We start from the raw sequence: 121,625 nt of genomic DNA, 5'->3' as shown, positions 1-121,625 counted from the left end.
ACAGTGCTGTTAGGCAGAGAGTTTCATGATTTTCACCCAGTGAAGGTGAAGGAAAGACGATATATTTCCAAATTAAGATGGTGTGTGGCTTGGTGGTCAATTTCTAAGTGGATTTGTGTTGTATTTGTACAAGATGCTGGCGAGGCCACACTTGGAGTGTTATGTTTGGGCTTTCGTCATGGTGCTATGTGAATGATGTTTTTAAACTGGAAAGAGAGCAGAAAAAAGTAACAAGGTTGTTGCCGAACTGGAGAGACTGAGTTATAGGGAGAGGATGGCAGACTGGGACTTTATTCCTCGGAATTTCAGTGATTAAAAGGCAATCTTATAGAGGTGTATAAATCATGAGGGGTATAGGTGGGGTGAATGGACTCAGTTGTTTTCACAGGGTTGGGAATCAAAATGGCAAGAAAGGAGAGATTTAATAGGAAGCTGAGGAGTAATTTCCTCACCCAGACAGTGGTGTGTGTGTGTGGAACAAGTTGCCAGAGGATGGAGCTAAGGCAGAAATATAACACCTTTTAAAAGACTGTTGAGCTGGTACAATGGATTGAAAAAGTGTAGAAGGATGTGGGTCAAAGACAGAATGGGCATCTTGATTGGCATGGAATAGATGGGCTGAAAGACTGTATGACTGTATGACTATCTCCCAGAAGGAAGAAACAAACTCTGCTCCCACCTAAAACCAGAGTGCCAGAGCAGATAGTGGAGCGGGGGTGAAAATAAATGATGTTAAAAGTTCATGCAAAGTCACAAATAGAAGGGTTGTGTGTGGTGGTAATAATCTTCTGAGGTATGTCTGTTTCAATGCAAGGAGTATTGTGGGGAAGGCTGACGAGCTGAGGGCATGGATTGACACATGGAATTATGACATTATAGCCATTAGTGAAACTTGGCTGCAGGAGGGGCAGGACTAGCAACTTAATGTTCCAGGGTTCTGATGTTTCAGACGTGATAGAGGCAGAGGAATGGGGGGGGGGGTGGCATTACTAGTCAGGGAAAGTGTTACAGCAGTGCTCAGGCAGGACAGATTAGAGGGCTTGTCTACCGAGGCCATATGGGTGGAGCTGAGAAACAGGAAAGGTATGGCCACATTAGTGGGATTGTATTACAGACCACCCAATAGTCAGCAAGAATTGGAGGAGCAAATCTGCAGAGAGATAGCAGACAACTGCAGGAAACATAAAGTTGTGATAATTTTAATTTTCCACATATTGATTGGGACTCCCATACTGTTAGGGGTCTAGATGGTTTAGAGTTTGTAAAATGTGTTCAGGAAAGTTTTCTAAATCAATATATAGAGGTACCAACTAGAGGGGATGCAATATTGGATCTCCTATTAGGAAACGAGTTAGGACAAGTGACGGAAGTGTGTGTAGGGGAGCACTTTGGTTCCAGTGATCATAACACCATTAGTTTCAACTTGATCATGGACAAGGATAGATCTGGTCCTAGGGTTGAGGTTCTAAACTGGAAAAAGGCCGAATTTGAAGAAATGAGAAAGGATCTAAAAAGCGTGGATTGGGACAGGTTGTTCTCTGGTAAGGGTGTGATTGGTAGGTGGGAAGCCTTCAAGGGAGAAATTTTGAGAGTGCAGAGTTTGTATGTTCCTGTCAGGATTAAAGGCAAAGTGAATAAGGATAAGGAACCTTGGTTCTCAAGGGATATTGGAACTCTGATAAAGATGAAGAGAGAGATGTATGACATGTATAGGAAACAGGGAGCAAATAAGGTGCTTGAGGAGCATGAAAAGTGCAAAAAATACTTAAGAAAGAAATCAGAAGAAGACATGACAAGACATAAAAGAAGACATGAGGTTGCATTGGCAGTCAAGGTGAAGGATAATCCAAAGAGCTTCTACAGGTATATTAAGAGCAAAAGGATAGTAAGGGATAAAATTGGTCCTTTTGAAGATCAGAGTGGTCGGCTATGTATGGAAAAGAAATGGGGGAGATCTTAAATGGGTTTTTTGCATCTGTATTTACTAAGGATGGCATGGAGTCAATGGAAATAAGGCAAACAAGTAGTGAGGTCATGGAATTTATACAGATTGAAGAGGAGGAGGTGCTTGCTGTCTTGAGGCAAATCAGAGTAGATAAATCCCCAGGACCTGACAGGGTATTCCCTCGGACCTTGAAGGAGACTAGTGTTGAAATTGCAGGGGCCCTGGCAGATATATTTAAAATGTCGGTGTCTACGGGTGAGGTGCCGGAGGATTGGAGGATAGCTCATGTTGTTCCGTTGTTTAAAAAAAAGGCTCTAAAAGTAATCTGGGAAATTATAGGCCGGTAAGTTTGACGTCAGTAGTAGGTAAATTTTTGGAAGCGGTACTGAGAGATAGGATCGACAAGTATTTGGATGGAGTGGGACTTATTAGGGAGAGTCAACATGGCTTTGTGCATGGTAGGTCATGTTTAACCAATCTATTAGAGTTTTTCGAGAAGGTTACCAGGAAAGTGGATGAAGGGAAGGCAGTGGATGTTGTCTACATGGACTTCAGTAAGGCCTTTGACAAGGTCCCACATGGGAGGTCAGTTAGGAAGATTCAGTCGCTAGGTATACATGGAGAGGTAGTAAATTGGATTAGACATTGGCTAAATGGAAGAAGCCATAGAGTGGTAGTGGAGGATTACTTCTCTGAGTGGAGGCCTGTGACTAGTGGTGTGCCACAGGGATCAGTGCTGGGTCCATTGTTATTTGTCATCTATATCAATATTCTGGCTGATAATGTGGTAAATTGGATCAGCAAATTTGCAGATGATTCAAAGATTGGAGGTGTAGTGGACAGTGAGGAAGGTTTTCAAAGCTTGCAGAGGGACTCAGACCAGCTGGAAAAATGGGCTGAAAAATGGCAGATGGAGTTTAATACAGACAAGTGTGAGGTATTGCACTTTGAAAAGACAAACCAAGGTAGGACATACAAGGTAAATGGTAGGGCACTGAGGAGTGCAGTAGGACAGAGGGAATCTGGGAATACTGATACAAAATTCCCTAAAAGTGGCGTCACAAGTAGATAGGGTCGTAAAGAGAGCTTTTGGTACATTGGCCTTTATTAATCAAAGTATTGAGTATAAGAGTTGGAATGTTATGATGAGGTTGTATAAGGCATTGGTGAGGCCGAATTTGGAGTATTGTGTTCAGTTTTGGTCACCAAATTACAGGAAAGATATAAATAAGGTTGAAAGAGTGCAGAGAAGGTTTACAAGGATGTTGCCAGGACTTGAGAAACTCAGTTACAGAGAAAGGTTGAATAGGTTAGGACTTTATTCCCTGAAGCGTAGAAGAATGAGGGGAGATTTTATAGAGGTATATAAAATTATGATGGGTATAGATAGAGTGAATGCAAGCAGGCTTTTTCCACTGAGGCAAGAGGAGAAAAAAAACCAGAGGACATGGGTTAAGGGCGAAGGGGAAAAAGTTTAAAGGGAACATTGTGGGGGGGGCTTCTTCACACAGAGAGTGGTGGGAGTGTGGAATGAGCTGCCAGATGAAGTGGTAAATTTGGGCTCACTTTTAACATTTAAGAAAAACTTGGACAGGCACATGGATGAGAGGTGTATGGAGGGATATGGTCCAGGTGCAGGTCAGTGGGACTAGGCAGAAAATGGTTTGGCACAGCCAAGAAGGGCCAAAAGGCCTGTTTCTGTGCTGTAGTTTCTATGGTTCTAAAACTAGGAACAGCAGTGAACTCTTGCACTAGCACACTCGCAGCTCTGCTTGCGTGAGGTGGGTAGAAACCTGTGGATGGATCAAAACCAAAGTGTTGTTGCATTTGCTGCTCATGTACAACCCAACGCAGCAAGGGTGGATAGTCCAAAGAATGAACTGTGGGGCTGAGCAATTCATTAAGCTGGGTTCAATGAAGAAAATTGCCCGGGCTATTTCATTGTTGAATGAAGTCTGTCTGCACATTGGGTGGTTAACTGTCTTTTTTTTATGGGTTCTATTGGGTTTCTTTGTTTTGTGGCTGTCTGTAAGGAGACAAAACTCAAGGTTGTATATAATATACATACTCTGATAAGAAATTCACTTTGAACTTTGAAAAAATATGGTTCTAGGATATTTTGGCCTCATACACTGTTTGCCCAAGTGTCTGAAGTTCCAAAGTGTCACTTATGATTTTGCATCAACGCCATAATGCGAGTTGTATCATATAGGCAGGACGATAGTAATTCGGTATATTGGCCAAAACCTTTGCTTTAGCCACTGGTAGAAACTGTCCAATATACCAGCTTTTCAAACTCAGTACAAAGAGGATGTAATATCGGAAATGGAAAATTAGTTGAGCATTTTCATTTTAAATCTAAAGGCATGTACAACTTCCAGACTGTGAAATTCTGCACTTCGATTTCTTTGAAGAATAGCTGAAAAGGAACCATTCAGAGCCTCCATACTGCCGCAGTAGCATAGCCGTTAGTGCGTCACTGTTACAGCTCCAGGCATCGGAATTCGGACTCCTATCCTGGCATCCTGTGTCAGGAGTGTGTACATTATCCCCATGACTGCATGGGGCCCCTCCGGGTGCTCCGGGTTCCTCTCACAGTCCGAAGATGCACCAGTTTGGAGGTAATTGGTCATTGTAAATTGTCTTGTGGTTATGCCCGTGTTAAATAGGTGGGGACGTGGGCTGGAAGGGCCTGTTCTGCCCCGTATCTCTAAATAAAAAAATGAAGTATTTATTCTCCTCTATAGTTGCTGCCTTCTGTGCTCACTTTAACTGTCAAAATACGTAGGACCCTTCACAAACTCCCACAGGCCCCCAATATCCCTGTGATTTCAGTCCCTGCGGCCAACATGAGGGCATCGTTTAGGAGGGTGAACACACGGGAAGCATCCAGCCCAGACGGGCTGCAGACTGACATTAAACACCTGTGCTGATCAAGTGGCTGAAGTACTCACCAATATCTTTAACCTCTCGTTTTGACAGTCTAAGATGTACGCCCGTTTCACGCAGGCTTGTATTATACCAGGGCCTAGAAGGATGTGGTAACCTGCCTCAGTGACTATCATTCAGTGGCACTTACATGCATTGTGATGAAATGTGTTGAGAGGTTGATGATGAAACACATCAACTCCTGCTCATAAGTAACTTGGATCTGCTCGAATTTGCCTACCGGCACAAGTACACAGCAGGTGCCATCTCATTGGCTCTTCACTGAACCCTGGAACATCTGGACAGCAAAGATGCGTTTATCAGAATGTTCTTTATCAAATATAGCTCAGCATTCAATACTATCATCCCCTTAAAACTAATCAAGAAGCTTCAAGACTTTGGCCTCAATACCTCTTAGTGTAATTGGATCCTAATTTCGTCGGTTGAAGACACCATTCAGTTCAGATTGACAACAACAACTTTTCCACTATCTCTATCAGCACAGGTGCTCCACCAGGCTGTGTGCTTAGCTCCCTGCTCTACTCGCTTTACGCTTATGGTGAGGCTAAGCACAGCTCCAATGCCACATTTAAGTTTGCTGATGACATCATTGTTGTGGGCTGTATCAAAGTTGGTGATGAATCAGCATATAGGAGGGAGATTGAAAATCTGGGTAAGTGGTATCACAACAACCTCTCACTCAATGTCACCAAAACCAAAGAACTGATTATGGCCCTGAGGAGGAGGAAACTAAGGGTGAATGAAGCAGTCCTCATCAGGGAATCAGAGGTGGAAAGGATCAACAGCTTTAAATTCCTCAGTGTTACCATTGCAGGGGACCTGTCCTGGGCCCAACACATAAGTGCAATTACGTAGACAGCGCGGCAGCACCTCTACTTCCTTTGAAGTTTGTCTAAAACTGACAAACTTCAATAGATGTGTAATGGAGGGTATACTTACTGGCTACATCACAGACTGGTATGGAATCACCAATGTTCTTGGACAGAAAATTGTACAAAAAGTAGTGACTATGGCCTAGTCCATCACAGGAAAAGCCCTCCCCTCCATTGGGAGCATCTGTACAGAGTGGTGTCGCAGGGAAGCAGCATTCAGCATCGAGGACCCTCACCACCCAGGTCATGCTCTCTTCTCACTGCTGCCATTGAGAAAAGGTACAGAAGACGCATGTCTCACACTACAAGGAACAGTTATTACCCCCCAACCACCAGGCTTTTGAACCAGTGGGAATAAAGTCACTCAACTGTTTCCACAACTTGTGAACTCACTTTCAAGGACTCTGCATCTCATGTTCTTGATTTTTTTCCTTATTTTTTCTTCTTCTTTTGTATCAGTCTTTTGCACATTGGTTGTCTGTCCTACTGAGTGCAGTCTTTGATTCTAGTTTGGTTCTTGAATTTACTGTAAATGCCTGCAAGAAAACCAATCTCAAGCTTGAATATGGTGATACAGTATACATGGACTTCGATAATAAATTTACTTTAAATTTGACTCACTAAGTTCATTTTGTATTTTGTGTGTGCGTGTGCTGAAGAATCATCTGCAGAATCTCTTGTCTCTATACTCAGTCACGTGGCTCCATTTCTACCTTTCTGTACTTGTGGCATAGGGATATAGAACAGCAAAAGACTCCCTCACACAAACAACAATACCTTATTGCAATAAAATACAGATTTATTTGATGAAAAGAAAATAAATAACCCATTTTACCCTCACAAATAATAGTTCAGGCCAGCTGAAAAAGTGCATACAATTTATGGACATATCCATAGAATTAGGCACAGTGGATTTCAATTCAGATACCAAACACAGGATCAACATGTTGCAATTTCCTAAATGTTGATAGAGTCCGATTAATCTTGTACAGCACAAAGTCAGGTGCAAGAGCTTGATATTAAAATAGTAGCAGAGTTTAAAGTGATTTTTATGTAACAGTAATTTTCCAGACAAACACAAATAAAATTGTGCAACCCTTCCACACCCCTCTCCCAGTGTCACTTCCACCCCCTCCTTCCTCCCCCCCCAAAGATAGCATTGTCCTCATTTTTAAGTGAATATCTAACTTGTAGCTGAAGAAATTCAAATTAAAATGTGTTTATTTTTATGAGGCTCTTCATGCCCTCTATCAGCTTTCAAAAGAAATAAGATTTGAGAAACATCAGATTTCCATGGAGTACCTAAAAAAAACACCAGTTCAATTGGGAAATAGCATAATTTTTTCCTGTAAACCACATTTAAATTAATAATCAAACTCAAGTGTAAGTTAATGGTTTTGTACCGAGTTATTCACACCCTAGAATTTTGTTGAATGTCACTTTTTTTTAATGCTTGTGCTAAATTGTGAATTTCAACCTAGAAGTCAGAAGCATAGCAGACAGCATTTTTGATTTTCAATATTCATCTTGCATAAATAATTGTGGGCAACAGGAATAGGTAAAGCATTTGTCACTTACAGAGGAAATGATAGCTGACATGAGTTAAATCACAAAATAAGTTTTATATTTGAAGTAGTTGTCTTGACTGATGAAAAACTCTGGCCAATTCCTATGTTTATTTAATCAGGATTGTTTTTATACTTCACTTGTTAACTTGGATTTTAATACAAATCCAGTTCATGTATGTCCAAGTAATCATTTCCCAGTCATTGTTTTTCGATATTTAAATGTAATGGAACATAGATAAGGCTCTGAAGGTTGTATAGGACAAAGAAAATCTATACCAATGCAGATTGATGCATGGATAAGATGAGTTCCACTGAGATTGTATTTTGACATGGACAGATTTGTAACTGTGGGCCAAAGCCTTGATTTCTTTTTCGTATGTATCCTCAGGACATAAGCATTGCTAACAATAAGTGTTTATTAACCCTGGTTGTCCAGTCTTGCCAAGCCACCTCAGAGTGAAGAGGTAACTAGGATCAGTTTGGTTTGTTTAGCTCAAACCTTTCCTTTAACAAAAGAACATTAGAGAGGCTATTCTTATGGCAATCCAACCAGCTGTCCCTAATACTAATTTAATTAAATTTTGATTCCATTTAAACACATGCCTTGGTTCATTAGTCCTGATAACCGCTCCAGCAACATGCTATAGTTATTGCCTGTTGCACTGAACCATTGTATGGTATTGTTTAGGAAAATAGTTGTGCACCCACCAAGTCTAACCAGCCTGTTCCTTACGCAGTTCCCTCATCTGAAACTAGCCTCAGATAATAGGATATTGGAGACTTCTTCTCACTTGGATCAATTCCAATTCAATGATGCAATTAACTGCAGATTGCTCATGAAAAACCTGGAGAATGTGCTTCCTCATTCATACCCAAGCTTAGAACTTTCTGTAAGATTAAATCAAGAAACACAAAGGTCATATTTTTATTCAATTTCTGTCATTTTGTCTCAAGTAATTTGTCTTAGCAGAAGGATTACTTCACAACTGCATCCCATCACTGCAGCAGAATCTCTTTAATTTATATAATTTAAAACAAGAAAAATATCCTTTTTAAGTACCAGAGCTACAGTACAATGAAAACAGCATCGTGGAGAAATTGTTTTATGTTATTTCAAACTAGCCAACATATTTTTGTATCAAGTATTTTTGTCATCCCACTGATTACTGTATAAATTAATATAAGAAACCAAAGATATTTTTATCTTCTTCCTGACAGAACAGTAGGAAGATGGCTCCACAGCTGTGCCTCTGTAGTGCAGTGATGCTGCCACACACTTCCTCTTCATCTGTGCTCATTTGGTGGCTTTAAGGCAACTTTTGGCTTGAAACCATTCTAGCAAAATAAAGAGTAGCTACAATGACTCTTCATATTAGATTAGATCGTAATACAAAGCGGTAGGCTTTAGTTTATACACTGACGTTAGCAGTTCTTTCCTCATCATATGCTCGTGGCATGGTGATGCAGTGGTTTATTCTCCACGTGCTAAGGTTTGATCACAAGCTTGGTGCAAAGTGTTCTACCCGTGATCACACCTCAGAGTTCAAGCAAGTACATTAATTGGCAAATGGAGACGACCTCTGTGTAGCTAAGGGCAAACAAATAAACATCACAATCGCTGAGCATGTGAGGAGGTAGTAAGTTGCAGGCCAACGGTGAAATATGAGGGGAAATAGAATGTATGGGTTTATTTAGCTGGAAGCTGTTGTGTACTTGATGGACCAAATGGCCTCTCCTCTGTGTAAGTATAAACAATGATACATATTTCTTCCTTTCCCATTTCTCTAATTACATACGACACCTAGAAGATGTTTCCTATAGTGGCAGAGTCTTTGAATTTGCACATAAACAGATTTTGGAGCAACAGTGTGTGTGATCCAACACTGATTCCAAAATCAATCCTTGCTGATTTGGACTGCACAATCAACTTAAATGTCCATAAAACATTTTTTAGGTTTTAAAACATTGATAATTAAAACTGATTTTTTTTTCATTTTATAGTTTAATTGTACACATGAGAGATTCTGTTGATGCTGGAAATCTAGAGCAACACACACACACACAATGGTGGAGATACTCAGCAGGTCAGGCAGCATTTATGGAAGGAAATGGACAGCTGATGTTGTGGGCAGAGACCCCTCATCAGGAATTCTCAAGACTCTCTACATCTTGATGACAGACCCAAACATTTCCCCTCTATCACCACCTTTATCTGCCTGGCAGAAATGGTACTCACTCTTAACTTCTCTTTCAGCTCGTCGTACTTCTGCCATCGATGCTCACATAAGTACCGGCTATACCTGACTTTTTGTTGGCTTCATGGAACAATCCCGGTTTCAGTAGCATTCCCCAATTCTTCATCAGTTACATTGCTGAATTCATGGATGTTGCTTCCTGCACCAATGTGTAGCATGTCAACTTTATCAACCTGCCCACCAACTTCCACCCCACTCTTAAATTTGCTGAGTACATCTCTGAAACGTCTCTCTCCTTTATTGATCTGTCTCATTCTCCAGAGACAGATTATCCACTGACATTTTTCACAAACCCATTACCTCCCAGATTTATGACCATTTAGACAATAGACAATAGGCAATAGGTGCAGGAGTAGGCCATTCAGCCCTTCGAGCCAGCACCGCCATTCACTGTGATCATGGCTGATCATCCACAATCAGTACCCTTTTTCTGCCTTCTCCCCATATCCCTTCACTCCGCTATCTTTAAGAGCTCTATCTGACTCCTTTTTGAAAGAATCCAGAGAATTGGCCTCCACTGCCTTCTGAGGCAGAGCATTCCACAGAACCACAACCCTCTGGGTGAAAAAGTTTTTCCTCAATTCCTTTCTAAATTGTCTACCCTTTATTCTTAAACTGTGGCCTCTGGTTCCCCCAACATCAGGAACATGTTTCCTGCCTCTAGCCTGTCCAATCCCTTAATAATCTTATATGTTTCAATCAGATCCCCTCTCATCCTTCTAAATTCCAGTATATACAAGCCCAGTCGCTCCAATCTTTCAACATATGGCAGTCCCGCCATCCTGGGAATTAACCTCGTGAACCTACACTGCACTCCCTCAATAGCTAGAGTGTCCTTCCTCAAATCTGGAGACCAAAACGGTACACAATATTCCAGGTGTGGTCTCACCAGGGCCCTGTACAACTGCAGAAGGACCTCTTTGCTCCTATACTTAATTCCCCTTGTTATGAAGGCCAACATGCCATTAGCTTTCTTCACTGCCTGCTGTACCTGCATGCTTGCTTTCAGTGACTGATGAACAAGGACACCTAGATCTCATTGTACTTCCCCTTTTCCTAACTTGACACCATTCAGATAGTAATCTGCCTTCCTGTTCTTGCCACCAAAGTGGATAACCTCACATTTATCCACATTAAACTGCATCTGCCCACTCACCCAACCTGTCCAAGTCACCCTGCATTCTCATAACATCCTCCTCACATTTCACACTGCCACCCAACTTTGTGTCGCCTGCAAATTTGCTAATGTTACTTTTAATCCCTTCATCTAAATCAAGACCAGGTCCCTGCCCTTCTGCCTCTCAATAAACTCATTGGGGTCGTAGGGCTCGTCTGAGCTCGTCGCCTCCACCACAGACCTGTCCTGGTACCTGAAGTCCAACTTGCTACGTTGAGGCTTCTGGGTCTCAGAGAGGATGGAAGGGGTCACTGGTCTTTTCTTTTTGCCCCCCCTTGCCCTTCCACATCCCCTGGAACAGCCTCCTAAGGGTGCTGGCTTTTTCCACCGTCACGTTGTGCTCCTCGTACAGCGCCGTCCTGATCCTTTCCTTCAGATGAAGGGATTTAGGCAGCTCCTTACATCCTCAGCTGTCCCATCCTGTCAGTTGAAAGGATGCTATTCCCGTTTCTCTGTTCCCCCATCTCTGCCACATCTGTTCTCATGATGAGACTTTCTGTTGCAGGATGTCCAACATGCCCTATTATTGCAGAAAAAAGGCTCTTCCCCTCCACTACTATCGATGCAGCCCTCACATGCATCTCCCTTGTTCCCCACACTTCTGTCCTCACTCCTTCCATACCCACTTATATAACAGAGATAGAATTCCCTTGTCCTCACCTACCTCCCACGAACCTTCACATCCAACATGTTCTCTGGAACTTCTGCCATCTCCACTAGGAACATCTTCTCCCCCTCCACAGGTATCACTTTCTCTTGTCCACCTCTACCAATCCCCTTCCAGCCTATAACCATGATAATTGTTATTCTTGCCCCTACACCACCTCCCTCATCACAATTTATTGTCCTAAATAGTCCTTCAAGGGGAGGCAACACCTCACATATGAATCCATTGGTGCAATTTGATCCTCTCTGTGTAGTCTCCCCTACAGTGGTGAGACTCAACGAAGATCGATGTGGAGGGGTGAGAAGGGATTGCTTCATCAAGCACCTTCATTCCATCTGCCGTAACAGCCAGGATCTCCCTGTGGTCACCATTTTCATTCCACTTCCCATTCCTGCACTAACACAGCAAACTCTACTGTCACTTTAAGGCCGGACACAAACTTGCGGAGGAACACCTCATATTGTTTTGAGCCTCTCCAACCTGATAGCATCAACATCAATTTCCCTAACTTCCAGTAAGCACTCCTTTGTTCCCAATAACTCCCTTTGTTTTCCCTTATTCCTCTGACCTCTTCACTCCTTCCTATCACTCGTCAGCTCGTGCTCCTCCCCCTACACCGCCCTTTTATAATGGCTACTGCCCCCTTTCTACTCCTGATGATGGGTCTCAAACCTTAATATCAATGATTCATTCCCCTCCATAGATGCTGCTTGACCTGCTGAGTTCCTTCAGTGTTTTCTGTGTCATTTTCATTTCTGGTCTGTTCCTTCTCACTGTCATGATACTTTGGAGACAAGTGACAAAATGGTCAAATTTTAAATTTGGGGCAAGGAATCGAATTGCAGGTGTTGTGATTGTTTTGAATGGTAATCTTCATCTCAAAATTACTTACACAATTATTGCAGACAGAACACTGAATTATCTAAAATGAATTTTTCTACCTTGTAACAATCAATTTTTAGAATCTGCCTTAAACATATGATCTAAGGTGTGAATGCTTTGGGTTTCTTAGTTGGGATAACCTGGATGGAGAGACCAGGCCAGAATTTGGATAAGTTTCTTAGTTGGGACAACCTGGGAGAAGGGCTGTGGACTGAGCTTGGAGATAGTTAGTGGTGGTATTAGTGGTTTTACTTAGAAGCTTACCGGTAGAGGTTTGGAGGTTGCAATTGGAACGCCTGGTTTGACAGGAGGTACTGGAGGCTGACTCATAGGCTTTAGCAGCTGTAAAACAAGGTTATTTTGTTAGCATGCTATAGAAGCTAGAATCACTTCCTTCTGCTTTCTGCTTAATAGATCAGTTCTGATTTTAATAGATCATGTTATATTTCATGACATCCGGGATCAGCTGAGGGAAAAGGGCAGAAGTGAAAACTAACTTCTGCATAATAACCAATTTAAGAAACTAAATGTTGTCACCAAAAAATGAAAATCACTTGGTGAGTTTTAGTGCGACTCATTGTTTAAGAAGAACAGAAGTTGGCCTTTTGGCTCATCACATACATGCCAATTTTGGCTCATCACATACATGCCAACATGTTTTGCTTTGGTTGAGTGAACTTGGCCTTTTTTCCTTGCAGGATGAGAGGTGACCTGATAGAGGTGTATAAGATGATGAGAGGCATTGATCATGTGGATAGTCAGAGGCTTTTCCCCAGGGCTGAAATAGCTAGCATGAGAGGGCACAGTTTTAAGGTGCTTGGAAGTAGGTTCAGAGGAGATGTCAGGAGTAAGCTTTTTGCGCAGAGGGTGGTGAGTGTGTAGAATGAGCTGCCGGTGGCAGTGGTGGAGTCAGATACGATAGGGTCTTTTAAGAGACTCCTGGACAGGTACATGGATCTCAGCAAAATAGAGGGCTATGGGTAACCCTAGGTAATTTCTAAGGTAAGTACATGTTTGGCACAACATTGTGGGTCAAAGGGCCTGGATTGTGCTGTAGGTTTTCTCTGTTTCTATGTTCATCGGTTTCTGTCTACAGGTCACATTACTGCACTGTGAATGAATTAATGGTGGTGGAGAAATGGATGAAGAAATCTTACCGGTTTGGCCTTCAGTTCTGGCAGTGGCTTACATGGGGGAAGAGGTGGTCGAACCTGTTGGAGAAGAAAATGTTAGGTTGCAAAATTGATTTGGCCTTAACTGCATTAAATTTTCTATCAATTTGCATTCATGGATCATCTTGTAGATCCAATAAAGTGGTTACACCCCAACTTTTATTTTCTTTAGAGATACAGTGTGGATCAGGCCCTTCTGGCTCAGTGAGCCTCACCGTTCAGCAACCCCCAGTTTAACTCTAGCCTAACCACAGGATGATTTACAATGACCAACTAACCTGCTAACTGGTACGTCTCTAGACTGTGGGAGGAAACCAGAGCACCCGGAGGAAATGCACACGTTCCACAGGGTGGACATACAGACTCTTTGCAGAGGATGCTGAAATTGAACTCTGAACTCTGGCACCCTGAGCTGTTATAGCGTCACGCTAAATGCTAAGCTACCATGGTACCATAAACGTAGTGTTTACGCTGAACATTATGATGAGAATTGTGCATCAAAGCAAAAGGGGTATCTCTGTTCAACACCTGATTGACATTCCACTTATTTGCTTGGAGTGACAGGCCCAGAAATGCAAGTGTACAAAGCCTTCACAGTATTAGGAGTAGATTCACAATAGCACCTGGATAGAACTGTGACGTTCTATTGGCTATCTTAAATAACTTTCACTTAGTTTCACTTTGCTCATGATCAAAGTCCTGAACAGAAGATTGGCTAAAGTTGGAGCACGTGTACAGTAGTTGAAGGCAGGATAGTGACAGACGGAGGTGAAAAATTATTGAATGGAGAGCTGAGAGAAGAGGTAGTGTCTACTGCAGGCACTCCCCGCTCCAGCTACTTACAATCGACCTCAGCCGACAGGAAGATCCGTCACATTCTCCAGTCTATGAATGTTACCAATGCAGGTGAGATGTAAGCGAGGTGTGAGTATGTTTCAGGGACATCAACAAGCTGACTGAGTGGGCAATCATATGCCATTAATCTACAGGCCTTAACAATCAGGACTTGGGCTATATATTGTTTTTAGTGACAGCTTGTTTTTCTACTATAGTAACTATATGTGTTGTGTGTGACTACTGTGCTTTGTACCTCAGCTCTGCAGGAGTGATGTTTTTGTTTGGCTCTATTCATAAGATGATAAAACCTAGGAGCAGAATTAGGCCGTTCAGGCCATCGAGTTAGTTCCACCATTCCATTGTGGCTGATCCCAGATCCCACTCAACCCCATACACCTGTCTTCTCACCATGTCTGGATGGTTGTGTAAGGTTGAATGACAATTAAACTTGAACTTGAAGAACATGGCAGGTGGAAAATTAGGTAGGAAGACACCAGTCCATGCATTTCAATCAACATAACTGAAGCCCAGAGTTAAGTAGCGAGAAACTGGATAATGTTAATGTTGACATAAACTTACCCTTGAATGTTTAACCATTTTCTTGCATGAGAACTTGGTGGAAGTTTTAGAGCAGGAGCCCCAGTCTGGGGTTCCAGAACCCCTCACTTAATGGTAGGAGCCCATAGCATAAAGGCGATTGGGAACCCCTGCTGCAGAGATGCCACAACAAAGGAATCTGCGTGGCAACTTTACAACTTCTTGTATTGAGAATGAAATGTGCAGTGGAATTGGTGAGTCAGTGTGAAAAACTCTATACTAATTGATTAGATTGAGAAAAGCTAAAGTGAAAAGAGTCTGTGTTTCTAAATTAAAACCACAAACTCATTTGGGTTAATTTGTACAATTTAAATGCTAGAAATTAACTCACTTTTGGATTTCTTGTTTACCTCACACCTGCTTTTGTCTGAAGTTGCTGTGGCATTTGTACAAAGCATTAGCAAATGCAATTAGCAGATACTGGAAATTCTTTATACCACTTTAGCATTTAAATTTTCCTTTCCCCTGCCATAACCACAAGATCTATACTGTATAAATTACATTCTTTATGTCCCAAATGAGTCTGATTGTCACCTTCCTGCCACATCAAACATTAACAAGCTAACGAAAGGCACGATTACACAAACAAGCACTCACCGCTACACGTTCAGTTGGAACTGGTTTGGAAGGCGGGACAGGAGGAGGTGCACTTGGTTTCACCATTCGGTGCTAGGGTCAGAAAAATCGTTTAAATTCCTCTCAGATTTGTCCAAGGTTTTAATACAATTGATCACATTAAAGCCTGCCAAACCTGCACAACAATTATAGTGAACAATACTAGGCATTTTAGTCAGTCTTGTGAAGCATCGCAGGTGGTTTCAATGATCTCAGTTGAACCTTAGAGCATGAGTAGTAGATTCAGTCCTGGTTTTAGAGTCAAACAGCACAGAAGCAGGTCCTTCAGGCCAGCTCATCCATGGACACCATGGGGCCCAGCTCTGAGCTGGAGAATCTCTATGATTTCTGGTCTCACAACTACCTGAGCCATCTGCATTGAACTGTATGTAGGATCCATTTATACAACTAGAACTATAGAAATCTAAATGTTAATGAATTAAGAATAGGAAACAATCCAGTCATCACAATGAAGATGCAACACGATTGTCAGCATGAAAACAACTACTTTACAACTGTAACCCAGGATATTACATTGCAGTTCTGAAATTCAAAAGTAATTTCTGTGAAATTTCTCAGAAGTGGTTTATCTTTTCTCAAGTGGCTGCCAGTGTAGGTTTGGTAAGATACTGCAGGGTGATTGAAATCTGAAGTTATGATGAAAAGTCACTGCCTCTTCAAAGATACTGCCTGATCTGAATTTTTGCAGCAGTTTTATTTGTGTTCTGTTAAAATTATTTGACAAGCTGTAATTATTGCATTAACCAAAAGGAAAAGCTAATATGTATTTGTAATAAATTTACAAGCATGGCATCATTTTACCTGTGATGACTTAGCTGTTGTGTTTGCAGATAGTGTCTTGATCGGATCTGGTTTTGGAGGCTACAATACAATTAAAACAAAAATAAAACAATTTGGTTGAATTTTTAATATAAAATTCCTGCCACCAAGCTTTACTCAAAAATTTTAATGTAGATTAATAACTTTAGATATTTAGGATGTTTACAAATTTTGTACCAACTGTAAACCTTCTTCTAAAGATTTTAGGACAAAGAACATAGAACAGTACAGCACAGAAACAGGCCCTTCAGCCCACAAAGTTGTGCTGACCCATTAAATTAATAATGAAATGGCCAACTCAACTAATCTGCCTACACAATGTACATATTCTTCCATTTAACTCACAGTCAGTCATGTGCTTATCTAAGTGTCTCTTAAAGGTCCTTAATGTTTCTAACTTTAGATAGCCAAACAACCCTGAAGTCATGTCACGAAGCTTTTCCACGCCAATTTTTCCGAGGGTTGTGCAATACAGTGTAACAAAGCTTCTCACATATAGTTTTTCATATACCAGCCATCCAAACGGATGCAAACTGTTTATAAAAATTGGTTATTTTACAATCACGGTACATCTCAAATCACTAACTCTTCTGCTACAATGTTCAGACAGGAGTACTAAATCAATTATTTTTGTTCCTTAAGCATATTATTTTATGCATTTATGATAAAATCAAATGAATAGGAACTTTAGTGAGTGGATTTATTGTACATATAGAACTTGCCAACCTAAAACTACAGGCTATTTTGCCAGGTGGCTGTGGAGGAAAAGTCATTGAGAATTTTTAAAGCGGAAGTCGATAGGTTCTTGTGCAGTCAGGGCATAAAACGTGATGGGGAGAAGGCAGCAGAATGCGGTTGAGAGAGAAAATAAATCAGCTATGAAGGAATGTCAGAGCAGAATTGATGAGCCAAATGGCCTAATTCTGCATCTATGTCTTATATAGTTTATTATATGGGATAATGTTGTAACATCAAAATATACATGGTAAGTAACAGAAATTGATGTTGGCTACTCTCTTTTTTTGAAAAAAAGATTAGAACACAGCAACTCCTTGAGTTTTAAGGGAATAATAAAGCAGAGCCCTCTGGCACATCACACCATGTTTCTGAGGGATCACGCTAATGAAAATGGGCCCCTCTGATAAGTTACACCATGTCTCTGAGGGACATATTAATGAAAATGGGCCCCTCTGACAAGTCAATATCTCTGAGGGACATGCTATTGAGAATGGGCCCTCTGTCATGTCACACCATGTCTGACACGTCACACCATATCTCTGAGGGATATAACAGTGAGAATGGGTCCCTCTGACACTTCACCATGTCTCCGAGGGACATGTTAATGAGAATGAGTCATCTGCCACGTCATACCCATTCTCTGAGGGACTCGCTAAGGATTCCAACAAGGAGACTGGTCTGGATTTGACTGGCTTGAACACTAAAAGTTATGGAAAAACTCAGGGAAGAGTGAATTCATTGGCCACTAATCCCATGCTCTCTCATTACTGTGTGCAATTTTGATGAATGAATCTACAGCATCTCCGTCAGGAGCACCTCAATCCATATGGCATTGTCTAGCTCTCCTGCCAAAGCATTGAACTTATTCTGAGAGTCAATTTGAGTCAAAGAACACTACAGCATAGAAACGGGCCCTTTGGCCCATCTAGTCCATGCCAAGTCATTAATCTGCCTACTCCTGTTGATGTGCATCATGGCTTCCGTGACTGTTAGAATCAAACCCACATCCACCACTTCTGCTGGCTGCTCATGCCACACTCTCGCCATCCTCTGAGGGAATTAGTTTCCTCTCATGTCCCCTTATGCATTTCTACTTTTACCCATAACCCACGATCTTTAGTTCTCGTCTAACCCGACCTCAGTGGAAAAGTCTGCTTACCTTTAACTTGTCTATACCCCTCATAATTATATATACCGCTATGAAACCTCCCCTCATTCTCCTACACTGGTGAAGGCTCCACAGCCATCTTCCTGCTCTTCTCTCCGTATCTCGAACTGACTTTGAAACCCTTGCCAATGATAAATGGATGTACCTTCAGGATCAGATGCAGTGATCCAAGATGTTCACAATCCACAAACCAGCACGTTACCCTCCGCAGCTTCCGCCACCTTCAACAGGACCCCACCACTAAGCACATCTTTCCCTCTCCACCCCTCTCTGCTTTCCGCAGGGATCGGTCCCTCCGCGACTCCCTGGTCCACATGTCCCTCCCCACGGATCTCCCACCCGGCACTTATCCCTGTAAGCGTAAGTGCTACACCCGTCCCTACACCTCCTCTCTTGCCGCCATTCAGGGCCCCAAACAGTCCTTCCAGGTGAGGCAACACTTCACTTGTGAGTCTGTCGGGGTCGTCTATTGCATCCGGTGCTCTCGTTGCGGCCTCCTCTACATTGGTGAAACCCGACGCAGATTGGGGGACCGCTTCGTCAAGCACTTCCGCTCCGTCCGCCACAACAGACAGGATCTCCTGGTAGCCACCCACTTCAACTCTGCTTCACATTCCCATTCAGATATGTCCATCCATGGCCTCCTCTACTGCCATGATGAGGCTAAACTCAGGTTGGAGGAGCAACACCTCATATACCATCTAGGTAGTCTCCAGCATCTTGGTAAGAACATAGAATTCTCCAACTTCTGGTAATTCCCTCCCCCTCCCTTCCCCTATCCCTATTTCACTCTACCCCCTCCCCCAGCTGCCTATCACCTCCCTCATGGTCCCGCCTCCTTCTACTACCCATTGTGTTTTCCCCTATTCCTTCTTCACCTTTCCTGCCTATCACCTCCCTTCCTCCCTCCCCCACCCCTTGATCTTCCCCCTTACTGGTTTTTTACCTGGTACCTACCAGCCTTCTCCTTCCCACTCTCCCCCCACCTTCTTTATAGGGCCTCTGCCCCTTCCCTCTTCAGTCCTGGTGAAGGGTTCCGGCCCAAAACGTCAACTCATTGTTTCCACGGATGCTGCCCGACCTGCTGAGTTCCTTCAGCGTGTTGTGAGTGTTGCTTTGACCCCAGCATCTGCAGGGTATTTTGTGTTCACAATCCACCTCTGCTCAAGGGTAAAGACTCTGACCTTATCAGCAATGCACACATTCCATTATGGAAAGACACAATATGAACAGGTATTGTTTCAAACCATTGTAATGTGATAGAAAAGTAATGGAAGACTAGAGCAAGAATTCTGTGTACAGTGGTGGATTTACCAGAGGCGCTGGGCGGCTGGGTATTACTGTGATCTGTAATCGCCGATCCTCCTTCGAGGCATCGAGTAGTGAGTGTTTCAGATGTGAACTCCTGCTGCGGGGGTGCATGGCTTTCCAGTTGCTTCTGTCCTTTCCATCAACAAACGTTGGATTTGACAAACCACACGAAGTAGATTTTATTGGTCTGCAATGACATGGAAAGGAAAATTATTGCTCATGTTTAAAGTTAAGTCAATGACCAGTTTTAATCTGGACTCCTGCTACTGTGTTTTGAGGCCGTTCCAGAACTCTGCCTCTTTTTGTCAAATTACTATTCTCGTTGTCAGACTGCACTGGAGTTCACTTGTACACATTGACAGATCTGCTTCTGTGGCTGCAGTTTCTACATGTCTGGGTCTAGATGTTGTCTAAACCTCACCACCATGACCATTGTTTGATGATGATCCAACACTGGCAATCACGCCAGGGCACAGATCTCCCAAACTCTTCTCAGTTTGTTCATTATTAAGCATCAAGTTCTCAGGCATTTTAAAGCATTGGTTTAGGAGGCTATATTAAACTTTTTTTAAAAATCAAACAATTTGAAACCCAAAAGTAAATAAAGTGGCCTTGATTTGCCTGGCAAAATGGAAAAGCAAAGATGAGCTTGTTTGCTTCAATTCATCAGGATTACCACTGGATTCAAATAAATTTTATAGATCAAATCTTAAATAACACATTCATTTTAAACCTAACTCCTGAATCATTACATTTGTTCCAGAAGAAAACTTGGGATTTTCCAACCATCAGGACTATGGATCCACAGTTTCTGAGTCCATTCAAATCTACGAATGATAGATTTGAGGATGTGGGGAAAGTGCTGGACAATGCTGGAGGTAGAAGATCCGTTGGTTGAACATTAGAGTTGTCCAAGGGACACACGACCTCCTGTCCTTCCGTTAAGGTTCATCAGTCAGATTTGGCTGCCTTGGATAAAGTACTCATAAACCCAGAACAACGCTGCTGGCTACATTTCCTCAAATTGTCTGCTTCATCAACTTAATCACATTCAGCTTATTCTTACATACAGAGATTCACACACAACAATAATAAAATACATTTCACATCAGCAGTATGTTTAAATTATAAATTGCGTCGAATAAAAGTGCTCAATAATTATGATAAGAAAATAAATCAGTACTCACAATTTTTTTGTATATTTCTTTATTAAGCATCCTTTATAATAGAGAAGTCCCCCACTTATTATGATGAGTAAAACGATGAAAGGCAGGAGCACTGAGAGGATGATGATTATGGCATTACCTCTCGCTGAAAGGGGAATTTGAAATTAGTTCAACTTTTCAACATCAGACTCTCTGCTACTTAGATACACACACACACACACACACACACACACACACACACACACACACACACACACACACAAGGCATGGCAAGAGCTTTAACACAATTTCTTCAAAGCTCCCAGTAATGATAAACATACTGTAGGGGATGGCACAGCGTGTCTGTGGTTAGCACAGGGCTTTACAGCAGTGAGCCTGGGATTCCATTCCTGCTGCTGCCCATAAGGAGTTTGTACGTTCTCTCCACGACTGTAGTTTCTCATGGAATGCATTTGTAATCAGTATGAATGTGAGGGGAGAGGTGAAAACACCCAAACAGAAACTGAGCAGGTTGGGAAGGGACAACGTGAACTAAATTGGCTGGACAAGGAGTGGTTTAGATAGGCATGTGAAAATGCCAGGATTGCAGGGACGTGGATGGTGTATATAGGCATCATATCCGGCACAGACACTGTGGGCTGATCGGCCTGTTCCTGTGCTGTAGTGTTCGGTTTGTCCTTGGTCACCTGCCAGCTGGTTCTGCCCCATCCCTTCCAGTTCCAACCCCGTCCCTGTCCCCATCCCCAGCCCTATCCCTTCCAGTCCCATCTCCGTCCCCATTCCTTCCAGTCCCATCCCTGTCCCCAACCCCATCCCTGTCCCCATCCCTTCCAGTCCCATCCCTGTCCCCAACCCCATCCCCGTCCCCATCCCTTCCAGTCCCACCCCTATCCCCATCCCCGTCTCCGTCCCTTCCAGTCCCCAAGTCGCATTCTAGAGTTGAAACCATTACCAGGTGCAGAATCTCCATTAGGTAGGACACAGACTGCACTGAGCTCAGAAATCCATCTTACAGGATAATTTTCATATCAAGTCCAACAGAAACAATTCAAACTAAACTTAATTAACTCTCAACAATTTAACATTTTGCGAAATATACCAGCTCTTCAAACATACACCAAATGCTGGAGGAACTCAACAGGTCAAGCAGTGCCTATGTAGAGGGATAAAGAGCCAACATTTTGGGCAGAGTTGAGGGTCTTGCCCTGAAATGTTGGCTCTTTATTCCTTCCCTTTGATGCTACTGGACATGGGTGAATGTGCTGGAATGAACCTGAATTAATCATTGAGGTAAGAGCAGTGGGCATTAAGAAATGCTGTCACCGTGCCAATTACAGCCACTGGGCCTGAAGGCCACTCACAAATCACGCTTTCCCCCAAAATCCAAGTTTGCATTACCAGATGGCTGTTATTCAAAAACAAACAACCAGTTAGCTAAGCAGGGAAAATAAGTCCAACACGCTCCTGCCTTGTGCAGATATTTTGATGATGACAGGCCACACCTTGCAGTGGAAGTAACAGTAACGCCTCATTAAATTAAAGGCAACTGACGTTTCTGTTCTGAGCCGGGTCTGTTTCCCCTGCAGGGGAGACATGACTATGGTATATGATATTATGAGGCTTCCTTTCCTCATATCAATAAACCAGAAGACATAGGTTTAAAGTAAGGAGTGAGATAGTGAGAGGGGCCCTGGGACATTATTCAGCCAGAATGACTAGGACACAGCTGCAGAAACTGGTAGAGACAGGGGTCCCCAGCAGCAGTTAGGATGTGTCTTAGGCAAACACGTGACTGCAAAAGGCTGCCCTCCCCATCCCCAAAGCAAGGGGCACATTTCACTGTATGTTCGCAAACACAAGGAAATCTGCAGATGCTGGAAATTCAAGCAACACACACAGAATGCTGGTGGAACGCAGCAGGCCAGGCAGCATCTATAGGAAGAAGCACAGTCGACGTTTCAGGCCGAGACCATGTCCTGACGAAGGGTCTCAGCCTGAAACATTGACTGTGCATCTTCGTACGGATGCTGCCTGGCCTGCTGCGTTCACCAGCATTTTGTGTGTGTTGCTTTCACTGTATGTTGTGAGGTTTCTATGTTCAGTGACAAACAAAGGGCATCTTTAAGGCATCGCAGACTATGGTCCAATGTTGGAAGGTGGGATTAATACAGATTAGTACAGTAGTTCGTAGTCGACCATTTCCATGCTCAATGACTCTGTGACTGCTTAATGCAGTTGTGAGTGCGGGAGGTTGTTACCTGTCAGAGGTGTGTATGAAGGGCTCATTGATGGGAAAATCACCGCACGGCTGTGCGAAGATTTGGATTCTTACCTGCTGAACTATCTGTCTGTGTGGCACAGTATGGCTTTGCCCAGCCAGGGTCACAGTGACACTCTCCCTTGTGATTGCAAACCTTAAAAGTAATTCAGATCGGCAAATCTGAGATCAATCCAACATGGAATAAATGCATAAAAATAATCAGCTGCATGACACACTAATGCACGATGCAGGTATGCAGCCATCACAATACAAATGTCACTCTCAGTAATGTTGTTCTTACCCAGTCAAAGCACACTGCGCGATAGAACAAAAATCAACTTTCCACACACAGTCATATACACTATTCTACACACGCTGGACCTGTACAATTATTCCCACTTCCCCGCACTCTCTCAATGTGTTCCAGATGGAGAATTATCCAAATGTTTGATGAAGTAGATTGTGTAAAGCTTTCAAATATCATAGATCTCAATACACGGTGTGAAAATCTCTCCTCAGTTCTACTGCTATTTCTCACTGATGCTCCAGCCAGTGGGAACAATTCCCACCCAAACCCGTCCATGCTGGAGTGAACTGTAATAAGCAGCTCTCACTGAAGGCAGAAGATGATCCATACCCCATGGTTGTTACATTTGCTGGAACAGTTCCTGGCTCCATAAAGGAGGAGACTCTGGCATCGACCATCGTAGCAGACCTGTTGAAGAAATAATTTGCACTGAATGTAAGATATGACCCGAGTCCAACACCCTTAAACCAAGTGTGCAGCCAACCTGGACAGAACATCACTTATCAGTTTATTTGAGCTGGTATTGGCTGAACGAGCAAAATAAAAATCACAGCCCTCCTCATGTCTAAGACAGTGCCTTTCTCAGTCTACTGTCTCAATATAATTGTGTCTGGCATGATCTGCCCAGTTTTCACTCTTTTCTTGGTATAGGTGACAATAATAAACCAACAGCAAAACTAAGGCAGTCTGGCCTAGCCTGGGCCAGCCTGCACAGTCCAGAGACGGCACGATGCAGTGTTCACTGTAGGCTGGGGCCTGCTGGATCCGGCCCACTGACCTCGCCACCCCTCTGGACCTTTGGCTGCCCACTATTCCTGCACCAGAGTGCTGGCTGTCTTCACCCTGTGAACTAAGACTACACCTGGCTGACAAAGCACACCACCTCAATGCCTTTTGACCACCTGCCCTTGGCAAAGGCCTTTTGTCATAACCAGATCCCTCAAACCAATTCAAATGGGAGTAAACAATTTCAAAGTTAAAAACTTAATTTATTTAATAATCTGATTTTATTTAGAGATACAGCACAGTAACAGATCCTTCCCACCCGATGAGCCTGTTTACACCCACGTGACCAGTTATCCTACTGAGCGGTAAGCCTTCGGACAGTGGGGGGGAAACCAGGACCACGGTAACGTGGGGAGGGGGAACAGACGAGCTCCTCATAAACAGTGGCAGAATTGACCTGGGGTCACCGGCGCTGTAATAGCTTTACGCTACCCCGCCATCCCTTTAATAATTCTAGAAATTAACCAGAAACATTAAAAACAAAACACTCCACGGTCCACGTTGGGGTAGGCCAGGGGAACAGATGAGGGACTGGTTAGGCCCCTCAGCCCCGAGCTCTGTCCAGCTCTGGAGCGAGGTCTGACCTACAACCTCCAGCCTGTCCCTGCCCTCCACATCATAATGCACAATGTCAGGAGGAAAGCTCAGGCTCCAGCGTTGATCGGAGCCGGCGGTTACAATGCAGGGGAACTCACTGTGTCTAGATGGCCCAGCTCTACTTCAAAGGTTAAAGAGATCAAAGATTAGCTCTGTTTGTCACACGTACATCGAAACATTGCAAGATACAGTGAACAACAGGAATTCTGCAGATGCTGGAAATTCAAGCAACACACATAAAAGTTGCTGGTGAACGCAGCAGGCCAGGCAGCATCTCTAGGAAGAGGTGCAGTCGACGTTTCGGGCTGAGACCCTTTGTCAGGACTAACTGAAGGAAGAGTGAGTAAGGGATTTGAAAGTTGGAGGGGGAGGGGGAGATCCAAAATGATAGGAGAAGACAGGAGGGCGAGGGATAGAGCCAAGAGCTGGACAGGTGATTGGCAAAAGGGGATACGAGAGGATCATGGGACAGGAGGTCCGGGAAGAAAGACAAGGGGGGGGGGACCCAGAGGATGGGCAAGAGGTATATTCAGAGGGACAGAGGGAGAAAAAGGAGAGTGAGAGAAAGAATGTGTGCATAAAAATAAGTAACAGATGGGGTACGAGGGGGAGGTGGGGCCTTAGCGGAAGTTAGAGAAGTCGATGTTCATGCCATCAGGTTGGAGGCTACCCAGACGGAATATAAGGTGTTGTTCCTCCAACCTGAGTGTGGCTTCATCTTTACGGTAGAGGAGGCCGTGGGTAGACATGTCAGAATGGGAATGGGATGTGGAATTAAAATGTGTGGCCACTGGGAGATCCTGCTTTCTCTGGCGGACAGAGCGTAGGTGTTCAGCAAAGCGGTCTCCCAGTCTGCGTCGGGTCTCGCCAATATATAAAAGGCCACATCAGGAGCACCGGACGCAGTATATCACCCCAGTCGACTCACAGGTGAAGTGTTGCCTCACCTGGAAGGACTGTTTGGGGCCCTGAATGGTGGTAAGGGAGGAAGTGTAAAGGCATGTGTAGCACTTGTTCCGCTTACACGGATAAGTGCCAGGAGGGAGATCAGTGGGGAGGGATGGGGGGGACGAATGAACAAGGGAGTTGCGTAGTGAGCGATCCCTGCGGAATGCAGAGAGATGGGGGGAAGGAAAGATGTGCTTAGTGGTGGGATTCCGTTGGAGGTGGTGGAAGTTACGGAGGATAATATGTTGGACCCGGAGGCTGGTGGGGTGGTAGGTGAGGACCAGGGGAAGGTTTCTCAGGATGAGGCTTTTCATTCTAGGACGAGGGAGATGTCTTCCTTTTTTAAAGAAAGGGGCTTCCCTTCCTCCACTATCAACTCTGCTCTTAAACGCATCTCCCCCATTTCACGTACATCTGCTCTCACTCCATCCTCCCGCCACCCCACTAGGAATAGGGTTCCCCTGGTCCTCACCTACCACCCCACCAGCCTCCGGGTCCAACATATCATTCTCCGTAACTTCCGCCACCTCCAACGGGATCCCACCACTAAGCACATCTTTCCCTCCCCCGCCCCTGCATTCCGCAGGGATCGCTCCCTACGCAACTCCCTCGTCCATTCGTACCCCCCATCCCTCCCCACTGATCTCCCTCCTGGCACTTATCCGTGTAAGCGGAACAAGTGCTACACATGCCCTTACACTTCCTCCCTTACCACCATTCAGGGCCCCAAACAGTCCTTCCAGGTGAGGCAACACTTCACCTGTGAGTCGACTGGGGTGATATACTGCGTCCGGTGCTCCCGATGTGGCCTTTTATATATTGGCGAGACCCGACGCAGACTGGGAGACCGCTTTGCTGAACACCTACGCTCTGTCCGTCAGAGAAAGCAGGATCTCCCAGTGGCCACACATTTTAATTCCACATCCCGTTCCCATTCTGACATGTCTATCCACGGCCTCCTCTACTGTAAAGATGAAGCCACACTCAGGTTGGAGGAACACCTTATATTCCGTCTGGGTAGCCTCCAACCTGATGGCATGAACATCGACTTCTCTAACTTCCGCTAAGGCCCCACCTCCCCCACGTACCCCATCTGTTACTTATTTTTATGCACACATTCTTTCTCTCACTCTCCTTTTTCTCCCCTTGTCCCTCTGCATATACCCCTTGCCCATCCTCTGGGTACCCCCCCCCACCCTGTCTTTCTTCCCGGACCTCCTGTCCCATGATCCTCTCGTATCCCTTTTTGCCTATCACCTGTCCAGCTCTTGGCTCCATCTCTCCCCCTCCTGTCTTCTCCTATCATTTTGGATCTCTCCCTCCCCCTCCAACTTTCAAATCCCTTACTCACTCTTCCTTCAGTTAGTCCTGACGAAGGGTCTCGGCCTGAAACGTCGACTGCACCTCTTCCTACAGATGCTGCCTGGCCTGAAAGATACAGTGAAATGTGTTGTCTGTGTCAACAACCAACACACTCCAAGGATGTGCTGGGGACAGTCTGCAAGTGTCACCATGGTTCTGGCACCAACCCTAACCCTAACCCTAACCCTAAACCTCACTAACACTGACCCTCACCCTCACTAACCCTAACCGTTCCCCATAACTCACTAACCCTAACTGTTCCCACAACTCACCAACCCTAACCATGCCCACAACTCATTAACCCTAACCATGCCCACGACTCACTAACCCTAACCGTTCCCCGCAACTCACTAACCCTAACCGTGCCCACAACTCACTAACCCTAACCGTTCCCCGCAACTCACTAACCCTAACCGTGCCCACAACTCACTAACCCTAACCATACCCACATCTCACTAATCCTAACTGTGCCCACAACTCACTAATCCTAACCATTCCCGCAACTCACTAACCCTAACCGTGCCCACAACTCACTAACCCTAACCGTTTCTACATCTCACTAACCCTAACCGTGCCCACAACTCACTAACCCTAACCGTGCCCACATCTCACTAACCCTAACCGTGCCCACAACTCACTAACCCTAACAGTGCACACAACTCACTAACCCTAACCGTACCCACATCTCACTAATCCTAACCGTGCCCACATTTCACTAACCCTAACCGTGCCCACAACTCACTAACCCTAACAGTGCACACAACTCACTAACCCTAACCGTACCCACATCTCACTAATCCTAACCGTGCCCACAACTCACTAACCCTAACCGTGCCCACATCTCACTAATCCTAACCGTGCCCACAACTCACTAATCCTAACCATTCCCGAAACTCACTAACCCTAACCATTTCCACATCTCACTAACCCTAACCATGCCCACAACTCACTAACCCTAACCGTTCCCACAACTCACTAACCCTAACCGTGCCCACAACTCACTAACCCTAACCGTTTGGAAGGTGGGAGGAAACTGGAGCACGCGGTCATAGGGAAGGACGTACTAACTTCCTACAGGGACGAGTGGGATTGAATCCATCTGCTGCCACTATAAAGCGTTATGCGTCTCTGCTGGCCTACACAGAAGTTCTCTGAGGGATGTTGCTCAGGATTCATTCCAGTTTCTTACCATTTCGTTTCCACATTTTGATCCTGTGGGGACCAGCCCTGGGTCAGACTCCTTTGCACTCGCTTTGTTCAGCATTGCAATTTTACACAGTATGTTGTGCGACAATTTCACTTCGTACTTTGCTTGTGTGACTGGAAACTTGTTGCCTCCGACACAATGCATCTTACCACATTTGATATCTCTGCAAAAAAAAACAGAAATCTACTCTGAACCAGATGGTAATTTAGAGTAGTTCTTCCCAACCTCCATGTGATGAAGCCTGGAATCTCTGGCTGTTTCTTGTCAGCAGTTTAAAGTAATTTTGCATGTACAACAGTGGGCACATCCTTAAAGACTATGTACACCATATGGTGTCACTGATACGGTCTTAGAGCTGCCACTGTTGCCAGATTACTGTTGGATAAAGGTTATATATCTTGGTTAGTTGTCTATGAACTACAGCACAAGGGGCTGGGGTTGACGAGTGATAGGTTTATGTCACTGCCTCTGGGTAAACACTGGTGAAGGGAGTGGGGCCTCTGGGTAAATACTGGTGCGGTGAGTGGGGCCTTTGGGTAAACACTGGTGTGGGGAGCGGCACCTCTGGGTAAATACTGGTGCGGTGAGTGGGGCCTCTGGGTAAACACTGGTGCGGGGAGCAGGACCTCTGGGTAAACACTGGTGCGGGGAGCAGGGCCTCTGGGTAAACACTGGTGCAGTGAGTGGGGCCTCAGGGTAAACACTGGTACGGGGAGCGGGACCTCTGGGTAAACACTGATGTAGTGGGACCTCTGGGTAAACACTGGTGTGGGGAGCGGCACCTCTGGGTAAATACTGGTGCGGTGAGTGGGGCCTCTGGGTAAACACTGGTGCAGTGAGTGGGGCCTCAGGGTAAACACTGGTGCGGTGAGTGGGGCCTCTGGGTAAACACTGGTGCGGTGAGTGGGGCCTCTGGGTAAACACTGGTGCGGTGAGTGGGGCCTCTGGGTAAACACTGGTACGGGGAGCGGGACCTCTGGGTATACACTGGTGCGGGGACCGGGATCTCTGGGTAACACTGGTGCGTGGAGCGGGACTTCTGAGTAAACACTGGTGCGGGGAGCGGGACCTCTTGGTAAACACTGGTGTGGGGAGCGGGACCTCTGGGTAAACACTGGTGCGGTGAGTGGGGCCTCTGGGTAACACTGATGCGGGGAGCAGGACCTCTGGGTAAACACTGGTGCAGGGAGCAGGGCCTCTGGGTAAACACTGGTGCGGGGAGCGGGGCCTCTGGGTAAACACTGATGTAGCGGGACCTCTGGGTAAACACTGGTGCGGTGAGTGGGACCTCTGGGTAAACACTGGTGCGGGGAGCAGGGCCTCTGGGTAAACACTGGTGCGGGGAGCAGGACTGGGTAAACACTGATGTAGTGGGACCTCTGGGTAAACACTGGTGCGGGGAGCAGGGCCTCTGGGTAAACACTGGTGCGGTGAGTGGGGCCTCAGGGTAAACACTGGTGCGGTGAGTGGGGCCTCTGGGTAAACACTGGTGCGGGGAGCGGGACCTCTGGGTAAACACTGGTACGGGGAGTGGGGCCTCTGGGTAAACACTGGTGCAGGGAGCAGGGCCTCTGGGTAAACACTGGTGTGGGGAGCAGGACTGGGTAAACACTGATGTAGTGGGACCTCTGGGTAAACACTGGTGCGGTGAGTGGGGCCTCAGGGTAAACACTGGTGCGGTGAGTGGGGCCTCTGGGTAAACACTGGTGCGGGGAGCGGGACCTCTGGGTAAACACTGGTACGGGGAGCGGGGCCTCTGGGTAAACACTGATGTAGCGGGACCTCTGGGTAAACACTGGTGCGGGGAGCAGGGCCTCTGGGTAAACACTGGTGCGGGGAGCGGGGCCTCTGGGTAAACACTGGTGCGGGGAGCGGGACCTCTGGGTAAACACTGATGTAGCGGAACCTCTGGGTAAACACTGGTGCGGTGAGTGGTGCCTCAGGGTAAACACTGGTGCGGGGAGTGGTGCCTCAGGGTAAACACTGGTGCAGGGTCCGGGACCTCTGGGTAAACACTGATGTAGCGGGACCTCTGGGTAAACACTGGTGCGGGGAGCGGGGCCTCTGGGTAAACACTGGTGCGGGGAGCGGGGCCTCTGGGTAAACACTGGTGCAGGTGGACATGGGGAGTTACAAGACCTCAGCCAGTTGTCCTGCACAGGGACAGAGTAGAGAATGAAGCTTGGCACACATAACCAGACAGGTAAGAGTTACACAGTGAATGGTAGAGCATTGTGAAATGTGTAGAACAAAAGAATCTGCGAATACAGTTACATAATTCTTCAAAAGTGGCATCACAGATAGAAAGGGTCATAAAAAGAGCTTTTGGAACGTTGGCCTTCATAAATCAGAATACTAAGTACAGCAGGTGGAATGTTTTGAAGTTGTGTAAGATGCTGGTGGGGCCATGCCCTATGTCTCTGGAGCATGGGGTAGGCACAGATCAGAGACCGTGGCCCTAAGCAAGAATATCTCCGAGCGCTGGTGACTGGGCTGGGATATTGTTAAGTCTGCTAGCTCCACACACCATGGACAGGGGCCTTACAACGTTTTCACATAAACCTGGAAGGGTCGTTATACCCAGTGCCTGTGGAGGTTTGAGTCTGGCTTACATAACTTCAACAAACAGTGACAGCTGTCCAGACCAACCAAAGGCAATGGCTGAATAGTTCAACTTACAGATTTTTAGGCTGGGCTGGCAAGTGAGCGAATTGGACATGATGTGGTAAAGCCAAGGCCTGAAGGAGTTTACAGAACAGCCTACAGGAAGATGGCACTGTCAAATGCTAAAGCATATTGCCTAGGGCATGGTTCGGTACTGCAAATGGCTGCAACGGACATTACAATGAAGGGAGATGCTAATGTTATCCCGTCTGCATACAGGACACCTACACAATGGAGTCAGCAGCTCTACATTTGCACAGAACCACAGCACCCGAATATACCAGGTACCAGCCAGGTGTCAGAGTCCTCACAACACACAGGCAAGCATTAGTAAGCAGCAGAGACAACTTCTTGTTAATAATCAGTTCAGTTTGGGATCCTTAATTCCTGTAATGCCCTCAACAGCAAGCAGAGAAAATGAGACGCTGAGCATTGGGGGGGATTCAGGATGCCTGACACTTGGTTAATGAGGCTGGTTTGTAGGAACTCGAGCTTCCAGATGGTAATCCTCTGGGACAGGGTGTGTTGGTTAGCATGACATTGTTACAGCTCAGGGCATGGAATTCGGAATTCAATCCCTGCGTCCACCATACGCTCCCCCCGGGGAATGTATGGGTTTTCTCCAGCTCATCTCATTTTCTCCCACAATCCAGAAGTGTACTGGGTGGGATAATTGTCCTGTGATTAGGTTAGAGTTAAATTGGAGTTTTCTGGGTGATTCAGCTCAAAGGGCCGGAAGAGTCTAATCTGTTCTGTATCTCTATATAAATAAGTAAATAAATAAATTCTCAGCAGCTGAATGCAAGCGGGTGTGTTATATCACGGTTGGTTGATACTTACTTTGCCTGGCAGGCTTCATGACCATATTCCGTTGCTCTGCAGTGAAGATACATGTTTCCTCTCATATTCTGCCTGAAGCACTGATCCGAGGCCACTGTTGCATCTGTGAACATCAGAAAATCAGCCTGTTGAACTATGCAGGCCAGCAGAAAGAATCACAGAGCAAGTACACTGGAGATTTCACCATGGATGAATACTGAGCACTGGCAGCAGATGAAGTCAACATTCCAGAAGCACAAGGACTGGGGCACGAGGTAGTCAACAGCCCCTCAAATCTCCTCTGCTGCTTGGAAGGTCGTAGCTGATCCAATCTCATCCCAACATCACATCCCATTCTTTCCCCACAGCCCACAACTCCTTAAACATCTGACAGTCTCTATCTTCATCGCAGCAACTTGTCCTCCACAGGTCACCTACGAAGACAATTCCAAAAGACCAGGAGACCAGGACTGAAGAAATTCCTCCTCATCCATTTGAAAAGGGCAAAGTTACTTTGCAGCTGCAGCACTGGATAATCCCTCGCGGCATGTGCTCTGTCAAAACTCCTGAGGTTTGCATCTCTCTCAGACGAGTCTTACAGAGATTCATTGGATTAAAGACCCAACCTGCTCAACCTCTCTTCACACATCAACCCCTTCATTCCAGCAGTCAAACCTGTCAACTATCTCTCCGCTGCCTTCAGTGCCCCTGTAGATAGAGCAGGAAATAGCTTTACAATTATTGAAGGAAAGTATAGGGAGAATATCAGAGTTAAGTGTTTTTCACAGAGGGAGGTGGGTGTAAGGAACACCCTACCAGGGGTGGTGTTAGAAGCAGATACATTAGGGTCATTTAAGAAATTCTTAAATAGGCACATGGATGAAAGAAGAATGGAGGCTATGTGGGAGGGTAAGGTTAGAGATCGATCGTGGAGTAGGTTAAATCTTTGACACACATCATGGGCCAAAGGGCCTATAATGTGCTGTACTGTTCCATGTTCTTAATCTGTGTAAAAGAGGGGGATTGGCATGCTACATTAAACTGTGAATTCATATACTCAGTGCAGCGCAGTGGCCGAGATACGTGATCAGCACAACTAGGTACAACAGTGCTGACGTTAAGAGACTGTGTCAGCAGCCATGGTTGGGACTATTGATACAGTGATGCAAGTACAAATCCCACCCCAGGAACTTGGGAACTGAAATTCAAGTAAATACGTCAATCTGGAATAAGAATCTAGTCCAGTAATGACTATCAGAAATTATCCAATTTCTGTAAAAGGTCAACCAATTATTATAATAATTTGATAATTTGTGCTCACTGATCACTAATGGAAGCTGCAACTCCTAGTTTTCTACACACCTCATCTGGCAGAAACATCAGTTCAGCACCCACCCTGTCACCCTGAGAACTTGGTAAATTTTAATAAGATCACTCACTTCTCATGTTTCTAAAGGAGATCACAGGACCAGATTCTTTCACCTCCCTTCAATGGAGGGAATCCAGGTTGTATCATCTGGTCGACCATGAAGTTACAGACAGATACACAGCACTACAGTCAATGTATGCCTCGTGCTTCTGTGACCTTTCAACTCTGTCTCCAGGCCATCAGAATGGACACTTAAACCATGACAACTATTCTGATCTTTAACCAACTATTAACGCAGAGTCATACAGCATTGATACAGACTCAGTCCAACTGGCCCATGCCAACCAAGGTGCCATTTAAACTAGTCTGTGCTTGGCCTAAATCTCCCAAACTTTTCTGATCATTCTACTTATCCAGATAAACATAATCTCAATATTACTTCTGACGCCTTTTCAGCTCAGTCCACATACGCCCCACCTTCTGAATGGAAAAGTTGCTTCTAAAGTTCCTATTAATGCTTTCCCTCCCACCTTAGGGTTCTTGCTTCCCCAACACTGGGGAAATGACTGGTGCACTCATCCTACCCAAGCCCCTCATGCCAGTAGTTGTTCAGCCTGGAGCCTGATCTGGGGTCCCAGGCAGGGCTGTGCAGGTGATCTTTCGATGAGTTACCTGGTCCCCACAGAACAATGCACTGCTTTCGAGGGGTGGGGCACTGCCCGTTGTAACAGTAGCCTTCCCCATTCCCACAGGGAGAGCCATTCATCTTGAAGGCATCTTCTGGGCACTGACTGCTCAGCCCATCACAGTAGTCTGTCAGATCACAGTCGTGTTGTGCAGTCCGACACGTTTGTCCTGCTGGCTGGATCTGAATTTAAACAAAAGCAAAAAGAGGCCATATTGAGGTGCAGACGTTGCAGACCATAGACATTTCAAGTTTCAGGATCAGTGGAAATATCGATGAACAAAAAATTCACTCTGGAACACGGCCCTAGGGACACAGACAAAAACTAACAGGGGTCTTCTCCACTTCTTCCTCAGCTCCAGGAGAGTCTCCTCTCCTGAAATACAATGCTTCTCAATGCTGGTCCATCCAAACCAGTACTGGGTTTGTGCTGGGTCTTAGGACTTGGGGAACCAACTGATCAGATGGCCAGTTCTGCCCCATTCCTTTACAGTCTTGATGAAAGGTCTCGGCCCAAAATGCTGACTGTTAATTCCCTTCCATAGATGCTGCCTGACCTGCTGAGTTCCTCCAACATTTTATGTTGACTGTATAGAAGTTGGGCAACAGTGGAAGGAGGATGTGCAGGAGTTCAGGGCTCCTGTGGGCTGTGGGAGAAGGAGACAGTTAAACAATGCATCCCCTCCCCAACTATTGGAGCATCTACAATCTGACTGATGAATTGAGATTTGCTAGTTATACTGTAGACCTAGACTGGGACCCGGTTGGATCCAGCTGCACACGTGGACTGGGATCTGGTTGGATCACCTGCAATCTGATTGATGAATTGAGATTTCCTAGTTATACTGTAGACCTAGACTGGGACCTGGTTGGATCCAGCTGTTGGATCATCTGCAATCTGACTGAAGAATTGACTCCATTCTATCACCTTACTTTATCTATAACACCAACGGACCAGGAACCTTGGTGTTGCTCAACAATACAAGATCCTGGTGGGAAACATGATTCCAGAGTTGTGGAATAAACCAGGAAGTTGTTCTTCAGCACGATTAAACTCAAACAACAGTGAGATAGAGAGAAGTTGAGCAGAGAGAAAATTCTGCTCCACTATTCTACTAAAATCATAGACACTGAGTTATACAACACAGAAACAGGCCCTTCAGCCTAACTGGTCAATACTGACCAAGATGCTCCATCCAAACTAGTCCATTTGTCAGAATTTGGCTCATAACCCTCTAAAGGAACAGCAGTTATAATGGGTGACTTCAATCTACATGTAGATTGGGTGAACCAAATTGGTAAAGGTGCTGAGGAAGAGGATTTCTTGGAATGTATGCGGGATGGTTTTTTGAAGCAACATGTCGAGGAACCAACTAGAGAGCAGGCTATTCTGGACTGGGTTTTGAGCAATGAGGAAGGGTTAATTAGCGATCTTGTCGTGAGAGGCCCCTTGGGTAAGAGTGACCATAATATGGTGGAATTCTTCATTAAGATGGAGAGTGACATAGTTAATTCAGAAACAAAGGTTCTGAACTTAAAGAGGGGTAACTTTGAAGGTATGAGACATGAATTAGCTAAGATAGACTGGCAAATGACACTTAAAGGATTGACGGTGGATATGCAATGGCAAGCATTTAAAGGTTGCATGGATGAACTACAACAATTGTTCATCCCAGTTTGGCAAAAGAATAAATCAAGGAAGGTAGTGCACCCGTGGCTGACAAGAGAAATTAGGGATAGTATCAATTCCAAAGAAGAAGCATACAAATTAGCCAAAGAAAGTGGATCACCTGAGGACTGGGAGAAATTCAGAGTTCAGCAGAGGAGGACAAAGGGCTTAATTAGGAAGGGGAAAAAATATTATGAGAGAAAACTGGCAGGAAACATAAAAACGGACTGTAAAAGCTTTTATAAATATGTGAAAAGGAAAAGACTGGTAAAGACAAATGTAGGTCCCCTGCAGACAGAAACAGGTGAATTGATTATGGGGAGCAAGGACATGGCAGACCAATTGAATAATTACTTTGGTTCTGTCTTCACTAAGGAGGACATAAATGATCTTCCAGAAATAGTAGGGGACAGAGGGTCCAGTGAGATGGAGGAACTGAGCCAAATACATGTTAGTAGGGAAGTGGTGTTAGGTAAATTGAAGGGATTGAAGGCAGATAAATCCCCAGGGCCAGATGGTCTGCATCCCAGGGTGCTTAAGGAAGTAGCCCAAGAAATAGTGGATGCATTAGTGATAATTTTTCAAAACTCGTTAGATTCTGGACTAGTTCCTGAGGATTGGAGGGTGGCTAATGTAACTCCACTTTTTAAAAAAGGAGGGAGAGAGAAACCGGGGAATTATAGACCGGTTAGCCTAACGTCGGTGGTGGGGAAACTGCTGGAGTCAGTTATCAAGGATGTGATAACAGCACATTTGGAAAGCAGTGAAATCATCGGATAAAGTCAGCATGGATTTGTGAAAGGAAAATCATGTCTGACGAATCTCATAGAATTTTTTGAGGATGTAACTAGTAGAGTGGATAGGGGAGAACCAGTGGATGTGGTATATTTGGATTTTCAGAAGGCTTTTGACAAGGTCCCACACAGGAGATTAGTGTGCAAACTTAAAGCACACGGTATTGCGGGTAAGGTATTGGTGTGGGTGGAGAGTTGGTTAGCAGACAGGAAGCAAAGAGTGGGAATAAACGGGACCTTTTCAGAATGGCAGGCGGTGACTAGTGGGGTACCGCAAGGCTCAGTGCTGGGACCTCAGTTGTTTACAATATATATTAATGACTTGGATGAGGGAATTAAATGCAGCATCTCCAAGTTTGCGGATGACACGAAGCTGGGTGGCAGTGTTAGCTGTGAGGAGGATGCTAAGAGGATGCAGGGTGACTTGGATAGGTTGGGTGAGTGGGCAAATTCATGGCAGATGCAATTTAATGTGGATAAATGTGAAGTTATCCACATTGGTGGCAAAAGTAGGAAAACAGATTATTATCTGAATGGTGGCCGATTAGGAAAAGGGGAGGTGCAACGAGACCTGGGTGTCATTATACACCAGTCATTGAAAGTGGGCATGCAGGTACAGCAGGCGGTGAAAAAGGCGAATGGTATGCTGGCATTTATAGCGAGAGGATTCGAGTACAGGAGCAGGGAGGTACTACTGCAGTTGTACAAGGCCTTGGTGAGACCACACCTGGAGTATTGTGTGCAGTTTTGGTCCCCTAATCTGAGGAGGGACATCCTTGCCATAGAGGGAGTACAAAGAAGGTTCACCAGATTGATTCCTGGGATGGCAGGACTTTCATATGAAGAAAGACTGGATGAACTGGGCTTGTACTCGTTGGAATTTAGAAGATTGAGGGGGGATCTGATTGAAACGTATAAGATCCTAAAGGGATTGGACAGGCTAGATGCAGGAAGATTGTTCCCGATGTTGGGGAAGTCCAGAACGAGGGGCCACAGTTTGAGGATAGAGGGAAGCCTTTTAGGACCGAGATTAGGAAAAACTTCTTCACACAGAGAGTGGTGAATCTGTGGAATTCTCTGCCACAGGAAACAGTTGAAGCCAGTTCATTGGCTATATTTAAGAGGGAGTTAGATATGGCCCTTGTGGCTATGGGGGTCAGGGGGTATGGAGGGAAGGCTGGGGCGGGGTTCTGAGTTGGATGATCAGCCATGATCATAATAAATGGCGGTGCAGGCTCGAAGGGCCGAATGGCCTACTCCTGCACCTATTTTCTATGTATGTTTCTATGTAAATCAGGGGTTCCCGACATCTTTTTACGCCATGGACCAATACCATTAGGTAAGACCCCAGGCTGGGAATCCCCGCTCTAAATATTTCTGATTAACGTACATGTCCAACTGTCTTTTAGAAGCTGTTATTGTACCTGGCTCAACCACTTCCTCCAGCAGCTCATTTCCAAGTAGATAACACCCTTCGTGTAAAAGAAAAGTGGCCCCTTGGGTTCCTGTTAAATCTTTCCCTTCTTCCCCCTAAACCCATACACTTTTTTCCCCAGGGTTGTGGAAAGAACTAAAGACAGATTCAAACCTGTGCAGTTTCAAGCACATTTAATTTCTGCAATGTTTAAGGATGGTTTTAAAAATACTGTGCATGGGGCGGGTGCTGGATACTTGCCCATAACCGATCAGAACCCTAATCAAATGAAACATGGAGAAATTGCTAATTACAACATCTGCACATTGTTGATGTTTATATTTCAGGTGCAAGGACATTATAAAATATTCTGAAAGTTACAACACATTTGGGGAATTGACTAAATCAACAACCACAAAGACTTCTGCATTGTTAATCAAAGACTATTCTCCATTTCCTGGATGAATTTGGTTACCCAGAGATGGTGAACCAAAGCATAGGGGGCTGAGAAGTGATCCAGCATTGGTGTATAAAATCATGAGGGGTACAGGTAGGGTGAACGAACATAGACTTTTCCCAGGGAAATGAAATCAAAACTGGAGGGCTTAGGTTTAGGGTGAGAGGTGGAAGATTAATAGGAACCCAAAGGGCAACTAATCTCCCCCTCCCCCCCCCATACACACACACACACACACACACACACACACACACACACACGCAGGCGGTGAGAATGAGCTGCCGAGGCAGATACTCAACATTTAAAGGCATTTTGACAGGTACATGAATAGGAAAGGTTTAGATTTTGTGGGCCAAACAGGGGCAAGTAGCAGACACAAGAGGTTCTGCAGATGCTGGAAACCCTGAGCAACACACGTAACGTACTGAAGGAATTCAGCAGGTCAGTGAGTCCTGATGAAAGGACATGTCCCAAAATGTCGCCTGTTCATTTCCCTCCATCGATGCTGCCTGACTCGATGAGTTCCTCCTGCGTTGTGTGTGTGTGTGATGCTGGGGGGCAAATGGGACTAGCTTAGTGGGCCAACAAAAGAAAATCTGCAGATGCTGCAAATTGGAAACACTGGAGGAACTCAGCAGACCAGGCAGCTTCTATGGAAAAGCCAACATTTCGGGCAGAGTCCCTTCATCGTGACTGGTGGGACTAGTTGGCATCTTGGTTGACATGGATAAGATGGGCCAAAGAGTTTGTTTCTGTTTGTGTGACTCTATGCTATGACACAAATTACAATACTGATTTTGAGGGTTAATCTCATATCTTGCCTCAGTAAGAGAGGCACAATCCTCAATTTAAAAATTGAGGTTTCTCAATTTAAAAAAAGATACATTTTTAATGTAAGGTATATTTTGGGAAAAAACTTCCTAAAATGGTCTTGGATTCTTCTTGTTTCTGGAAGAGTTTATATTCATTTGCAGAAGAAATACTGAACTCAAGGACAAAAGAAAACTCTCTTGCTATGGTTACTCCAAGTCCGAGTATGAGTTCAAGTCATTTGTAGAGCTCTCTGCAGTTTATGTTATGATGTGTTTCTGATTACTCATTTTTTAATAGCTTGCTTGCGTGATTTTGATCGGGCTGGACTAGCTCTGCAGCCAACAATTGACAGAGTGCTAAACTGAACTCAACTTGAATATTCCTAGACTGTTTCAAAGACTCTAAAGTTTGATGTTTAATATTCTGTGTGTTATTTGCTTGTTTTTTTTTGCTGTTTGTGCGATTTGTTCTTTTTTTTTTAGGTTGTTGTGTGTTTGATTTTTTTTTTGAACAGGTTCCATGGTGTTTTTTTGTTTTGTGGTTGTCTGTGGGAAGTCAAATCTCAGGGTTGCATACTGCATACATACTTTGAAATCAGTTGAACAAGCACAGAATGAAACTCCTTCTCTTTCTCTAATTACGCCAAAGAGTTTAATATTCACCAAAGCAGAGCTTCTGGTTACAGCCCTTTGGTAAGGTACCTCAGAGCCACACACAGATGGTGGACCATATCCTGCCCCAGATCTCTGTGCCCACATCCTTCCTGTAAACAGTGATGATGACAGATCCCTCGCATCGATACCTTGCAGTTCTGACAGCAGCCTCCATCGGAACATTCCACCCCATCCTTCAGTTTGCAGGTTGTGGCATTGCAACAAGGGTTGGTGCATTCCTGTAAGAGCAACACCGAGACAGTCTTACACACAGCAATGAAGGGCTTACAAATCCAAATCAATGTAATTTCTACTTCTAGTTGGGGATGTAGGGGTGAAAGAGCAAAGAATGTGGATTCAGGTTATGAAAACAGCAACTAGTAAGGGTTGTAGCCTCAGGTCATCAGTGTTGGAGCTGGTGTATAAATTCTTGATATACATATTAAGATGAGATTTCTGCACTTCTGGTTGAGTGCCTCAGCGCCACAGTAAATGTGAAACCTTTCGGCTTATTTTTCACTTGGCAGAGACCTTTCTGAGGGTCTTTGCTTCCTGTTCTCCGTCTGACAGGCTCCCAGACAAAGCTTCAACAGTTTCATTTCTGTGAGCAAGTGCACACAGGAAAACTACATAACATACTGTTCGATTACAGCTCAGTGTTCATACCATCATCCCCTCAGTACTCATCAACAGGCTTCTAAACCTGGGCCTTTGTACTTCCCTCTGCAACTGGATTCTTGACTTCCTCATCAGGAGGCCACAGTACGGGCAGATCAGAAATAACATCTCCTCCTCGCTGACAATCAACACTGGCACACCTCAACAATGTGTGCTGCTGAGGTGAGATCGCTGCTGTACTCTCTCTACATCCATGACTGTGTGGCTAAGTGTAGTTCAAACAACATCTCTAAACTTGCTAATAACACAATTGTTGGCAAAATCTCATCTGGTGACAAAGAGGCATAAGGCAGTGAGATAGATCTGCCGGTTAAGTGGTGTCACAACAGCCTTGCACTCAACATCAAAGTGACGAGGAATTGATTATGGACTTTGATTCATGAGTCTTTGTGGATTCAGGAAAGGGAACTCAGGAGAGCACAAACCAGCCCTCATCGAGGGGTCAGCAGTGAAGAGGGGGAGCAGCTTCGAGTTCCCAGGCCTCAGAGGGCCCAACACATTGATGGAATCACAAAAAAAGCACACCTGTGACTCTACTTTGCTAGGAGCTTCAAGAGATTTGATACGACTTTTGCAAATTTCTACAGATGTAGTGTGGAGAGTATTCTGACCGTCTGGTGAGGAGGCGCCAATGCACAAGATTGCAAGAAGCTGCAGAGGGGCATAGACTCAGCTGGTTCAGGGTACCGTCAGGGACATCACACCGACACAATCCCACCGTCAGGGACATCTCACCGACACAATCCCACCATCAGAGACATCATCAAGGACACAATCCCACCGTCAGGGACATCTCACCGACACAATCCCACCGTCAGGAACATCAACAAGGAGACAATCCCACCGTCAGGGACATCACACTGACACAATCCCACCGTCAGGAACATCAACAAGGAGACAATCCCACCGTCAGGGACATCACACCGACACAATCCCACCGTCAGGAACATCAACAAGGAGACAATCCCACCGTCAGAGACACCTACCAGCAGCAGCACCTCAGAGTGGTGGCATCTATTGATAAGGACCCTCACCTTCTGGGCCATGCCCTCTTCTCATTACACTTCTGGGGAGCAGGTACACAAGCCTGTAGAAACACAAGCCCGTGGACACACAAGCCTGTAGACACACACTCAGTGTTTTCAGAACAGCTCCTTCCCCCCTGCCATCAGATTTCTGAACAGTTCATGAACACTATTTCTATAATTTATAGATCTTTACTTCTTTACACTGTACTGTTGCCACAAAACAACAAATTTCACATGGTATATCAGTGATGACCTGATTCTGAAGCTCACTCAAGATGGCTGAGTGTATTAATCCATACCTCTGGTCTTGTATATGGTTTGAGTCTGGTAACTTATTGCACCAGTGAAAGGTTGAAACTTCTTAGATTTTGAGAGTATTTTGTAGAAAATCTACAGTTTACTTTTTACGAAAGAATTGGATGTTGAACAAATCCCGTTTACCTGGATGGTACCACAATCACATTCCTCCCCACGCTCCAGGAACTGGTTGCCACACTTTGGGCTTCCATACAGTTCGTCCGCGGTGGGACTGTTCAACAGGCAGTTGGTTCTCTCTGTGGCCAGGAACATCTGTAACTCCCGGTAGCTGCAGCTGCTGAAGCTTTTGGGAAAGACAATCCTGCAATCCGTTACAGACAGGAACAGTATGTGAGATACGGTATTGTAACTAGCTTTGATCAAATCCAAAATCAACCATTTTACATTAGTAAAAACAAAACTGACAGTTGTAAAACCAGAACACACAAGGTAGGTCAAATATGATGGCAGAATATAGTATAAATGGTGAGACCCTTGGCAGTGTGGAGGATCAGAGGGATCTTGGGGCCCGGGTCCATAGCAGGTGTGCAGGTTGACTCTGTGGTTAAGAAGACATATGGTGTATTAGCCTTCATCAATTGTGGAATTGAATTTAGGAGCCGAGAGATAATGTTGCAGCTATATAAGACCCTGGTCAGACCCCACTTGGAGATCTGTGCTCAGTTCTGGTTGCCTCACTACAGGAAGGATGTGGAAGCCATAGAAAGAGTGCAGAGGAGATTTACAAGGATGTTGCCTGCATTGGGGAGCATGCCTTATGAAAACAGGTTAAGTAAACTCAGCCTTTTCTCCTTGGAGTGACGGAGGATGAGAGGTGACCTGATAGAAGTATATAAGATGATGAGAGGCATTGATCGTGTGGATAGTCAGAGGCTTTTTCCCAGGGCTGAAATGGTTGCCACAAGAGGACACAGGTTTAAGGTGCTGGGGAGTAGGTACAGAGGAGATGTCAGGGGTAAGTTTTTTACGCAGAGAGCAGTGAGTGCGTGAAATGGGCTGTCGGCGACAGTGATAGAGGCGGATATGATAGGGTCTTTTAAGAGACTTTTGGATAGGTACATGGAGCTTAGAAAAATAGATGGCTATGGGTAAGCCTAGTAATTTCTAAAGTAGGGACATGTTCGGCTCAACTTTGTGGGCTGAAGGGCCTGTATTGTGCTGTAGGTTTTCTATGTTGCTATGAAAGAAGAGGTACAAATACAGTCTAAGCTCATTGTATACCCCAAACAGATGGAAAGTTGAGTTACTGAGAGGAGGTGATTGATCCACGGTGTTGTGGCCAATAGGAATTCTATTATCAATACCAAGTTACATGGTTGGTATCCCACTGATGCTTGTGAGATCTTGCTGTGCACATTTCCTACACTACAGCGGTGACTGCACCTCAAAGGCGTTCTGTGGATTGCAAACACAAGACGTTCTGCAGAAGCTGCAACGCACACAGAAAATGGTTCACGGAATGATCCCGTGAATGACGTGATTAACGTGTGAGGAGGCTGTGCTCAAGGCCTGTACTCACTGGAATTTAGAAGAATGAGGAGGGGGATCTCATTCAAACCTATTGAATATTGAATGGCCTAGATAGAGTGGACATGGAGAGGATGTTTCCTATAATGGGGGAATCTAGGACCAAAGAGCACAGCCTCAGAATGGAGGGCTGTCCCTTTGGAACAGAGTTGAGGAGAGATTGATTTAGCCAGATGATGGTGAATCTGTGGAATTCACAGCTACAGATGGCTGTGGAGGCCAGGTCATTGTGCATATTTAAAGCAGAGATTGATAGGTTCTTGATCAGTGAGGGTGTCAAATGTTACAGGGAGAAAGCAGGAGAATGGGGTTTGAGAGGGCATTTGTTATAATCAGCCATGATGAAATGGACCAAATGGCTCATCCTGTGTATCTTATGGTCTTATGGTGTAAAATGCTGGAGGAACTCAGTAAGTCAGGCAGCACCTATGGAGGGGAATCAACAATCACTCAGACTGTCGACTGAAACAAAGAGTCAACCTTTTGGTCAAGAGCATTATTCTCTCCCCTGCTTTTCTTCTCTCCCCTGCCCTCCATAGATGCTGCCTGACTTGCTGAGCTCCTCCCGAACTTTGTGTGGGTTGCTATCAGTTTTGGGACGTCCCAATGGTGCATTCAAGCTTTATGATGAAAACAACCACTGAAATATCCAAAGTGTTATTCACGTGGCCAAGTGGTTAAGGCACTGGACTAGCGACCTGAAGGTCGTGAGTTCGAGCCCCATCCGAGGCAACGTGTTGTGTCCTTGAGCAAGGCACTGAACCACACATTGCTCTGCGAAGACGCCGGTGCCAAGCTGTATGGGTCCTAATGCCTTCCTTTAGACAACATCGGTGTCGTGGAGAGGGGAGACTTGCAGCATGGGCAACTGCTGGTCTCCCATACAACCTTGCCCAGGTCAGCACCCTGGAGAGTGAAGACTTTCCAGGTGCAGATCCATGGTCTGGCAAGACTAATGGATGCCTTTACTAATTGAACAGTGAGGGAAGCAGGGGCTGACGGTGCTGCTGTGTCTGACTTGGCATTGGGTTCTGTATTACATCACAGTGTCGTATTTGAGGTCTCTCCTCAATGTCTTTCTCCCAGTAAACAAAAATAATTTCACTATGACAGTAATCTTCAATATGCTGCAATTCAAAAATCAGCTAAGCTCTGGCCTGTGAACCTGTCGTTGGATAATGGTGTAGAATTGTTATTTTGCTTCTATTGCCTTGTAGTTTAACTTCCCTATGCTTGCTTATAATATTTTTATGTAATCACCTGTATATGTATCAGTACATTTTCTAGTAATTGTAGTATAGCTGATTCTATATTTGCTAGAACCTTCTCAGTTTTTCTACGGCAGGGGTCGCGCCACTTGAATCTGATTATTTTATAGGTTAATTGTTATCGCTGGAATGTTGTTCTCTCTCATATTCTGGTGTGAATATGAGACGACCACGACTGTTCTCTCTTTTTTTGTTTTTGTAAGACTTAATCAGACGGCTGTACGACAAAGTTTTATGCCTCGTTCTCGACCTCCAAGGACCCAACAACACCAGGTCCAGCAGCACGCTCCCAGTATAACCATATAACAATTACAGCATGGAAACAGGCCATCTTGTCCCTTCTAGTCCGTGCCAAACTCTTACTCTCCCAGTATCCATGGATGTCTCCCCAGAACACTGGATTGTGATCCAGAGTGTTTACACAGAACACCAGGCTTTGAAGTCATTCTGGGGTTTCTCTGCATTTAACCAGCAGAACCATCCGAGGGCCCTGTTACTTAACAACACAAAGGAAATCAAACGTTTCACCGTCTCGCCACACAGAATTAAAAGATAGATTATTCCACCGCCCACCACCACCTCTGTCTCACCCTGTCCTCTTTGCCATAATGCAGCCACCATCATTCTTCGTAACACAGCTACATTCCGTATTGTAATCTTCATCGTGAGACATGCCGAGGTTGTGACCCATCTCGTGGGCAATCGTTGAAGCCAGCCCAATCGGGTTCCTGTTGTGGTCCTGAGGGCAATTTATAAATGATCAGCACTGCCAGTATTATACAACGTAATGAGGAACTGTAGGGAGGTCACAGTCCTGTCCCAAATAGCCCCTGCTATTTCGCCTCTCCAGCCAATCTCCTGCAGCCCAGCCAGGTTGGGACTTCACTATTCTCTCCTTCACAAACCCAACCAGTTACTCAAATTACTTCAATCAGTCCTGGGGCAGCAGCTTCCAAGCCCCAGCCTCCATAAGGCATAAGAGCAGAATGCAGCCGTTCAACGTATTGACTCTGCTCCATCAAGGCTGATACCCCTTCAACACAATTCCCTTCCTTTCTCCTGTAACACTTGGTGCCTGGTCTAATCATAAAGCTGTCAATCTCAGCTTTAAATATACCTAATTCCACGGAATCACCACACTCTGGCTAAAGAAATTCCTCCTCACCTCTGTTCTAAAGAGATGTCCTTCTATTCTGAGGCTGTGCCCTCTGGTCCTAGACTCCCCCATTATAGGAAACATCCTTTCCACGTCTACTCTGTCTAGGCCTTTCAATATTCAATAGGATTCAATGAGATCCCCCCCCCCCCCATTCTTCTAAACTCCAGTGAATATAGGCCCAGAGCCATCAAATGCTCCTCATTCATTAATCTTTTCATTCCTGGAATAACTTGTATAAAAATTTCCTCTGGATCCTCTCCAATGCCAGCACATCTTTTCTTAGATGTGAGGCCCAAGACTGCTCACAATACTTTAATTGTGATCTGATCTTACAAAGGCATGGATATAATGAGGCCTTATAAAGCCTCAGCGTTACCTCCTTGCCTTTGTATTCTAGTCCTCTCAAAATGAATGCTATCATTGCATTTGCCTTCCTCACCACCGACTCTACATGCAAATTAACTTTTAAGGAATCCTGCAGGAGGATTCCCAAGTCCCTTTACACCTTTGATTATTGAATTTTCAATCATTTAAAAAATAATCTAAATCTTTATTCTTCTACCAAAGTGCATAAGTTCTCTCTAGCCTAAGGCATTTCACCATGATCCATTAATGGACTTATTCCTCACAAGTTAAACTCTATTTATTCATGAATATGATCAATGATTGTGACCTGCTCATTCCCAATCATGACCCTGTGATAATCGGCTGTTGTTCCTGGGTTGTAACAAAAGATGGGGGAATAACAGGCCCCCACCTGAGTCTGACAGTATTACTTCCACATGTTCTCATTTACACGAAAGGTTCACTCTGTCACTTAGACCACTAGTTCTCACCGTGGGCCCTATCACCCCCCCCCCCAGGAGACCCCCACTGGATTTTGCAGGGGCCATAAATAAAAAACACAAAACTGGGGACCACAGGATTTTCTGAATGGACCGAGATAAGTCCGTTGTTTTAATGAAATGTTACTAAAATATATATTTTAGATTATGAGAACACTCAGTCCTCTTTTATTGTCATTTAGAAATGCATACATGCATTAAGAAATGACACAATGTTTCTCCAGAGTGAAATCACGGAAAACAGGACAAACCAAAGACTAACACTGACAGAACCACATAATTATAACATATAGTTACAGCAGTGCAAAACAATACCATAATTTGATAAAGAACAGACCATGGGCACGGTAAAAAAAAAAGTCTCAAGTCCTGAGTCGATCGACTCCCAAGTCCCTGATAGTAGGCGGCAAAAAGGAGAAACTCCCTGCCATAGACCTCCAGGCACCGACGACTGCCGATGCCTTGGAAGCAGCCGACCACAGCCGACACTGAGTCCGTCCGTCCGAAAACTTCGAGCTTCCGACCAGCCCCTCCGATACAGCTTTCCGAGTGCCATCCTCTGCCGAGTGCCTTCGAGCTCGCCCCGGCCGCTGAAACACACAAAGCCAAGGATTCGAGGCCTTCAGCTCCGGAGATTCCGGTTACTACACAGTAGCAGCGGCAGCGAAGCAGGCATTTCAGAAGTTTCTCCAGATGTTCCTCCGTACTCTCACGTCTGTCTCCATCAAATCAGGATTGTGCACGGTACCCAACTTGACAGATTACAGATATCATTCACCGGAGAGGCCGCGCACACTGCCGTCGCGCCTCCATCTTCTCCTCCTCCTCCATTTCTTTGTTATTTATACGTAATTGAATTGGAGTCCAGAATGAAATGACGGGAAAATACGCTAGATAATGCGAATGGGGCATCAAAACAGCTTAACATGTGCATGTGGGGCTGGGGGAAGTGGCCTGTCAAACATTATCTCTGCTTCTGCTGACCATGCACAAATCACCATTCACACCCTGCTGATGAGTCCAGTGACCCCCACTCCACATCCAGCCCCAAATCACTGATCACACAGTAAGCAATTCAACCAGTATCGATCAGTGAACTCAACCAGTCACCCCAGTATCGATCAGTGAACCCAACCAGTCCCATCACGGACACCAGTCACCCCAGTATCGATCAGTGAACCCAACCAGTCCCATCACGGACACCAGTCACCCCAGTATCGATCAGTGAACCCAACCAGTCCCATCACGGACACCAGTCACCCCAGTATCGATCAGTGAACCCAACCAGTCCCATCACGGACACCAGTCACCCCAGTATCGATCAGTGAACCCAACCAGTCCCATCACGGACACCAGTCACCCCAGTATCGATCAGTGAACTCAACCAGTCCCATCACGGACACCAGTCACCCCAGTATCGATCAGTGAACTCAACCAGTCCCATCACGGACACCAGTCACCCCAGTATCGATCAGTGAACTCAACCAGTCCCATCACGGACACCAGTCACCCCAGTATCGATCAGTGAACTCAACCAGTCCCATCACAGACACCAGTCACCCCAGTATCGATCAGTGAACCCAACCAGTCCCATCACAGACACCAGTCACCCCAGTATCGAGGCCAGCTTCAAAAGGCGATGTTTCAAGAAGGCAACATCCATCATTGAGGACCCCCATCACCCAGGACATACCCCCTCCTCATTGCTACCATCAAGGAGGAGGTACAGGAGTCTGAAGACACACACTCAATGCTTTCGGAACAGCTTCCTACCCACCATCAGATTTCTGAATGGACAATGAACCCAAGTACACTACCCGACTAGTTTTTTTTTGCTCTGTTCTTGCACCATTTAATTTAATTATATATTCAGATATTTACATATTGTAATTTGTAGGTTTTTATTATATGTATTGCGGTGTACTGCTGCTGCAAAACAACAAATTTCACGACATATGCCAGTGATATTAAACCCAATTCAGGGTCTGGGCAAAGGAACTGGACGTGCAATGGGAACACTGGACATTCCAGCAAGGATAACATACCTCGTTCACTCCACCGGATTGATAGGAACACATGGCAGATTTCGTCGCCAATCCAACCGTTGTTCCATCGAAGCTTCGGCCGCTGGAAAGATAAGTGGTTCATTTTAGGTACAGAACGGTATTTGCAAATATAGAGATACAAACATTGAAGGTTGTTTTGTGTTGAGTAATTCACTAACCAAAACCACAATCATATCTCACCAAGCCCACTGGCAGTCTAGTTATTTAGCGGTCCAGAGCAGAATCCTATGTTAGTCACCCGGAGGCTGCAGGAGTTAGATAAGTGGGTGACTGTCAGGGAAGGGAAGGGAAGAACTCAGATAGTACAGAGCACCCCTGTGGCCATTCCCCTCAGTAATCGTTATCTCGCTTTGGATGCTGTTGAGGGGGGTGACCTGACAGAGAATGGCCATAGTGATCAGGTCTCTGACACTGAACCTGGTTCTGTGGTGCAGAAGGGAGAGAAGAAGATGAGGATTCCGGTAGTCATAGGGCATTCCATAGTGAGAGGAACAGACAGGAGGTTCTGTTAGCCTGACAGAGATACCCGCATGGTGTGTTCCCTCCCAGATGCCAGGGTATGGGATGTCTCGGATCAGGTGCAGAGTTTTCTGAAGGGAGAGGGAGAATAGCCAGAAGTCTTGATACACATTGGTACCAGTGACATAGCTAGAAAAAGGGAGGAGGTCCTGAAGAGAGAAATCCGGGAGTTGGGTAGGAAGCTGAAAAGCAGGACCTCTAGGGTAGTAATCACAGGATTGCTGCCTGTGCCACGTGCTAACAAGCACAAGAATAGCATGATCAGTCATATTAATGTGTGGCTGAGAGACTGGTGTAGGGAGCAGTGCTTCGGGTTTCTGGATCATTGGGGCCTCTTCTGGGGGAGGTATGACTTGTACAAAAAGGATGGGTTACACCTGAACCCAAAGGGGTCTGATATCCTAGCAGGCAGGTTTAATAGAGCTATTAGGGAGGGTTTAAACTAATTTGGCAGGGGGATGGGAACCAGAGTGATAGAGCTGAAGAAGGGGAAAATGGAAATAAATCAAAGATGTTGTGCAACAGAGATGATAGAAAGGACAGGCAGGAGATGAGGCTTAATCACAGCCAGTGGCATGAATAACAGAGCAATAGAGGCATGGTGCAGTTAAAACAGAAAGCAACAAATACTGGACTGAAAGTGTTAGAGTTGAATGCATGCAGCATAAATAAAATAGACAATCTTGAAATTCAGCTACAGGTTGGCAAATATGACGTTGTGGCCATCTCTGAAACTTGGCTAAAGGATGGACAATAGACAATAGGTGCAGGAGTAGGCCATTCAGCCCTTCGAGCCAGCACCACCATTCACTGCAATCATGGCTGATCATCCACAATCAGTACCCTTTTCCTGCCTTCTCCCCATATCCCCTCACTCTGCTATGTTTAAGAGCTCTATCTAACTCTTTTTTGAAAGAATCCACAGAATTGGCCTCCACTGCCTTCTGAGGCAGAGCATTCCACAGAACCACAACCCTCCATGTGAAAAATTTTTTCCTCAACTCCGTTCTAAATTGTCTATCCCTTATTCTTAAACTGTGGCCTTTGCTTCTGGACTCCCCCAACATCGGGAACACGTTTCCTGCCTCTAGTGTGTCCAATCCCTTAATAATCTTATATGTTTCAATCAGATCCCCTCTCATCCTTCTAAATTCCAGTGTATACAAGCCCAGTCGCTCCAATCTTTCAACATATGACAGTCCTACCATCCCGGGAATTAACCTCGTGAACCTACGCTGCACTCCCTTAATAGCTAGAACGTCCTTCCTCAAATTTGGAGACCAAAACTGTACACAATATTCCAGGTGTGGTCTCACCAGGGCCCTGTACAACTGCAGAAGGACCTCTTTGCTCCTATACTCAACTCCCCTTGTTACAAAGGCCAGCATGCCATTAGCTTTCTTCACTGCCTGCTGTACCTGCATGCTTACTTTCAGTGACTGATGAACAAGGACACCTAGATCTCGTTGTACTTCCCCTTTTCCTAACTTGACACCATTCAGATAGTAATCTGCCTTCCTGTTCTTGCCAACAAAGTGGATAACCTCACATTTATCCACATTAAACTGCATCTGCCATGCATCTGCCCACTCACCCAACCTGTCCAAGTCACCCTGCATTCTCATAACATCCTCCTCACATTTCACACTGCCACCCAGCTTTATGTCATCTGCAAATATGCTAATGTTACTTTTAATCTCTTCATCTAAATCATTAATCTATATTGTAAATAGCTGCGGTCCCAGCACCGAGCCTTGTTGTACCCCACTGGTCACCGCCTGCCATTCTGAAAGGGACCCGTTAATCCCTACTCTTTGTTTCCTGTCTGCCAACCAATTTTCTGTCCATGTCAGTACCCTACCCCCAATACCATGTGCTCTAATTTTGCACGCTAACCTCCTATGTGGGACCTTATCAAAGGCTTTCTGAAAGTCCAGGTACACTACATCCACTGGCTTTCCCATGTCCATTTTCATAGTTACATTCTCAAAAAATTCCAGAAGATTAGTCAAGCATGATTTCCCCTTCGTAAATCCACGCTGACTCGGACCGATCCTGTTACTGCTATCCAAATGTGCCGCTATTACATCTTTTATAATTGACTCCAGCATCTTCCCCACCACTGATGTCAGACTAACTGGTCTATAATTGCCTGATGGCTGCCATTGGGAGCTGAATGTCCAAGGATATATGGTGTATCGGAAAGATAGTTTGGTAGGCAGAGGGGGTGGTGTGACCCTGTGTATAAGAAATAATATTAAATCATTAGAAAGGGATGACATAAGACCGGAAGGTGTAGGGTCTCTATGGGTTGAGTTAAGAAATGACAAGGGTAAAGGGACCCTGATGGCAGTTGTATTCAGGCCTCCAAACAGCAGCCGGGATGTGGATTACAAGTTACAACAGGAGATAGAAAAGGCGTGTCAGAAGGGCAATGTCATGATAATCATTGGGGATTTTAACATGAAAGTGGATTGGGAAAACCAGGCTAGTACTGGACCTCAAGAGAGAGAATCTGTAGAATGTCTAGTGGATTGGTTTTTAGAACAGCTTGTTGTTGAGCCCAGTAGGGCATTGGCTGTGCTGGATTGGGTGTTGTGCAATGATCCGAAGGTGATAAGAGAGCTTAAGGTTAAAGAACCCTTAAGGAACAGTGATCACAATATGATCGAGTTCACTTTGAAATTTGAGAAGCAGAAACTAAATTCCAATGTGTCAGCATTTCAGTGGAATAAAGGAAATTACATTGGCATGAGAGGGGAACTGGCCAAGGTTGACTGGAAAGAGACACTAGTAGGAAGGACAGCAGAGCAGCAATGGCTGGAGTTTCTGTGAAAAAATGAGGGAAAAGCAAGACAGATATATTCCAAATAAGAAGAAATTTTCGATTGGAAGGACACTACCGTGGCTGACAAATGAAGTCAGACCCAAAGTAAAAGCAGAAGAGAGGGCATACAAGGAAGCCAAAGCTAGTGGGAAGCCAAACTCTCTTCCCCCTGTGGCTGTAATCCAGATCTCGTTCCCACATTCACTGTGGAAATGGACCTAGAGGCCAACACCCTCTTGATGTCAGGAGGGGTGGGGAATCTGACATAATAATGGTGCAGGTTCATTGTTGAAATAGCTAATGAGTATGTTATCTTCCCTAGAACACACCAAACAGCACCCGCACAAGCTATGAACTACAACTTTTTGCCTGAATAGTTAGAACTTTGATTCATCTAAATCACAATGATTAGCACAACCAATTGTTTGATGAATCCCTGGAATTCCATCTTTATGTAAATTAAATAAAAATGAACAACTTTTATATCAGAGAAACATAGACGTTCCCCAGGGCAGAGGTCCACAAACATAGAGACTTTGATTTCAAATTAACAACAGCAGCTTTCCAAGTTCTGCTGCCTCGTGCGAGTACGTACGTGACCAACTGTGCATTATCGTGTCTCTTTTTTGGTATCAACTCCTTCCCCCGCCATATCAAGAAGTTATCCAGTGTGGTGTCAGGATTGGGACTGACCACGATTTTGTCCGAATGGGTCCACACTTCCAAACCTACCAAAGCCACGCGGATATTGAGAGACCTGTACAACTAAGATAAAGAAAAAAGTGAACAAACTGACAATGGAGGGATTACGAGAGCCACACAATTTACTGACATAAGCATGAAAAATGTTAAAAAATAAAATTTGCCCTTCCGTTAGACTTCTGTTAAAATTTGAAAAGCTAAAACAGGGGCAAAAAGTTACTAATGCTCCATTGCATGTTCCCTCTCCAACAGTCGATCTTTGTCTGGAGGAGTGAAGCCTTTTCCTGGACCAGCCATCATCAGCTCCTGAGAGAGGCTGGCCACGTTAGACTAGAGCTGAATCAATGGAAAATGCCCCAGCATGAATCATCAAACTCTTCCAACTAAAGGAACATTCAGGGGAAGATTCACCATCAGGTTCTCAATACAGAGAGAACAGGAGTCTGGACATTGTCTCAACAGAAAGCAAAACCTGACCATGGATAACTGAGAAACACACACAAGACACTGGAGGAGCTCAGTAGGTCAGGAAGCATCTATGGAGGGGAATAAGGAGTCAATAATGAAGGGTCTCAGCCCAATACGTTAACTATTTATCTCCCTCCATAGATACTTCCTGTTCTTCCAGTGTTTAGTGTGTGTTGCTCAAGATTTCCAACATCTGCAGAAACTCCTGTGTTTACAATGTGCCATGGACAACCATGTGCTTTTGCAGATTTAAATATCAATTTTAAATGGATACTTTATTGAAAGTAAAGCTGTAACAAATATATCTGTGAGGAGGAAAGGAATGTTTGGGATTGGGGATCTTTTGTGAAATTCAATCGGATGATTTCAGCCTGGTGCACAATGGGATAGTCATCAAGTGCTCGAGGTGGACGAACCAGATGACCACGTGGCCAGAGGAAACTCTTACCAGCTGTGGAAATGTGTTGGGTGGAGGTAGCCTTCCCAGGTGGTGAGCCCTGCTGTACACCACCAAGGACTGTCGTAGGGTATCCCTCCCCACTGCATCTGCACATTTCCAAGGGTTTCCGGTTATATTTCAGACATTCACAATGTGCAATTTTATCATTTAGCTGTAAGATAAAATAACCATTACCTTGTCCACGTGATTCACTATTTCCATCATTCGGTGCCGTATGGTTAGAATGTCTCGGTTGAATTTTCGATACTGAAATGGAAAAGGTCACACTATTAACACCATGGACCAAATCCAAGCCAAGCAGGAAGGCAGTGAACAGTAATGTTCACCTTGATGCTCATGTCCCAGTGCCTGTACCTTCATGAACAATCACAGACTGGGGCAGCACAGAAACAGGCCCTTCAGCCCAACATATCCATGTTGACCTTTCAGCCCATTTACACTAATCCTGTATTAGGACCATATCGTCCGATGCCTTGCCATTTAAGTGTCCGTTCTGGAATGGTTTGTGTCCTACAACCATTAAGCTCCTGAACCGACGTGGATAACTTCACTCACCACAACTCCAGACTGATGTTATAACCTATAGATTCACTTTTGAGGACTCTTCACAGCTCGTGTTCTCAGGATTATTTTTATTTGCAACTTGTTTCCGTTTGCCTATTGGTGTTTGTCAGTCTTTGTATATTTATAATTTTTCATAAATTCTATTTTACTTCTTTATTTTCCTGTAAGTGCTCACAGGAAATGAATCTCAAGGCAGCATATGGCAACATATATGTACTTAGATAATACAAAGTAAATTTACTTTGAATGTCCTCTGGCAGTGAGTTTTGATATCGACCACTCTCTGTGTAAAAAAAACTGTCTCCTCACATCCCTTTTCAGTATCCTTCCTCTCACCTTAAGTGCCTGCCCTCTTGTTTTTGATTCCATGTGTACTATCTATGCATCTAACAATTTTAAATACCCCTATCAGGCCCTCCTCAACTTCCTCCCGATCGCTCCCCATAACTAAATCCAACAACTTCCCGGTAATCTCCTCTGCGCTCTGCAGCGGAATCACATTCCTCCAGGAGTGGGATGACCAGAGAAGCACTCACAATGAATTCAATAACCTCCCTTCTGTGAAATGGGCAGTGTTTAATAGACCACAGCACCTGCTGATGTTGAATGGAATCCTTTGAGTTTGTGGGAGCTCACAGACGGAATAAGAATGTTGTATTTTGAATCCTTTATTGGCTGGTCTGGATTTACATATAGGCTAGAGAGGGGAAATCTGGCAGATTCTCTCCACGAGGAGGGTAATGGGTGGAAAGGCTCACTACCATACACTAATGTACTTATGTATAGAATGACATGTGAATATCTCAGTACACGGGACTATAAACAGCCAATCATCATCATTATGTGCCGTGTCATGTGACGTGGGTGATCATGGTCTTTGGCCGTGATCGTTCTTGGCATATGTTTCTACAGAAGTGGTTTGCCATTGCCTTCTTCTGGGCGGTGTCTTTACAAAATGGGTGACCCCAGCCATTATCAATACTCTTCAGAGATTGTCTCTGAAGAGGTAGTATAACCAGTGGTAGTATAACCAGGACTTGTGATATGCAGCAGCTGTTCATTCGACCATCCACCACCTGCTCCACGGCTTCACGTGACCCTGATCGGTGGAGGGGGCTAAGCAGGTGCTACACCTCGCCCAAGGGTGACCTGTAGGCTAGCAGAGGGAAGGAGTTTACACCTCCTTTAGCAAAGACACATCTCCACCCTGCTACCCAGATTGCTAATAACTTCATTTATTACCACAGAGTCAAAATAACAGTTCAGCATGGACTCGATGGGCTGAAGGGCCTGTTTCTGTGCTGTAATGCTCTATGACTCTATATAATATCAACCGTGCCGTGACAAAACCTTTTACACAATGCGGGACAACGAGGAAGCTTGGACAGAAAGTGATTACAAGTGCCTCAGATGCCTGGAAGTCAGAGTCAGAATCAGATTTAATTTTGTGGTGAAATTTGTTAAATTTGTAACTCCTGCCTGAGATTATAAACAGATTTAGCAACTCAATGCACTGCTGCCAGGTGAGATCTGTAGAAATTCACCATGAGAAGCCACTCAGGATCAGGCAGGACAGTGATTGAAAAGAAGACAGAAATGGATCAGATTGGAAGTTTATAAGATTATGAGATGGTGTAGCCAGCCATTTCTTCTTCCAGCGCTGGAGGGTATACATTTAAGTTGAGAGGGGAAGGATGTGTGTCATTTCAAAGGCGATGTTGAGGAAAGTTTCCTGCACAGATAGTGCTGGGTGCCTGGAATGTACTGCCAGGGGTGGTGTGATAGAGATGTTCAAGAGCTTCTTAGGCACATAACTGCACAGAGAATGAGGGATGTGGAAATCGTGTAGGCAGAAGGGATTCATTTAGTTACACATTTAGTTACTAGTTTAATTAGTTCTGCACAACATTATGGGTCAAAGGGCCTGTTCCTGCACTATTCTGGTCCATGTTCTAAATGCTCAAAATACTCAGCAGTTCTGGGAACGCCTGAGAGACGTGTTACCATTTCTGCTGAAATTCAGAAAATGTTGAGTGCTTTTTTAAAAAGATTTTAAAGGTTCTGATGAGATGCCAGACCTGAACTACCAACACTTCTCTCTCCCCAAGGAGGCTGCCCGACTTGACAAGTTTCTCTGGAATTTTCACTTGGGCTTTCATCATTTGCCAGGTTTTTCCTCTGGCCTTTGGACATCCATAAATTTGAGATCAGGTATTATAGATCTTGCAAAGTTCAAGACCACGTGGAAATTGTGCAGTCGTTTACCTCAGTATTGTCCACTACCAGGAAGAGTTCCACATATCTGGTGTTGTGTGAAAGATGCATTGATCTCTGAAAATGAGAGGAATAGACATTTTAAAAGTAAAAATAACTTTAGTATTTATAGTGGCTGTAAAAATATCACAGAATATGCAAGAGTACAGCACAGTACAGATCCTTCGGCCTACAGTGTGTCGACCTTTTAACCTGTTCTAAGATCAACCTTTAGTGTCCCTCCCACACACTCCTCCATTTCTCTATCATCCATCTGGCTTTCTAAGAGTCTTTAAATGCCGCTAACATATCTGCCTCTATCACCAACCATAGCAGGGTGTTGCATGCATCTACCACTGTCTGTAAAAAAAAAACTTTCTTTGATATTCTCCCACCCCTGCCCCATACTTTCATTCAATCACCTTAAATTCTGCTCCCTTGTATGAGTCATTTCCACCTGGGGTCAAAGATGCGAGCTATTCACTGTCTCTGCCTCCCATCCTCCTTCGCTCCAAAGAGAAACGTCCCAGCTTGCTCAACCTCTCCTCATTAGAAACGCTGTCTAATCTGGGTGAATCTCCTCTGCACCCTCTCTAAAGCGTCCACATCCTCCCTGTAATGAGGCAACTGGAACTGAAGGGTTGAATGAATGAATAATGAAGAGATTGTGTAAATTCAAAGCTGGGAAGTACCCTGCTGGGCGGCTGGTAAAGAGCTGCCACCTTGGGTCCATCGTCGTACAGCGTGAAGTTCTGTGAGCAGGAGCCACGCTTTACCCTCAAGTGCTCCTGCCGGTAAACCGCGTGCTCCTCAGTCCCAGGTTCGTCCAGTGGCTCGATCAGGTAGACCATGGTCCCGATTGTGAGTATCCCCCTTCAGATCAACAGAAAGCAGTGTCAACAATCCATCTGCAGTGGTTATCTAAACCTGAACTTCCACAGCCACTGACAGGGAGGACCAGTCTGTACAGGCGTCGACGGGGAGGATCAGTCTGTACAATCGTCGACGGGGAGGGTCAGTCCGTAGAATCGTCAATGGGGAGGGTCAGTCTGTACAGTCGTCGACGAGGAGGGTCAGTCTGTACAGTCGTCGACGGGGAGGGTCAGTCTGTACAATTGTCAACGGGGAGGGTCAGTCTGTACAGTCATCGACGGGGAGGGTCAGTCTGTACAATCGTCGAGGGGAGGGTCAGTCTGTACAGGCGTCGACGGGGAGGGTCAGTCTGTACAATCGGCGAGGGGAGGGTCAGTGTACAGGCGTCGATGGGGAGGGTCAGTCTGTACAATCGTCGATGGGAGGGTCAGTCTGTACAGGTGTCGACGGGAGGGTCAGTCTGTACAGGCGTCGACGGGGTGGGTCAGTCTGTACAGGCGTCGAGGGGAGGGTCAGTCTGTACAGGCGTCGATGGGAGGGTCAGTCTGTACAATCGTCGACGGGGAGGGTCTGTACAGTCGTCGACGGGGAGGGTCAGTCTGTACAATCGGCGAGGGGAGGGTCAGTCTGTACAGGCGTCGACGGGAGGGTTAGTCTGTACAATCGTCGATGGGGAGGGTCAGTCTGTACAGGCGTCGACGGGAGGGTCAGTCTGTACAATCGTCGACGGGGAGGGTCAGTCTGTACAGGCGTCGACGGGAAGGGTCAGACTGTACAGTCGTTGACGGGAAGGGCCAGTCTGTACAGTCGTCGAAGGGGAGGGTCAGTCTGTACAATCGTCGACGGGGAGGGTCAGTCTGTACAGGCATTGACGGGGAGGGTCAGTCTGTACAATCGGCAATGGGGAGGGTCAGTCTGTACAATCGTCAACGGGGAGGATCAGTCTGTACAGGCGTCGACGGGGAGGGTCAGTCTGTACAATCGGCAACGGGGAGGGTCAGTCTGTACAGGCGTCGACGGGAGGGTCAGTCTGTACAGGCGTCGATGGGGAGGGTCAGTCTGTACAATCGTCGACGGGGAGGGTCTGTACAGGCATCGACGGGGAGGGTCAGTCTGTACAGTCGTCGATGGGGAGGGTCAGTCTGTACAATCGTCGATGGGGAGGGTCAGTCTGTACAGGCGTCGATGGGAAGGGTCAGACTGTACAGTCGTTGACGGGAAGGGCCAGTCTGTACAGTCGTCGAAGGGGAGGGTCAGTCTGTACAATCGTCGACGGGGAGGGTCAGTCTGTACAGGCATTGACGGGGAGGATCAGTCTGTACAATCGGCAATGGGGAGGGTCAGTCTGTACAATCGTCAACGGGGAGGATCAGTCTGTACAGGCGTCGACGGGGAGGGTCAGTCTGTACAATCGGCAACGGGGAGGGTCAGTCTGTACAATCGTCGACGGGGAGGGTCAGTCTGTACAATCGTCGATGGGAGGGTCAGTCTGTACAGGCGTCAACGGGAGGGTCAGTCTGTACAGGCGTCGACGGGGTGGGTCAGTCTGTACAGGCGTCGAGGGGAGGGTCAGTCTGTACAGGCATCGATGGGAGGGTCAGTCTGTACAATCGTCGATGGGGAGGGTCTGTACAGGCGTCGACGGGGAGGGTCAGTCTGTACAGGCATTGACGGGGAGGGTCAGTCTGTACAATCGGCAATGGGGAGGGTCAGTCTGTACAATCGTCAACGGGGAGGATCAGTCTGTACAGGCGTCGACGGGGAGGGTCAGTCTGTACAATCGGCAACGGGGAGGGTCAGTCTGTACAGGCGTCGACGGGAGGGTCAGTCTGTACAGGCGTCGACGGGGAGGGTCAGTCTGTACAATCGTCGACGGGGAGGGTCTGTACAGGCATCGACGGGGAGGGTCAGTCTGTACAGTCGTCGATGGGGAGGGTCAGTCTGTACAATCGGCGAGGGGAGGGTCAGTCTGTACAGGCGTCGACGGGAGGGTCAGTCTGTACAATCGTCGATGGGGAGGGTCAGTCTGTACAGGCGTCGATGGGAAGGGTCAGACTGTACAGTCGTTGACGGGAAGGGCCAGTCTGTACAGTCGTCGAAGGGGAGGGTCAGTCTGTACAATCGTCGACGGGGAGGGTCAGTCTGTACAGGCATTGACGGGGAGGATCAGTCTGTACAATCGGCAATGGGGAGGGTCAGTCTGTACAATCGTCGACGGGGAGGGTCAGTCTGTACAATCGTCGATGGGAGGGTCAGTCTGTACAGGCGTCAACGGGAGGGTCAGTCTGTACAGGCGTCGACGGGGTGGGTCAGTCTGTACAGGCGTCGAGGGGAGGGTCAGTCTGTACAGGCATCGATGGGAGGGTCAGTCTGTACAATCGTCGATGGGGAGGGTCTGTACAGGCGTCGACGGGGAGGGTCAGTCTGTACAATCGGTGAGGGGAGGGTCAGTCTGTACAGGCGTCGACGGGAGGGTCAGTCTGTACAATCGTCGATGGGGAGGGTCAGTCTGTACAGGCGTCGACGGGAAGGGTCAGACTGTACAGTCGTTGACGGGAAGGGCCAGTCTGTACAGTCGTCGAAGGGGAGGGTCAGTCTGTACAATCGTCGACGGGGAGGGTCAGTCTGTACAGGCATTGACGGGGAGGGTCAGTCTGTACAATCGGCAATGGGGAGGGTCAGTCTGTACAATCGTCAACGGGGAGGATCAGTCTGTACAGGCGTCGACGGGGAGGATCAGTCTGTACAGGCGTCGACGGGGAGGGTCAGTCTGTACAATCGGCAACGGGGAGGGTCAGTCTGTACAATCGTCGAGGGGAGGGTCAGTCTGTACAGGCGTCGAAGGGGAGGGTCAGTCTGTACAATCGTCGAGGGGAGGGTCAGTCTGTACAGGCGTCGATGGGGAGGGTCAGTCTGTACAGGCGTCGACGGGAAGGGCCAGTCTGTACAGTCGTCGAAGGGGAGGGTCAGTCTGTACAATCGTCGACGGGGAGGGTCAGTCTGTACAGGCGTCGATGGGGAGGGTCAGTCTGTACAATCGTCGAGGGGAGGGTCAGTCTGTACAATCGTCGACGGGGAGGGTCAGTCTGTACAGGCGTTGATGGGGAGGGTCAGTCTGTACAGGCGTCGACGGGAAGGGCCAGTCTGTACAGTCGTCGAAGGGGAGGGTCAGTCTGTACAATCGTCGACGGGGAGGGCCAGTCTGTACAGGCGTCGACGGGGAGGGTCAGTCTGTACAATCGGCAACGGGGAGGGTCAGTCTGTACAATCGTCGAGGGGAGGGTCAGTCTGTACAGGCGTCGATGGGGAGGGTCAGTCTGTACAATCGGCAACGGGGAGGGTCAGTCTGTACAATCGTCGAGGGGAGGGTCAGTCTGTACAGGCATCGACGGGGAGGGTCAGTCTGTACAATCGTCGATGGGGAGGGTCAGTCTGTACAGGCGTTGACGGGGAGGGTCAGTCTGTACAGGCGTCGATGGGGAGGGTCAGTCTGTACAATCGCTGGTTTCAGGGCTCAACAAGAAGGGCTGGTTTCGGGGTTCAATGGGGGCCAGTTTCGGGGTTCAACGGGGAGGGGTGATTTCAGGAAGCTGCAGTTCTGCCATGTTTATAAAACAAAGCCACTGAATAGCGTTTAATGTAATGGCCTGACTGCTGCATCTCTGACAAAGGGAGTTCCACAAGGGGAAGGCTGCAGAGGAGGGTGAAAGTACAACCTTGGGGATCTCAGGCCATCCCATTGCATGTGTCTGGCTGGGTTCCTGCTCACGTCCAGGAAGAGTCACTGGCTGCAATTGCTCCAGGGTTCCTGAGGATCATTTTCTGAACCAAGTCGGCACACTACACCAACAATAAAACCGGTTTTCTGAACACATCCAGTGAACATGTGAACATTGCCGGGTGAGGGGCAATCAGGAGACCAAAGGAGGTGGGCTGTCCAGCAAATTGAGGAAGGGTAAAAGAGGCAGGAGCTCAATCTTATAAAGGAACAGAGTCATACAGTAAGCAAACAGACCCTTCGGCCCAATGGGACAATACTGACAGCTAGTACCCTTTCTAACCAGTTCCTTACTAATCCCACTTTATTCCTCCTGCATTTCCATCACCTCCCCCAGGATTCTACCCCTCATGTACACCCCAAGAACAACTTACGGTGGCCCTTGAACACGCTGACTCACATGGCATTGGGAGGGAACTGGAACAGCTGGGGGAAACAGAGAACGAGTAAACGCTACGTGGACAGCATTAAATTCGGGTCACTGGTGCTGAGACAGTGGTTGCACTGCTGCATCATAGGGCTGTTCAAGCTTGGACATCGCAGCATTTGTCAACGCATTTTACAACCTCGGCTGTGCTTCTGAACTCTCACGTGGGAAAAGGGACATGAGTGTGTTCAGGGTCAGGAGGAAGTCACATCATTCCATCTGGGCAGATAATAGAACCAGAATCAAGTTCACGGTCACTGACTACAGTATGTCACGACAACTGTTCTTTTCCGACAGCAGTACAGTGTAATACATGAAATACACGATAAAATAAAATAAGGAATGTATAGAAAAAAGTTAAATAAGCAGGGTAAAAAGAGAGGAAAGAGTGAGGGAGTGTTCATGGACCATTCAGAAATCTGATGGTGGAGGGGAACAAGCTGTTCCTAAAATGTTGGGTGTGTGCCTTCAGGCTCCTATACCTCCTCACTGATGATAGCAATGAGAAGGGGGAACGTCCTGGGTGATGGGCATCGTTAATGATGGATGCCAACTTTTGAGGCATTGCCGCTTGAAGATGTCCTTGGTGCTGGGGAGGCTAGAGCCCGTGATACATAGGACATAGGAGAAGAATCAGGCTATTCAGCCCATCGAGTCTTTTCCAACATTCCATCATGGCTGATCCTGGATCCCACTCAACCCCGTACACCTGCCTGAAATACACCCATGGACTTGGCCTCCATCGCAGCCTATGGCAGACTTTTCCATAGATTCACTCATCTCTGGCTACAAATATTCCTCCTTACCTCCGTTCAAAAAGTAGCGGTCCCAATACTGACCCCTGAGGAACACCACTAGTCACAGGCAGCCAACCAGAAAAGGCCCCTTGTATTTCCACTGGCTGCCTCCTGCCTGTCAGCCATTCCTCTATCCATGCCAGTATCTCTCCTGTAATGCCACAGGATTTTATCTTGTTAAGCAGCCTCATGGGTGGCACCTTGTCAAATGCCTTCTGAAAATCCAAGTAAATGACATCCACTGCCTCTCCTTTGATCACCCTGTTTGTTACTTCCTTGAAGAACTCTAACAGATTTGTCAGGCAAGATTTCCCTTTGCAAAAACCATGCTGACTTTGATTTATTTTATCATTAGTCTCCAAGTACCCCAAAACCTCATCCTTAATAATAGTGTCCAACACTTTCCCAACCACTGAGGTTAGGCTAACTGGCCTACAATCTCCTTTCTTTTGCCTTCCTCCTTTCTTAAATAGTGGTGTGACATTTCCAATCTTCCAGTACTTTGGGACCATGCCATATACAAGAGATTCTTGAAAGATCATGACCAATGCATCCATTATATCTGTAGCAGCCTCCCTCTGGACTCTGGGATGTAGTCAGTCTTGTCCAGCTGACTTATTCACATTTAGACCTTTGAGTTTGCCTTGCACTTTTTATCTTGTAATAGTAATGGGGCTCACTCCTGCTCCCTGACACTCATGGACCTCTGGCACATTGCTAGTGTCTTCCACAGTGAAGACTGATGCAAAGTACCCATTCAGTTCATCTGCCATTTTGTTTGTCCTACATTATCACCTCACAGGCTTCATTTTCCAGTAGTCCAATATCAAATCTCAGCTCCCTTTTTGTATAACTGAAAAAACTTAGAGAATCCTGCTTTATATTATTCGCAAGTTTGCCCTCATATTTAATCTTTTCCCTTCTTATAGCCTTTTTAGTTGCCTTTTGTTGGATGGGACTGGTTGGGTTCACTGATCGATACTGGGGTGACTGGTGTCCGTGATGGGACTGGTTGAGTTCACTGATCGATACTGGGGTGACTGGTGTCTGTGATGGGACTGGTTGGGTTCACTGATCGATACTGGGGTGACTGGTGTCCGTGATGGGACTGGTTGAGTTCACTGATCGATACTGGGGTGACTGGTGTCTGTGATGGGACTGGTTGAGTTCACTGATTGATACTGGGGTGACCGGTGTCTGTGATGGGACTGGTTGAGTTCACTGATTGATACTGGGGTGACCGGTGTCTGTGATGGGACTGGTTGGGTTCACTGATCGATACTGGGGTGACTGGTGTCTGTGATGGGACTGGTTGGGTTCACTGATTGATACTGGGGTGACTGGTGTCCGTGATGGGACGGCCTGAGTTTACAACTATCTACAGCTTTTTCAAAGCTAAATAATTGTAAAACACCTTAAGGGGTGGTGAGGAGAGGATGCTCCTGATTGGGATCAGAATGTCGAACAGGTCATAGTTCCAGAGACTTCCACGAAAAGGACTGGTAAAAGAGAAGACCTGTGGGACAACTGGGAATGAGGTTAATGGGATGTGATTTTCACACCAGGCCGAGTGGACTTTGGTCCTGCACCTTCCCACAAATTTACCATTGCTGTTCAACTGAATATTTTGAGCAAACTCTCTCCTGAAAGACTTTCCTTCTCATTTCATGCTGGAAGCAGGATCTGGATTTGCTTTATCGGTGGTGACTGACGATGTGATTTGAGGCCATTTATAATAAGACAAAAACACGAGAGATACTGCAGATGCTGGAAATCCAGAGCAACCCCACGAAATGCTGGAGGACCTCAGCAGGTCAGGCAGAATCTAGAGAAATGAACAGTCGGTGTTTTGGGCAGAGAGCCTTCTTCAGGACTGTGAAGGAAGGAGGAAAATGCCAGAACAAAAAAGGTAGTGGGGAGTGAAAGGAGGCTAGCTGGAAGGTGTTTGGTGAAGCCAATTGGGAGGGAAAGGTCAAGGGCTGGAGAGGAAGGAATCTGATGGGAGTGGAGAGTGGGCCATAGGAGAAAGGGAAGGAGGAGGGGAGCCAGGGGGAGGTGAGGAGAAGTGAAAGATCAGAGTGGGGAATTGAAAAGGGCGGGGGGAGGGGTGGGTTGAAATTTGCCCACTGGAAAGAGAAATTAATATCCATGCCTTCAGGTTGGAAACCACCTTGACGGAATACAAGGTGTTGCTCCTCCACTCTGAGGGCTGCCTCATCATGGCACAAGAGGGGGCCATGGATCGACATGTCAGAACTGAAATGGGAATGGGAATTAAACTGTTTCCAATATTAAAACAGTTACATCAAAGAGCAACAGACTGTTCTCCAACTTGATTCACATATTTCAGCACTTCTCCTTAAAATATAGTGTAAGGCACGGGGATGAATCAGTTCAGTATTTCTCTGCTGAGAAACTCAACAGCTCGATCTGCTCTGCTGGGAATGAATACATCTTTTCAGGGAATTTCCATTGTTCACTGTTGATTGGTTTTGGCAACGTGTCACAAGTCACCAGTAATTGGTACCTTGTACAGACTGGCTCAGTGATTCCCTGAGGTTTAATCCCAGCACAACTGGGTTTTGGGATTAACTACAAATCACGGCAGTTAGCATTTCAGGAAACAGTATTATTTAAACAAAGTTAAATCACTTTCTACTATAAACTTGGAACTTGCTCACTTGCGGAGTTTGTTTCTGACATTACCAGCTGGAGGATTATGGTTTGCCACTGTATAATGTTACTGTGATTAATTAGACTCACTGGAGGAAGCATTCTCCCTTCACACTCGCTGCTCGACCCACTGAGTTCCTCCAACAGATTAGCTGATGCGTCAGATCCCAGTACCTGCAACCTCCCTGGAAGCACATCTCCTTGAGTTTTCGAGCCTGAGCAATGGAATTTCCTTCTGACATATGGTTCCATCTGCGGATAGGGAACATTCCCCAAATCCACCCTCCCAGGCTGGGTCTTTGCCTCAACTTTCCAATCTGATTCGCCTTGTGATAAGGTGTGGATTGCGGGATGGAGTCGTGCAGGAATAAGGAGATAGTCGCCACGGATAACGACAGCTTGCATTAGGTTTACCTGAGTCCTGTGCAGGTGCTGACACTGACTGAGGAATCAGCGATACCTTCGATGATTCCATGATAATAACAGTGATCCTGTGGAAAATCACAGTTACACATTAAAGTATGAAAGGCAAAAGTATGTTTTGTAAATGTCTGCTGCAAAAGACAGGATGTCCCAATGGCCACCCGTTTCAATTTGACTTCCTGTTCCCACTCCGACATGTCAGTCCATGGCCTCCTCCGCTGCCCCGTGAAGCTACTCTCAGGTTGGAGAAGCTACACATCATATTCTGTCTGGGAAGCTTCCTGGCACGTACGTCAATTTCTCAAATTTCCAGTAATTACTCCCCCTTCCCCTTGTCTCTTTTTCCATTCTCCATTCAGGTTCCTGTTTCGCTCCTCCTCACCTTTCTATCACCCCCTCTGGTGCCCCCCTCCTCCCCTTCCTCCCATAGCCCTCTCTCCTCTCCTATCAGTTTCCTCCTTCTTCAACCCTCCATCTTTCTCACCCATCACCTCCCAGCTTCTCAGTTCACCTCCCCTGCCCCACCCACCTTCCCCCTCACCTAGTCTCACCTATCACTTGTAAGCTTGTACTCTTTCCCCTCCCCCCCACCTGCTTATTCTGGCTTTGTCCCCCTTCCTTTCCAGTCCTAAAGAGATGTCCCGAGAGCGAGAAAGAGAGAGAGTGAGAGAGTGTGAGAGAGAATGTGTGAGAGAGTGAGTGTTGTAAATGAAGCCAGTTGTTAAGTCATGTCAGTGAAATACCTTGAGCTGTGGTGAATCTACCACTTCTGTTCCATTCTCCGTGTAATGTCTTTCTGAATAATGCTCGACCAGCAGCTCCCTGTTGGACACAAAGTTAAACAAAACCCAGTCACTTCAGTAGCAGTGGAAAGGTGATGATAATCTGTATCAATGCCGCATACAGATTTCACCAGCGGAGACAGTCACCAGCATGGCCTTGCTACTGGATTTCACACCAAGTCTTCTTCCTACAGACGGCAGCACCTGCACCCTGAGAGTCCTGTCAGTCAACCTCACAGAGCAATACTACAGACATACAGGCCCTCCTGCCCAACCATTCCATGGTGGCCATGGTGTCCACCCAACTGACCCCATATCCCTCCAAGCCAGGGGTTCTTAACCCAGGGGTCTGTGGATAGATTCCAGGGCATCCATGAACCTGGAAAGGAAAAAATATACACCTTTATTTTCACTAAGCTCTAACTGAAATTTAGCATTTCCTTCAATGGTGAATGTAGGCCACAAGCCACAGTAGTATTAGCAGTACCTGTGACCTTGTCACCAATAGAAACCACAGATATTTTGATATCACATTGCAGTTGTTACAAATATCTCAAAATATTGTTTAAGGCATGCTCATCACTGCTTTGAAGTTAAGGTAGTTATTAGATCAGCTGCTACATTGCAGTCTTTTTGTCTGCAGATGCTGGTGCGACGTAGCTGGCCAACTACTGGGCAGCCCTACGCCTGGTAGTCAATCAGCCACCAGACTCTGAAATCCATGTTCTCACATTTGTGACCCAAACATCCACACTGCTCTCCAGTATTTCCCATCTACAATTGCTTGTTGATCAATGTGTAGAAGAAGGTGAGTCGTTTTTATTGTTTGTTAAAGTTTTGCAAAACTGGGCAGTTCAAACGAGAATTATTAACTCTCTGTAAGGCGGCATGGCCCTTTTAAAACAATGTGACTCCATGTGCAACAATAGCTTAATTGCAGGATATTTGATAACAGGATTTCAATTGGTTTCTTTGGTAATCTTATTTTATATATTTAAATATATTATTCTGAGAAGGGTCCATAGGCTTCACTGGACTACCAAAAGAGTCCATGACAAAAAAAGGTTAAGAACCCTTGGCCTAAGCCCTACCCCTCCATGTATCTATCCAAGTGCTTCTTAGGAGACACTATTGTACCCACCTTTAACACTTCCTCTGGCAACTCGTTCCATAAACTCTGACACCAACAATCATTCCACGGTCAAAGTCACTTAAATCACACTTCTTCCCCATTCTGATGTTTGGTCTGAACAACAACTGAACCTCTTGACCATGTCTGCATGCTTTTGTGCATTGAGTTGCTACCACGTGATTGGCTGATAAGATATTTGCATTAATGAGCAGGTGTACAGGTAAACCTGATAAAGTGGCTGCCGGGTGTATTTTCATACCTGTAATTTCTCATCACAATAGTTCAGATTTATAGTGGTTTGGAATTGGAACAACCTCTTACATTACACAAAAGGATGTTGAACTCCAAGCTACGGAAGAAAAGATTGATGACAGTTTTCTGTCCTAATGGCAGAAAAAAGTAGGGAATTCAGAGTGGAATTCATGGTTGCTGAACACAGGGGTGGGGCAAGGTGTTGGAGGTTTAAATGTGCGTGGAGTGCGAGCACTGGGAGGTGTGAAGCAGCACTGGAAAAGTGGGACATCTGAGTCAAACAGAAACTCAGCCATCAATATTCGAGGAGTCTGGAGATAGGGCAGGTCACTCATCTAAGGAGGGCAGGCGAGGAGGTAACAGGAGGCATATGGAGGAGACTGTTGTAATAGGAATGGAGGGAGTGCATAACAGGGAGCAAATGAGTGATGGAGCACCCAGATTCTGGCCAGGCAGGGGGAAATATTGGCTCTGATATTACCGACCCACTTGGAGCCAGTTGAGGCTGTGTCGGGAATTGGTGTGAGGGTGAAAGGAGGGGAGAGTTCTCCCAGTCTCGGCGGCTCACTCTCCACTACCAGAACCCAGCTCCCAGCTCCCAGCTCCCAGCTCCCTTCCCTCCCGCTAGCTGCAAACTCGCCTAGAGTCTTGCACATATGGATCCCTGCAGAGCTGCGGTGTGGTTTTCCCAGTCCAATGACTGAACTCTCCTTATAGTTCCCACTTTCTACAGGGCCCAGCCTTTCCCAACATTATATTGTGGGATGTAAAAAATATCAGTTAAAATAACACAGGAAACTCTCGGTGGTGAGGCAACATTGAAGGAAAGTGAACAATGTTTCAAGCCCCTTTAAGACCTTTCATCTGACAAAAAGATCACAGGCATGAAGCGCAAACTGATTCTCTCTCCACAGATGCTGCCTGACCGGCTGAGAGTTTCCAGGTCAGGGTTGCTTTCTCTAGAACGGCAAAGGCTGAGGAGATCTGAAAGAGGTTTGCAAGATTATGAGGCATAGATAGAGTGAACAGAGAGTATCTGTTTCCCAGGGTTGAAATGTCTAATACCAGAGAACATGCATTTAAGGTGAGAGTGGATACGTTCACGGAGGATGTGAGGGGTAAGTTTATAATGCAGAGAGTTGTGGCTGCCTGGATTGCACTGCCTGGTATGGTGGGAAAGGTAAATACATTAGAGGCTTTTAAGAGACGCTTGGATAGGCGTGTAGACGGGAGGGATTTGTACTTGGCTTTTGATTGCCACCATTTCTTCTGATCACTCAGTATCGTGCATGTCTCTCCAGGCAGCGTAGTTAACCTGTTTCATGTGAAGGTGGGCGTGACAAGCAAAGTATCTTCAAGTGGCTTGCCTCTCATGTTTCCTGTTTTTTATAACTGCTTTCCTCTTCTGTCCAGTTATCTCAGAAAAACACTGAACCCAAACGGAGACGCACAACTACATTCTGCCTTCCCTACACTTGAAATGTGTGTTTTTGATGACACGCAAAATAGACAAAGTGAAAACGCTACAGAAAAATCCCTCTATAAAATGGCCAGAACACTTCTGCTTTCCTTTCAAACACTCTCCCCACAAGACACCGATCCCCCGGACCAGACTCTAATAAATGCACAGGTTCCTCATCCAACCATGGGTTAGCCCAGGGCTTGTAGCTGAATTCTCTGCCAACAGAACCATTAATCTGAAATGGCAACACTGCACAATGATGTTAAAATTACTTAAACTTTAACCTTGTTCGAAGGCACATCACACTTGTAGTTCAATCATTGCTCACTCATTCACACATCTCGACCAGAACAAGCAGATAGAAAGTCAATGCAGAGACTTTCTGCACTGTGGACCTTTGGTCCTCACTAATTTCTGATTGATACAACACAGAATGCACCCTACCCGGATGCATCACGGTTCGGTATGGCAACTGCTCTGCCTGTGACCACAAGAAACTGCAGAGGTGTGGAGACGGCTGAGCACATCACAGAAACCAGCCTCCCCTCCATGGACTCTGGACAATTCCCACTGCCTCACTAAAGCAGCCAGCAACATCAAACATCCCAGCCACCCCGGATGTTCTCTCTCTTCCGCCCTCTTGACCATTCAGGCGGGAGATGCTGAAAGCTCGAACCAGTTTAAGGACAGGGGTTGTAAGACTTTTGAATGGTCCCCTCGAATAAGGTGGAGTCTCAATCTCACAATCTACCTTGTGACCTTGCACCTTATTGTCTGCACTACATTACATAGTCATAGTCATAGTTTATTAATCCCGGGAAAAATTGTTTTTCATTACAGTTGCTCCATAAGTAATAGATAGTAATAGAACCATAAATAGTTAAATAGTGATATGTAAATTATGCCAGTAAATTATGAAATAAGTTCAGGACCAGCGTATTGGCTCAGGGTGTCTGACCCTCCCAGGGAGGAGTTGTAAAGTTTGGTGGCCACAGGCAGGAATGACTTCCTATGACGCTCTGTGCTGCATCTCGGTGGAATGAGTCTCTGGCTGAATGTACTCCTGTGCCCACCCAGTACATTATGTAGTGGATGGGAGACATTGTCCAAGATGGCATGCAACTTGGACAGCATCCTCTTTTCAGACACCACCGTCAGAGAGTCCAGTTCCATCCCCACAACATCACTGGCCTTACGAATGAGTTTGTTGATTCTGTTGGTGTCTGCTACCCTCAGCCTGCTGCCCCAGCACACAACAGCAAACATGATCACAGTGGCCACCACAGACTCATAGAACATCCCCAGCATCGTCCGGCAGATGTTAAAGGACCTCAGTCTCCTCAGGAAATAGAGACGGCTCTGACCCTTCTTGTAGACAGCCTCAGTGTTCTTTGACCAGTCCAGTTTATTGTCAATTCGTATCCCCAGGTATCTTACACCTTATCGTCTGCCTGCAGCGCACTTTATTCTGCATTCTGTTACTGTTTTCCCTCATGTACCTCAATGCAGTGTTATAATGAATTAATGGGGATGAAAGGGAAGCTTCTCACTGTACATGTGACAATATAAACCCACCAGACCAAACTACGGCACCGAGTAGTGGCCACGTTTAATCCAGCACAGACAGGAAAGGCAAGTCAGAACACAGGCTGCAAACTCTTCCTCGTTTTATATGAGTACAGACTGGTGACACATCTCTGCATAATCTATAAATTATTGTCTCAGACAACTGGTTGATCATTACAGACGGCAACCCAAACGAGACACAAAATACTCTGCAGATGCTGGGGTCAAAGCAACGCTCACAACACGCTGGAGGAACTCAGCAGGTCGGGCAGCATCCGTGGAAACGATCAGTCGACGTTTCGGGCCGGAACCCGGAACCTACTTCTCCTTCCCACCCTCCCCCCACCTTCTTTATAGGGCCTCTGCCCCTTCCCTCTACAGTCCTGACGAAGGGTTCTGGCCCGAAACATTGACTGATCATTTCCATGGATGCTGCCCGACCTGCTGAGTTCCTCCAGCGTGTTGTGAGAACAGCAAACAAGAGCATATTTATATCTAGGAATGGCACAGTAGCAAAGCAGCTGGCATAATGGTTTACAGAGGTTCAATTGCCGCCACTGTCTGTAAGGACTTTGGCAGTCTGACTGTGACCGTGTGAGTCAATTTCCTCCCACATTCCGCAGGGCTAGGCTCAGTGAGCTGTGGGCGTGTTGGTACTGGGTGCATGGTGACACTCGCGAGCTGTTCCCAGCTCATCCTTGCAGTCTGTTGATTGTTGGCGCAAATAACACATTTCACGTGTTTTGATGTAGATGTGACAAATAAAGCGTATCTTTAATCAATCTTTAAAGAAAACAAGTTTGACCTTTGGGTTCAAACTGGCAGTGGGGATGCTGCTAGAAGGGGAAGTCACCGTCTTACCCATTCTTTTCCAACTGGAGAATCAACTCTTCCCCTTGCAGATGTACAGAATAACTGACCCTGTCTGGATAGGCAACCTGGGGAAATCAGAAGATTTTTTTCTTAAAAACATGACGATTGTGCAATTTTATTTCACAATAGGGCAGTGATATCACAGGGTTAGCTGAGGATCACTGCGTCAAATGACTTTATTAGCTCATTCGCACCCATCCCAGCACGTCCCCCAGAAAGGACAAATGGAGAGATTTAATCTTAATTTATGGGGAGCCTCAAACCAGTGCTCATCTCACAACTGGAAATAGAAAATAACTGCAGATGCAGGAAATCTGAAGTAAAGCAATGGCTGATACAGATGTGGAAAGTCTGAAATAAACCGGAGACTGATGCAGACGTGGGAAATCTGAAATAAAACAATAGACATACAGATGTGGGAAATCTGAAATAGAACAATAGACTGGTGCAGAAGCAGAAAATCTGAAATAAAACCAGAGATTGATGCAGATGCGGGAAATCTGAAATAAAACAATACATTGATGGCAACAGCAGGTCAGTCAGTAGCTGAGAAACAGAGTCAATGGTTTAGATTGCAGACTTTGTGTTTGAACAATCCTCAAGTCTAATGGTGATTGATCTGAAATGTTAATTTTGTTTCTCCCTCTCAGACACTGCCCGACCTGCTGAGAGTTTGGCTTTATTTGTCTCTTGACAATCTACCCCTTTTCTGACTCTGAAAACTTGGTCCTGAACATTGTACAGTGAAAGCACAGAATAGCTCCAAATGTCCAGATCTTTTCCAGAATTCCTCTGGTGTGTCGTAATTAGTTTGAGGTTTGAACATTTTGTTTTAAAGAGCCCAAAACCTGAGATGTGGAATTTAATTAATGTTCTAAACAGTTAACCCTTTCTTGCCTGCTCAGTTGTGCCGTTCTTATCCTAGAGTCTGAAGTTCATGGGTTTAAGTCTCTCATTAGATGTTCTGCTCAGTAATGAGGTGAGGCTACATTTACTACAGTGCAAAGCTGCACACTCCTAATTCTCAGAAAGTAACTTCACCAGGAAGAGAGGATGGAAGGTACACATCTGCCTGCTTCTGGGAGCGCAGGACTCGGAGTGAAACGTTCCTACAGTTGTCTCAGGACTTTACTCATTCTTTCTGGATATTTAAATTAAATTCCCTTTTCAAACCAAAAGTCTGATCTTCTTGTTACTGATCCAGATTTAGACCTCTCTGAATTCTCAGTTAAACAGAATCCTTATTTCTCTCAATGTCAGACTGTCTGTCTCTCTCCCTCTCTATCCGCTTGCCTGTCCCTCTCCATCTGTCTGTCTGCACCACGCTCTCACTGTCTGTCTCACTCTGTCTCCCTGTCTCTCCATCTCTCTTTCTATCTCTCTGCCCGTCTGTCTGTCTCCCTCCGTCTCTCTATTCGTCTCTCTCAACCTCTGTCTGTCCCTTCCTCTCTCTCTCCATCCCTTTCTCCCTCAATCTCTGTCTCACTCCCTCCTTTTCCCCCTCTCTCTCTCTCCATCTCTCTCTTCCTCTCTCCCTGTCTCTCTCTTCCTCCCTCCCTGTCTCTCTCTTCCTCTGTCTCTCTCTCCCTCCCTCCCTGTCTCTCTCTTCCTCCTTCCTTGTCTGTCTTCCTCCCTCCCTGTCTCTCTCTCCCTCTCTCTGTCTCTCTCTTCCTCCCTCCCTGTCTCTGTCTTCCTCCCTCCCTGTCTCTGTCTTCCTCCCTCCCTGTCTCTCTCTTCCTCTCTCCGTCTCTCTCTCCCTTCCTGCCTGTAGTGTTCTCTCTCTCTCTCTCCTCCATCTCTCTCTTTCTCTCTCCTCGCCTCTCTCCCTCCCCTTCCCTCCCCACCTCTCTCCCTCCTTCCCTCCCTCCCCCCTCTTTTCCTCCCTGCCACACTCACAACACACTGGACGAATTCAGCAGGTCGGGCAGCATCCGTGGAAAAGATTGGTCAACGTTTCGGGCCGGAACCCTTCGTCAGGACATTCCGGCCCGAAACGTCGACCAATCTTTTCCACGGATGCTGCCCGACCTGCTGAGTTCCTCCAGTGTGTTGTGCGTGTTGCTTTGACCCAGCATCTGCAGAGTATTTTGTGTTTCCTCCCTGCCTCTCTCCCACTAAGTAGTTGGGAAATTCTGGGCGGTCTCTAGAGGAGGTTACATGGTCAGCATAACATTGTGGGCTGAATGGCCTGTAATACACTGTAGATGTCTATGTTCTATGTTCCCTCCCTCACCACCTCTCTCCCTCCCTCCCTCTCTCCCCTCCTGTCCTCCCTGTCTCTCCCTTCTTCCCTGTCTCTCTATCCCTTGCTCCCTCCTTCATTCCTCTCTCTCTCCCTCCCTCTTTTTCCCTCTGTCTCCCTCCCTCCATGTGTGTTTGTGTGCATCTCTCTCTCTCTCATAAATATAACTATTTAATGTGCAAAGGTTGAAGTTGAGAGATGTACAAGGCATCGTTTATGAGTTGTGCTGTCTGATGCCCCTGTTCAGCTCACTCATCTTGTGACTACATTCAACACGCCATTCCCTCACTCCCGGACCCACCAACACAGAGTCATTGATCCTGTCTAACGTGGATAAAAGCCTTTCCTTTCCTGGAGGCCCCAGAAACTCTTAAACACTCTAATTCATTAATGATTATCAGGTTAACTGTTTTAAAAGGGCCCATGACACAAGTAACCAAATCCCAGGCTTAAACCTTCATAGACATAGGTGCAGAATTAGGCCATTCAGCCCATTGTCTGCTCTGATCATGGCCGATTTATTCTCCCTCTCTGCCCCGTTCTCCTGCCTTTTCCCTGTAACCTTTGACATCCTGACTAATCAAGAACCTATCAATCTCCGCTTTAGATATATCCAATGATTTGGCCTCCACAGCCGTCTATGGCAGTAAATTCCACAGATTCACTGCTCTCTGAGTAAAGAAATTCCTCCTCATCTCTGCTCCAAAGGGACATTCCTTTAGTCTGAGACTGCTCTCTGAACCCAGACTCTCTTACATCCTCTCCACATCCACTCTGTGCCTTTCAACATTCAATAGGTTTCAGTGAGATCCCCCCTCATTCTTATAAACTCCAGCGAGTACAGGCCCAGAGCCATCAAATGCTCCCAGTACGTTAACCCTTTCATTCCCGGGATCATTCTGATGAACCTCATTTGAATCCGCTCCAATGCCAGCCTATCCCTTCTTAGATAAGGGGCCCAAAACTGCGCACGATATTCCAAATGCGGTCTGACCAATGCCTTATAAAGCCTGGTACCCAAACTACTTGACAGACTATGGTGAGAACCTCAGCCCTGGCTGAGCCCAGCTTCTCCACAGTCTAAACCTAACCCTGGCGAAAGCGGGAAGCATCCAATTCAGGATAAAGAATGGAAGCAGTTGGCTCTCCTGTCTGAATTAGGCCGGCAGGAGATAGACTACGCATTCAGATTAATGAACCGCTCCTGGCTTCCCAAGCAAAAGCAGGCAGCTGTTAGACCATGAGATAATAAGATATAGGAGCAGAATAAGGCCATTCAGCCCATCGAGTCTGTTTTGCCGTTTTATCATGGCTGATTTTTTATCCCTTTCAACCACAATCTCCTATCTTCTTCCAGTATCCTTTGTTCCCCAATCAAGAACCTACCAACCTCCCCTTTAAATATACCCTATTAGTGGTGATCTGATCCTTAACGAGGCGAGTTAACAGAACGGGGTGAAAACCAACCCTCGGATTCTCCCAGGCTGCCTATCGGACTGCACTGCCCGGCAGAGACACGTGTAGTCTCAACCTGCTCAGTAAATCAACGTTTACGTCCATTCACTTCTGTCTAACCCCGATAAGCACCCCTACTAACGGCAAGAGAGAGGGTGTCGCGGTCCCACCTTGGAATGGGGCAGATCCCTTGTAGCCGGCGTGAAGCCCAAGAGACGCGGTCTCACAATTTCATGGTGCTCGACTTCAGAAAGTGGATCCGACCAGGGCGAGCAGGCAGCTGCGGGGAGAACCGTGTTAGACAGCATGAACTGGGGTCTGCGCGTCATCACCGGGACCGGTACTGCTGTGACAATAACCGGCACGTTTTAAACCAGCCGGCGAGAGAGCCTGGAACTTTTACCAACTGTTCGCTCCCATCAATGACTGTTGCCGAGAGTTGCCAGTAAGTTAGACATAGCTGTCTGATGAGTCGGCGGATGTACAGGCAGCTCGCGGTTTCAACAAACTGCAAATATACTTCGGAATTTAACTTTTCCAAAAAGGTGATCATTGTTTAAAATATAACTAATCAGTTCAGCGTGAGAAATAAATTAAATACAACGCGGGGCAACAGTAAGAGTTTCTTAATGAAATAGGAACCGTTAGTAAAGATGCGTACTCACCAAAGGTTATCGAGACAACTAACAAAGTCAATGTAACAGAAACCCAGCGCATTGTGACCGAGAGCGGCGTCTCTCCCGGGCGGGTGAGGACCGAGTGGACGGCAGCCCTCTGAATGGAGCCGCTCGGCGAGGAACCCCGCCTCGGTGTTCGCTGCACTGAGACGCGGCGCCAATCAGCAGCCGAGCGCCGGGAAGGAGTACACTCCCGTCCCTCCCCTCCCTCCCTCTCCTCCCTCCCTCTCCCCCTCTCCCTCCCTCTCCCCCTCTCCCTCCCCTCCCTCCCTCTCCCCCTCTCCCGCACAATGTGTCTGCAACCCGGCACGTCGAGGGATCCTCATCAGACAACAGGAAAGAGGGAGGAGGGATGGAGAGGAGCAGAGAGAGACAAGGAGGAGGGAGAGAGACAAGGAGGAGGGAGAGAGAGAAGGAGGAAGGGAGGGGAAGAGGAGAGGGAGAGAGGAGAGGCTGAGTGAGTGGTGGAGGTGAGGGAGTGAGATGGGCAGGAAGGAGAGGAGAGAGAAGGAAGAGGGGAGAGGGAGGAGCAGAAGGGAAGGGAGGCTGGCAGGGGAAGGAAGGAAGGAGAGGAGGAGGAGGGTAAGGGAATAGGGAGGAGGGCAGCAAAGGGAGTGGGTAGGGAGGAGAGATGGGGAGGGAATAGTGATGAGGGTAGAGGTGGGGGAAGAAAAGGAGGGGAAGGGGAGAAGGAGGAGGGAAGAGGGGGAGGAGGAGGAGGGAAGGAGACGGGGTAGGGGGAGGGAGGAGAGATGCACACAACTGCTCCCAATACTCCAAATGAGGCCTCACCAGTGCCTTATAAATTACATCCTCGCTTTTATATTCTAGTCCTCTTGAAATGAATGCTAACATTGCATTTGTCTTCCTCATCACAGACTCAACCTGCAAGTTAACCTTTGGTAAATCCTGCACGAGGATTCCCAAGTCGCCATACCTCAGCAGTCAGTCAGTCTTCTATCCGTTTTGCATGTTTTGCTCTGGATTTCCAGCATCGCTTTTGTTTATTGTTGTCTGTTAACTTACATTTACCCCCTCTAGAGAGAGTAAAATCATTGTAAATAGGATGTATTCTTCCCTCCAAGCCAAAGTGTTTGTGTTTGGGGATCATTTACAATGAACACCCAGCACTTTCACAATGAAACCTTATCCAACATTGACATTTGAGACTTGCTCAAAGGAGATACAGCCCAAACCATGGTCACTTAGTCCAAACCCGTCACCACCTTCCGAACAGAGGATACACTGCACATCAGTTACAGAAAAATACAGTGCAGAAACAGGCCATTTGGCCCCTCTAATCAGTGCTGAACAATTTAACTGCCTACTCCCATCAACTTGCACTGGTCCATAGTGCTCCATACCCCTACCGTGCACGTACCTGTCCAAACCTCGCTGAAACATTGGAATCAAGCTTGTGTGCACCACTTGTGCTGGCAGCTCGTTCCACATGCTCACAATCCTCATGTTTTCCTTAAGCTTTTCACCTTTCACCCTTAACCAATGACCTCTGGTTGTTGTCTCACCCACCCTCCATGGAAAAAGCCTGTTTGCATTTACCCTATCTATACCTCTCATGACTTTGTATATCTCTATCAAGTCTCCTCTCAATCTTCTACGTTCTAAGGAATAAAGTACTAACCTATTCAATCTTTCCTTATCATTCACGTCCTCCAGACCTGACAACATCCTTGCAAATTTTCTCTGTACTCTTGCAACTTTATTTACATCTTTCCCGTGGGTAGGTGACCAAAACTGCACACAATATTCTGATGCCGCACCAATGTCTTATTCAACTTCAATATAACATCCCATCCCCTGTACTCAATACATTGATTTATGAAGGCCAATATGCCAAAAGCTTTCTTTATGCCCCTATCAACCTGTGATATCACTTTCAATGAATTATGGATCAAACCTTTTTGTTCTACCACACTCCTCAGTGCCCTACCATTCGCTGTGTAAGACCTGTCCTGGTCTGTCCTACTGAAGTGCCACACCTCGCACAAGTTTGCATTAAATTCAGTCTGTTAATTTTCAGCCCATTTTTCCAGCTGGTCCACATTCCCCTTCAAGCCAAGATAGCCTTCCTTACTGTCCACTACACCCCCAATCTTGGTGTCATCTGCAGATTTGCTAATCCATTTAACCACATTATCTACCAGATCATTGATATAGATGACAAACAACAATGTAGCCAGCACCGATCCCAGCAGCACTCCACCAGTCCCAGGCCTCCAGTCAGAGAGGCAACTCTCTACTACCACTCTCTGGCTCCCCCCACAAAGCCGAAGTCTAATCCAGTTTACTACCTCATCTTGAATACCAAGCGACTGAACTTCTTGACCAACCTCCCATATGGGACCTTGTCAAATGTCTTGCTAAAGCCCACGTACACAACATCCACTGCCTTGCCTTCATCCATTTTCTTGGTAACTTTCTCAGAAAAACTCTAAGATTGGTGAGACGTGACCTACCATGCACAAAGCAATGTTGGCTATCTTTAATCAGTCCATGTCTATCCAAATACTCATATATCCAGTCACTTAGAATACCTTCCAATAACTTTCCCACAACTCACCAGCCAATAATTTCCTGGTTTATTTCTTAAACAATGGAACAACATTGATTATCCTCCAATTCTCTGGTGCCCCTCCTGTCACTAAGGATGATTTAAACATCACTGCTCGGGTCCTGGCAATTTTTGCAGTTGCCTCCATAGGGTCTGAGGGAACACCTGGTCAGGCCCTGGGGATTTACCCCCCTGATTTGCTCAGGACAGCAAAGCCTCCTCCTCTGTAATCTGTACAGGACGGATGTTGATGCTGCTCAGCCTCACTTCTCTAGACTCTGTGTCCTTCTCCTGAGTAAATGCAGATGCAAAAACATTATTTAAAATCTCCCCATCTCTTCTGGCTCCACACACAAATTATCATTCTGATCTTCCAGAGGATCAATTTCATCCCTTGCAATCCTTTTGCTCTCAACATATCTGTAGAATGTATGAGGATTCTCCTTCACCTTGTCTGCTAGAGCAGCTTCATGCCTTCTTTTAGCCTTCCTGATTTCTTTCTTATGTGCTCTCTTGCATTTCTTATACTCCATAAGCCCCTCTTTTGTTCCTACCTGCCTACACCTGCTGTGCACCTCCTTTATTCTCTTAACCAGGGCCTCAATATCACTTGAAAACCAAGGATCCATACACCTGTTATCTTTACCTTTTATTCTGACAGGCACATACAAGCTTTGCACTCTCAAAATTTCACTTTTGAAGGGTTCTCACTTACCGAGTATACCTTTGCCAGAAAACAGCCTGTCCCAATCCACACTTACCAGATCCTTTCTGATACCATCAAAAATGACCTTTCTCCAATTTAGGATCTTAACTCGCAGACCAGACCTATCTCTTGGCATAATGACTTTGAAACTACTGCATCGTGGTCACTGGATGTAAAGTGTTCCCCTACACAAACCTCTGTCACGTGCCCTGCTTCATTCCCTAATAGCAGAACCAGTATCACATGCTCTCTCATTGGGACTTCTATGTACTGATAAAGAAAACATTCCTGAACACCTTTGACAAACTCTATCCCATCTAGTCCTCTTACAGTTTTAGAGTCCCAGCCAATATGTGGAAAGTTAAAATCACCTGCTATAACACCCTGACGAAGGGTCTCAGCCTGAAACATGGACTGTACCTCTTCCTAGAGATGCTGCCTGGCCTGCTGCATTCACCAGCAACTTTGATGTGTGTTGCTTGAATTTCCAGCATCTGCAGAATTCCTGTTGTTAGCGTTTTTTAAAATAACACCCTTTTTGTTTCTTGCAACAGACCACCCAACAGTTCGAGGGATTTAGTGGATCAAATTTGCAGAGAGATCACAATCCTGGAGACCCTGCCCTTTAACTTAGCACCAACAGTAACTCTCTGAACTCCCTTTGCAGAACCTTGCCACTCTTCCTACCCATGTCATTGGTACCTACATGGACCACAATCTCTGCCACTCACCCTTCCATTTGGGAATTCTGAGTACTCTATCCGAGGTGTCCTGCACCCTGGAATGTGTGATGTAACATATCATCCGGGAATCTCATTCTCATCCACAGAACCTCCTTTCTGTTCCCCTAACTAAGGGATTTCCCCATCAGCACAGCTCACCTCTTCTTCCCCTTCCCCTCTGAGTCACAGAGGCAGACTCAGTGCCGGAGACCTGACCACTGGGACTTTCACCCCTCCTCCCCCTCCCCAGAGTTCAACATGGTATACCCACTGTTGAGGGGCTCGGCCACAGGGGAGCTCTGCACGGGCTCCTTCATCCCTTTCCCCTTACTGACTGGCAGCCAGTTCCTTGTGTCCTGCACCGTGGGTGCCACTGCCTCTCTGTGTGTCCTGTCTGTTCCCCTCTCGGGCTCCTGAACGATCTGGACTTTGTCCGGTTGCAGCTCCAACTCCTTGATGTGGATTGTTAGAAGCTGAAGGGAATTTTTTTTGGGCTGGTTTTAGGACTAACACAGAGATGGTTTTTGGTGTTACGAAGACAGATCATTGAACAGTACAGCTCTGTACAGTCTCTTCAGCCTACAGTTTTGTGCTGACCCTTTAACCTGCTCCACTATCAATCCAACCTTCTCTCCTGCATAACCTTCCATTTTTCTGTCGTCCATATGCCCATGTCCCTTAAATGTCCCTAATGTTTCTACTTCTACCACCACCCCTGGCAGGGTGTTCCACGCACCCACCATTCTCTGTGTAAAGACTTACCTCTGACATCGCGACCTGTACTTTCCTCCGAATACCTTAAAGTTATGCCATCCTATATCAGTCATTTCCGCCCTGGGAGAAACGTCTCTGGCTATTCACTCGATCTCGTGCCATTAACCTTGCACTCTGCCTTCAAGTGTGACCTTCCAAAGTCAGTCACTTCACACTGCTCCTCTTTAAACTCTGTTTGCCACTTCTCAGCCCAGCTCTGCAGCTTGTCAATTTCTTGCAGTAATCTACAGCAACCCTCTACACTATCCCCAACTCCACTAACCTTTGCTTCATCAACAAACTTACTAACGCACCCTTCCACTTCCTCTTCCAAGTCATTTATAAAAATCACAAAGACCAGGAGTCCCAAAACAGATCCCTGCGGAACATCACTGGTGACCGACCTCAAGGCAGAATACTCTCCATCTACTACCGCCCTTTGCCTACAGTGGGCAAGCAAGTTCTGAATCAACACAGCCAAGTTTCCCTGGGTGCCATGCCTCCTGGCTTTCTGAGTGACTCCTAACTCATGTAGGTTGTAGGAGTGGTGGGGAGAGCAGGAGGGGCAGCTGTATACAAACACTGCACAACTGGGTGAAAGATCATTTAATGTTTAATGTCACAGGTCACTGAAAACCAATGTTCAGAACAGTGGGCAAACAGCAAGGCAAATGTTAGTCTTGTATCAGGAAAGGACTTGGACATTGATATGGTTAACACAGACATGATGGGCAAAAGACCTCTTCATATGCTGTACTCTTTTATGATTACAGAAGTAAAGATGTCTTACTCGAAGTATCTAGGGCAGGGGTTCCCAACCTGGGATCCACAGACCTCTCCGTTACTGGTAGGGACCATGACATTAAAATGGTTGTGAACCTCTGATTGTGAGGGCACGTGGCCAAGTGGTTAAGGCATTGGACTAGTGACCTGAAGGTTGTGAGTTCGAGCCTTGGCTGAGGCAGTGTGTGTGTCCTCGAGCAAGGCACTTAACCACCCATTGTTCTGGTGCCAAGCTGTATGGGTCCTAATGCCCTTCCCATGGACAACATTGGTGTCGTGGAGAGGGGAGACTTGCAGCATAGGCAACTACTGGTCTTCCATACAACCTTGCCCAGGCCTGCGCCCTGGAGAGTGAAGACTTTCCAGACGCAGATCCATGGTCTTGCAAGATTAACGGATGCCTTTATTGAACCCCTGATCTAAGGTCTTGTTGAGATGTTCCATGACCGTGGTCTCAAGTGACTTGGTAAACTACCTGGAACTGGCTACTGGAGTCCTGAAGCAACAGAGAATGAGAGCACAGAATAGCAATGGTTACCAGGCAGGAAGATTCCATTTGGCCTCCACATTTAGAGCAATCCAGCTATTTTCCCCTCTCCCCCAATACTCCCAACCTCCCTCCATACCCTGCAAAACTTTCATATTCCTATCCCCCATTAAAATCAAATGTCGAGTAACCTTAATCCCAGGGTTTTGAGGACTGCAGGGCCCTTGGCATTGTCAATGATTCTTCCCCCTACCCCCCCCCCCATCATACTGGACGTACAGTGCCATTAGGGCAAGAACTGTTAGGATGGGAGACAGCTTCTACCCCCAGGCTGTGAGACCACTGAACTCTTGCCGCCACCCGACCTCATCACGAATGAAGCCCCAGTAGAGCTCTACTTATATTTACTGTGTTCTGCACCTTGATCCAGGGCAACGTTGTTTCATTTGGTGGTGTACTGTACATGTGTATGGTTGTGTGTGAGTTACATGTACTGTGTTCTGCATCTTGGTCTGGGGGAACGTTGTTTCATTTGGCTGCGTAAATGAATGGTTGAATGACAATAAACTGAACTTGAAGTTGAACTTGAGAGTGACTCCTGGGAAAGGAAACTGAGATCCAAATGAAGTGTCTGTTCAATTAAATAAATGTTATTAATAATTGATATTCAGTTAGTCTCTAGGACAGATAATCAACTTTGCAGAACCTGCAGAAGCTTGCTTTGCAATATTGAGTGTGTCGGAAAGCCGCCTTGTGTTGGAACTTTGCCCCGGACCGACTATCGGCTGGAGGACAGCGCCACCTCGTGGAGAAACACATCAAACCGGGCAGAGAGATTGCCACATTGATACGTGGTGAAACATTTCGGAGCGTGTGTCTGGTCTGGCGACAAAGGTGGCGGTGTTGAGTTGGAGAGAAAACTAATTCAATTTCTGATTCTGATTAAAATCTATTCCTAATTGACACTGCTCCAAAGTCCTATTCAATTCTGTGGACACCCCTGTAGTAGGCCAAATCAAAGGTGGTGTCTAATCAGCATATAGGAGGGAAGTGAAAATCCGGATGAGCGCAGCCACAACAACAGTCTCTTCTCAATGTCAATAAGACCAGGGAGCTGAATATTGACTTCTGGAGGAGGAAACAGGAGGTTCATGAGTCAGTCCTCATCGGAGGATCAGAGGTGGAGAGGGTCAGGAATTTTAAATTCCTCAGTGTCGGAGGACCTGTAAGTGCAATTATGAAGAAAACGAGGCAGTACCTTTACTTCCTTAAAAGTTTGCGAAGATTTGGCATGACAGCTAAAACTTTGACAAGCTTCTTTAGATGTGTAGTGGAGAGTATATTGACTGGCTGTGTCACAGCCTGGTACAGAAACACCAATGCCCGTGAACAGAAAATCCCACAAAAAAATAGTGGATACAGTCCGGTCCATCACCATTGAGTACATCTGCAGGAAAGCAGCTCCACCATCAGGGACCCCCACCATCCAGGCCATGCTCTCTGCCATCGAGAAAAAGGTACAGGAGTCTCAGGACCCACACCACCAGGTTCAGAAACAGTTATTACCACTCAACCATCAGGCTCCTGAACCAAAGGGAATAACTTCACTCAACCTCCCTTGCCTCATCACTGAAATGTTCCCACAAACTATGGACTTTTCATCTCATGTTCTCACTCTTTATTGCTTATTTATTTATTATTATTATTATTCTTTCTTTCTGATTGTATTTGCAGTTTGCTGAATGCCCACTTGGTGCGGTCTTTCACTGACTCAATTACGGTTACTATTCTATTAAGGATTTATTGAGTATGCCTGCAAGAAAATGAATCTCAGGGCTTTAAGACCATAAGACCTTAAGACATAGGAGCAGAATTAGGCCATTCAGCCCATCGAATCTGCTCTGCCATTCCATCATGGCTGATCCCAGATCCCACTCAAACCCATGTACCTGCCTTCTCCCCATATCCTTTGATGCCCTGACCAATCATGAAACTATCAATTTCCACCTTAAATATACCCACAGACAGCCTCCTCTGCAGTCTGTGGCAGAGCATTCCACAGATTCACCACTCTCTGGCTACAAAAAAAAATTCCTCCTTACCTCTGTTATCAAAGGTTGCTTCTCAATTTTGAGGTTATGCCTTTTAATTCTGGATACCCCCACCACAGGAAACATCCTTTCCACATCCACCCTATCTAGTCATTTCAATGAGATACCCCGCATTCTTCTAAATTCCAGTGAGTACAGGCCCAAAGTTGCCAAACGCTCGTCATATGTTAACCTCTTCATTCCCGGAATCATCCTCGTGAACCTCCTCTAGACTCTCTCCAATGACAAAAACACCTCTTCCTCAGTGTCCAAAAAACAAGAGGTGATTGTGGATTACAGGAGGGACGGAGACAGACTCGGTCCGGTCAACATCAATGGGTCTGCAGTTGAGAGGGTGAGTAGTTTCAAGTTCGCCATGGGCCCCCAAATCCTCAAGACCTTCCACAGGGGCACCACTGAGAGCATCCTGACTGGCTGTATCACCGCCTGGTACGGGAACTGTAGCAACCTTCATCACTGGGCACTGCAGAGAGTGATACAGACAGCCCAGCACATCTGTGGATGTGACCTTCCCTCCATTGAGGACATTTACAGTAGCAGGTGTATAAAGAAGCCCTGGAAGATCATCAGGGACACCAGTCACCCCAACCATAAACTGTTTCAGCTGCTTCCGTCTGGCAAATGCTACCACAGCATTAAAGCCAGGACCACCAGGCTGTGTGACAGCTTCTTTCTACAAGCCATTAGACTTATAAATTCACATGTCTGTACATTGCAACAGAATCATAACACAAAGACTTTTACTCCCTCAAGTTGTGGAATGGATGTAAGATTTAAATAAATTCTAAATCCTTTCTGAGATTTGGGGCCCAAAACTGTTGACAATACTCCAAGTGCGGCCTGACTAGTGTCTTATAAAGGCTCAGCATTATCTCCTTGCTTTTATATTCTATTCCCTTTGAAATAAATGCCAACATTGCATTTGACTTCTTTACCACAGACTCAACCTGTAAATTAACCTTCTGGGAGTCTTGCACAAGGACTCCTAAGTCCCTCTGCACCTCTGATATTTGAACCTTCTCCCCATTTAGATAATAGTCCGCACTATTGTTCCTTTTACCAAAATACATTATCATACATTTCCCAACACTGTATTCCATCTGCCACTTTTTTGCCCATTCTTCCAATTTCTCTAAGTCCTGCTGCAATCACATTGCGTCCTCAGCACTACCAACCCCTCCACCTATCTTCATATCATTCGCAAACTTTGCCACAAAGCCATCAATTCCATTATCCAAATCATTGACAAACAATTTGAAAAGTAGAAGTCCCAATACTGACCCCTGAGGAACGCCACTAGTCACCGGCAGCCAACCAGAAAAGGCCCCTTTTATTCCCAGAGTCCAGAGGAGTTTCATGAGGATGATTCAGGGAATGAAGGGGTTAACATATGAGGAGTGTTTGGCAGCTTTGAGCCTGTATTCACTGGAACTTTGAAGAATGCAGGGAGATCTCATTGAAACTTACCGAATGTTGAAAGGACTAGATAGGGTGGATGTGGAGAGGATGTTTCCTGTGGTGGGGATATCCAGAACTAAAGGCATAACCTCAAAATCGAGGGTGACCTTTCAGAACAGAGGTAAGGAGGAATTTTTTTAGCCAGAGAGTAGTGAATCTGTGGAATGCTCTGCCACAGACTGTGGTGGAGACCACGTCCTTGGGTACATTTAAGGCAGAAGTTGATAGCTTCATGACTGATCAGGGCATCAAGGGATACAGTATGGGGAGAAGGCAGGTATATAGGTTTGAGTGGGATCCAGGATCAGCCACGATGGAACGGCGAAGAAGACTCAATGGGCTGAATGGCGTAATTCTGCTCCCGATGTCTTAAGATCTTATGGTCTTATGGATCTCATGTAATTGTAGGGCCAGAGGGAAAATATGGAAGCAAAAGTCCGGAACTCCCCATGAGGGAGGTTTGTACAGATAACCTCACCACACTGTACTTGTGAGTTCTGTAGGCCTGCAGAATTAGGGTTGGCAGGTTGGACAAGGAGAGGGAAGCTCCCCTGTATCCATCTGGAACAATGTCCACGTTGTAAAAGCTCTTTGATCCTAATGAAAATTGAAGACTCATACAAAAGTGAAATCCAGACAACCTACAATGCACCTAAATCTATTGTCAGTCAGCAATGCAAATGTAAGATCAGCCCTCCAGAAGATAAACCTGTGGAAAACATCTGGCCCAGGTAATGTCCCTGGTTGTTTACTCAGTAGCTGGCAGGGTTACTTGCAGACGTTAATATCTCCCCGCTTACATCTGAGGTTCCCACCTGCTTAAGAAGATCACTATCATCACAGTACAATGTAAATGAGTACTGCCCATTGGCATGGACATCCACCATCTTGAAGTGCGTGGGGAGATGGTCATGGCACATGTCAACTCCAGGCTAGCAAACAATCCTGATCCACTGCAGTTCGCTCATTGACAAAACAGGTCTATGGTGGATGCCACCTCCATGCCCCTACACACATCTCTGGAGCAGATGGACAATAGAAACTTAGAAAAACCTACAGCACAATACAGGCCCTTCGACCCACAATGCTGTGTCGAACATGTCCTTAGCTGAGAAATTATCTAGGGTTACCCATAGTCCTCTATTTTTATGAGCTCCATGGAGTCTCTTAAAAGACTCCATCGTATCTGCCTCCACCACCATCGCCAGCAGCCCATTCCACGCACTCACCACTCTCTCGGTAAAAAATTACCCGATATCTACTCTGTACCTACTTCCAAGCACCTTAGAACTGTGCCCTCTCATGTTAGCCATTTCAAACCCTGGGAAAAAGCCTCTGACTATCCACACGATCAATGCCTCTCATCATCTTATACACCTCTATCAGGTCACCTCTCATCCTTCGTCGCTCCAAAGACAAAAAGGCCAAGTTCACTCAACCGATTCTCATAAGCCACGCTCCCCAATCCAGGCAACATCCTTGCAAATCTAAAATAAAGACACCTATACTAGTCTATTGATTATTGACTATAGTTCCATCTTCAATACTATAATTACAAGCAAGTTCATCACTGAACTCCAAGACTGGGGGTCAACACTTCCCTCTGCAATAGAATGTTATACTTTCTGATCAATAGATGCAGTCAGTAAGGATGGGAATTAACACCTCGGCTAAGATCTTTCGAAAGACTGGTGTTGCACAAGGATACGTCTTAGATCCCTACCCTACAGTGGGAACTCTCGGAAACGCCCACCCGTCCTGCAGTGATAACCCTCGAACACGACCTGCTCCCTACCCCGTAGTGATAATTCAGCACACACCCTGCTCCCTACCCCGTAGTGATAACTCAGGACGAGCCCTGCTCCCTACCCCGTAGTGATAACTCAGTACGCGCCCTGCTCCCTACCCCGTAGTGATAACTCAGGATATGCCCTGCTCCCTACCCCATAATGATAACCCTCGGACACGCCCTGCTCCCTACCCCGTAGTGATAACTCAGGATACGCCCTGCTCCCTACCCCATAATGATAACCCTCGGACGCGCCCTGCTCCCTACCCCGCAGTGATAACTCAGGATGCGCCCTGCTCCCTACCCCGTAGTGATAACTCAGGATGCGCCCTGCTCCCTACCCCGTAGTGATAACCCTCGGACACGCCCTGCTCCCTACCCTGTAGTGATAACTCAGGACACGCCCTGCTACCTACCCCGTAGTGATAACTCAGGACTCGCCCTGCGCCCTACCCATAGTGTAAACTCAGGACACGCCCTGCTCCCTACCCCGTAGTGATAACTCAGGACGCGCCCTGCTCCCTACCCTGCAGTGATAACAGGACACGCCCTGCTCCCTACCCCGTAGTGATAACCCTCGAACAAGCCCTACTCCCTACCCCGTAGTGATAACTCATGACTCGCCCTGCTCACTACACCGTAGTGATAACCCTTGGACACGCCCTGCTCCCTACCCGAAAGTGATAACTCAGGACATGCCCTGCTCCCTACCCCGTACTGATAACCCTCGGACACGCCCTGCTCCCTACCCCGTAGTGATACCTCAGGACACGCCCTGCTCCCTACCCCGTAGTGATAACTCAGGACACGCCCTGTTCCCTACCCTGTAGTGATAACCCTCAGACACGCCCTGCTCCTCACCCCATAGTGATAACTCAGCACACGTACTGCTCCCTACCCCGCAGTGATAACTCAGGACGCGCCCTGCTCCCAACCCCGTAGTGATAACTCAGGACACGCCCTGTTCCCTACCCCGTAGTGATAACCCTCAGACACGCCCTGCTCCTCACCCCATAGTGATAACTCAGCACACGTACTGCTCCCTACCCCGTAGTGATAACTCAGGACGCGCCCTGCTCCCAACCCCGTAGTGATAACCCTCGAACAAGAACTGCTCCTTACCCCGTAGTGATAACTCAGGACACGCCCTGCTCACTACCACGTAGTGATAACCCTCGGACACGCCCTGCTCCCTACCCTAAAGTGATAACTCAGGACGTGCCCTGCTCCCTACACCGTACTGATAACCCTCGGACACGCCCTGCTCCCTACCCCGTAGTGATAACCCTCAGACACGCCCTGCTCCTTACCCTGTAGTGATAACTCAGGACACGCACTGCTCCGTACCCCGTAGTGATAACCATCGAACACGCCCTGTTCCCTACCCCGCAGTGATAATTCAGGACACGCCCTGCTCCCTACCCCGTACTGATAACTCAGGCTGCACCCTGCTCCCTACCCCGTAGTGATAACTCAGGACACGCCCTGCTCACTACCACGTAGTGATAACCCTCGGACACGCCCTGCTCCCTACCCCGTAGTGATAACTCAGGACGCGTCCTGCTCCCTACCCCGTAGTGATTATTCTCGGACACGCCCTGCTCCCTACCCCGTAGTGATAATTCAGGACGCGCCCTGCTCCCTACCCCGTAGTGATAACCCTCGAACAAGCCCTGCTCCCTACCCCGTAGTGATAACTCAGGACACGCCCTGCTCCCAACCCCGTAGTGATAACCCTCAACACGCCCTGCTCCTTACCACGTGGTGATAATTCAGGACACGCCCTGCTCCCTACACCGTAGTGATAACACAGGACGCGCCCTGCTCCCTTCGCTGTGGTGATAACGCTCGAACACGCCCTGCTCCCTACCCCGTAGTGATAACTCAGGACACACCCTGCTCCCTAACCCGTAGTGATAACCCTCAGACACGCCCTGCTCCCTACCCTGTAGTGATAACTCAGGACACGCCCTGCTCTCTACCCCGTAGTGATAACTCAGGACGCGTCCTGCTCCCTACCCCGTAGTGATTATCCTTGGACACGCCCTGCTCCCTACCCCGTAGTGATAATTCAGGACGCTCCCTGCTTCCTACTCCGTAGTGATAACCCTCGAACAAGCCCTGCTCCCTACCCCGTAGTGATAAGTCAGGACACGCCCTGCTCACTACCCCGTAGTGATAACATTCGGACACGCCCTGTTCCCTACCCTAAAGTGATAACTCAGGAGGTGCCCTGCTCCCTACCCCGTACTGATAACCCTCGGACACGCCCTGCTCCCTACACCGTAGTAATAACAATCAGACACGCCCTGCTCCCTACCCCGTAGTGATAACTCAGGACACGCCCTGCTCCGTACCCCGTAGTGATAACCCTCGGACACGCCCTGCTCCCTATTCCGTAGTGATAACCCTCAGACACGCCCTGCTCCTTACCCTGTAGTGATAACTCAGGACACGCCCTGCTCCCTACCCTGTAGTGATAACCATCTAACATGCCCTGCTCCTTACCACGTGTTGATAACTCAGGACACGCCCTGCTCCCTACCCCGCAGTGATAACACAGGACGCGCCCTGCTCCCAACCCTGTGGTGATAACGCTCGAACACGCTCTGCTCCCTACCCCGTAGTGATAACCCTCATACACGCCCTGCTCCCTACCCCGTAGTGATAACCCTCGGACACGCCCTGCACCCTACCCCATAGTGATAACTCAGGACATGTCCTACTCCCTACCCCGTAGTGATAACCCTCGGACACACCCTTCTCCCTACTCCATAGTGATAACTCAGGATGCGGCCTGCTCCCTACCCCGTAGTGATTATCCTCAGACACGTCCTGCTCCCTACTCCGTAGTGATTATCCTCAGACACGCCCTGCTCCCTACCCCGTAGTGATTATCCTCAGACACGCCCTGCTCCCTACCCCGTAGTGATAATTCAGGACGCGCCCAGCTCCCTACCCCATAGTAATAACTAAGGACGCGCCCTGCTCCCTACTCCGTAGTGATAATTCAGGACGCGCCCTGCTCCCTACCCCGTAGTGATAACTCAGGACGCGCCCTGCTCCCTACTCCGTAGTGATAACACAGGACGCGCCCTGCTCCCTACTCCGTAGTGATAATTCAGGACACGCCCTGCTCCCTACCCCGTAGTGATAACTCAGGATACGCCCTGCTCCCTACCCCGTAGTGATAACCTTCGGACACGCCCTGCTCCCTACCCCGTAGTGTAAACTCAGGACACACCCTGCTCCCTACCCTGTAGTGATAACAGGACACGCCCTGCTCCCTACCCTTAATTGATAACTCAGGACGTGCCCTGCTCCCGACACCGTACTGATAACCCTCGGACACGCCCGGCTCCCTACCCCGTAGTTATAACCCTCAGACACGCCCTGCTCCCTACCCTGTAGTGATAACACAGGAGGCGCCCTGCTCCCTACCCCGTAGTGATAACTCAGGATACGCCCTGCTCCCTACCCCGTAATGATAACTCAGGACGCGCCCTGCTCCCTACCCCGTAGTGATAACCTTTGGACACGCCCTGCTCCCTACCCCATACTGATAAATCAGGACACGCCCTGCTCCCTACACCATAGTGATAACTCAGGACTCGCCCTGCGCCCTACCCCGTAGTGTAAACTCAGGACACGCCCTGCTCCCTACCCCATAGTCATAACTCAGGACGCGCCCTACTCCTTACCCTGTAGTGATAACAGGACACACCCTGCTCCCTACCATAAAATGATAACTCAGGACGTGCCCTGCTCCCTACACTGTACTGATAACCCTCGGACACGCCCTGCTCCCTACCCCGTAGTGATAACACTCAGACACGCCCTGCTCCTTACCCTGTAGTGATAACTCAGGACACGCACTGCTCCGTACCCCGTAGTGATAACTCAGTACGAGCCCTGCTCCCTAACCCGTAGTGATAACTCAGGACACGCCTTGATCCCTAACCCGTGGTGATAAACCTCGAACACGCCCTGCTCCCTACCCGTAGTGATAACTCAAGACACGTCCTGCTCCCTACCCCGTAGTGATAACCCTCGGACACGCCCTGCTCCCTACCCCGTAGTGATAACCCTCAGAGACGCCCTGCTCCCTAACCCGTAGTGATAACTCAGGACGCGCCGTGCTCCCTACCCCGTAGTGATAACCCTCGGACACGCCCTGTTCCCTTCCCCGCAGTGATAATTCAGGACACGCCCTGCTCCCTACCCCGTACTGATAACTCAGGCCGCGCCCTACTCCTTACCCTGTAGTGATAACAGGACACACCCTGCTCCCTACCATAAAATGATAACTCAGGACGTGCCCTGCTCCCTACACTGTACTGATAACCCTCGGACACGCCCTGCTCCCTACCCCGTGGTGATAACACTCAGACACGCCCTGCTCCTTACCCTGTAGTGATAACTCAGTACGAGCCCTGCTCCCTAACCCGTAGTGATAACTCAGGACACGCCTTGATCCCTAACCCATGGTGATAAACCTCGAACACGCCCTGCTCCCTACCCCGTAGTGATAACTCAAGACACGTCCTGCTCCCTACCCCGTAGTGATAACCCTCGGACACGCCCTGCTCCCTACCCCGTAGTGATAACCCTCAGAGACGCCCTGCTCCCTAACCCGTAGTGATAACTCAGGATGCGCCCTGCTCCCTACCCCGTAATGATAACTCAGGTCGCGCCCTGTTCCCTACCCCGTAGTGATAACTCAGGACATGCCCTGCTCCATACCCCGTAGTGATAACTCAGGACACGCCCTGCTCCGTACCCCGTAGTGATAACTCAGCACACGCCCTGCTCCCTACCCCGTAGTGATAACTCAGGACGCGCCCTACTCCTTACCCTGTAGTGATAACAGGACACACCCTGCTCCCTACCATAAAGTGATAACTCAGGACGTGCCCTGCTCCCTACACTGTACTGATAACCCTCGGACACGCCCTGCTCCCTACCCCGTACTGATAACCCTCAGACACGCCCTGCTCCCTACCCCATAGTGATAACTGAGGTCACGCCCTGCTCCCAACCCCGTAGTGATAACCCTCGAACACGCCCTGCTCCTTACCACGTGGTGATAACTCAGGACACGCCCTGCTCCCCACACCGTAGTGATAACACAGGACGCGCCCTGCTCCCTACCCTGTGGTGATAATGCTCGAACACGCCCTGCTCCCTACCCCGTAGTGATAACTCAAGACACGTCCTGCTCCCTACCCCGTAGTGATAACCCTCGGACACGCCCTGCTCCCTACCCCGTAGTGATAACCCTCAGAGACGCCCTGCTCCCTAACCCGTAGTGATAACTCAGGATGCGCCCTGCTCCCTACCCCGTAATGATAACTCAGGTCGCGCCCTGTTCCCTACCCCGTAGTGATAACTCAGGACATGCCCTGCTCCATACCCCGTAGTGATAACTCAGGACACGCCCTGCTCCGTACCCCGTAGTGATAACTCAGCACACGCCCTGCTCCCTACCCCGTAGTGATAACTCAGGACGCGCCCTACTCCTTACCCTGTAGTGATAACAGGACACACCCTGCTCCCTACCATAAAGTGATAACTCAGGACGTGCCCTGCTCCCTACACTGTACTGATAACCCTCGGACACGCCCTGCTCCCTACCCCGTACTGATAACCCTCAGACACGCCCTGCTCCCTACCCCATAGTGATAACTGAGGTCACGCCCTGCTCCCAACCCCGTAGTGATAACCCTCGAACACGCCCTGCTCCTTACCACGTGGTGATAACTCAGGACACGCCCTGCTCCCCACACCGTAGTGATAACACAGGACGCGCCCTGCTCCCTACCCTGTGGTGATAATGCTCGAACACGCCCTGCTCCCTACCCCGTAGTGATAACTCAGGACACGCCCTGCTCCCTACCCCGTAGTGATAACCCTCAGACACGCTCTGCACCCTACCCCGTAGTGATAACTCAGGACATGTCCTACTCCCTACCCCGTAGTGATAACCCTTGGACACGCCCTGCTCTCTGCCTCATAGTGATGACGCAGGACGCGCCCTGCTCCCTACCCCATAGTGATAACACTCGGACACGACCTGCTCCCTACCCTGTAGTGATAACTCAGGATGCGCCCTGCTCCCTACCCCGTAATGATAACTCAGGTCGCGCCCTGTTCCCTACCCCGTAGTGATAACTCAGGACACGCCCTGCTCCATACCCCGTAGTGATAACTCAGGACACGCCCTGCTCCCTACCCCGTAGTGATAACTCAGCACGCGCCCTGCTCCCTACCCCATAGTGATAACTCAGGACTCTCTCTGCACCCGAACCCGTAGTGTAAACTCAGGACACGCCCCACTACCAACCCCACAGTGATAACTCAGGACACGCCCTGCTCCCTACCCCGTAGTGATAACTCAGGACGCGCCCTACTCCTTACCCTGTAGTGATAACTCAGGACACGCCCTGCTCCGTACCCCGTAGTGATAACTCAGCACACGCCCTGCTCCCTACCCCGTAGTGTAAACTCAGGACACGCCCTACTCCTTACCCTGTAGTGATAACAGGACACACCCTGCTCCCTACCATAAAGTGATAACTCAGGACGTGCCCTGCTCCCTACACTGTACTGATAACCCTCGGACACGCCCTGCTCCCTACCCCGTACTGATAACCCTCAGACACGCCCTGCTCCCTACCCCATAGTGATAACTGAGGTCACGCCCTGCTCCCAACCCCGTAGTGATAACCCTCGAACACGCCCTGCTCCTTACCACGTGGTGATAACTCAGGACACGCCCTGCTCCCCACACCGTAGTGATAACACAGGACGCGCCCTGCTCCCTACCCTGTGGTGATAATGCTCGAACACGCCCTGCTCCCTACCCCGTAGTGATAACTCAGGACACGCCCTGCTCCCTACCCCGTAGTGATAACCCTCAGACACGCTCTGCACCCTACCCCGTAGTGATAACTCAGGACATGTCCTACTCCCTACCCCGTAGTGATAACCCTTGGACACGCCCTGCTCTCTGCCTCATAGTGATGACGCAGGACGCGCCCTGCTCCCTACCCCATAGTGATAACACTCGGACACGACCTGCTCCCTACCCTGTAGTGATAACTCAGGATGCGCCCTGCTCCCTACCCCGTAATGATAACTCAGGTCGCGCCCTGTTCCCTACCCCGTAGTGATAACTCAGGACACGCCCTGCTCCATACCCCGTAGTGATAACTCAGGACACGCCCTGCTCCCTACCCCGTAGTGATAACTCAGCACGCGCCCTGCTCCCTACCCCATAGTGATAACTCAGGACTCTCTCTGCACCCGAACCCGTAGTGTAAACTCAGGACACGCCCCACTACCAACCCCACAGTGATAACTCAGGACACGCCCTGCTCCCTACCCCGTAGTGATAACTCAGGACGCGCCCTACTCCTTACCCTGTAGTGATAACAGGACACACCCTGCTCCCTACCATAAAGTGATAACTCAGGACGTGCCCTGCTCCCTACACTGTACTGATAACCCTCGGACACGCCCTGCTCCCTACCCCGTAGTGATAGCACTCAGACACGCCCTGCTCCTTACCCTGTAGTGATAACTCAGGACACGCACTGCTCCGTACCCCGTAGTGATAACTCAGTACGAGCCCTGCTCCCTAACCCGTAGTGATAACTCAGGACACGCCTTGATCCCTAACCCGTGGTGATAAACCTCGAACACGCCCTGCTCCCTACCCTGTGGTGATAACGCTCGAACACGCCCTGCTCCCTACCCCGTAGTGATAACCCTCAGACACGCCCTGCTCCCTACCCTGTAGTGATAACCCTCAGACACGTCCTGCTCCCTACCCCGTAGTGATAACCCTCGGACACGCCCTGCTCCCTACCCCGTAGTGATAACTCAGGACGCGTCCTGCTCCCTACCCCGTAGTGATTATTCTCGGACACGCCCTGCTCCCGACCCCGTAGTGATAATTCAGGACGCGCCCTGCTCCCTACTCCGTAGTGATAACCCTAGAACAAGACCTGCTCCCTACCCCGTAGTGATAAGTCAGGACACGTCCTTCTCACTACCCCGTAGTGATAACATTCGGACACGCCCTGTTCCCTACCCTAAAGTGATAACTCAGGAGGTGCCCTGCTCCCTACCCCGTACTGATAACCCTCGGACACGCCCTGCTCCCTACCCCGTAGTGATAACAGACACGCCCTGCTCCCTACCCCGTAGTGATAACCCTCAGACACGCTCTGCACCCTACCCCGTAGTGATAACTCAGGACATGTCCTACTCCCTACCCCGTAGTGATAACCCTTGGACACGCCCTGCTCTCTGCCTCATAGTGATGACGCAGGACGCGCCCTGCTCCCTACCCCATAGTGATAACACTCGGACATGACCTGCTCCCTACCCTGTAGTGATAACTCAGGATGCGCCCTGCTCCCTACCCCGTAATGATAACTCAGGTCGCGCCCTGTTCCCTACCCCGTAGTGATAACTCAGGACACGCCCTGCTCCATACCCCGTAGTGATAACTCAGGACACGCCCTGCTCCCTACCCCGTAGTGATAACTCAGCACGCGCCCTGCTCCCTACCCCATAGTGATAACTCAGGACTCTCTCTGCACCCGAACCCGTAGTGTAAACTCAGGACACGCCCCACTACCAACCCCACAGTGATAACTCAGGACACGCCCTGCTCCCTACCCCGTAGTGATAACTCAGGACGCGCCCTACTCCTTACCCTGTAGTGATAACAGGACACACCCTGCTCCCTACCATAAAGTGATAACTCAGGACGTGCCCTGCTCCCTACACTGTACTGATAACCCTCGGACACGCCCTGCTCCCTACCCCGTAGTGATAACACTCAGACACGCCCTGCTCCTTACCCTGTAGTGATAACTCAGGACACGCACTGCTCCGTACCCCGTAGTGATAACTCAGTACGAGCCCTGCTCCCTAACCCGTAGTGATAACTCAGGACACGCCTTGATCCCTAACCCGTGGTGATAAACCTCGAACACGCCCTGCTCCCTACCCCGTAGTGATAACTCAAGACACGTCCTGCTCCCTACCCCGTAGTGATAACCCTCGGACACGCCCTGTTCCCTACCCCGTAGTGATAACCCTCAGACACGCCCTGCTCCTCACCCCATAGTGATAACTCAGCACACGTACTGCTCCCTACCCCGTAGTGATAACTCAGGACGTGCCCTGCTCCCAACCCCGTAGTGATAACCCTCGAACAAGAACTGCTCCTTACCCCGTAGTGATAACTCAGGACACGCCCTGCTCACTACCACGTAGTGATAACCCTCGGACACGCCCTGCTCCCTACCCTAAAGTGATAACTCAGGACGTGCCCTGCTCCCTACACCGTACTGATAACCCTCGGACACGCCCTGCTCCCTACCCCGTAGTGATAACCCTCAGACACGCCCTGCTCCTTACCCTGTAGTGATAACTCAGGACACGCACTGCTCCGTACCCCGTAGTGATAACCATCGAACACGCCCTGTTCCCTACCCCGCAGTGATAATTCAGGACACGCCCTGCTCCCTACCCCGTACTGATAACTCAGGCTGCACCCTGCTCCCTACCCCGTAGTGATAACTCAGGACACGCCCTGCTCACTACCACGTAGTGATAACCCTCGGACACGCCCTGCTCCCTACCCCGTAGTGATAACTCAGGACGCGTCCTGCTCCCTACCCCGTAGTGATTATTCTCGGACACGCCCTGCTCCCTACCCCGTAGTGATAATTCAGGACGCGCCCTGCTCCCTACCCCGTAGTGATAACCCTCGAACAAGCCCTGCTCCCTACCCCGTAGTGATAACTCAGGACACGCCCTGCTCCCAACCCCGTAGTGATAACCCTCAACACGCCCTGCTCCTTACCACGTGGTGATAATTCAGGACACGCCCTGCTCCCTACACCGTAGTGATAACACAGGACGCGCCCTGCTCCCTTCGCTGTGGTGATAACGCTCGAACACGCCCTGCTCCCTACCCCGTAGTGATAACTCAGGACACACCCTGCTCCCTAACCCGTAGTGATAACCCTCAGACACGCCCTGCTCCCTACCCTGTAGTGATAACTCAGGACACGCCCTGCTCTCTACCCCGTAGTGATAACTCAGGACGCGTCCTGCTCCCTACCCCGTAGTGATTATCCTTGGACACGCCCTGCTCCCTACCCCGTAGTGATAATTCAGGACGCTCCCTGCTTCCTACTCCGTAGTGATAACCCTCGAACAAGCCCTGCTCCCTACCCCGTAGTGATAAGTCAGGACACGCCCTGCTCACTACCCCGTAGTGATAACATTCGGACACGCCCTGTTCCCTACCCTAAAGTGATAACTCAGGAGGTGCCCTGCTCCCTACCCCGTACTGATAACCCTCGGACACGCCCTGCTCCCTACACCGTAGTAATAACAATCAGACACGCCCTGCTCCCTACCCCGTAGTGATAACTCAGGACACGCCCTGCTCCGTACCCCGTAGTGATAACCCTCGGACACGCCCTGCTCCCTATTCCGTAGTGATAACCCTCAGACACGCCCTGCTCCTTACCCTGTAGTGATAACTCAGGACACGCCCTGCTCCCTACCCTGTAGTGATAACCATCTAACATGCCCTGCTCCTTACCACGTGTTGATAACTCAGGACACGCCCTGCTCCCTACCCCGCAGTGATAACACAGGACGCGCCCTGCTCCCAACCCTGTGGTGATAACGCTCGAACACGCTCTGCTCCCTACCCCGTAGTGATAACCCTCATACACGCCCTGCTCCCTACCCCGTAGTGATAACCCTCGGACACGCCCTGCACCCTACCCCATAGTGATAACTCAGGACATGTCCTACTCCCTACCCCGTAGTGATAACCCTCGGACACACCCTTCTCCCTACTCCATAGTGATAACTCAGGATGCGGCCTGCTCCCTACCCCGTAGTGATTATCCTCAGAGACGTCCTGCTCCCTACTCCGTAGTGATTATCCTCAGACACGCCCTGCTCCCTACCCCGTAGTGATTATCCTCAGACACGCCCTGCTCCCTACCCCGTAGTGATAATTCAGGACGCGCCCAGCTCCCTACCCCATAGTAATAACTAAGGACGCGCCCTGCTCCCTACTCCGTAGTGATAATTCAGGACGCGCCCTGCTCCCTACCCCGTAGTGATAACTCAGGACGCGCCCTGCTCCCTACTCCGTAGTGATAACACAGGACGCGCCCTGCTCCCTACTCCGTAGTGATAATTCAGGACACGCCCTGCTCCCTACCCCGTAGTGATAACTCAGGATACGCCCTGCTCCCTACCCCGTAGTGATAACCTTCGGACACGCCCTGCTCCCTACCCCGTAGTGTAAACTCAGGACACACCCTGCTCCCTACCCTGTAGTGATAACAGGACACGCCCTGCTCCCTACCCTTAATTGATAACTCAGGACGTGCCCTGCTCCCGACACCGTACTGATAACCCTCGGACACGCCCGGCTCCCTACCCCGTAGTTATAACCCTCAGACACGCCCTGCTCCCTACCCTGTAGTGATAACACAGGAGGCGCCCTGCTCCCTACCCCGTAGTGATAACTCAGGATACGCCCTGCTCCCTACCCCGTAATGATAACTCAGGACGCGCCCTGCTCCCTACCCCGTAGTGATAACCTTTGGACACGCCCTGCTCCCTACCCCATACTGATAAATCAGGACACGCCCTGCTCCCTACACCATAGTGATAACTCAGGACTCGCCCTGCGCCCTACCCCGTAGTGTAAACTCAGGACACGCCCTGCTCCCTACCCCATAGTCATAACTCAGGACGCGCCCTACTCCTTACCCTGTAGTGATAACAGGACACACCCTGCTCCCTACCATAAAATGATAACTCAGGACGTGCCCTGCTCCCTACACTGTACTGATAACCCTCGGACACGCCCTGCTCCCTACCCCGTAGTGATAACACTCAGACACGCCCTGCTCCTTACCCTGTAGTGATAACTCAGGACACGCACTGCTCCGTACCCCGTAGTGATAACTCAGTACGAGCCCTGCTCCCTAACCCGTAGTGATAACTCAGGACACGCCTTGATCCCTAACCCGTGGTGATAAACCTCGAACACGCCCTGCTCCCTACCCGTAGTGATAACTCAAGACACGTCCTGCTCCCTACCCCGTAGTGATAACCCTCGGACACGCCCTGCTCCCTACCCCGTAGTGATAACCCTCAGAGACGCCCTGCTCCCTAACCCGTAGTGATAACTCAGGACGCGCCGTGCTCCCTACCCCGTAGTGATAACCCTCGGACACGCCCTGTTCCCTTCCCCGCAGTGATAATTCAGGACACGCCCTGCTCCCTACCCCGTACTGATAACTCAGGCCGCGCCCTACTCCTTACCCTGTAGTGATAACAGGACACACCCTGCTCCCTACCATAAAATGATAACTCAGGACGTGCCCTGCTCCCTACACTGTACTGATAACCCTCGGACACGCCCTGCTCCCTACCCCGTGGTGATAACACTCAGACACGCCCTGCTCCTTACCCTGTAGTGATAACTCAGTACGAGCCCTGCTCCCTAACCCGTAGTGATAACTCAGGACACGCCTTGATCCCTAACCCATGGTGATAAACCTCGAACACGCCCTGCTCCCTACCCCGTAGTGATAACTCAAGACACGTCCTGCTCCCTACCCCGTAGTGATAACCCTCGGACACGCCCTGCTCCCTACCCCGTAGTGATAACCCTCAGAGACGCCCTGCTCCCTAACCCGTAGTGATAACTCAGGATGCGCCCTGCTCCCTACCCCGTAATGATAACTCAGGTCGCGCCCTGTTCCCTACCCCGTAGTGATAACTCAGGACACGCCCTGCTCCATACCCCGTAGTGATAACTCAGGACACGCCCTGCTCCCTACCCCGTAGTGATAACTCAGCACGCGCCCTGCTCCCTACCCCATAGTGATAACTCAGGACTCTCTCTGCACCCGAACCCGTAGTGTAAACTCAGGACACGCCCCACTACCAACCCCACAGTGATAACTCAGGACACGCCCTGCTCCCTACCCCGTAGTGATAACTCAGGACGCGCCCTACTCCTTACCCTGTAGTGATAACTCAGGACACGCCCTGCTCCGTACCCCGTAGTGATAACTCAGCACACGCCCTGCTCCCTACCCCGTAGTGTAAACTCAGGACACGCCCTACTCCTTACCCTGTAGTGATAACAGGACACACCCTGCTCCCTACCATAAAGTGATAACTCAGGACGTGCCCTGCTCCCTACACTGTACTGATAACCCTCGGACACGCCCTGCTCCCTACCCCGTACTGATAACCCTCAGACACGCCCTGCTCCCTACCCCATAGTGATAACTGAGGTCACGCCCTGCTCCCAACCCCGTAGTGATAACCCTCGAACACGCCCTGCTCCTTACCACGTGGTGATAACTCAGGACACGCCCTGCTCCCCACACCGTAGTGATAACACAGGACGCGCCCTGCTCCCTACCCTGTGGTGATAATGCTCGAACACGCCCTGCTCCCTACCCCGTAGTGATAACTCAGGACACGCCCTGCTCCCTACCCCGTAGTGATAACCCTCAGACATGCTCTGCACCCTACCCCGTAGTGATAACTCAGGACATGTCCTACTCCCTACCCCGTAGTGATAACCCTTGGACACGCCCTGCTCTCTGCCTCATAGTGATGACGCAGGACGCGCCCTGCTCCCTACCCCATAGTGATAACACTCGGACACGACCTGCTCCCTACCCTGTAGTGATAACTCAGGATGCGCCCTGCTCCCTACCCCGTAATGATAACTCAGGTCGCGCCCTGTTCCCTACCCCGTAGTGATAACTCAGGACACGCCCTGCTCCATACCCCGTAGTGATAACTCAGGACACGCCCTGCTCCCTACCCCGTAGTGATAACTCAGCACGCGCCCTGCTCCCTACCCCATAGTGATAACTCAGGACTCTCTCTGCACCCGAACCCGTAGTGTAAACTCAGGACACGCCCCACTACCAACCCCACAGTGATAACTCAGGACACGCCCTGCTCCCTACCCCGTAGTGATAACTCAGGACGCGCCCTACTCCTTACCCTGTAGTGATAACAGGACACACCCTGCTCCCTACCATAAAGTGATAACTCAGGACGTGCCCTGCTCCCTACACTGTACTGATAACCCTCGGACACGCCCTGCTCCCTACCCCGTAGTGATAGCACTCAGACACGCCCTGCTCCTTACCCTGTAGTGATAACTCAGGACACGCACTGCTCCGTACCCCGTAGTGATAACTCAGTACGAGCCCTGCTCCCTAACCCGTAGTGATAACTCAGGACACGCCTTGATCCCTAACCCGTGGTGATAAACCTCGAACACGCCCTGCTCCCTACCCTGTGGTGATAACGCTCGAACACGCCCTGCTCCCTACCCCGTAGTGATAACCCTCAGACACGCCCTGCTCCCTACCCTGTAGTGATAACCCTCAGACACGTCCTGCTCCCTACCCCGTAGTGATTATTCTCGGACACGCCCTGCTCCCGACCCCGTAGTGATAATTCAGGACGCGCCCTGCTCCCTACTCCGTAGTGATAACCCTAGAACAAGACCTGCTCCCTACCCCGTAGTGATAAGTCAGGACACGTCCTTCTCACTACCCCGTAGTGATAACATTCGGACACGCCCTGTTCCCTACCCTAAAGTGATAACTCAGGAGGTGCCCTGCTCCCTACCCCGTACTGATAACCCTCGGACACGCCCTGCTCCCTACCCCGTAGTGATAACAGACACGCCCTGCTCCCTACCCCGTAGTGATAACCCTCAGACACGCTCTGCACCCTACCCCGTAGTGATAACTCAGGACATGTCCTACTCCCTACCCCGTAGTGATAACCCTTGGACACGCCCTGCTCTCTGCCTCATAGTGATGACGCAGGACGCGCCCTGCTCCCTACCCCATAGTGATAACACTCGGACACGACCTGCTCCCTACCCTGTAGTGATAACTCAGGATGCGCCCTGCTCCCTACCCCGTAATGATAACTCAGGTCGCGCCCTGTTCCCTACCCCGTAGTGATAACTCAGGACACGCCCTGCTCCATACCCCGTAGTGATAACTCAGGACACGCCCTGCTCCCTACCCCGTAGTGATAACTCAGCACGCGCCCTGCTCCCTACCCCATAGTGATAACTCAGGACTCTCTCTGCACCCGAACCCGTAGTGTAAACTCAGGACACGCCCCACTACCAACCCCACAGTGATAACTCAGGACACGCCCTGCTCCCTACCCCGTAGTGATAACTCAGGACGCGCCCTACTCCTTACCCTGTAGTGATAACAGGACACACCCTGCTCCCTACCATAAAGTGATAACTCAGGACGTGCCCTGCTCCCTACACTGTACTGATAACCCTCGGACACGCCCTGCTCCCTACCCCGTAGTGATAACACTCAGACACGCCCTGCTCCTTACCCTGTAGTGATAACTCAGGACACGCACTGCTCCGTACCCCGTAGTGATAACTCAGTACGAGCCCTGCTCCCTAACCCGTAGTGATAACTCAGGACACGCCTTGATCCCTAACCCGTGGTGATAAACCTCGAACACGCCCTGCTCCCTACCCCGTAGTGATAACTCAAGACACGTCCTGCTCCCTACCCCGTAGTGATAACCCTCGGACACGCCCTGCTCCCTACCCCGTAGTGATAACCCTCAGAGACGCCCTGCTCCCTACCCCGTACTGATAACTCAGGCCGCGCTCTGCTCCCTACCCCATAGTGATAACACTCGAACAAGCCCTGCTCCCTACCCCGTAGTGATAACTCAGGACACGCCCGGCTCCCTACCCTAAAGTGATAACTCAGGAGGTGCCCTGCTCCCTACCCCGTAGTGATAACTCAGGATATGCCCTGCTCCCTACCCCGTAATGATAACTCAGGACATGCCCTGCTCCCTACCTCGTAGTGATAACCTTCGGACACGCCCTGCTCCCTACCCCGTAGTGATAAATCAGGACACGCCCTGCTCCCTACACCATAGTGATAACTCAGGACTCGCCCTGCGCCCTACCCCATAGTGTAAACTCAGGACACGCCCTGCTCCCTACCCCGTAGTGATAACTCAGGACGCGCCCTGTTCCTTACCCTGTAGTGATAACAGGACACACCCTGCTCCCTACCCCGTACTGATAACCCTCGGACACGCCCTGCTCCCTACCCCGTAGTAATAAACCTCAGACACGCCCTGCTCCTTACCCTGTAGTAATAACTCAGGACACACCCTGCTCCCTACCCCGTAGTGATAACTCAGGACGCGTCCTGCTCCCTACGCCGTAGTGATAACCCTCGAACAAGAACTGCTCCTTACCCCATAGTGATAACTCAGGACACGCCCTGCTCACTACCCCATAGTGATAACCCACGGACACGCCCTGCTCCCTACACCGTACTGATAACCCTCTGACACGCCCTGCTCCCTACCCCGTAGTGATAACCCTCAGACACGCCCTGCTCCTTACCCTGTAGTGATAACTCAGGACACGCACTGCTCCGTACCCCGTAGTGATAACTCAGGACATGCACTGATCCCTAACCCGTAGTAATAACCCTCGAACACGCCCTGCTCCCTACCCCGTAGTGATAACTCAAGACACGTCCTGCTCCCTACCCCGTAGTAATAACCCTCGGACACGACCTGCTCCCTACCCCGTAGTGATAACCCTCGGAGACGCCCTGCTCTCTAACCCGTTGTGATAACTCAGGACGTGCCGTGCTCCCTACCCCGTAGTGATAACCCTCGGACACGCCCTGTTCCCTACCCCGCAGTGATAATTCAGGATACGCCCTGCTCCCTACCCCGTACTGATAACTCAGGCCGCACCCTGCTCCCTACCCTGTAGTGATAACTCAGGATGCGCCCTGCTCCCTACCCCGTAATGATAACTCAGGTCGCGCCCTGTTCCCTACCCCGTAGTGATAACTCAGGACACGCCCTGCTCCATACCCCGTAGTGATAACTCAGGACACGCCCTGCTCCCTACCCCGTAGTGATAACTCAGCACGCGCCCTGCTCCCTACCCCATAGTGATAACTCAGGACTCTCTCTGCACCCGAACCCGTAGTGTAAACTCAGGACACGCCCCACTACCAACCCCACAGTGATAACTCAGGACACGCCCTGCTCCCTACCCCGTAGTGATAACTCAGGACGTGCCCTGCTCCCTACCCCGTGGTGATAACTCAGGACGCGCCCTGCTTCCTACCCGGTATTGATAACTCAGGACACGACTGCTCCCTATCCCGTAGTGATAAATCAGGAGACGCCCTGATCCGTTCCCCATAGTGATATCTCAGGACACGCCCTGCTCCCTACCCCGTAGTGGCGATTCTCAGGTGCACCCAGCTCCCTTTCCTGTGGTGGTAAGTTTTGGTATAACACGGCTATAGTAAGCTGATGTTAAGAATAAGTCCAACGGACAATCGAAAAATTAAACCTTAACATCTGAAAGGTCCTGAAACATGAGAAGAGGTTTAGCTGAGTATTGAAAAGTTAGTTTCCTTGAATTTCTCACAGTTGCTTCTGACAGAGGTGCTGTTTGGCCCATTGATGTATCCCCGTTTGCTTAGCTGTAACCAAATCTCTCTGGTGTACCCATGAACTCCACAGCTTTCGTTACATCACCAAATGTGTAGTTTTTAACATATCAGACCCAAACTGAGAACTGAGTACGCAGAAATCAAGAAACCTCTGATCAAAATTTGCAGCTGGCGTTATGCAACTATGAAAAATAACTTGCTGTGGGCCGAGCTGTTGCAATCAGGAAGCTGGTACACGAGTCTCAGGACTCACACAACCAGGTTTAGGAACAATTATTACCCTTCAACCATCAGGCTCCTGAACTAGTGTGGATAACTTCCCTCACCTCAACACTGAACTGATTCCACAACCTACAGACTCACTTTCAAGAACTCTACAACTCAAATTGTCAGCATCATTTATTTATTATTATTATTTTGTATTTGCACAGTTGATCTTTTGCACATTGGTTGTCCAGCTTTCTTTCTGTGCAGTTTTTCATCGATTCCATTGTAATTCTTTGTACTTACTGTGAATGCCTCAAGAAAATATATCTCAGGTAGTATCTAGTGACATACATGTACTTTGATAATAAAATTACTTCAAACTTTGAACCCAATACGGACAGACAACACTCACACACAGAAAAATGAAGTTACATGAAACAGCACAATTCTACAAGTTGGATGCATTTCATACTGAAATATTTATTACAGAATTGCAGGTCAGATTATACTTTGATAATAAAAATTGAGTGCACTGTTCAGATAAAGTGAAATGATTGAAGGCACTATGACTTTAAAATAAACATGGGAAATTATTCCCAGTTAACTTCTGGAAACAGAAACTACCACTCCATTCACACACTCCTACATCGCAACATAACACTGTTTAAAGCCTCAGCCTCCCTTCCCTTGCTCTGCTTTCTGTGACAGTGCTAAGTGACCACGTCTGCACTGTTGGAGTGTGAACTCCCCCACCCCCTGCATCTCCGGGGAGGACAACCAGTCTGTTCAGATTTTAGTTCTTCACCGAGTTTCCCCACGATTGAGTTGAGAGCAGGAAGAAGGGGTAATCATCCAGGAAGGGAATTCCCCTCCACCTCTGATCATTTCAGGTACTGCACACAAAACAGTCCATTTTGTTCATCTTATAGCTAGCCGCAAACTAACATCGTATTAACAAATGAATCTTATTCACAACAGCTTCAAAGTAATCTAATTACATATTTGGAACCCTATTTGGAGTGTGTGGGCTTCTGTGAGGCTGGGTAATTACATTTGTCTGCAGTTATTGGTGAATGAGATGGGAAATGTTCGAGCTCTTTCCACCATTTTACTGTGCAGACAATGGTGCTTGTGTAACAGTCCCTTGCTGTGCCAAAGGCTTACTTCTCTCTGCCGACATGTGTTCAAGGCGTTCGCTGTAGAATCCATTAAAATCTAGCCTGCAAAGGACAAACACAAAGATTAAACCATCTTCAATGATTTAATTAAAAATATAAATGGTCACAATCCAGATGATTTTCTCAAAATGTGAGGCACAAAGGGCCCATCACCACAATACTCCAGGTGCTGCCTCACCACTTAGAACAGAGAATTTATTCAGAGAATTTTATGGGTCTGGGTCTTTAGAAGAATGAGAGGGGGATCTCATAGAAACCTATCGAATACTGAAAGGCTTCGATAGAGTGGATGTGGAGAGGTTATCCCCTATGGTGGGGCGAGTCTAGGATTGGACAGCACAGCCTCAGAATAGATGGATATCCATTTAGAATGGAGATGAGGAGGAATTTCTTTAGTCAGGGGCTGGTAAATCTGTGGAATTCATCACTACAGACGGCTGTGGAGGCAAAGTCATTGAGTTTGTTTAAAGTTGCTTGGTTTGGCACCCCAGCTGACATTTCCTCTGACTGCAGTCCCCAATTCATTTCAGTGATGGCCCAGAACCTTGACATTAGGCTACATGACACCATGGCCTATCACCCATAGTCCAATGGCCTATGCGAGCGGTTTCGCTGCTCCTTAAAGGCTGCTCTGAGGGCTTCCCTGACTGATGAGTGTTGGCATGATAGTCTCCCATGGGTCCTGCTGGGACTCAGAACTGCTCCAAAAGAGGACCTACAGTTGTCTGTGACTGAGTTAGTACACGGACAGCCGTTACAAGCACCAGGTGATTTAATTCCTGTAGCCACGACCGCTTAATCAGCCTCTCAACAGGGTTCCACCTTCCTCAGTAAATTCAATTCCTTTTCACCTATTCCTACAGCACTCTTGGGTTCCTGTTGACCCACATTCCACCTCGTTTGTTTTCATCCGCTATGATGCACACCGACATCCCCTTAGGGCCCCTTACATGCTTTTTTTCTCCCCATGCTTTGAAATGGGGAGAAAAGACTTTCATCATGGATAGGAAGGGTAAACCTGAATGTATGAGCCAACCAAGATGTGGAGTAACCCACTGTCATGCCCCTGACATCACAACATGACCATGAGCATGTCAACACAACTCTGGACGAGCCAGAGGCACCTGCTATTCGTCCACCCATGGAACACAAGACCCGAACTGGGCAGCTTGTCCGAGCTCCAGACAGGCTTATGCCAGTAGTGAATTCTGAGAAACCTGTGCAGGATAACATAATAGGGAGAAATGTACATAATTCATACGACTGATATTGGGTTTCACTTCAAGAAGCTTGTCTAATGTGATGACATTATTACATGAAGACTTTTAGCGCGTTTTCGTTAGGTTTTGGAGTTCACTAAACATAAAACACCTCACTTTGTTTTATTTGCAAAAACCTACAGTTTAAACATCCATAGAACTGATTGCTTTGCTAGTTTCTAAAACAAATCCTGAAGTGGCCTGCCACTGTAAACTGGAAGCCTGTGATCATTACCCTTGGTGAGCTCTTGGTGTCGTTGGTCGAATCAAAGGTGGTGATGAATAAGCATACAGGAGGGAGACTGAAAATCTGGCTGAGTGGTGCCACAACAAGGAGGAACTAATTACTGACCAGGAAGAGGAAACCAGAGGTCCATGAGGCAGTTCTCACCAGGGGATCAGAGGTGGAGAGGGTTAGAAACTTTAAATCCCTCAGTGTTATCATTTCAGAGGATAGGTCCTGGGTCCAGAACAAAAATGCGATTACGGAGAAAACACAGTAGTGCCTCTACTTTCGTAAAAGTTTGTAAAGATTTAGTATGCCATCTAAAACTCTGATGAACTTCTATAGATGTGTGGTGGATATTGACAGTTCCATCTAGGCCTGATTTGGAAACACCAATATCTTTGAACAGAAATGCCTACAAAAAGTAATGGACATGGCCCAGTCCATCACGGGTAAAGCCCTCCCCACCACTGAGCACAACTACATGGAGGATTGTTGCAGGAAAACAGCATCTATCATCAGGGAACCCTCATCACCCAGGTCATGCTCTCTTCTCGCTGCTGTGGTACCAGAGCCTCAGGATCCACACCACCAGGTTCAGGAGCAGTCACTACCCCTCAACTATCAGGGTCTTGAACCAAAGGGGATAGCTTCACTTGGCCCATCACGGAACTGTTCCCTCAATCTACATCACTCTTCATCTCATGTTCTCAATATTTATTATTTATTACTATTATTATTTTTCTTTAGTATTTGCAGTTTATTATTATTTACACACTGGTTGTTTGCCTGTCCTTTTGGTTACAGTCATTCATTGATTTAACTGTGTTTCTAGTGTTTATTGTGAATGCCCATAAGAAAATGAATCTCAGGGTTGTATATGGTGACACATGCAGTTTGAACTTTAAACTTGTTCATCCTGTTTACATTTTGTATTTATTTTCAATAAATTTTGTAAGAACAGATATTTTTCCCACATCTCAAAGCTTGATTGATTTCCGTAAGGGCGAATTTCCGGTACCAGAAAGGTTGTCATGTAGCACATTTTGCAGATCACCAACAGTTAAGCGAGGAGGAGGACAAACGTGGGCCCTTATTGAAAACTTGAATTCAAGTGTAAAGACATATTAGTGCAATTGCTAGAACTACACAGGGTCCTGGAGAGGACCTGGAAGGGGAGTCACTCTCAGTCATCACGAGCACAGCCTCCTCCTGTTAGAAACATCCCATTGGAAAGTAAGATTCTATTTCCAGTACATGAATAACCTGTACAAGTCTGTTTGTCAAGAAAGGAAGTGCCACAAAGTTCACCAAGTGAATTTATGGGATGCAGTTTATGGTCCAGAGGGATTACGCTGCTGGGTCAGTATTCTTTCGAAGAATAAGCTGCCATCAATTTGAAGTATTCAAGTTCCTTAGAGGGTTGGAGATACACGAATACTATTTCCCCTGGCTGGGGCATATTAAAAACAGGATCACCATCTCAAGATGAGGGGTCATCTGTTTTAAACAGAGAGGAGGAGAAAATTGTTCACCCACAGGGTAGTCAATCTTTGAAATTCTTGACACAAAAGTCTGTGGAGACTGTCATCGAGTACACTCAGGATAAATCAACTGATTATTGGAAGTTAAAGGAAACAAAAGCTATTAGGACTGATGCAGAGTTAGTGACAGTGTTACTAGGACACTGGGCCAATTCAACCTCCAATCTCCAATCTTCCAATCTCCAATCTGTATAACATCTCCACAACCAGTACAGGACAATTCAACATCTGAACTGCATATCATCTCCACAAGAAGCATTGGAGCAGTAGAGTGGATGTGGAGAGGATGTTTCCTATCGTGACCAGAGGGCATGGCCTCAGCATTGAGGATGACCTTTCCAACAGAGATGAAGAGGACAAACAACAGCAAACAACAGGAATTCTGCAGATGCTGGAAATTCAAGCAACACACATCAAAGTTGCTGGTGAACGCAGCAGGCCAGGCAGCATCTCTAGGAAGAGGTACAGTCCACGTTTCAGGCCGAGACCCTTCAGTGTGTTGCCAAAGATGAAGAGGAATTTCTTTAGCCAGAGGGTAGTGAATCTGCGGAATTCATTGTCACAGATGTCTGAGGCCAAGACATTGGGTACATTTAAATTTTTGGTTCTTGATTAGTCAGGGCATCAACAGTTATTGGGAGAAGGCAGGAGAATAGGATTGAGAGGGATAATAAATCAGCCATGATGGAATGGCAGAGTTGATTCAATGGCTGAATGGGCAAATCTGGTCCTATATGTTATGGCCTAATACCCTGCTGGCTTTTAGTAACATTGACAGTGGGATAAATATTCATCCCGGGATCAGAGGTTAATTCCCTCTAACAAAATACAGGATCTTTTACAATCACCTGAAACAGGGCTGTAGTCTCATGCTTCCTCTGGAAAACAGCCTTCATTACAGAGACACAGAAAACTACAGCACAATACAGGCCCTTTAGCACACAAAGCTGTGCCAAACATGTACTTACTTTAGAAATTACCTAGGGTTACCCATAGCCTTCTATTTTTCTGAGCTCCATGTATCTGTCCAGGAGTCTCTTAAAAGACCCTATCGTATCCATCTCCACCACTGCCGCTGGCAGCCCGTTCCACGCACTCAACACTCTCTGCATAAAAAACTTACCCCTGACATCTCTGTACCTACATCCACGCAACTTAAAACTGTGCCCTCTCGTGCTAGCCACTTCAGCCCTGGGGAAAAGCCTCTGACTGTCCACAAGATCTAGGCCTCTCATCATCTTATACACCTCTATCAGGTCCCCTCTCATCCTCCATCGCTCCAAGGAGAAAAGGCCAAGTTCACTCAACCTATTCTCATAAGGCATGCTTCCCAATCCAGGCAACACCCTTGTAAATCTCCTTTGCATCTCAGCATAGATTTCTCTGTTTCAGTCTCTGGAGTGCTGCTCACCCTTCTGAGTGAGACAGGAACATTATCAGTGCCAAGAACACGTGGAAAGAAATGATGGTCACACCTTGCACAGGAAGGACCAACAGCTAGTAGTGGAGGTCTGAGTTTAGCCATTAAAGTTAGATCATAAGACATAGCAGCAGAATTTTAAAATATTTATGCCATGTGAAAAAGGATCCAGTGCTTTCCTGGCGTATATGACAAACAAACTTTTCTCAGGCTTTCCGCTGGGTATGGTATCGATTGTAACTAACGTTTTGATGACAACCTCTGCCATTTTCATCAGGGATGATGCTTGGGCATGTCTAATCCGGTGGTATTTATACCCTCATGGTCTGTCCCTCTTGATTGTTTAGTCCTCATTCGTATGTTTTTCCACCGTGCCTCCCTTCTGGCAGAAATATGCTGCTCTGCATTCACAGGGAGTCCTGTGTACACCAGCTGTCCTGAGCCCCAGGAGGTGTATGCGTCCGGGTTACCCGGAGAAACCGGTGCTAGCAAAACACTGCATTTACAATGGCCATAACGACGGACTTCGACAGCACAAAACTACTGTGCCGTGCCAATGGCTTTTGGAACCACCTGTAAAGGAAGCCATTGAAATAAAACTAGAGGAAAAGAATTTTAAGGTCTCACTCCAAGTAAAAACTGGAGTTTGGTTGTAAACAAGGTGGGACGGGGAAACCTGACTGGATGAGGAGGGAGTTAGATATGGCCCTTGTGGCTAAAGGGATCAGGGGGTATGGAGGGAAGGCTGGTACAGGGTTCTGAGTTGGATGATCAGCCATGATCATACTGAATGGCGGTGCAGGCTCCGCCTAATCAGGAGGGACAAGTGATGATATAAATACCACCAGATTAGATGTGCCCAGGCACCATCCCTGATGAAGATGGCTGACTATGTCATCGAAACATTGGTTAAAATTAATACCTGTACCCACTGGAAGCCCGAGAAGAGTTTATCCATTTCTGCCATGTGGTTACAATGTACAACTTTCTTCCACAAACATAACTGAAGCATAAATCCTCTCTTACTTTCTGATAGAGATAAATGAGGAATGTGTGGTAAAGTGGGAGAGTGATCATTGCAGAGTTACAGAACCTACCAGGGAGAATATGGTGCGATTCAGTAACTATGATCTTCACAATAACTCTTTGATAGATACCTCATTAGCAAGTCATATACATAATTAAAGACCAAATGGCCCTCTATCACACAAGTTACAGACCAGTCTTTCATCTCTCCAGTCTTTCTCTGCAGAATAATTAAATCAATTCTGATTCAGCATCAGCAGAAATGATAGGTGAGGGGGAAGTAATGAGGAGGGGGTAAGAAATGACAAGGTGAGGGGGAGGGAATGGAAGAGGCGAGGGGTGGGAACGGGGGGTGAGGGGATGAAGTGAGACTAAATGAGGTGGAAGGTGGGGTACAGGTGAGATCAGCGGAGGAGGAAGGCGAGTGAGTGGGGGAGAGGGAATAGGTAAGACCAGGTGAGGGGGCCGGTGTCTGGGTGGGGAGGGGGTGAAGTGTGAAGCTGGGAGGTGATAGGCGAGGAGCAAGGTGAGTGTAGGAGGGCGAAATATGTGAGACAGGGTCAGGAAAAAGTGAGTGAGTGGGGGAGGGGTACATGAACGGGGGGAGGGGAAAGGTTTGTGGGTGGGGGAAGGTGGGGGGGATAGGTGAGACCAGGTGTGGGGGAAAGGATGGGGGTAGGGGAGGGGATGAAGTGAGAAGCTGGGAGGGGATAGGAGGAAAAGGTAAAGGGTAGTAGGACGGATCTTTTAATGATGTTTGAAGTGTGCCGGTGTCTTACCTATAGATAATGTTAATCATGCTGTGCTCGCAGTCATTTGTACTTGAAATGCTTAACCTATCCAGAAGATCAAGCAGGTTGGAAGAGAAGTTGTTGTCAAACGTATTTATGGTTCCCTCAAATCCAGATGTTGAATGCAATGTGTCGGCATGTTCTGCTGCAAACTGAAAACAGCTAAGGATTAGAAACAACTCGGGTACCAACGTTCACTGAACTAACAAGAATGACAGGAGACTGCAGATGCTGGAATCTGGAGCAACACACAAAGTGCTGGAGGACCTCCGTGGCTCAGGTAGGGAAAGGGACAGTCAAGATTTCGGCTTGAGAGCCTCTGTCCGGACTGGCAGGTCGAGGAGAGATAGGTAGGGAAGCGGCGAATCCAGGAGAGGTGGAGTCAGATGGATGGAAGGAGAGGTGTGTGGGAATAATGACAGAGGCTGGGAGACAGGTAATTGTTTTCAATGTGAGAGTGAAGGAGATGAGCCATAATCACAGCCAGTGGGATGACTTACAGAGCAATAGAGGCATGGTTCAGTTAAAACAGAAAGCAACAAATACTGGACTGAAAGTGTTATATTTGAATGCACGCAGCATAAGAAATAAAATGGACGATCTTGAAATTCAGCTACAGATTGGCAAGTGTGACGTTGTGGCCATCTCTGAAACTTGGCTAAAGGATGGCTGCCGTTGGGAGCTGAACGTCCAAGGATATACGGTGTATCGGAAAGATAGGTTAGTTGGCAGAGGAGTTGGTGCGGCACAGTGTATAATAATTAATTTTAAATCATTAAAAAGGGATGACATAGGATTGGAAGGTGTAAGTCTCTTTGGGTTGAGTTAAGAAATGACAAGGGTAAAAGTACCCTAATGGCAGTTGTATACAGATCTCCAAACAGCAGCTGGGATGTGGATTATAAATTACAGCAGGAGCTAGAAAAGGCATGTCAGAAGGGCAATGTTATAATAGTTGGGATCCTTTCCTTTTTGTTTTTCTTTACTAACCCTTTAGTTAAGATTCATAAAGAATAATTCCTTTAGTCGTATACAGTGTACTGTTACTTCATGGCACTAATTTGTAACAGAGCAGAAAATTACACAGCCCCCACACAAACCAGGGTTTGGGGTGGGACAGCCATCTCGGTCTCACGGGTGTGACAGGACCGGAGAGTGTTTTCCCAAGACTTATGCGGCCAAGGAAACTGGGGGTTTCACAAGTATGTGAAACATACCAGAATTGATTGTGGTTTAGTGCCAAGCATAAAACACAGGAAAATACAGTAACAGACAACTCAATAGCACCCAGCAACATGAGTACTGATGCCCAGTACAAATACAGCGTCAAGCACCCCCCCACCCCCCAGACAGAAAACTGTGGATTTCTTTACACCCTAACCCTGCTCTTCAAGAAATACATACTGTAACACTCCCATTTCCACATCAGCCATCCAGTTATATTACCAACCTATAAAATTACTGACCACTTTCTGTGGCTCTCTACTGTTGTAAAGAAGGCTGCAATTACATATTTACAAAGAACCACTTCTTTGCAGAGGAATATATTCAAACTCCAGAGGGGATAATTTACATTGTTGGTCCCAAGGACAAAGGGGCAGCGCTCCTTTGAAACCACTGCAAAATGTCATTAGATCTCAGCTGGGTACTGTGCATTCAATACAAAGTATTTATTAACAGAACAGTTTTTGGGACACAAACATTGCAAGAATACAAGGGATTAGTCACCTTCTTGGTGAGTCTTTTCTTTTCATTCTCCTCCAACCGTTCTAATTGTGTGGGCGGACCCTTCATCGTACCATGTTCCAGCGTCAGTCGCATCATCTCGCTGTCGATCTTTATGCTTTGAGTGAATCTCTGAGAACACAACAAGGACATCATAAGTTTAACATATAATACTTCCAATTAAACAAATAAAAATAAGAATTATGTAATGAAGGTGGAAATGACAGCTAGTCATACATGATCAACCCTGTTTCACTTCAAGGATCAAACTGTACACAAATAAATCCTCCACCACATACTTGGGATAGGCCAACGGTTGGAACTGGACAATCATTTAAAGAAAAAGACCCTTCTGGCCTAACGAGCCGTGCGTCCAGCAACCCACCTATTTAACCCTGGCCTAATCACAGGACAATTTACAATGACCAATTAACCTACTAACCAGTATGTCTTTGGACTCTGGGAGGAAACCCACATAGTTCACGGGAAGAATGTACAGACCCTTTACAGATAGCGCTGGAAATGAACTCCGACCCCTGTCCCCGAGCTCTAATAGCATTGAGCTAACTGCTATGTTACCATGACACCCTTTTAGTGAGGAATGTAAATGAAATGGGACCGTCCACCTCATAGAAAGTCATTCAGTGGCTCTGCTTTTAATCTAACTGTACCTCCAAATCAATGACGGCATCAAATACAAAATAAAATCAAGTGCTCTATTGTGCAGTCAGTAGAATTATGCAAGTGACTGAGCCCAAAGTCAGCCCACTGACTGAGTAATGCCTTGAATTAGATCCCTGGATATGGCAAACTTGAGCCACAGTGAGAAACTTATACTTAACTTTAATTTATTAATTACATGTTTGAACTTGCACTGGTGTGATGACTGTGGGTGTGCAGCTGGTGTTAACGGTTAAGAACTACCTGTATTTCTTGTATTTTTAAAGATATAAAGGAGACACACACTGCACTGTTTACAATCCAGAGTTTACATGACCTCCAAGTAACACGTTAATGGAGTGCTTTTGTAGCACAGTTCTTGTTATAATGTAGGAAATCTGAGTGTGGTGGATAATGGTGAAGTTGCTGCATTAGATCTAGGGATTATTGATCTCAGATCTCCAGTTTAAATCCCACCATGATAACTGCAAACAATAATGAAATCAATAAATCTGGAAAATAAATAATGATGAGCATAAGGGTCTGTCATTAAAAAAACACTTAAATTACTATTGTCCTTCAGGAAAGTAATCTGTCAAAATTTTGTAGGCTGTTCTGTGACTCTAGACATGGTGAATTAACTGCTCCCTGATGTGACTGAGCAAACCCTTGTAAGGGCAGTTAACTGTGAGCAAGCCATCATGGGGAGGGGGGCAGTTTAACGCGAGCAAGCCATCGCGGGGGTGGGGAGCAGTTTACTGCGAGCAAGCCATCGTGGTGGGGGGACAGTTAACCATGAGCAAGCCATTGTGTGGGTGGTTAAGGACTGACAATAAATGCCAGCCTAGCTTGTCACATATCACAGACATTGAACAGGCAAATATATACATATATGTGATATGGTTACTTTGCGCAGAGCCAGGTCCAACATGAAAGCAGAGGATCTAGTTGACTGACATTGGTAGGAGGGCAAATACTGGCCCAGGTACTGGGAAGAACTGTGCTGCTCTCCTCACCAGTGCCACACTGAGGCTTGCTCATGATGGCATCAGTGTCATGTTCCTTTTGTAGTCGAAGCATAGGAAATAGGAACAGAAGGCCATTCAGCTCTCTAAATCTACTGTCATTCAATATACACTAACCACGACTGACCATCAAACTCAGCTTTCTACCTTTGATCTCTTTAGGCTTACAGTATTTAATAATGTGGCTTCAATTACCTTCTGTGGTGGAGGTTCACTGAAGAAATTATACTCAAGTCAATCTTCGATAACATACCTCTCTTATTCTGAGGCCACAATGCCTGGTTCTAGACATCCCCACCATGGGTACACCCTCCACCATCACATCCACTCAGCCCTGTCCAGATCTTAAAGTTTCACTGAGGTCTCCTCTCATTCTTCTTTACCCTGGCAAATGTAAGACCCTTCTTTTTACATCAGTCCTGCCAGCCTAGGAATCAGTGTGGTGGACCTTTGCCACACTTCATGCAGAGCAAGGACACCCCTCCTCAACTGGAGAGGTGCTCTCACCGAAGCTTTGTACAATACAGTAAGACATCTATTCCCATACTTAATTCATTAAGGCCAACCATTACGCCATTAGCTTTAATGGTGCTTTCATTTCATCCGTTGTTCTAGTCTTGCACACAGCAAGATTAACTGTATTCTTGGATTTTCCTAAACTCCTGTCCACATGCTAAACCAAGGTTTTGTTTTATTTACTGTACTGACAATCAGTAATTGGACTTTGATTCACCCCTTACCCAGGTTTAGTGAAAATGAGAGAGGAAATCAGTAGTTTTAAATAAAGGCAACTGGCTCTTCAATGACCTTGCCAAAACACAATGGAACAAGGTTGGGCTCACCTGCATACAGTTGGTAAACATGACACACACTGACATGAGCTTCGAAAAGATCTTCAGCAACGCTGTATTGGTTAGCATGCAGTCCTTCATACAGTTGTCCAGGAAACTGGTATGGTAGTTCAAAACCTCATCAATGTTGGATGCCTAACAAAATACCAAAGTATTACTTAAATAATCAAATACATTCATGTTCCCCCAAATGACTTCTACATTGATTTTGGTTAAATGGCTATGTTATGATGCAGAAGATAGACTACTGGATTGTCAGGAGGAGTGGTTAAAGTCAGGCATAATTTAAATACACCATTTACTAGCTCAGGTTACAAGAAACTTCACCTGGAAAATCTAAACCAATCAACTTCAGAAGCTCCTACATGGTTTACGGAAATTATGTATTAGGTATGCAAAATTATGAGGGGTACAGATAGGATAAATGCAAGCAGGCTCTTTTTCATTGAGGTTGGGTGAGAGTAGAACTAAAGGTCATGGGTCAAGGGTGAAAGGGGAAATATTTAAGGGGAATCTGAGGAGGAACTTCTTCACTCAGAGGGTGGTGAGAATGTGGAATGAGTTGCCAGCAGAAGTGGTGAATGCAGGTTCAACTTTGGCATTTATAGGGCCATAGAGAAGTACAGTACAGAAACAGGTCATTCAGCCCATCTAGTCCATGCCGAAACCATTTAAACTGCCTTCTCCCATTGACCTGCACCAGGACCAGAGCCTCCATATCCCCACTATCCAGAATCAGAATGAGGTTTATTATCACCAGCATGTGATGTGAAATTTGTTAACTTAGCAGCAGCAATATATTATGCAATACATAACATAGAAGAAAAAAATATATTAAAAAAATTAAATAGGTAAATCAATTACAGTATACATATATTGAATAGATTAAAAATCGCGCAAAAAGCAGAAATAATATATTTAAAAAATGAGGTAGTGTCCAAGGGATCCATGTCCATTTAGGAATCAGATGGCAGAGGGGAAGAAGCTGTTCCTGAATCGCTGAGTGTGTGCCTTCAGGCTTCTGTACCTCCTACCTGATGGTAACAGTGAGAAACGGGCATGCCTTGGGTGCTGGAGGTCCTTAATAATGGACACTGCCTTTCTGAGACACTACTTCGTGAAGATGTCCTGGGTACTTTGTCGGCTAGTACCCAAGGTGGAGCTGACTAATCTTACAAGCCTCTGCAGCTTCTTTTGGTCCTGTGCAGTAGCCAACCCCCCACACCCCCAACCCCATACCAGACATGCCAAATCTTTTCAAACTCCTAATGAAGTATAGCCGCTGTCTTGCTTTCTTTATAACTGCATCGATATGTTGGGATCAGGTTAGATCCTCAGAGATCTTGACACCCAGGAACTTGGAACTACTCACTCTCTCTACTTCTGATCCCTCTATGAGGATTGGTATATGTTCCTTTATCTTACTCCACCTGAAGTCCACAATCAGTTCTTTCATCTTACTGACGTTGAATGCCAGGTTGTTTCTGCCACACCACTCCACTAGTTGGCATATCTCGCTCCTTTACGCCCTCTCGTCACCATCTGAGATTCTACCAACAATGGTTGTATCATCAACAAATTCATAGATGGTATTTGAGCTATGCCTAGCCACACAGTCATGTGTATATAGAGAGTAGAGTAGTGGGCTAAGCACACACCCGAGGTGCACCAGTGTTGCACCAGCGAAGAGGATATGTTATCACCAATCCGCACAGATTGCGGTCTTCTAGTTAGGAAGTCGAGGATCCAAATGCAGAGGGAGGTACAGAGGCCCAGGTTCTGTAACTGATCAATCAGGATTGTGGGAATGATGGTATTAAATGCTGAGCCATAGTCGATGAACAGCATTCTGACATAGGTGTTTGTATTGTCCAGGTGGTCTAAAGTCGTGTGAAGAGCCATTGAGATTGCACCTGCTGTTGACCTATTGTGGCAATAGGCAAATTGCAATGGGTCCAGATCCTTGCTGAGGCAGGAGTTCAGTCTAGTCATGACCAACCTCTCAAAGCATTTCACCACTGTTGATGTGAGTGCTACCGGGCAATAATCATGCTCACATTATTCTTCTTAGGCACTGGTATAATTATTGCCTTTTTGAAGCAAGTGGGAACTTCTGTCCGTAGCAGTGAGAGGTTGAAGACATCCTTGAATACTGGTTAGCACAGGTTTTCAGAGCCTTACCAGGTACTCCATCAGGACCTTCCACCGTGCGAGGCTTCACCCTCTTTAAAGACAGCCGAACATTGGCCTCCAAGACAGAGATCGCTGGGTCATCAGGTGCAGCAGGGAACTTCACAGCTGTAGTTATTTTCTCCCTTTCAAAGTGGGCATAGAAGGCATTGAATTCATCTGGTAGTGAGGCATCACTGCCATTCAAGCTATTGGGTTTTGTTTTGTAGGAAGTAACATCTTGCAAACCCTGCCAGAGCTGTCATATCCAATGTCGCCTGCAACCTCATTCAAAATTGTCTCTTCGCCCTTGAAATGGGCCTCCACAAATCACACCTTGTTTTCTGGTACAGGCCTGGGTCGCCAGACTTGAATGACACAGATCTGGCCTTCAGCAGACGATGTACCTCCTGGTTCATCCACTAATTTTGGTTTGGGAATGTACAGTAAGTCTTTGTAGGCACACACTCATCCACACAGGTTTTAATGAAGTCGGTAACAACTGCAGCTTACTCATCAAAGTTCGAAGATGAATCCCTGAATACGGTCCAGTCCACCGATTCAAAGTAGTCTGTCAGCACTCCTGAGCTTCCCTTGACAATACCTTCTTGGTCCTCACTGCTGGTGCTGCAGTTTTCAGTCACTGCCTATACTCAGGGAGTAGAAGTACAGCCAGGTGATCAGACTTCCCAGGGCTTGGAATAGCACTGTAGGCATTCGTGATGATGGTGTAACAATGGTCCAGTGTGGTGTTTCCTCTGGCATTACAAGTGATCTGTTGATGGTAGTTGCTTAGTGATTTTTTCAGACTGGCCTGGTTAAAATCTCCCAAAACAATGGTGAAGGCATTTGGGTGCACTGTTTCATGCATGTTGATCCCATTGCTCAGATAATCTAAAGCCTGATTGACATTTCCCTGAGGTGGAATGCATACTGCTATCAAAATGATCCCGAAATTTCCCGTGGTAGGTAAAAAGGAAGGCACTTAACTGCTGGATATTCCAGGTCTGGTGAGCAGAATTGGGACAGCACTGATATATTTCTGCACCAAGAAGAGTTGATCATGAGGCATATTCCTCCACCTCTGCTTTTGAGAGACTCTATAGATTTATCCTGACAGTGTATAGTAAACCCATCAATCTGAATAGCTGCATCTGGTACGGAAGGGGGTAACCAGGATTCCGTGAAATAAAGGACATGGTCCTAATGTCCCTCTGATTTAGCACCCTAGCTCTGAGATCATCAATTTTATTCACCAGAGGCTGCACGTTTGCCAGCAAGGTAATCAGTACTGGGAGTTTAAAACCCTGTTTTCTTAAATGCACTTGTATCTCTGACCTGCACCACTTTTCCTATGTGGGATGTGACCAATTCCACATCCCATTCCCATTCTGATATGTCTATCCATGGCTTCCTCTACTGTCAAGATGAAGCCATGCTCAGATTGGAGGAACAACACCTTATATTCCATCTGGGTAGCCTCCAACCTGATGACATGAACATTGACTGCTCTAACTTCCGCTAATGCCCCACCTCCCCTTCATACCCCATCTGTTATTTATTTATTTATTATTATTATTTTTAAAAATTTCTCTCTCTTTTTTCTCCCTCTGTCCCTCTCACTAAACTCCTTGCACATCCTCTGGGCTTCCCTCTCCCTTTCTTTCTCCCTAGGCCTCCCGTCCCATGATCCTATCCCTTTTGCCAATCAACTTTCCAGCTCTTGGCTCCATCCCTCCCCCTCCTATCTTCTCCTATCATTTTGGATCTTCCCCTCTCCCTCTCACTTTCAAATCTCTGACTATCTCTTCTTTCAGTTAGTCCTGACGAAGGTTCTCGGCCCAAAACGTCGACTGTACCTCTTCCTATAGATGCTGCCTGGCCTGCTGCGTTCACCAGCATTTTATGTGTGTGTTGCTTGAATTTCCAGCATCTGCAGATTTCCTCATGTTTGTGTTTTCAAAAAGACCTAAGGGTATACAAATCAGCTGGACCAGATGAACGGCAACCTAGAGTTCTGAAAGAGGTAGCAGTAGAGAGGCGTTAGCAATGATCTTTCAAAAATCATTAGACTCTGGCATGGTGCCAGAGGACTGAAAAATTGCAAATGTCAGTCCACTCTTTTAGAAAGGAGGAAGGCAGCAGAAAGGAAATTATAGACCAGTTAGCCTGTCCTCAATGGTTGCGAGTCAATTGTTTAGGATGAGGTTAGTACTTGGTGACACAGGACAAGATAGGACAAAGTCAGCATGGTTTCCTTATGGGAAAGTCTTGCCTGATGAACCTGTTGGAATTCTTTGAGGAGATTACATGTAGGATAGATAAAGGGGATGCAGCGGATGTTGTATATTTGGACTTTCAGAAGGCCTTTGACAAGGTGCCACATATGAGGCTGTTTACGAAGTTAAAAGCCCATGGTATTACAGGAAAGTTACTAACATGGTTAGAGCATTGGCTGATTGGTAGGAAGCAGTGACTGGGAATAAAAGGATCCCTATCTGGTTGGCTGTCAGTGACTAGTGGTGTTCTGCAGGGGTCAGTGTTGGGACTGCTTCTTTTTATGCAGTATATCACTAATTTAGATGAGGGAATAGATGACTTGGTTGCCAAGTTTGCAGATGATAAGATTGACCATAAGACGTAGGAGCAGAATTAGGCCATCTGGCCCATCGAGTCTGCTCCGCCATTGAATCATGTATATAATCATGACTATGTATTTTCTAACATACCAAATCTGCATTTGAATAATTGAGACTTTCCAAATTTAGCTGCAAAACAGCAAACCATCATTTAATCAGTATTCAGAGGTACAGGAGGCAGTCGGCTCATCAAGTCCACTCTGAATTTGTGTAGAACAATGCAGGTAGTCCCTGCCACTTAATCTTTCTTTTACTTTATTTTCAGGATGCAGA

General features: G+C 47.3%; 2 protein-coding genes across 3 annotated transcripts in view; both read right to left on the bottom strand.

The window, feature by feature from the left end:
- Window positions 1–6,548: 6,548 nt before the first annotated feature.
- Window positions 6,549–75,840, bottom strand: LOC140212215 (disintegrin and metalloproteinase domain-containing protein 8-like). Its single transcript, XM_072282931.1, has 25 exons — window positions 75,646–75,840; window positions 75,151–75,260; window positions 71,272–71,348; window positions 65,960–66,038; window positions 65,208–65,284; window positions 56,938–57,118; window positions 56,258–56,323; window positions 53,603–53,674; window positions 52,394–52,563; window positions 48,432–48,513; window positions 44,973–45,121; window positions 41,711–41,888; window positions 39,713–39,802; window positions 33,751–33,946; window positions 31,731–31,833; window positions 28,209–28,389; window positions 23,657–23,734; window positions 23,092–23,173; window positions 20,781–20,904; window positions 19,597–19,780; window positions 16,359–16,418; window positions 15,519–15,590; window positions 13,473–13,526; window positions 12,580–12,657; window positions 6,549–8,669 (listed from the first exon to the last, which is right to left on the bottom strand). Exons 1-25 carry the CDS (start codon window positions 75,695–75,697, stop codon window positions 8,619–8,621), a joined length of 2,646 nt encoding a protein of 881 aa, XP_072139032.1. The 5' UTR covers window positions 75,698–75,840; the 3' UTR covers window positions 6,549–8,618.
- Window positions 75,841–105,025: 29,185 nt separating this feature from the next.
- The window catches only part of tubgcp2 (tubulin gamma complex component 2), a 60,606-nt gene continuing 44,006 nt past the window's right edge, over window positions 105,026–121,625 (bottom strand). For both annotated transcript variants that reach the window (XM_072282929.1, XM_072282930.1), the window contains 4 exons: window positions 116,536–116,679; window positions 114,012–114,140; window positions 112,272–112,435; window positions 105,026–106,059 (listed from right to left, as the gene is read on the bottom strand). In XM_072282929.1, coding sequence (XP_072139030.1) covers window positions 105,948–106,059; window positions 112,272–112,435; window positions 114,012–114,140; window positions 116,536–116,679 — 549 coding nt within the window. In that variant the 3' untranslated portion in view covers window positions 105,026–105,947. The remainder of the gene's footprint in view (window positions 106,060–112,271; window positions 112,436–114,011; window positions 114,141–116,535; window positions 116,680–121,625) is intronic.

This window comes from Mobula birostris, chromosome 18 (genome assembly GCF_030028105.1).
Source record: "Mobula birostris isolate sMobBir1 chromosome 18, sMobBir1.hap1, whole genome shotgun sequence".
In the NCBI taxonomy this organism is placed as follows: domain Eukaryota; kingdom Metazoa; phylum Chordata; class Chondrichthyes; order Myliobatiformes; family Myliobatidae; genus Mobula; species Mobula birostris.
This window is presented reverse-complemented; position numbering and strand designations above follow the sequence as displayed.

Coding starts and splice junctions, on each gene's coding strand:
- LOC140212215 (XM_072282931.1), bottom strand. CDS start 75,697: ATGCGCTGGGTTTCTGTTACATTGACTTTGTTAGTTGTCTCGATAACC. Junction 52,564..53,602: donor TAGTGAATCACGTGGACAAG/GTAATGGTTATT, acceptor TCTTTATCTTAG/TTGTACAGGTCTCTCAATAT. Junction 20,905..23,091: donor ACAGACAGATAGTTCAGCAG/GTAAGAATCCAA, acceptor TTCCCCTTTCAG/CGAGAGGTAATGCCATAATC.